This window comes from Adiantum capillus-veneris, chromosome 15 (assembly GCF_014529385.1).
Source record: "Adiantum capillus-veneris isolate H3 chromosome 15, ASM1452938v2, whole genome shotgun sequence".
NCBI lineage: Eukaryota > Viridiplantae > Streptophyta > Polypodiopsida > Polypodiales > Pteridaceae > Adiantum > Adiantum capillus-veneris.
This window is the reverse complement of record NC_140945.1, coordinates 4,497,729-4,641,907: the sequence shown is the minus strand read 5'-3', so window position 1 is coordinate 4,641,907 and position 144,179 is coordinate 4,497,729. Positions and strand designations below refer to the sequence as shown.

General features: G+C 42.2%; 1 protein-coding gene across 4 annotated transcripts; it reads right to left on the bottom strand.

The window, feature by feature from the left end:
* Positions 1-25,277: 25,277 nt before the first annotated feature.
* LOC147440195 (uncharacterized) lies at positions 25,278-97,237 on the bottom strand. 4 transcript variants are annotated; one of them, XM_086529973.1, is made up of 7 exons: positions 96,901-97,237; positions 64,679-64,762; positions 64,486-64,569; positions 61,715-61,795; positions 32,567-32,674; positions 26,552-26,671; positions 25,278-26,454 (listed from the first exon to the last, which is right to left on the bottom strand). In XM_086529973.1, exons 1-7 carry the CDS (start codon positions 97,219-97,221, stop codon positions 25,993-25,995), a joined length of 1,260 nt encoding a protein of 419 aa, XP_086386099.1. In that variant the 5' UTR covers positions 97,222-97,237; the 3' UTR covers positions 25,278-25,992. The 4 variants fall into 4 exon arrangements, with proteins under 4 accessions (XP_086386099.1, XP_086386101.1, XP_086386102.1 ...); XM_086529975.1 differs by having other exon boundaries at positions 26,552-26,668; XM_086529976.1 differs by lacking the exon at positions 32,567-32,674.
* Between the last annotated feature and the right edge of the window lie 46,942 nt (positions 97,238-144,179).

The window sequence follows — 144,179 nt, the reverse complement described above, 5'->3', positions numbered from 1 at the left end:
TACTAGGAGTGACATAATACTGATGGAGTGTGCCTCCAAAGTATGTATACCTCTCAAGTTCTCTTCAATCTACTATTGAATACCTTCATCCATACTTGTCAAGAATAATTATGTGGGTATCTCTGCCTTCATTGTATGTTAAAAAATACAATCTCTTGTGCTCTGACAACTCACCTAGGTAGGGCTCGTTGCACTTGTGATAGTGCAGCTACTGACCATTATCATATTTGTTCAACCCAACTTGGGTGTTGTTCGTGTTGACTAGTGTCGTTTTATTTACTCGCCTTAGTTTGTCATTTAGACTGTCCAACTTAGGCGGCTTATCCTCTGGTTCTACGTCAACTTTGTCTTTTGTGCTTGTCATTCTCCATTTGTTCACAATATAGGGATTTTGCACAACAAGATACGTTGTTCCCTCATCATCGAAGTATCGATCACCACTGTAGTCCATAGGCACTAGTAGGTGCTTGAACTCACTAGGTCTCTCCTCTAATTTTATGCAATAGCAATCCATATCATCTTTGTAAATCTTTGCACTTTGGTCGTTTCTGAATTGGTATTTCAAGTGCAACAATTTCATTGTGGGTGCTAGTTGGGATGGTCCTATTCCCATGGTAGGTTCCTCTTTAAAACTCCTCTTTTGAATCCCTCAGCCATGTAGGTATAGGATCTCTCTAATGATGTTTTAGATAGCCTCTTCTCTACGGTCAACTCTGAGGGAGGCAATGATCCCTAATTCATACTCTCTTCAGTGAAAATGTTGCTAATGTGGTTTTCTGTGACAGAGTTTCCAATCAGGTAGAGACTATTTGATCTCAAATAGGTTAAGAAACAATTGCTGTTGCAAAATCCTAACGTGTTACCTCTTTTGCCGCTTTCAAATCTAATTTGGTCTCATGTGACATAGTTTCCAATCGGGTAGAACCTATTTGATCTCAAATAAATTAAGAAACAATTGCTATTGAAAAACCCTAACCTCTTACCTCTTTTGCCGCTATAAAATCTTCAACTCGGGATCACTTCCATAGCAATGCTCTAGCCCTTACAATCTGCACAACAAACACTCAATGGCTATGAGCGTTCAGCCACTCTGTTAGTTAAAAATTCTTAAATTGACCAAATAATCGCTCTTTTGGCACAATTCCTATCTTAGCTTGCAAAGTCCTCAAATGATGTCCAAATTCAATTTTGAAGTAACTTATATTTCTCTTATTACTAGAGCTAACTATGGTGTAATTTTGGTCTCAAAATGTGATAGGGAAACATGGATCGCAATTATTTACCTCGGTGGCAACATGTGATGAAACTTTGCACACAGCTTGCCCTTAGTACTTTGAAACCAACTAAAAACTTTTTTGTGTGATTTGGATTAGCCTTGGTCAGTTGAAATTCAAACCCTAGATCCGACTTTGTGGTTTTTCAACTTGGTTAGCTTTTGGTCCTTTTGGTGTACTTTTTGGATTCTTTTTGCAATTTTGCTTTGGCAAGTTTGTTTCTACAAGTCTCTGCTACACTATGTAACAATGTTTGGCAAAAATATCTGATGGGGGACATGGATTCTGATCCATGTTCCATCACTTTTGGACTTGAAATTCGGTCAATTGGTAGACTGTGATGTTTGGACTCTACCCCCAAAATCTTTTTGGATTTGGTTTAGTTTTGGTAAGCCAAAAGTGATGTCCTAGGTCTACTTTATTGATTTTTCTCTATCTTCAGTTAGGCTCTTTTTGGTCACATTTTCAACTCTTTTTACAAATCACTTTTTCAACTCTTTTTACAAATTGACTTTGGGGAATGTGTTTCTATTTGTCTCAACTACTCATTGTTCAATTTTTAGCCAAAATGTCAGATGGGGTTCATGGATCGCGACCCATGTTCTACCTCCTTTTGACATGAAACTTTGTCAGTTTGTAGTCTCTACTATTTGGAATCTGTTCCCAGAATCTTTTTGAATTTGGATCACAAAAAGTTGAAATTTGCCAAATTTTGGTCATCTAGGCTAACCTTAAGTTATTTTCCATAATTTCCTTGATTTGAATGTGATTTTGATCTCAATTTGATCCCAAACTTTGGTTTCAGTTGATTGAGGTCAGCAAGTATCATTTGGTCTTAGTTTTGCTTCAATATGCCTCTGGGGGACATGGATCACGATCCATGTTCCACCATATATTCTGCTGAAACTTATCAATTTACTCCTTGTGAGTTTGTTGAGGCCCTTTGCATCAACTTTTTGAGTTTGGATCAACTTTTAAGTCTCTACCATCAAATTTTTAAATTTTAGAGTTATGGTTTTTTTTGCTCGAAATATGGTTTTTAGCCCTTTTTGCCCTGAACTTTTCAACCCACTTTGACGGTGATGGTTTCTACTTACCCTACTCCTATGTGCTGCAAAGAAACTTGAAACAAAAAGGGAAAAAACAATGCAAATTAAATTCGTAACAGAGAATAGAATGATACACTCAAAGCATAGAGAAACTTTGAAGAATGAAATGCTTTTGGTATCTCACTCATAACTGTGTTTGCTTCTCAAGGATAGATCTAGCCGATCGCTCAACTCTAGAATCTATTAAGCACTAAATCCATGTATAACTGCTTTACTGCTAATGTGTAAATGGACTGGATGAAGAATCTTTGGAAAAGAATGATCTAAATACGCATTAGGTCACTCACCACCTAAGGACCATGCCCCGAAAACGGCACCAATGTTAGCAGGTCACCATGATAGACGTCTGTAGTATAGCTATCTGTCACTAACATACTAATGTCAATACTCAAGGAAGTGACTCAGATAGGACACAAAGACTGTTTGAGGGTGTCAACCCTCAAGAAGTGAACCTAACAAGCAAACGCATCAAACTCAACAAGCAAATCACCACCATAGATAAAAAAATTTACCTATGTCCTTCCTCAGCGCTCTCGATATCATCACGCCATTTCAATGACTAAACGAACTCGGATCATAACAAACCTTTAAAGGGAATCTATATTAGGTATAAGGGGACAAGTCTACAAAGTTTGATGGCCATCTAACAAGGTACCAAAATCACAATCCATCATGTACCAAGTCATAAAAACTGCAATAGAACTACATAAACAGGTTGCTGTAAGGTCTAATAGCACTCTCCAATGGTCAAAATGTCAAAAAACAACGATTTAAGCATTAAAAATTGAAGATAAGACTCACAGACGCGTAGTTGCAAACCACAATAGAACTTGAAATGCTTACACTTAAATGAAGAGCAAGAGACAAGGGATACAAAGCAATTTTCTAAATTGAATTTGGATTACCCAAGCATGAGAAAAGTGGATTACAAGTTTGAGCAGAGTAGCCGCTTGGTTGACAATCGTACAACAAAGCTTTCCTTTTTTTGAAAGATAATGTCAATTGTATATCCCTTTCAAACTAAGGCTTTTGACCTTTATACCTAGGGCTTTCAAAATGCCCAGCGGCCGGTTACTTTGGGCTTTTATACTATCAAATATTACATTTCAGAGTTTTATACCTTTTAGATCAAGTACATGGACTCATTTACGAGGTTCCCACAAAAATATGATACCACATATCGAAATTGTGGCTCTAGATAGTGTATCCAACTAGGAGGGTGCCTATAAGCTACATCGGCCAAACATGATCCCATTTGCACCAATGAGTAATAAATCATCCACATACACAATAATGATAAGATATACATCATCCGCACGTTTTAGATACAGAGTGCTTTTAGTTTGACTATTTTGAAAGGCATGTGGAATCAAATGATTATCAATTTTCTCATACCAAGCATGAGAAGATTGCTTTAAATTGTACAATGATTTATTACATATGTACACTTTCTTTTCCTGTCCTTTCTTGACAAAATCACGAGATTGCATTACGTACATTTCCTCATACAAGTCACCATTCAAGAAAGTGGTTTTAATTACCAACCGATGTACATCCCATCCAAAATTAGCTACTGTCAATGCACAAATGAAACAAACAATGGTCATATAGCAAGTGGGAGAAAAAGTTTCTTCATGATCAACGTCCTTTTGTTGAGCATAACCTTTTGCAACAAGCTTGTCCTTGTAGCGATGAATACTACCATCCGGCTTACATTTTAGCTTATAAACCCACTTTGTACCTTGGCCTTCTTTCCAGGAGGCAAGTCATATAAATACCAAGTATTGTTCTTCACAAGTGAATCATATTCATCTTGCATAGCAGCCATCCAATTGAATTTGATGCTTCATTAAATGTAAGAGGTTCATCCTTGTCAGACATGCTTGACACAGCCAAAGCATAACAATCTGATGCATAAGAGGCATGATGAGAACCCAAATGAGTATGACTAGACAAAGTCACATCCAATCTACTCACACAAAGTATGCATCAACCATTTTGGCATACCTCTAGCCTTTATATTTTCACTAGTGTCCTCATCAAGCATATCATTTGCATATGTACCATAAAGAGACTGATTTGTGACATCACATGAAACCCACTAGGCTACACATTTACCTCATTTGGATTTAGATTTATATTCCCACCATTAAAAAGAGGCAACAAGGTATCAAGAATGGCATGTGATCTTAGACATGTCTCTTTAGTACATTACAATAAGAGCTTAATGGCATCTTCCACAAGAACAACATCTCAAGAAGTCAAGATAATTTTCAATTGCGGATAAAATAACCTTGCTTTCAACATTATAGCGAAAAAAATGCATTTGACACCCTTATCATCCAGTTTTTTGCATTGTTGTTGAGGCACTAGAGCATAAGCCAAGCAACCAAAAACATGTGAGTGACCATTAGATGCTTCTTATCATGCCATACCTCATATGGAGTCATACGATGGAAAGCTTTAGTGGGACACCTGTAGAATATGTAGGCAACACACATGAATGGATCTAGCCAAAAAGCATGAGGCAAAGCTTGGATTTTGATCATACATCAGGCCATCTCCATAAATGACATGTTTTTTTGTTTTAGCAACACCATTTTGTTGAGGTGTATAAGGCATTGTAGATTAGTGATTTATTCCATGATTAGCAAAAAATGCATCAAATTCTTTTGACATATACTCCCTCCCCTTGATCAAAATGGAGGATGCTTACAGTATAATCGAATACATTTTCAATCAATAGCAAAAATTGGTTGAAGCACATAAAAACCTTGGACTTAGCCTTAAGAGAATATTCCCATGAATGCCGCGAGTATCACCAAAATGAAAGTGAATAAGTACAATTTGCTACTAAAAGAAGGAGTGTGCATTGGCCACAAACATCAGTATGAGCAAGTTCCAATTTTCAAGTAGCCATCATTGAACCACCTTTCAGAAACTTAGAATGCTACATCTTTCTCAAAATACAGCCTTCACGAGCATGCTTAGATGGTGACTTCTAAGGAGATAATGAAGAAACCATATCAAATTTCTATAAACGCATCAAACTAGAAAAATTCAAATGCCCAAAACGTGCATGCCATTGTTTAGCATCTAAAACAACTTTAGAATTTGTAACTACATTTGCAAAGTTTTCCACACACTTGTCATAAGAATTAAGCTTGTACAACCCACGGGACAAGGTACAGAATGCCACAATGGTATCACCTAAAGTAAGATTGTGAATAGTGCATCTGTCATCCACATACTTTACAAGAAAACCAAGTGCTGATGCAAAAATAGACAACAAATTCTTCTTGATCCGAGGCACAAAAATCACATTAGAAAGTGTGAAGGATTTACCAGTAACTACAATGAGCACAATATTTTTTGACTCCTTGAACTGGATGGGAGGAATTGTTGGCACAAGTGATAGTAGTCCCATTAGGAACATCATCAAGAGAAGTGAACAAGTCACAATGAGATGTGATGTGATTTGTAGCACCACTATCAAAATATCACACGTGTGAATTTGCAACCTCAATCATGCATGCATGGACAAAAGGATCATACTGGCATTACACTCTAAAATCCCATTCTACATCAACCACAAAATTTGTAGATTTTGCAATGGTTGCATTTGAAGACAATTCACTTTAGCATTTACCTAAGGACATTGCTTTATCAGATGATTAGCAGCTTTGTAATAGCTACAATGCAAATTTTTATATCCTCTCTTAGCAAATTTACTATTTGCATTGCTATCATGGGAGGAAATTGTCACGGATGGTTTGCTACCTAAAGAAGGAACATTGATAGTAGAAGCATTGTTATTGCTACCCCTTCTTTGTGCAACATCAAAATCCAGATAGCCAACAAGTTTTTTAGCCATATTTTGTCTTGATGTAGCCTCTTCTAGCAACAAACTAACCAATTCATCAAACTTAACATCATTATCATTGCCCCATGCAACGAGCCTCAAAGCTGAAGCAAAAGTCTAATACGAACTTGGCAATGCATCAAAGACGATATGCACAAGTGAATGGTCAGGAATGAGTTCACCTGTAGCTATAAGTTTCTCATTGATATATTTAATTTTAGCAATGAAAATGTCCATTTAATCTTCCTCATGCATGATCTTTGATTCTAGCTGTTTGCGCATATATGCTATTTTTGCCTCATTGCGACCTGTATACAATCCAGCTAGAATGTTCGAAGTTTGTTTTGTTGTTTTTCCTGAATGAATGTGAGGACTAATGGTGTTCTTGATAGATAATGCAATCAATGTATGTGTTTGTGTATCTCTAGTATCCCAATGAGCATATTCAATTGTAGGTAAAACAACACGAACAATAGGAGCAAAATGGCTAGAAATTGCAACATCCTCCACAAAACCCAAATCCACAAAACCTACATCAAATCTTTAACAATGTTTCATACACTCGTACATGATGCATCACGTAACCCTCACACTTTTGGTATGCATGTTATTTATTCCTATTGTCAATATGAAATGTCTATTGGAGAACATAAAATAATTGATAGGTCCTTGTGTATCCACCGTAGTATATTCTTCACTACAACCAATTACAGTGTCAATCCAATGAACATGGAAGTTGAACCAACATAGTGTGAAAAACTATCTACATCTACCACTACATCGGTGATCTTGAAAGAATCACCTTTTCTACCATGCATGCTACGACTGACTGGCACACGAAGATGGAGAAGATGAAGGAGAAGCTCAAGAGCACATAACATAGGAAGTCGTATGACTAAGTGTGCAAATACAAAGATAAGGCTTGCCCTAAAGTGATAGGCATTTATACAAGTTGAATAGCAACTTGCCCATTTTGAGTACAAAAAAGCATGTCAATTTGGTGACAACGATCCCCCATTGGCATAAAATAACCCAAGATGTATAGTGCTATTCAATTAGCAAAAGATCAGTTCAACTGCCTTCCAATGCGTAGACCCTAAGCTATGCATAAATTTGCTCATGATGAAGACTAAGCTTCAAACCTATCTCCGTAGGAGCAACAATTGGCTGAATCTACACAAAAGTGTCTCAATATACTTTATCTGCTATCACAAAGCAATACCTCCATTGAGCTACTTAAATTTATGCTGAAATGATGATGCAAAAGCGCCAAATTTGACATTACAAAAGGGGCATTCAAATTAGCCTTAAAATCAGCATTATGTCCCTCATTTGGACCAGTGAGCAACATGTCAAAAACATAACAAAAATACATCATTCGCACACTTGACATACAAAGTGCTCTTAGTTGGACTATTCTAAAAACCGTGTCTGCAACCAAGTAAGGACAAATCTTTTCATACCACGCACATTGGAGCTTGCTTCACACCATACAATGCCTTTTTAAGCGTGCACATTTTGTTTCATGCTCTTTTTGAACAAAGCCACGAGGCTGAAATATATACACTTCCTCATGAAAATCGCCATTCAAAAGTATAGTCATTATGTTCAACTGAAGTACATTCCAAACATTATGAGTTACTTATGCACAAATGCTATGAATGGTAGTCATATAGAAAGTGGGAGCAAAAGTCTCATCGAAATCAATGCACTTCCCTCCAAGATACCATTTTTCCACTAGTCTAGCCTTGTAGTGATCAACACTACTATTAATTTGAAAATCCACTTAGTATCAATAACCTTTTTCCAAGAGGCAAGTCACACAAATACCATGTGCCATCCTTTACAAGTATGTTATACTCGTGTTGCATTACAACCAACCAATTTTTTGAATATTTTCCTTAATCAAATGACAAATGCTCTTCCTCATTATACATAATGAACATAGTCAAAATAGAACAATCTGATCCATAAGAGGAATGCTAAAAACTTGAACAAGTATGACTCGACAAAGGTTTACCCAATTTTATGTCACGCAAGGTTTGCACCAACCATCTTGGCATACCGCTAGCTTGCTCATTTTCAACCTTATCCTCTTTAACTATATCTTGTAAATCTACAAAAAAATGGATGATATGTAATGTCATTTAAAATGTGCATAGGTTGCACATGTCCTCATTAGGACTTGCATTTGTACTTTCATCATTTAACAAAGTATCATATACATTTGTGAGCTCATATATATCTCTTAAGTACATGCTAAGAAGGGTTGAATTGCATCTTCCACAAAAACAACATCTTGAATAATCAAGATATGCTTTGTTTGTGGATGATCCAACATGTAGCTTTTGTTTTCTAGTCTATAAAGCCAACAAAAGTACTTTCATAGCCTTGCCATCCAATTTTTTCCAGTGTTGTTTAAGCATCAAAGGATAAGCCAAGCAACCAAACACACGCAAGTAGCCAATGCATGGCTTCAACCATGCCAATCCTTATAAGGAGTGATAGACTACAACAATTTAGTGGGACACCTCTTTAGTACATACGTAGCATACATTACAAATTCAAGCCAAAATGCATGTGGCTAAGCTTCGCTTTTGACCATTCATCATGCCATTCCCATAAGTAAGTGACATGCATTTCCTCTTAGCAATACCATTTGGCTAAGGGGTATATGGAATTGTACCTTGGTGCTTTATCTGACAAATCACAAAAAATGCATTGAATTCTTTTGACATATACTCCCCCCTCAATCAAGAAACAGAGAGTGCTTACACTACAACCAAATAGATTTTTAGCCATAGTCAAAAATTTCTTGAAGCAATAAACACTTTGGACTTTGCCTTAAGGAAAATATACCCATGAATGCCTAGAGTAATCCTAAAATGGTTGGATATTACCAAGCATCTTTTGCTTCACAAGTATCTGCAACTAGACATCAGGCTCTAACCATGCTACACCAAGTAAATAGTACATTGATTGGATAGATTCAAGCTTACTGCCTTCTTTTAGGATTCACTAAGCTTGTATGTATGTGAACACGTGAGTGTATGGGGTTGTAAAAAGCGAGAAAATGTTCATTTTAAATAGAATTGTCATGCATATAGGGAGGAAATGATGCATGTAGAAGACCTCCCCTTATTATTAGTAGTGAGAACCTTATGCTTAGTGTAGCTCCACTAAGTAAAGAAGCTGCTTTGCACTAACTTTAATAGGAAAATTTTGGGCAAGAATATTGATCTAACATTCACATGGAGTTTTCTAAAAGTGTTCAAAGGGATATGCATGGGCCGCTCCTCATTCCAGCTCTGAAAAAACTCTACACAACATGTCTAAAAGACCCAAAAAAAAAAGAGTCACTCAATGGTGATCGAAAGAAACTCACAACTAGCCAATGATCATGAAATTGGAGAGAATATTGCTCCAAAATTTGCATAGTGCCTCAAAAGTGCTTAGGGAAACATGTAAGGGTTGCTCCTCATTCAAGCTTGATAAAAAATTTATATAAAGCAAATGAAAAAAAACCCAATAATGTTTAAAAGAGACACTTAATGACCATTGAAGAAACTCACGACCCCTCCACTATTTTAGGATTTAGAGTTTTACTACAAGCACATTTTTATTAGATTTCCACTAATTGTCGTTAATCACAAAGGTCCTATTGCAATTCTTGTTTTTGAATGTTTTGAGCTACAAGAAGGCTCTTATGGTTAGTACAAAAAATGGGATGACAAGAGTCAATTGGTGATGGTAGAGAGGTTGACTTGGAGCATGAGACACAATGGTAGTACACATGTGTCCATATCTTTAGATGTATGAGTAGCTTGGGCATCTAGTTCCTTGGCATTTCATTATACTAGAAATCACTCGCAACCCTTCTTGAGAGAGGTCTTCTCCTTCTATGCATGTCCATGAGGTCCTTCTCCATCTCCTCCATCTCACAATCTTGCTTAGCCCATCGAATCTTGCAAACCTAGTGAAGTTTTTGGGAAGAGAAGAAAAAGAACCAAACATATTGGTCACAAATTAGAAAAGAAAAGAAGTCCCACCTAAATCAATAACACCTTTGAAGAAGCTTGTTTCATAAGCTCTACGCAATTGGAAAGGAAAGGTGGTGATGCTGACTTGTTTCATAAGCTCTATGCAATTGGAAAGGAAAGGTGGTGATGCTGACTTAACTCAATCAATGGACAACTAGAGGACAATTTGTGTTATAGAACTGCTTATTAAAAGAGTCATATCCTTAGCTACTATAATCTTTTCCTAGATGTGTAGCATCACATGGTGTCACCACTCTGCAAGAATTAGCTTTGGTGAGTAATTAGCAATTTTGAAATTATACCAACTAAAAGTCCTTGTTTTGAGAAGTCATGAGGTGCACACTCGCAAATCATGAAAACATACTAAAGCTCTTGTTTCAAGATACATAATGAGGTACATATGTGAAGGTAGCTACAATCTTTACCCCCCCATAGTTTGAGTCCTGTCTTGATAAACACTTGGTGGTTGGGGAGGGGTGTGCAAGGCATGCATTGTAGGCATTGATTGTCGTCACACTAAGTTTGCAATTTTGAAAAATCTTGTTGAGTGCACTAGTTACCTGGTTGCCAGACGTCTACATACTTATCTTTTCATTATGAATCAGCACACAAGTCGCAACGAGCTCCCAAAAACTTAAATAACCAGTTGGTGAGGCTATGCACTATTAAATCTCGTTTTGAGTCACAAACTTGTGGTCCAGGCTGCAAACTTGTAGAGGATGGAGTGCATTGGTCAAGCCCCTATAAATGCTACAAGCAGCATATGGGACCACAACAATCAATGGTTGTGCAGAGAAACGAGCCCCCACAAGCACTGGGTGGGACATGGATCTTAATTAACATAAATCTTGCATCACCTTGCCCTTATTATATAACAATGTTCAATCCATTATAGAGCACCTTCACACATGAAAACAATCACCAAAAGGCCCAAAAATACCTCCAACATTCACATGATGCAAACCTCCACAAATTTTTATACTTTTCACTCCTTTTTGAGGGGTTTGAGAAGACTTGGTGATTGTTTAGGTTAGACCAATAGTAAAGAGAACATTTTTTTGGGTCAAAATATGTTTCTAGGAACCATACAACCAAGTTGAAGCTTCTGTTTTAACCAACTAAAAGACACAAAGAAACGCTTTGAATAAAACTAGTTTGCTTGTACAACAACAAAAAATTCTTGCTCTTCAAATCTTAGAAAAAAAGGTCGAAGAGATTCATAGGGTGGTAAAATATAGCCATCCATATGGAAAGACAACCAAAAGATGTTTGTAGAAGAGAACAACGGACACACACACACACACACACAAAGTCTTAATTTTAAGCAAAGGTTGGCCAAGTTTTTGCCAAATATGGTATAAGACCATATTGCACTAGATATTTGCATTAGAGGTTAGCTCCATGAGAGAATTGTGACATCCAAGTACCAGTTCAAGCTTCGCGAACGATATGAGCAACTAACCCGTCAATCACCATGGTTAGAGAAACCAAAGATTTTAAAGGTATCTTTGGTAGTATCATTAGAATTAGTCACTCACTTGCAATAAGGGAGTTGCAATTATACAAAAAGTTTTTGCAATGATTGGTTGCATATCTGTTGTAATTTGAGGCTCTCCCAATATAGATGTTGTTGAAAAAATGGGTCCGGTTTTGGAACACAACACACATGCACACACATACACACTAAGTTTCGTGGAATTTCCCATTGTAGCATTCGGTAATTGAGTAAAATATAGTGGCATACCTCTTGTAAAGAAAGAAAATTTCTAGCTCAATGTCCAAATGTATTGGTATCCTATTTTTACTTGTGTTTTAACGAGCTACTCTGGCACGCCACGAAGGGAAATGTAGGATCAGCATTGGCATCATCTTGCGATAAACCTGGGCCCAAGTAAATGCTAGGAGTGCATCATATACCTACGGTCGAGTAAAGGAAATCGGAAAACTAGCGTGTTTATACATTGTGGTGGCTTTGTATTGGTAAAAAAGAAGGCATCCGATCTGGGAGTATTGAAGTAGTCTACAATCTTCCATTTAAAGGTGAGGGTTACCCCCACTTAGCACGATTTTGTGGATTTTTTTGTTTACCTTTGTGGTCATCTTTCTACATAAGTTGCTTTGGGTCTCAATATATTGTGATGGCTAAGGGAAAAGAAAAGCAAGCTTTGTTGGAATTGCATAATGTGGCAACATCCCAGGTGGGTGACTTGATTTGGCATTGTAAACTAGTGGATTACTCATGGTTGTATGTGGAATATTGATTGTTATAGTATAAAGAGAAGATTCATTGGTTTGGCCATCGGGATTACCTAACATACGTTGCCTACTATTAAATAGTTAAAAAATTGCTTCGACTAGTGGCAAAGCTTAAAGTTGAGAATTTATCAGGACATAAGCTTGCATCAAGTAAATTGTTCTTGGGTTGTGTATTCTTCCTTTATCCAACATGGAGGTCAGCACGGTTTTGCTTGCATTCATAATCACTGTCATTATACATCTGTATTGAAGGATAGTCTTCATGGGCGTGCCTAATGTATTTGTGGTTTGGTTTAACTCAAAGGATTGCTAGGGTCTCTTTTATGCTCTTTTACTAGTGATTTTGGTAGATAATTTGGTTGTATTTCATGAACGAGAGTTTGGCTGGCCTTATTCGGTAGAGTTTTTTTTAATTAAAAAATGGGTACAAGAAGTTTGGCATTCGATTTGGTGATTATGAATGGCCAAACGGCGGTTCTGAGAGGTGGTAATAAGGATTGTTTATTGTGGTATATTGATGGCTACTACAAATCTACTTCAAGGTAGTGATCAATGATATGCTTTCTAACATGGTTAAATGTATGGTTAGCTCGAAAGTTGACCGATACTTATTGTGCAATAAAATGCGAAAAGGATTACATTTTAGTCATTAGATTTTTTCTTGAGGCTATTGATAAGTTGCCACCTGCTCGATTACTTTGGTTTTTTTGGGCAATCTATGCCAATTTTCCTAGATGTTGGTTTTGAATGAAACACACTGGGTTGGGTTTTTTGCATAGTCAAGTAGTAGAACCTAGACTCAATTTGTTGATTCTACTTTCCTAATAATGCTAACTATAGGTGTCGAACTTCACCAAACATCATTTTACTATTGGCATTTTTGGAGAATGACTCAATCGTTACTATGGAAGTATGGCTTGGATTCTTCCATTGGAATTGACAACCTGCTCATCTTAAACAAAGTTGGGTTCTAGTATGTTGGGATTTGCAATACCTTAAATTGAAATTTGTCTTGATTAGGGTGGTGTAGCATTGATTGTTTCCTCATGGCTAAGGGCGGGGCTAAGGGCGGCCTCTCTCAAGGGTTTCTCTTGAAGAAAGAAAACGGTACCATATGATTAATGGTGGGAGGGTCTCCAAGCCATATTTAAAACTTTAATGTTGTTGGATATAGGGCTTATTCTCACAATGGTTTAACTCTAATTTGGCTTTTACCTGCTCTAGCCCAGGGCAGAAATTGAACTTCATTTGGTAGATATAGGCTAATTATCAGTGTGGATTAACTCTAATTTGATTTTTACCTCCTCTAAACTAGGTTGGGAATTGAACTTCATTTGGCATGGTAAGTTAAGCGATTCTCTGCCTATTCGCAAGGCACACTAATGTAAAAGTTTTTGCCATCATAAAGTTAACAATACTATTATTTGAAAAGTACCCTAATTAATTTTTGATTTGAGGCTACTAATGAGTTTCCACCTGCTCGAGTACTCTTTGTTTTTTTTTTTGGCACACTATGTTGATTTACCTGGATGCAGGTTTTGATAGTTGCCTAAAACACACTAGGTTTGGGCATTTCTGATTTGTCAAGTGGTAGGACCTAGACTCAATTGCTTATTATACTTGCCTAATTATGCTGGTTATAAGTGTCAAAAAGCACCAAGCCTAGATATATCACTATCGTTATTTGGCAATGTATCAATCGTTACCTTTGGAAATATAGTTGGGGTTATGCCACTAAGGATAGGCAATCTGCTGTCTAGTGACTTATCTTAAACATGGTTGATTTTCGTTGATATGCTAGGATTCACAATACCTTAACTTAGAAAATTGAAATATGGCATGATTCGGATGGCATAGCCTCGATTGTTTCGGTTAGTCCTCGTTGTTGCTAAGGGCTGCTTCTCTAACTAGGGTCTCTAGAAGGCTGAAAAGAGTAACATATAGTAAGAGCTATGAAGGTTTCCAAGACATATTTGATTGATCAAGCATGTATGGGTTGTTTTTCATAAGAACTTGGGCTAATTCTTACCATGGCTTGACTTTAATTTGGTTATTACATACTATAACCTGGTTATGAATTGAACTTCTTTTGGCATGGTATGATATGCGGTTCTCTGCCTACTAGCAAGGCACACTAAGGTGATGGTTTTTGCAAGCCTAAAGTATGTGATACTATTCTTTGAAAGATACTAATTTCTTAGTTGAATAACCTTGATTTTACTGATGCCAAAAAACACCAAAGTATAGGTTGACTGCTCGTATGAGTGTTGGATACAATCCAATAAAGAGGGCTCGAATTGAGGCAAACCTTAGAAATGCCAGGGCTAGCTATGTGGCCTTCTTTGCATCAAAGAACATGACAAATTGTAGAAAATGACCTTACCTAAAAAGGGCTTGCAAGGAAAAGGCTATTAATTATTGTGACATTTAGCGTGGGTTCACCTCATTTGTAAATCTCTGTTTTTTTTGTCATGAAGCTATAACTGATGAAATTTTCACTAAAGTGATGATTTATTTACCTTGGTCATTATGAAAAGCGCTATAAAAATTGTGTTTAGCTTTTGTTTCTACAAATGCCTAGAGATATCAAAATGAAGTCCTATACTTTCCCTTCTGTTTTAGATAGCATATTCCGTTAAGATTGGGCCTTAGTGGCATGGATAACAACTAGGATGCCCATGCATCCTTTGCATATAGAATCAATGCTAATTGAATGTTGTGTTGTTTCTATGGGTGGAGGTGAGAGTTACTCTCTTTGGTTTAACTTTTTGGTTCTTCAGTCAACACTGAAGAAAAGGACGTAATTAGGAATTTTTAAAAAACAAAAATATTTATGCTTATCAAGGATGGTGACTTATACCAACTTGACACTATTTTTTGTGCAAAAAATTCTATCTAAGTTTATTTTGTGCAAAACCCCTCTCTTTTGGTCTAGGTACTCTGGCCTTTGAACATGTATATGTTCATTTGTAAATATTTATGTAAATAACAAAAACACACACCTTAGTGCAAAGAGCCAGTCATACAACTAGTTCAAGACCAAGTTCTTAGAATTCTCATAGTTCACGCTACCGAAGTACTTCTTTGCTTTACTACCATTGCCCATTTAGATTCTTGACTAGAGGTGTACTTCCCTTTGAGGAAGTTTTGGTTTCCTAGCTTGAAACCAGAACATGACTAGTTTCCTATTTTGGTTTATTGATTTAATGTTGGAATCATCTAATTGAGTGTTTTTCAAAAGATCTCCTTATATCAAGGCTTGGAATTACCAATGGAGCTTTTATCTAAAGCAGCCCTTTTGGTAATACAATGCATTCAAGATCCTGAGCCATCGTCACTCATCATGTCTTCTGCTTCTCTAATTCACATCATTTCCTTTGACAAGTGGGTCAAAACTTTTGCTATATTAGTGAAGAATAGCAAGGAGGGTATCTCTTTGATTTCTGACACTATTGCCAATATTCCTACTATTTCAAAGCTCATAAAGAGGACTTGGCCAAGTTCTCTTCAGAAGGTGTTGAACTAGCAAATGTCCTCACGAAACTTTGTGGGCTCATCCCCAGTTTTGTTACGGCCTCGACTGCTCTGATTCTTCCTCCTACGACCAGTTTGTTATGCAGAGATGTTGAAGCGGCCAAGGATGTTAAGGAGTTTCAAAAAGACTTATGTTCTCTTAGTGAGACTTCTCTCTTGGGAATTGGTACCTACAGTGTTTAGAATTTTTCCCTTCCTATCTATGCTACAATAAATGAGATTGTGAGGCACCCATGGCCTTAAAGCTTCAATTGGAGCAAAGAGTCCAATTGGACCCTACTGAATGTCTTAAGACTCTCTTCTTTCAGAAAGTTAAGTCTTATGCCAACTAAATGGCTTAGTATTGAGACTACATGGATCACTACTCACATTATGCAAAGATGTCGAGCTGACTCGAGACTGTTTCATAGCCGACCTTGATAAATCAACTAACACAATCTCCTTTATTTTGTAAAAAGCTTGCATATGAAGCTGCCTAATTAAGGCTCAATAGTAATGAGTTTGAGAAAAGTACTAACTCACAAATAGATGTTGCCTCGATACTACTAATGATTTTAAATCATTTGGGATACAAAGAATCAACAGCTAAATTGCTCGTTTTGTTTCCAACGTATAAAATTCACAAACACAAATTCAAATGGATTTTTGACACTTCAAATGGGTTATTTACTTGTATTACAAAGGACGTCACAACCTACCTTAATATAGTCCTTGCAGAAGTTAGTAGCATTTGTGCCACATGAAGGACCTAAAGAGATTCAGTGGAATCAATTGTTGTACATTATTGCTAGGTAAGAACTCAACCGAGGTTTTGTTGGAATCAGGGTTGCAGAGAAACACACACAGCTTGGAGAAGACGAAGGAAGCTCAAGGCACACAATGGAGAGTGTGTTACTTAGTGTGCAATGGAAAGATAGATAGCCCTCGAGTGATGGGCGTATATACAATGCACAGGGGAAAAAACCTCCTAAAGAGGGAAAAAATGCCCCGACGGTCCTAGTGTGTTCACACACATCACTACCACATGTATATGGTAACAAATCCCCCCTGCAGTGACGCGGTGAACGAGAGCTGGCACATGAGTAAAGGGAAGTGCCATGCCTTGAGGACAGGATCAGTCCACAAAGGGGAGTAAGCCCAAAGCTTTGCGGAAAGCTTCAAGATTCTCACGAGACAATGCCTTTGTGAAAAGATCTGCAAGGTTGTCCTGTGTTGGTACATAAGCCAAGATGATCTCTCTTGCTGAGAGCCTCTCCCTGACATAGTGGTAATGCACCTCAATGTGCTTTGTGCGAGCATGAAAAGCTGGGTTCCTCGCAACTGCCAATGCGCTCTGACTGTCAGTGTAGATAGTGTTGGCAGTGTCCTGTCCAACACCCAAATCAGCCATAAGGCGTGTGAGCCATACACACTCAACCGTAGCTGTGAAGACTACCCTGTACTCAGCCTCACAACTCGAAGTGGCCACAGTAGGTTGCTTCTTGCTCAACCATGATATACATGAACTGCCAAGCATGAAACAAAAACCGCTTGTGGACACTCACGTGTCAAAACAACCAGCCCAATCTGAGTCCGAAAAAGCATGTAAGTCTGGCGGCAATGATCCCCCCTTGGGATAAAACAAGCCAAGATGTAATGTGCCACTAAGGTAGCGGAAAATCCTCTTGACAGCCTGCCAATGCTTAGACCCTGGGCTATGCATAAATCTGCTGACCTGTGAGACTGCAAACTGAATATCCGGCCTCGTGTTGCATACATAAATGAGGCAGCCAATAGCAGTTTAGTAAAGAGTGACATTAGCAGGATCGCCAGCATCATGTAGACTCAACTTCAAACCTGTTTCCATGGGAGTGGCAATAGGTTTGCAATCCTCAAGTCCAAACTTACATAGCAATGTCTCTATGTAACTTTTCTGACACAAGGCAATACCACCATCACACTGCTTAAACTGTATACCCCAGTAATGATGCAACAACCCCAAATCTTTCGTCTTGAAAGTAGCATTCAAATCAGCCTTAAATTCAGCAATATGTCTCTCATTTGGTCCAGTGATCAACAAATCATCAACATAAAGAACCACAATGAGAAGTACATCACCCTCACGCTTTACATACAATGTGCTTTCTGTTGGACTGTTACTAAAGCCTTGTTTGACCAAATGAGTGTCAGCCTTCTCATACCAAGCACGAGGAGATTGCTTCAACCCATACAAAGCCTTCTTACATCTGCACACTTTGTCCTCTTGTCCTTTTATGACAAAACCGCGAGGCTGCGTTACATAAACTTCCTCAAATATGTCACCATTCAAGAAAGCAGTAACAATGTTTGATTGATGTACATCCCAACCAAAATGAGCTGCCAATGCACATAGAAAACGCACAGTAGTCATACGACAAGTGGGAGCAAAAGTCTCTTAACAATCTATGCCTTTCTGTTGTGTATAACCCTTTGCAACAAGTCAAACCTTATGGCAATCGATCTCACCATCCGGCTTGCATTTTAACTTGTAAACCCACTTCGTACCCACGGCCTTTTTGCCAGGAGGCAAATCACATAAAGTCCATGTGTCATTTTCTATAAGTGCATCATATTCTGATTGCATGGCAGCCATCCAATTTTTTGAATTCTATGCTTCATCAAAAGACAGAGGCTCCTCAACATCATGTAAGCTAGACACAGCCAAAGCATAACAATCAGATGCATGGCGAGAGCTTGAACGAGTACGACTAGACAAAGGTGCATCCAATTTACTATCACGCAAAGTGTGCAACAACCATTTTGGCACACCTCTAGCCTGCTCATTTTCAGCCCTTTCCTCATCAAGTACATCATGTACATCTGCATCAGTAATAGGCTGATCTGTAACATTTTCAGAAACCCCCATAGGCTGTACATTTGCCTCATTGGAAGTTACATTCATATTTCCACCACTGAAAAGAGGCAACAAAGTGTCATAAATGTCCTGTGAGCTTACAGTACTGTCTCTAGTACATGACAGCAAGGGCTGAACAAAATCTTCCACAAACACTACATCCCGTGAAACCAAAATACGTTTTTTTTGTGGATGATACAACCTGTAACCTTTGCTTTCAGCACTATAACCAACAAAAATACATTTGACAGCCTTATCATCCAATTTTCTGTGCTGCAGTTGTGGCACCATAGCATATGCCAAACATCCAAAAACACGCATGTGCTCAATAGAACGCTTTCTATCATGCCATGATTCATATGGAGTAATAGACTGCAAAGCTTTCGTAGGACACCTGTTAAGTACATAAGTGGCACACATAATGGCCTCAAGCCAAAAAGAATGCGGCAAAGCTTGACTTTTGACCATACATCGTGCCATTTCCGTCAGTGACCTGTTTTTCCTCTCAGCAACACCATTTTTCTGAGGTGTATAAGGCACTGTACATTGGTGTTTTATCCCACGACTAGCTAGAAATGCATTAAATTCATGAGACATATACTCCCCCCCCGACCAGAACGAAGGGTGCCCATAGTACATTTCGAGACATTTTCAGCCATAGCCAAAAATTGTTTGAAGCACATAAAAACTTCGGACTTCGTTTTAAGCGGAAATACCCATGCATGCCTGGAGTAATCATCAATGAAAGTCACGAAGTACAGGTAATTGCCCAAGGACGGAGTTTGCATGGGCCCACAAACATCACTATGCACAAGCTGCAACCTGCATGTGGCCCGAACTGAACCATCCTTTGGAAACTTAGAACGCTGCATCTTACCCAAAATACAACCTTCACAAACATGTTTGACAGGTGCTTCAAGAGGGGGCAAAGAAGCAACCATATCAGATTTCTGCAAATGCAGCAAACTGGCAAAATTCAGATGACCAAAACGTGCATGCCAAAGTTTTGCATCTGAAATAGCCCTTGAATCTGCAACAACATTTGCAAAATTTTGTCCACACTTTTCATACAAAGTGAGCTTATACAGCCCACGGCACAAAATCCCAGATGCAACAATTTCATCACCAAAACTAAGATCATGAAATGTATATCTGTCATCCACAAATTTGACTACAAGTCCAAGTCTAGCAAGTGCGGATACAGACAAGAGATTCTTCTTGATCCCAGGTACATAAAGTGCATCAACAAGTGTGAAGGAACTGCCATTAGCAGCAGTGAGCACAATCTTTCCAACTCCCTGAACTGGATAAGAGGTGTTGTTGGCACAAGTGACTGAATTCCCATGAGGGACAAACTCGAGAGAGGTAAACAATTCACGATGTGAGGTAATGTGCTTTGTAGCACCACTGTCGAAATGCCACACATGTGAATCTGCAACAACTGACAAGCATGCATCATGGAAAGCAGGATTGTAAGTGCACTCTGCGCTAAATGCCCATTCTGCATCAACATCAGCAACACAGTCTCCTTTAAGAGAAGACTCAACAATGGCTGCATTTGTAGTGGAACCAACATTTGCAGTGGAACCACCCTCTTTCTTCTTAGCCTCTTTGGCCTTCAACTTAGGACACGACTTGATCAAGTGATCACTGGCTTTACAATAATGGCAACGCATCTTCTTTTTGCCTTTATCACCAGAATTGCCAGACGAAGTGCTGCAAGCAGAAGCATTAGGAACAAAATTTTTGCCACTCGCAGCAGAACCATAGGAAGTGGCTGCATTACTGTTACCACCCTTTCTTTGAGAAGCAATAAAAGCCTGTTCAACTGCACGCTGCCTAGTCTTGTTTTTTCTGGAAAGTGACTCTTGCAACAGCAATGTGCATAATGCATCAAACTTGACAACTTCTGGATTTCCTTGGGTCATAAGTCTCCAAGTACTAGCAAAAGTCTGGCGAGAATCTGGTAAGGCATCAAGAACAGTTTGCACAAGGGAACTGTCTGAAATAACTTCACCTGCAGAAATAAGTTGCTCATTGATATCCTTGACACTAGCAAGGAAAGTGTCCATATCATCTTCCTCATGCATAATCTTCGACTCCAGCTCTTTACGCAGCAAAGCAATTTTAGCCTCATTGCGGCTTGCATAAAGACCTGCTAGAATATCCCAAGCCTGTTTTGTAGATTTTGCTGAACGGATGTGAGGAACAATGGTGCGCTTCAGAGACAACCAATCAATACATGAGCCTGTGCATCCTTAACATCCCAACGAGCTTGTTCTGCCGTAGGCAAAACAACTCTAACAAATGCAATCCTTGCAGCAAGACCTGCAACATCCTCAACATCGCTACATCCTCAGAACCAGGACGTACATCAATGCCCTGCACAATGTTCCAGACACCCTTTGACACAAGAACATGTTGCATCATATAAGCCCACATAGGGTAGTTGTCCCCATCCAACCTGTCCTCAGTAGCAAACATCTTGAACACATCTGTGTTGTTGTTGTCAGCCATGGTAAATGCTGCACCTGATGTGAAAACTGCCCGAAAATAGGAGAAACGGAGCGGGAACAACCTGTGCTATATAGCACAAACCATAGAAGACTATAAGGCACCTATTATGCAGAAAACGGCAATGACAGAAATTCTGCACAAAATGACGAAATAGCCTATGCAGTACTGCCTGTAGTGGAAACGGAGGCCGAAATGAGCCCAAATAAAAAATGAGCCGAAATGAGCAGACCAAGCTCTTCGAGCTCTCCCAAAATTTGTGTCGACCTGCGAACGCTCACCAAAGCTCACTGAAATCGGAGAAAGTGAGCAGGTGTGTGCTGGAGCAGCTGGCGACTAAGCTCGGGAGGACGTGACCTGCTCTGATACCAATTGTTGGAATTAGGCTTGCAGAAAAACACACACAGCTTGGAGAAGACGAAGGAAGCTCAAGGCACACAATGGAGAGTGTGTTACTTAGTGTGCAATGGAAAGATAGATAGCCCTAGAGTGATGGGCGTATATACAATGCACGGGGAAAAAAACCTCCTAAAGAGGGAAAAAATGCCCCGGCGGTCCTAGTGTGTTCACACACATCACTACCACATGTATATGGTAACAGGTTTTTATTAACCTTCCTACAAAAATTTAACGGATCTTCATTGCAAATATAACACAATGGTATGAAAATATCCCCCTAAAAGGATAGGATGGTCTCTTGAGAGTGCTCCAAGAGCTCATTAATTGAGCCTTCTCAAACATAAATAAACAAGGGTTTGAAAAGAGTTCACTGATTAAGGTGCTTTGATGGGTTAAAAAATCTCCCAAATAGCCACCGCAATACTTTGAAAAACTAAGTTTGTATGAGTATATTAAATGGATTTTGCATAATTGCTTTGTGCTATTAGGCGCCAGGCTTGTTACCGACCAAATCTTGGCATATTAATGGGATTCTTTTGCTCACCTGTAATGTATAACCTATACTTGTTATTTTTTTAACACAAATGGCTAGGTTCAAAAATGGCACATCATGAGCAAGCCAAAATGCTTTCATTATTTAATAACACCTTTTGATTCATGGATGATTTGTCCAACATTAATAATCCATCCTTCGGTGACTACCTGACAGAAATTTACCCAACATGCCTCAAGATAGAACCAATCCCTCTTGTGGAATTATCACTTAATGGAAAGACAATCATCAAATGAACTTGCTTTTTGAATATGAAATTCGACTTCTTTCACCCTTTATTGGACACTACTCTACGTGCTTCTTCTGGAAGCGCAATAACTTGATGCTTAGTCCAACAAAGTTGATTAAGAGGAGAAGTAAGAGACCTATCGAAAATACCAGCAACACATGCTTATTATCTACTCGTCCACCGATAACTTTTCGTTATTTGAGGAAATTAACAAACTGGTATGCAATTTTGTGATAATGGATTTGAGAGACGTGAGCTTATCTCATGTATTATAACATTTCTTCGCATGAGTGATTTCAAGGTGCTCTAAATTACTTTGTAATCTTCTGAGGTAGTAGGACCATACCTAATGGGCCTACAACCTCATTAGGTATGTGCCTAGGTAAGGGTGGACGCACGCACGCACACACACAAACACAAAGTCTAGAGGAACTAGGGTGCGACTATGTTGAACTCCTGAGGACTAAAAAGTGTTTGAGCAAGTGCATCTAAAACGGCATTTGGTCTCCACTACTTGAGGGAAAGTCTATAGTTCTCAACCTTTGATGCTCTTGCTGCTTCCCTGCTGCCTGTTGACTGTTGCATTATCTGACAGCTAGAGTTCATGTATCTAATGTTGGCTTTTCGATGTTAGGATGCCACAAAGAGCACACATGACTGTGATGCTTTGGCTTTCTACCAAGAACTACTTAACAAGAATTAAACTCCCTTCTTTATTTGAAAACATGTTGTATGTAGAGCTTGTCTCGAATACATGGAGTATCCTATGCGTTTAACGTGTGAACTTGATCTGCAATTGTAACAGAGGATCATAGTTTTTGGATATATTGCTACATAGTTTCTCAATTACAACGAGGAATGGGGGAATGGCTACGGGAGGCTAATGCCACTCCATAGACTGATACACCAAACTAGGATGCAAAATGCGAAATTGACATGGAAAGAAAGTAACAACTTATTCCAAACCCTTCTAATGTCAAGGAGCTTGGTTAACATCGTATGACTTACCTCTTTATAATTTCAATAAGTTTGGCAAGTATGTAATTCCCTTACTAGTCTTCATTGTTATGTTAATTTTACACGTGCAATATTCTATTGCTCTGATGCACAATATAGGGAATGTTGGGATCAAGATTGACACGAGCTTGCGGGTAACATGAGGTCGAATGAATTCTTGGAATGCATCGTCTACCTACTTCTTGTAAAGAAGATCAACAAACCTATGTGCCAACGCATGGATATTGTGGCGACTTTGGATTGGTGAAAAGGGGCATCCAATCTATAGGGTCTTGAGTAATCTACAAGCTACTATTTAAAGGTGAGGGTTACACTCATTTAAAGGTGTGTTTGCTTTTGTTCTCATCTCTCTACATAAGTTTTTGTCTCGCCACAATGTGAGGATACTCTATGGCTAAGGGAAAGGAAAAGCAAGCTTCATTGGAACTGTAGAATGTGGCAACATCCCAAGTGGACAGCTTGATTTGTTTGGCATTTTGTTCAGTATAACATTTGGTGGATTGCTCATAGTGGTATGCAAATTATCGATGGTTGTTCAATGTATTTATTATGTAATGTGAGGAACAAATGGTTTATCAATCAGGTTTACCTGACATATGTTGCCTACTATAAACGATTGAAAAACTTGCTTTAGCTTGTGGAATGTCTTAAGGTGATGAGTGATTTAGGGTATAATCTCTCATCAGGTGAAATTAGTCTTGTGTTATTTATTTGCTTTCAATGGCATGAAGGTCAGCATGGTTTTGCTTGAACTCATAGTCAATCTAAAATTACGTTGGAAGTGATGAATGTACTTCGTGGGCTTGCCTGATGCATAGGTTTGGTTTGACTCAAAGGACTTTTGGAAACTAGGGTGGTCTGGCCTCACTTCATAATTGCGTGCTAGGGTGGCTTGATTTGGTGAGGTAAAAGAAATAGGTAATGCAAGTCTGGCTATCGATTACTGTTGGTTAACGGCCTTTCCTTGGAGGAAGTAAAAAGGTCAGTATACCACAGTTCTTGGTATTGATCAATACTATGCTTTCTGACATAGTATAATATCTGGTAATATGGGGTTAGCTTGCAAGTTGACTAATACTTGTCGTCAAATAAATTGAGGAAATGATATTTATTGACTAATACTATGCGGACACTATTGAGTCTCCTTAACGCACGACGATCAATTCAGTACACCTCCGAATCCCGATAAACTTTTCATCTAGTCTCTCTTGCTACATAATTCTGTAGAACTATTCAATACATACCAACAAGTAAAACAAGGTGACCCAAAATGTCTATGCCTTGACTATCAACTCGATCATGGCCAGTCACTTCCAAATACAAAACAAGTTTGCATGTGTATTTATGGATAGATAAGAACCTTAATCTAGGCAAAAGGTTCAAAAATAGAATACACCCAACAAAAATAATGGCATCATATCTACTTGCTCCGGATAGGTCATTATTCCATTTGTAGACAGCACTTACTTCAACCTCGCAGAGTTTTTTAGCTTCACAATTGTTACACCATCACAGTCTCCGCCTTCCAATAAACCCACAAACCTAAAGATACTTTAAGTACAATAAACAGCTTCAAACAACCAATCTGACATACAAAAACACCGCCACCTTACTCAGGTTGTAGTTGAAAAGAATTTTGAAGTAAGGGACTCTGCTTGAACATATAAAAAAGGCTCTTTAACCACTTTAAGCAGAATCAAAGCCCAAGGTGAACCATCCAGGGTTGTTATCAAGAATATTGGACTAGATTTGAAGAACTGCATCTAACAAAATCAAGATGGATCATATGATAAGGGGGGAGAGTTGCATGAATAAGTTCCACAGGACACCAGGCATGACTAGAGCACCAGTTCTAACTCTCTTGACAGCAAAATATTTAAATAAAAGCTTGTGAAGGAGCTTTTCGTCCTTACGCTGCTCAAACTTGTCACTCGTATCTTAACTGAGGGTCACGCTCTTCTGCTGATGATCCTGGTTGCTTATGCGGCAACAGAGGAACAGCCCGAAATTAGTGGCAAACGAACTGTTCCATCAGAGGTCCTGCCACGATCTGGATCGTCGACTGTAGCTTAAAGAAGAGTAATCTTGGTAGCACTATGCAGCTCATATCTCAAAATGGTCCTTGAAAACTAGAGGAGGAGCTCTCTGGGTGAAGCAATTATTAGCAGTCGAAGCCTTCTTGTGTACTCACTCAATTGTAAGCTCAAGCTTGTGAGGTAGCTGCTTTTTGGAGTAGCTTACAAACAGAGGACTGAACGCTGATGAAAGATACATGAACTACTATCTAGCTTCAGCAATAGACATAACAGAGAAGCACTGATCGTTTCTCATCATTATTTTATTAGGTCAGCACCAGTAACATATCTTGCTACAAATCTGAAAAGCCGAACAGGAGCACCTGTTATTGGAGCATCAGAAAGAGGTTTGAGATCAGTAACCTGCAAATGAGATGGTTGTGGCAAAACCAGAGGAATTGTCTCAAGTGAGATCTCCTGATGAATATCATTCTCTCCACGTCTTAACTCATTGCCAGTGACAAATTCAGTCCTATCTGCAAACAGCCCATGGTCATCCACTGGTTTTGTCTGAATCATCGGTGCCTCGACAAATGTAGAACCTACAGCCGATACCTCCCTTTCTTGTACACCCATGTGCTTTTGCACAATCGAAGAGTCAGAAGAAGATACAGAGCATGTAGTCTTCTCAAAATCAAAGCCGTTCATTTGAGCACTAGGTGGATTCGTGAGGCTTTCCAGGTGTGTCAAGTCATCTTTCAGAACATGGTGCCCATTTACCTGTAAAGAAAGGACAGATGGTTGATCAGCGGGAAATCAGACCTATATGAACATGAGCAGCTGAAAAAAGTAGTCAAAAATCAGGAGTCAGCCTCACTTTCTCCAAGTTGGCTGAAGCTACATCAAGCTTGGACCCTCTCATTCCGTGCAGTGGCATAAAAGAGTCAACAACTGCTGGTTCTTCACCCGATGGTGGAAACCGAGGCAAGCTGAGCTGCTGACAAAATGAAAAGAGTTTCACGATACTGACTGGGAATTGAAACAAAAGGCAAAAGTTGAAAACATCCAAAGTACTCCACAGGCAGATTACTACAAAACCTGCAGAACAGAATGTCGCATACACACTGTTTTGCTTGTACATTTGAATGCCACGTGTTGCAGAGGTGATGTGTGCTAGTGGTCTTTTTTGCTTACGGCTACAGAGAAATAAGAAGCTGAAGTTATTCAGACACATAATGAAGCCAGGGTGTAGCTACTGGATGGTGTACCACCAGGAATGCTAATTCCTTATGGACTATCAGAAGTCACAGTTGGGTATTGCAAGAGGGATAACCCTACCGCTTTTGTTCAGACAACCTTGACATGGTATCTCTACTAACAACTATTGACAAGATTTATCTTACCGCATTAAATAGAGGAATTTTGAGCCAAACCAGTTGCCAGACATGTCCAATCCTGTCCTGCCCTCTTCACATCGTTATGACTTCATCTTTGGCAAGGTACCATCCCCTAGATGATCACATTTAAATGGCCATGTGCATACCAGTAACCAGCTACTGCAATTCCCTGTTTTCATCATAGACAGCCCTCCTTATTGCCGTTCTCTAGGCGTCACCGTCGTGAATTGCTGTTATCACCTGGTGATTGGGTTCTGTTAAGGTTTGAAAAGGCAAGGTTAAAGAAGATGAAGGGCAAGGAACGGCTGTTTCCTAAGCTCAGCATGCGTTACTATGGGCCTTCTCAAGTGCTTGACAAGATCAGCGATGTGGCTTACAGGCTGAAATTGCCTGATGCGTGGAAGATTCATAATGCGTTTCGCGTGATTCTTCTAAGACCCTTCGTGGGTGATGTGCCAGAAGATATGCCAGATGAGGATCAGTCAGAAGTTGAGGAACTTGATGAGATCCTGGTACCTGAGCAAGTTTTGGCACATAAGGACAGAAAAGTTAAAGGACAAGTTGCAAGACGCTATTTGGTGAAGTTCAAGAACTATCCGCCTATGGATGCAAAGTGGATGGAAGAGCATGAACTGTCAGAGTCACCAAATGTATTGCAGCTTTACCTTGAAGCCTTTGGGTTACAGCCTACTTATGCCCCAACCCAATGTGTGCAAAGGAGGGCTAATGATAGAGCTAGTACATCAAATGTACATATGAATTCAGTGTAATAGATGGAAATGACAAAAGTATGAAGGCCTCATTAAGTCATTTGTATCTATATGTTATGACCTTTCTTGCGGATACATGCGATGATAAAAGAGTGTTGATAGCACAAGATCATCAATGGCGTGTATTTATGGTATGCAATCGAGGACGTTTGCGATTTCAAGAGGGGGGTATGTCACGGGGACGTGGCAACTGTTAACTATGTCACGAGGACGTGGCAACTGCTAACTTTACTTGTTGGTTTCTTTCCAAGGGGTTTTGTTTTATTTTTGAGACCCTCTTCTTGAAGTAGCAAACGGTCGGACATTGCATGGCCAATGTGAACGGTAGTTTCACCCGCAAATGGGTAGTGGTCGGCATTGGAATTCGTATGGTAAGAGGATGTCTAGGCTCAGAGCAAGATCATATAGGTCCCCCCGTCGCACTTAGCAAGTTGGTGGATACTAGGAAGTGAACTCAATAAAGGCCTAAAGTCAAGGTGTGACTACCAACCGAAAGTATCCGATAGTTGGGCCACATTGCATTTTTGGATGCGGTCCCAATGAGGATAGATGGTCAGAAGACGAGTGGGAGCCCAACGGAAGCATCTCCTAAAATTTAGGGAACTGCTATTTGGGCCGTGAAATGTGTTCGCGTCATTACCTCCGATATGACTAGGGGAACATTTTACAACTTTGCCGCGAAGTCAACTGGACAACCGGTCAGGATATTTTTAAGCGGTGAACCCGAAACGGGAAAATGCTTGTAAATGCGCCAAGTGTCGATTTTTCATGAACTTTCCTCTTGCAAAAAAATGGGCGCTGAATTTTAAGCTGGGAGAGGTCTTCATTTGCAATTTGTCACAGGTTAAGAGCTATGGAGTGCTTCCTTTCCCTCTTATGTACAGTGTGGTGCTAGGAGTGATGCCCTGCACGCTACACACTGCTCTCTCTTTCCCCTACGTGCAGTTATGTGATGCCCCACAAGAGGGCTCCTCATTTGACTGATGTACAGCTGTGTGGGTTCATGCTTTTGTGCTGAGGCAAGAGCCTCCTTGAGCAGGAACAGGATAGCTGATTGCTACTCTAAAGCAAGCACTGGTGAGGGTCATAACCTAACCGTACAGATGCAAAATCAGCGTTGTATATGCGCTGTAATTTGACTGTTTTTCAGCCATACGGACGCCAGGACACTTGGGGAATCGTGCCCCACAGGCAGAGGACACCTAGGGGACTGTTTGGGGCTGAAAACAGGGTAAAAACCAGTAAATACAGCGTGCTGAAATTACTGTTTTTGGACAGGAATCAGAGGGTATACGCCAGTGCAAGTTAGTTCTAGCAGGGGAATTGGTTTCGCGCAAGTTTTGGGGCTGTTATGCTACCGAAATTTGGCCAAATCAGATGGTATCTAGGTGGATACACGAGAAGGATTCCCAGGAACTTACCTTGTAATTTACCCTCCTAAAGAATAAAGAAATACCGAAAGGGGCGCCAAATTTGGGGCCTATAGGTTGTCGACGTCTGCTCGGAGCATTCTAGCTATCGAGCCATGCGTGTACTTAGGTGTTAATCCCCGTCGCAGGTTACGTTTGCAAAGTGCTCTGTGTGTGTGTCTAAAGTAAAGAATTTCGGGTGAAAGCCAACGTCTACCGCCCTACGGGCCGGTTTCACTTGAACGCATCATGCTCAAGTTGCCCAGTCATAAAGCCCTATACTACTGGAGGGACATTCACATCAACAGGAGGTACAGTCTGACGTGGCCGTGAGCTCTCGCCAATCTCAAAGACCATAGGAGTTTCCTATCTGTCCTTTGAAGAGGAAGTTTGAGGAACCCTCTTGCATAATGCCCTTCGCTTTGTCTGCCATAGTGTAATCCCGCGTTCCTGTACTCTGTGTTTTTACCCAAAACAACCAAGGCTCACTTCTTAAGGAAAAAGTGATTGATGTCCCGGCAACGGAACCTTGAAACCGGCCCGTGGAGCGGTAGGCTTTGGCTTTCACCAGAAATTCTTTACTTTACTTTAGACACACAGAGAGAGGGAGAGAATACTTTGCAAAAGGAACCTGCGATGGGAATCAACACTTAAGTACACACACGGCTCGGAAGCTAGAATGCTCCGAGTAGACACCGACAACCTGTAGGCCCCAAAATTGGCGCCCCTTTCGGTATTTCTTTATACTTTGAGAGGGTAAATTACATTGAGAGGGTAGATTACAAAGCAGAGTCCTCGGAACTCTTTACATGTATCCAGCTAGATACCACCTGTTTTGGCCAAATTTCGGTAACATAACGGCCCCAAAACTTGCGTGAAACCAACTCCCCTGCTAAAACTCGCATAAACCCTCTGATTCCTGCCCAAAAACAGTAAATTCAACATGCTGTATTTACTGGTTTTTGCCCTGTTTTCAGTCCTAAACAGTCCCCGAACTGTCCTCTGTCAGTGGGGCACTATTCCCAATGGTTCTGGCATCCGTATGGCTGAAAAACGGTCACATTACAGTGCATACACAGCCCTGAAAACGCACCTGTTTGGTGAGGTTATGACCCTCACCGGTGCCTGCTTGGAGTAGCAATTAGCTACTCCTGTTCCTACTTAAGGAGGCTCTTGCCTCAACACAAAAGCATGAAACCACACAACTGTACATCAGTCAAATTGAGAGCCCTCTTGCGGGGCATCACATAACTGCACATAGGAGAGAGAGAGAGAGAGCAGTGTGTAGTGTGCAGGTCATCACTCCTAGCGCCACACTGTACATAGAGCGGAAAGAAAGCACTCCATAGCTCTTAACCTGTGACATGTTTCACAAATGGCGCCTCTCAGTTACAAACTCAGCACCACTTCTTCATGCATGAGGAAAGTGCACTGAAATGAGCCACTTGGCGTGATTACAAGCATTTTCCCGTTTCGGAGTTGCCACCTAAAAATCTCCTGATGATTGCCCAGTTGACTTCGCGGCAAAGTTCTAAAATGTTCCCCTTGTCATTTTGGAGGTAATGACGCGAACACATTCATGGCCCAAAATAGCAGTTCCCGAAATTTTAGGGGATGCTTTCGTTGGCGTCCCACTGGTCTTCTGACCATCTATTCCCATTGGGACTGCATCCAAAAGTGCAATGTGGCCCATCTGTCGGATACTTTCCTTTGGTGATCCCACCTTGACTTTAAGCCTTTATTGAGTTCACTTCCTAGTATCCACCAGCTTGCTAAGTGCGACGGGGGGGACCTACATGATCTTGCACTGAGCCTAGACATCCTCTTACTATACGAATTCAAGTGCCGACCAGCTCCCCGTCTGCGGGTGAAACTACCGTTCACACTAGCCATACAATATCCGACTGTTTTGCAACTTCAAAAAGAGGGTCACAAAAATAAAACAAAAATCATTGGAAAGAAACCAACAACTAAGGTTAGCAATTGCCACGTCCTCGTGACAAAATCTAACAACAAAAGCAAAGAAAAGTCCAAAGGAGAAGGATTCGCAAAGGTTGCTTAAATTGCTTGTGCCTCTCCATCTTCTCTGCCTCTCTCCTAGTCAGACTTCTCTCATGGTGACTGCGCCATCCACTACACAAGAGCTTGAGTCCCTAGCCAATAATGAAAGGATAGGGAAAGTGGGTCATCCTCAAAAATGTCTCAAACTTCTTGCGACATGGAGAGTTATCGGACTATCTCTTCGTAGGTGCATATTGCTCATGATTCTACTTTGTCTGTGGTTGAAGTTGGAAAGATCTATCTTGAAAATATGGCCTTGAATGACGTCATACATGTGCATGATGACACCTCTTATTGGTGAGCTTCACTTGCATTGTTACAGTTACATTGGGCACGAGGACATCCATATCATGCCTCTTGAGGGGTGCGATGTGCTTTTGGAGATGCCCTGGCACCACAAGAACAGTGTGTTAGTGGATTCAAGGGCTAGGAACCTACAGTTGAAGCACAGCAAAGGTAAGGATGCTTGGATGGCAAGTCAGTCCCTGTTGTATCACCTTCCGCCATTAGAAAAAATGAAATCAAGTCCTTTTGCTTACTTAAATCTTTATCAAACCTATGAGTGAATCTGACTGTCTCAATTCACTTCAATTCCCCGAGCCTCAGAGCGTCTTCAATTTACTTCAAATAGAGTCAGAGCATCTCAATTTACTTCAGTTCCCCACGCCCTACAAAGACTTCATGGAGGCTCAAGCTATTACACAGTACACTCATGGTTCATGGTATGTCTCCATTTGTTTCCTCTCAACTTTTCTCCCATTCCACTACTGCTGGTCAGCATTGGGAAGCCCTCAGTGTCGTGTAATATTGGTAGTCCTACTCCCATAGACATGTAAAGCCCAAGGTTTCTCCTCTCGCACTACAGGTTGTGGAAGGGGGTTCAGCCAATCAGCTGTCCTGGTGGTTTGGCCACTGGCTAGTTTGGGGTGCTCCAAAAGTTGCTGGTTCTTTAGAGCCCTGTATTGGTCGAAGATTATGTAGTTCTGAAAAACATCCTCTCTCGGCTTCCCATTTTCACCCCATCGTTTATTCTAGTACTGTCCATTGCATTTTTCCCCTCCACTTTTTCGGCCTGAAGAACTTGAGGAGTTTTTTCATTTATGGTTGTAACTGATTTCTGGCTTCAGCCATATTATATAATTGCTTTTGGCTTTATGTAATGCAAAGGCCACAAGCCCATCATTTTAAGAGAGAGAGAGAGAGAGAGAGAGAGAGAGAGAGAGAGAGAGAGAGAGAGAGAGATTGCTCTCCATACCACATTGGCATTCTCAGCAGAATTGTGTGTTAGCTGGCATGAATCAATTGGTACTGGTGATTGTCCACGCTTCAGTAGTTGTTGTACAATGTCACTCATTTGCTGAACCTGTCACGCTTCATGAATCATACCCAACAATTTGCTAAGGAAAATTCATAAAATAATACTGAATGATACTTCTCAAATGCAGAAACTGACAAAAATAAACATAGGAGAGAAAGAAACTGCTGTTTATTGTGAACAGAAATGTGGCTTTTGCTTAAAAAAGTCTTGGATGCTTCTCACATGGGTCGCAAAAAGCTTACGTCTTTTACCACTAATCACAGTGTATAGAATTAGGTCACAAATCTATAAAAGTTCACATTGTCCTCATCATTGACCTTCTACTTATGTGAATGAGGTTCTGGACAGACAGCAAACTAAGATTGCCTCCTAGCAGCCTATTCATGTAAGACAGATTTTTATACAACCCATACTGGTTCCGTACTTTCTGTACTAGCTCCCTGTTTTAGGCTGGAAAAGTGCACTTCTCAACTCTCTTCTCTTGAGATTCTTTCAGGGTGCCAAATATATACTATCACTCTGGGGATCTAGGCGTGTCACAAATTGCTGATGTGTCAAGCCACTCAAGAACGGAGCCGACTTGCAAATCCCGGCCGAGGGGCCTAAACCCTAGAAGAAGCAGAAGCAGCAGAAGAAGTTTCACCCACACACAGAATTGCGTAAAGGCTGATGACGTGCCAGAGCTGTACGGAATCCCACATTTTACGCCGACAAGATGACATGGCAGCTGTACGGACGCCCGGATTTCACGTTGACATGTGCTGATGTGGCAGTGTATGGATTTCTGCGTTTTACGCTAACAGCTGACGTGGCACTGTACGGATTTCCGTAATCTACGTTGAGCAGCTTTTTGACAATATGCTTTTAAACCAGTTGCTTTTGAGTTTGAAAGTTTTTTCATGTAACTGCTTTTGAGGCCAAGGGCCTTTGAACATGTGCAGAGGGCTCATTCTCTGGCACGCTTCGGTGAGAAGGTGCAAAGCACGAGTACCGGCATTGTACTCAATTGAAGCAATATAAAGAAATACCGAAAGGGGCGCCAAGGTTTGGGGGCCAATACTCTTTGGGGTGGAATTCCGCCACTCTGTGTCGCATGTACTCTAGTCTCTCTCTCTCTCTCTCTCTTTCAGTTTAGTTGTTATTGAAGTACTAAAATTTTGTTCACTCTATTCTTTTCTATTGGCACGGGGTGCCCGTCTTGTGACAGTGGTATCAGAGCATGGGGCGTGTGCTTTTCTAAAAGCATAACGGTCCTACAAAAGAGCAGACAGAGCAACGGCGATTCCAAAGGCTACTGGAATTTTATTTGAAGAATCTTCGTGCCCCGACCCCGGACTTATTAGGCACTCCCACCCTTACTTCATTGCGCATCGGGCGCACTCCCTTCTTCACCGCCCTGTCTTACAGAGCATAAGCCATAAAAAAATCTTCCGATGCTATAAAGTTTTCAACAATTTTTGAATTACATGTTACCCCCTTTGATGCCCCAGGTTGTACCTCCTCCTCCGGCACCAGAAAGTACGAGAGCTTTCAACCAATAACCTTCTAGCCGTCTGTTCCGATCGGGGAGTCTTCAGGAATATGGTGCAACCATCTGACCCTGATCCAGTGCAACCGCCTTTGCCACCGCCGTTGCCCCCAAAGACCATGATTCTTGGCAACGTATTTAGCAATCGCATAGATCCACACCGGACCACATTGATGTCCGATAAACTAATTTTTATTGCGGTCATGTCTATAGAATCTCAAGACCGAAATGTTGCAATCATTTCGCCTTTCAACCCTGCACTCAAACATGAGAGAGTACACATCAATTCGATTCAATTTCGGGAATTCCCATTTCCAAGTTCCTTATTCATAAAGTCATACAGCAGAATACTGTCGGCATAGCAGTATCCCAGAAATCAAAGACAAATCAATGACTTTATTCCATCTAGGTAATCTGTGACAAAGGCGCGGAGTAACTCCCCTCTTGTGCAGTCCCGTTGCACCAGATTCAACCCTTTGATCTGCGGGATCTCTTGGGATAGACGCAGCTAAACCGAAAGCCTCAAGGTAAAGTTCCAATATTTGAGGAGTATCTGCTAGGTCCTCCTCCATCCACTTCGCATCCAATGCCATAGTTCTTGAACCTCTCTCTCTTCCACTTCAGGTTGCTCATCAGGCTCCCCATCAACTAGCACCTCACCCTTGAAAGGTTTCAAGAGACTCACATGAAAAGCATTGTGAATCTTCCAAGTGTTTGGCAACTTGAGTCTGAAGGATACATTATTTATCTTTCCTTGAATCAAAATGAGCCATAATACCTCATGCTGAACTTCGGAAAAAGCCGCTCCTTTCCCTTTCGTTTCCTTAGGCGTGCCTTCTCAAAGCGTAAGAGCACCCAATCATTTTCCTTCAATTTCAAGTCGCGTCTATGTTTATCTGCTGCCTTCTTATGCCGTGCTTGAGACTTCTCTAGAGCCTCGCGAACCTTGGCAAAAGCAGTGTCCAAATCCCTCGTGTACTGATCCGCTTGAAAAATCTTGTCTTTGGTGCTTAGAAATGGAGGGACCTTCTTAGCACCTTCGATTACCTCAAATGGTGCCTTCCCGTCGAAGAGTGAACCGTCTTGTTGTAGGCAAATTCCACCAAAGGCAAGTACTTTGATTCTTTTGAACCGAAATGTAAGACTTCAATAAGTCCAAAACCACTGATTTGGTGATCTCAGATTGCCCATCTGTCTTTGGGTGGAATGAGGATGAGAACTACAACCGTGTGCCAATGTTCTCCAAGATTGCCCTTCAAAACAAACTCGTGAATCAAGAATCTCTGTCCAAGACTATCGACTCAGGCATGTCATGTGACCGAAAACTCTGTGAAATGAACAGTCTCGCCAAATGGTGAGGCTTGATCGTCTTCTTTACCAGGATAAACTGAGCTTGCTTGCTAAATCTGTCAATGACTGTCCAAATGCCATCGTGCCCGGAAAGGTCACAAATGAAATCCATAGCAATGCTTTCCAAGGGGCAGGAGGGAATGGGCAAAGGCTGTAGAGTCCTGGTGCCTTACGATCTTTTGGCATACTAACCTTGTCGTCCACGTCCTTTTTGAGCCTCGGCCAGTAGAAGTAACGCTCAACACCCTTCAAGGTGGTATCTATGCCGCTGTGGACTCAAAAGGGTGGACAGCGGCACTCTGTCAAAACATTTTCTCTCAACGACTGTGTAGCATACAACATCGTTTTACGCATCAAATAGCCGTCCCGTATAGAATAGCTTGTAACTGTCTCTCGACTCTGAATCCGGCTTAAGATGTCTGCAAAGACACGATCGATGGCGTAATGATCTACCATATCCTCAAAGCTTCGATGGTGGATAGCGGAAATAGCGAGAACCAACGCATCTGCCACTAAGTTCTTCTGCCCCTGTACATGGACTATCTGGAAATGAAATTGTGACAATATGTTAGCCCACCTCATCTGCTTTTCTGAAAGCTTCTTCTGCGACAAGAAGTAGCGTAAACTTTGATGATCTGTAAAGACTATAAAATCGGCTCCAAGTAAATAGTGTCGCCACTGTGTAAGAGCATGGATAACTGCCAATAGCTCTTTCTCATAAATTTGTGCTACCATCTTTGGACGTGAAAACATCCTCCTCTCGTAAGCAATGACATGGCCTTCTTGCATCAAAACTGCACCCAGACTACGACCACAAGCATCACAATAAACTTCGAATGGTTTTTGCATGTCTGGCAAGGCCAACACTGGTCCGGTAGTCAATTTCTCTTTGAGAGTCTGAAAAGCGGCAATCTATGTTGGTCCCCACGTGAAAGGGACTCCTTTCTAAGACAGTAAGTGCAAAGGAGAAGCTATCTCTGCAAATTTTCGAATGAACCGCCAATAATAAGAGCACAAGCCCAAAAGCCTCAAACTTCATGAACATTCTTTAGGTCACGCCAATCGCGAATAGTCTCAATTTTGGTTGGGTCCATCTGTACTCCTTCTATTGAGACGATGTGCTCCAAAAAATGTATCTTGGGCAAGAAAAAATCACTCTTCTTTGCGTTGATAACCAATCTATGCTTCCGCAATGCTTGAAAGACCTATAGCAAATGATGTATCTGCTCTGCTTCAAATTTGGAGAAAACTATAATGTCGTCAAAGAAAGTGCCCACAAAAGATCGATACTCTCTCAAAATCCTATCCATCATTCGGCTGAATGTTGCTGGAGCATTCGTAATTCCAAAAAGCTTAACAAAATATTTATACAAGCCAAAGGTTGTCCGGAGAGTTGTCTTGTAGACATCCCCGAGGGAATTTGGATCTGATGATATCCACTCTTAAGATCAATTCTACTAAAACAGGAGGATCCCTATAGCCTGTCGAGTATATCATCGATCCTTGGAATAGGAAATCTCTTTAGTGATTTTATTGAGAGCTCTATCGTCAATGCACATCCTTTAAGATCCATCTTTTTTAATACTAGCAATACCGGAGAGCAGAAAGGTGAAGTGCTATGTTGGATGAGACCCTTTTCTAGAAGTTCTTTACTTGGTTCATTGTTTCTTCATTTTGGGCTCGAGTACCTCGATAAGGTGGCTGGTTTTCTGGAGTACTTCCGAGAATCAAATCAATTGTATCGTCCTTGAGACGAGTTGGAGGTAGCTCACCTAGTAGGCTTTCAGAGAAACAATCAGCCTGTGTGTGCAAAAATTCTTGTCGTTCCTTTTCCTATTCAGACATATTTGATTGTTGTTCATCATTCACTTCTTTCAAGAAGTTCGAGTAAACAAAAAGATTCGATTTCAGCCAATACAAGTGGGACGGATTTGCCCTTCAATTTTACATCACGTACAATTTATCTGCCCTTCTCATTGTTCAAAGTCGCTTTCCTGGCCCTATAATCAACCACAGCACTGTTCTTGTGGAACCAAGGGATTCCTAGGAGGATCACACCCTCGTCCTCGTGCCCTAGATACCCCTGACAATGCAAACGAAGTTTGCCAATGACAGGTGTACTGGTAATATCCCGTCCAAGTGTCGCTAGAACAGCTTCTGCCTATTGTCCCATTCAAGCGTGTGTGATTCCAAGTCGAGCCACCAAGTCAGGTGAAATGAAGTTTGCCTTGGCTCTTCCGTCAAAGAAGATGAGGGCTTCTTGATCTCGTACTCGCCCCATGCACGGCAAAGTTATGTGCTTTCATCCATCTGATCTAGGTCGGTCCCCACACAATCTGGTACCAGCCCTGCTTTCATCTTTCCTTTTCTGCCACGTTCTTCTACTGCCCTCGAATTCTCAGGCCTATCTTCTGATGGTGCTCTGTGTGCCTTTTTGGGGCACCGTGCGGCAATATATGCCCTTGTTCGCCACAGTCAAAACACTTGCCTTCTTTGAGATATCCGGATTTCTAGTCCTCCATCAAACAAGGACGAGTATCTTTCTTCTTTTGAAACTTCTTTTTCCTTCTGTTGTCATTGGTCGAATTTTGTCTCGTCCTTGGTGTCAATTGTTGATGTGTGGGATACGTCAGGTTACCCGAATGCATAACAAACCCTTGCTTAGCATGTCCCATCAGTTGTTGGATGGACTCGGATTTCTGTAGTAAACAATAATCTCAAATCTCTATAGGGAGTCCACACCAAAACCGCTTGATTTGCTACATGAAACTGATCTTTTTGAAGAAAGAGGCAGGTAGAAAAGTATCCCAAAACCTTTCGCAAAATGAATCCAAAGTGTCTCCCTTAGTCATCCGAAGATGATTCCACGCTGTAATCACATCGCGCTCGTACTCCAGATAAAGCCAAGAGAAAATAAAAAGTCGCTTGAATTTAGGCCACTTGGTCGGTGCTTCTTTTCGTAAGAGAAGAGCGGACCACCATGTCTGAGCATTTCCTTTTAGATAAGATGCCGCCCTTCTAATCTTTGAGTGCTCTCAGTAGCGCCCTCCACACAAAGCTATGTGAAATTGTTGAATGAAGGCAAGGGCCCTTTGGGCATCTCTAAACCCTGAAAAAGTATCAAATTGGACTACTTGTCCACCTTCCTTGAATTCTTTGGTCTTCTTATTCTTGTCTTCGAGGAAGTCATATTGATTTGCTCTATAAAAATGCTTCCACTTCGAATAAAACATCTGGTCCTCGGAGTCTAAACTCTCAAAAGAGGATGAATTCTCGTCAAAACTGTCAGAAAATTGCTGGGATATGCGGTAGGATCTGCTTTTCTTGGCCTTCTTCTTGTTCTTTCCATGTCTCTGGTTCTTTCGTCGTTTCTTGCCCTTTCTGTCCTCATCACTCGAATCAGAAGAGAAAGATCTATCCGAACTGTGAGAAGAAGATGAGGACGAACTGGACAATCCCTCGAAGCGTAATGCTTCTTCTGTTTTCCTGCATTCGCAAAAGAAGATTGAAGACTCAAATAGCCAGGGTAGTTGGTTCCCTTGTTGCGTTTCTTCGATTGCTTCTTTGCCCCCAAAAGTTGGTGGACTCGTCTTTCGACAATGTCACCAAGTTCATCTTCAGTAAACATTCGTGGGATAGGAGGCTTCTTGAGGGCTGACTTTAATGGGAAGTCGATGGTTGTCTACCATCGGGAATGCACTTCATCGATCGGGGTGTCGGGTCAAATATTTAGTACACTGAGAATCTTTCGAAAACTAGAGCATCTGCTTTGCGCAATCATCAACCTGCTGTCGACGCTACGTCTCATTAATTGATACTCCGTAGGCCGAGGTGGCCCGTACTCTTCATCTGTTGTTCCATTTAAATTTTCCGTGCTGTCACCCGTTCCAGAATTGTCTGGTGAGTTCGTATGATTCTTGCGAGAATCATCTCCTGAATCCATGTGCATTGTGTGTCGCCGAAAAGCACATCGGATTTCCCGGTAGAAGAGAAATCAGTTGAGCTCTGATACCACTAAAATAGACTTGGACACCCCAAGTCGAGAATATGGCACGACACACAAGAGAATCACTTCAAAATACTTCACACTTTAAACACATTTCAATTGAGCCTAGTTCCGTGCCCAGAGAGATTGGCCCCAAAGCCTGGCGTCCCTTTCGATATTTATTTTTAATGCTTAAGCAAAGTTACAATGCCCGCGGGTCCTCTCTGCTCGAAAGCTCGTCAACAATGTGAGCCAAAGAGTGGCCCTGGGGTCATATTTGAAGGCCCTAAGGGCTCTCAAAAGCAGTTACGTGAAAATCTATAAGCTCAAAAGTTTTTGGTTCCAAAAGCTCCCAATGCAAAACGCACAAGTCTGTACGTTGTGTCATGTCATCACTGTCAGTGGATGTTCCGTACGGAATGCCACGTCAGCAGCCAACGCAAAATGCGGCGTCCGTATAGCCTCCTTTATGCCTAGTGTCCCTTGAGGCCCTGCTGGCAGGTGCCCATAAGTTGGAGCAACTTATAGCATGCCACATTATCATTTTGTGACATGATACAATAAGATGAATGTAATGCCACAACATGTCTTAACGACTGATATTTATGCATCTTCTTCGCTATATTAAACATTGAACTCATGAGGATGACAAATTCTACTTGGAAGCAACAAGAATATAGCTAACATTATAAAAGGCACAAATGTCCAGCAAGCATATTGCGGGAAAATGACCTTGCAAATAGAGTAGTACTACACGTTGTTAGAAACTAAGATGCAAAGATGCTTTCACAATAAAAAGACTCCCCTGCAGTAAGACGATGGACTATTTGATGAGATAGAGCTCCTGGAAAAATGTATCATGCTGGGCAATGAGCATTGCCGTGATTGAGATGTGTGCTCAATGAGATTGAAGAGACGTAAGGGGGAGTTAGCATGGGCGTTTGGAAGCTTGTGGTAAAGATGAACAATTTTATGTCAAAAGGTGGATAGGGTTCCTCAAGTGCGCATGTATATGCAAGTTGATTTCAAGGATGGAGTCAATGAAGCTTGCGGCATCTACAGCCACAAGTGGAGTGAATGATGATAGTTGTCCAAGCAGCTATTGGTGTTGTGAGACAACAAATCCCACACTTAGTTTGAGAGTAATAAAACATGGGTATTAGTGTGCGCATTGATGTAGGATTGGATCTCCATTGCAAAGCAAAATTAAGTATGGTCCATAAAGAATTTTTGAAGTGGATGTTGAAGGAAGGTATGATCAAGGTGGTAAGGTACGTAAGGTACGGTACGTATTCGATGCCTCCTATACATAGTACCGAATCGATAGAGTTGTTAGCTACGTAAAATTTGTATGTTTTTTTAAAAAACACCAATAACCTACAATACGGTCCGTACTTGATAAAAAATTCATAAGTATCACTTCAAGCATGTTAGTTCACTATTCTACAAACCAAGGCAAAGCTTTCATACGAATACAAGCAAGTCATGACTCCTTGCTCAACATTCCACGAATCAACGTTCAAGTGACAAGAACGGATACAATCCAAATATTATACACAACCTGAAATTTAAAATTTCACAACAAACTAGTTACTACAGAGAACTTCAAAGTTCATATTGATCATCATTTGCCAATTTTCACATAAAAAATCGATGGTAAATCGTAAACCCATGATCCATCAAAATACCAAGATGCCATACAAAAAAATGACATCTAATGATCCATAATCCACAAAAAAAGAACATCTAATAATCCATAATCCTCAATAGTCAAGAAAACTAGGAAGCACGCTAGCAGCTGCAAAGTACATACTACTGTCTACGACAGAATGAACAATCAAGAAACTCAAACATCATCATCTGACTCTGAAGTTGAGAAGGCCATGTCTCCCTCGGTCAAGACATTGCCCTCCTCATCAAACTCTGCATAATGGTGAGCCCTCCTGACGCATCTACCTCCTCTTCAAATGGGTCATCCTCCTCCCAAATCTAAGTGAGATGCATTGCCTCATTCGCTCCACCACGACTACTAGGCACAAGCAGCTTGCCTCGCCGAATACGCTATCACCGGCTTGTACAACGTAGAGGGCAGTACTATTTCAATTACCTATTAACTTTACACAGAGCACTGAGAAGGGAAGAGAACACAGTTGCGTCCAGCGACTAGAATGTCACTGCGCACACGAGACCGACACCCTGTAGGCCCCAAAGACTGGCGCCCCTTTCGGTATTTCTTTATTCAAATTTAGGTAGACGATCCGACCACTTCGCACAAGTTTTCACAAAGCTGTCCAAACCTGGCGAGGGCTGAAAACGCAGGTTTTCAACCTGATTTTGGCAACATAACGGCGCAAAAACCCCTGTAGGTCAAAAGCACCTGTCTAGGACGGATTCCCTCGCTATCTGGAAGCTTTCTGGTGAGCTGTCACAGAAATTCAGCGGGCTGTAATTCCTTGTTTTTCATTGCCGGGTGCCCAAAAGCCTGTACACGCATCCCAAGGCTCTCACGAGGCTCCCCCGGTGTTTCCCTTGCAGTTTAGGTGCGAAACCCTAAACCTGCAGAAAAACACAGCAGGCTGTGATTCGCTGTTTCGGATTGTTTTTAGCGGAGCGAACACGCCTACGCGTGTCCCAAGGGCTCCTGCACACAATGGGACAGTTCCCCTGTGAATTGGACGAGTTTTCACGCGAGAAAACTCTCCAAACTCGCAATCTTTCGCGATGGAACTGTGCGTACCTGTGGGGGATTAGCAATTAGCTAATCCGGTTCCTGTTCAGAAGGCTCTTGCCTTGGCAAACGCGCATAAACCCCCAGAACTGTACATGTTCATCTGAGTAGCCCAACTAGTGGGGCATTACCATATGTGCCAAAGGGGGAAGAGAGATGCACGAGAGCAAGTCATCGCGCTACATGAGACAGAGGAGAAGGCAAGCTTTCCATTAAAGCTGTAGATGTGCACCCACTACTCACACACACATTGTAGGTCACTTGTGTTCAAAAATCAGCCTCCTCTCTCAAATTGGGCACCCCCTCTTCATGCTGGAAGTGGCAAAACTGCCTGGAGCCGCCATGTGTCCAGTTTGCCCCTTTTGAGTTAATTCTCTAGTTCCCACTGACTTATAAAGTTATAAGTGACTTTTCGAGTGGCCCAGACTTCATTTGGCGCACACAGGCTTCCATACTCATCAGAATTCAGCGCTAACTAGCCCGACCAGTCCCAGACCGACCGACCCAGACTCCCGCTGTGAGAAACCTATTCAGCCGCAGCTGTTTCACACTGGCCATGCAATGTCCACTTGCAACTTTTCAAGGGTTCCGAGGAAAATAAATAAAAATATCTAGTACTTATTTACGGAAGGCAACAGGAAAAATACACCTCCTGGTGACACACGCTCCCGTCGTGCTCTCTCTGGATCTGCAACCTCCTAGCGAAGAAGGATGTTGTAAGGTCGTTCTCGTGATCGAGTGACCCGTCGATCCACGCTCTCCAGCACTCTATGAAGATCTCGCAGAACCTCCTCCTGCTCATCTCTGATCCGTCACTCTATCTCCTCTGTAGAACCATCTTCACTTGAGTCGGATCTACCTGCACAAGAGTATAAGTAGCCGAGCATTAACTATAAACTTGAGTCTCCTAATCCTGTAGCTACTAGCAATGATCTTGATTCTTTTAAGACTTACCTCCTTGGGTGATCCCAAAGCATGAAAACTACGCACGAGCTTCCTGTTCGCTCAATAGTACACCAGTTGCGTAGTGCTCAAGCGGTTTCAATCTTCGTGTGTACAAGAGAGTAGGCGCTCCAATTGCGCTCAGAGGCATCAGCTGAGCAATCCTATGGACATTTACACGATATATATGAATCAATGAAAATGACGAAATCATCCAAGCGTAGTACGTACTATGTAGCGCAAGCGAGATATTAAAATACCGAGAATGCGTAGTGCAAGATTGCATAAATTTGAAAGACCGGCGCTTCCATAGTTTTGCCACCAAGTGAGGCGAAGCTTGGTACCTTCCTGCCTCAAGGACACACTCCTGTAGGCACTCATCTCATTGTCGATCTACAACTGCTCATCCACAGTAAACATGATGTCGAGGTACTCTGATCGCAAGGTGAGCAAACTGCTCTCTGCAAAAAGCTCTAGAGTCTTGTAGAGAGGATGGAGAATAGCAGATCCCATGAATGGGACAACGCATAAACGTCCATCGGCTCTCCACAATAGCCAGAATGTCATCCCGCCTACAATTCGCAAGACTTCGAAGTCAAGGCTTAAAAGTCAAAACAAAATAAAACATCCAAGAATCAAGGGCTCCGTTGACTTACCGCTTCGATGTAAAAGCTATGTGACGCCTCATCTACATGAATAGATCATATACAAGGTCAAGGGTGGACCCCTCCTTGTCTCTCACACGCAAGAGAATGTAGACAAGCTGGAGAGCCACTGCCAAGGAGTGCACCTCTGCCCAAAAGCTCTCTCGAGCACTTTCCTCTGTATGTATCTCGTAGGCTCAGTCTGCGCATGGTGCATCAACCGCCACTTGGGGTCAACAATTGTCGACAATAGTGGATCCCTCAACCTATAAAGCCTCTGAAGTACTAGGTACATGTATGCAAACCTAGTTTTCGAGGGACGCACCATGTCTAGTGTACTATGACTCTTGCATCAGAAACAACAAAGATGACTACTTTTTTCCGCAAGAAACATTAGGCACTTGCCATATTCAGGAGTCGCAGTATACTAGACATGGTGCCTTTTTGGGCAAAGGCGCACTCCTTCGCAGTGACTCTCCTGCCTGTCTTCGTACTCTTGCGTGTGACAGACATGGAGGGGTCCACTCTTAGTCTTGTATATCATCTAATCATGCAGATAAGACGTCACATAGTAGCATGTACCTCTTAGGCATCGAAACAGTAAGTCAACGGAGCCCTTGATCCTTGGATATTTTATTTTGTTTTGACTTTAAGTCTTTGACTTCGAAGTCTTGTGAATTGTAGGCGGGATGACATTCTGGCCATTGTGGAGAGCCGATGGACGTTTATGCGTCGTTCCATTCATGGGATGGCTGCTATACTCCAACCTCTCTACAAGACTCCACAGCTTTTTGCAGAGAGCAGTTTGCTCACCTTGCGATCAGAGTACCTCGACATCATGTTTACTGAGGATAAGTAGTTGTAGATCGACAATCCGATGAGTGCCTACATGAACAATCTAGGACCGTCTTTCTTGAGGAGAGTGTCCATGAGGCATGAAGCTACCAAGCTTTCCCTCACTTGGTGGCAAAACTATGGAAGCGCCAGTCCTGCAAATTTGTGCAATCTTGCACTACGCATTCTCTCATAGGTATTCTAATATCTCGCTTGCACTACATGGTACGTACTACGCTTGGATGATTTCGTCATTTTCATTGATTTCTATATATCGTGTAAATGTCCATAGGATTGCTCAGCTGATGCTTGTGAGCGCAATTAGAGCGCCTACTCTCTTGTACACACGAAGATTCAAAACCGCTCGAGCACTACGCAATTGGAGAAGTTGGTGTACTGTTGAGCGAACATGAAGCTCATGCGTAGTTTTCATGCTTTGGGGTCACCCGAGCAGGTAAGGCTTAAAAGAATCAAGATCATTGCTAGTAGCTACAAGATTAGGAGACTCAAGTTTATAGTTAATACTCGGCTACTTATACTCTTGTGCAAGTAGATCCGACTCAAGAGAAGATGGTTCCTGACCCTACTGCAGAGGAGATAGAGTGACGGATCAGAGATGAGCAGGAGGAGATTCTACGAGAGCTTCATAGAGTGCTGGAGAGCGTGGATCGACGGGTCACTCGATCACAAGCACGATCTTACAACATCCCTCTTCGCCAAGACGTTGCAGATCCAAAGAGAGCACGATGGGAGCGTATTCGACGAGGCAAGTTGCTTGTGTGTAGTAGTCGTGGTCGAGCAAATGAGACAGCGCGTCTGATTTAGGCTTCAGCTGAGGAGGATAACCCATTTGAGCACGAGGCAAGTGCTTCAAGAGGTCCCACCATTGTTGAGCCACAAATTTACAAGGAGGGCAATGTCGACTGAGGGAGACATGGCCTCCTCATCTTCAAAGTCAAATGATGATGTTTGAGTTTCTTGATTGTTCATTCTCATGTAGGCAGTAGTATGTATTTTGTTGTTGCTAGCATGCTTCCTAGTGTTGTTGACTATTGAGGATTATGGATTATTAGATGTCCTTTTTCCGTGCATTATGGGTCACTAGATGTCCCTTTTTTGTATGGAATCTAGATTCTTTCATCTTGGTATTTTGATGGATCATGGGTTTACGATTTAATATCAATTTTTCGTGTGCAAATTGGCAAATCATGATCAATATGAACTTTAAAGTTCTCTATAGTAACTAGTTTAATGTGAAATTTCAAATTTCAGGTTGTGTATAATATTTGAACATTGTTGGTATTCGTATGAAAGATTTGCCTTGGTTTGGAGAATAGTGAACTAACATGCTTTAAGTGATACTTATGAATTTTCTATCAAATATGGATCATATTATAGGTTTTTGGCTTTTAGATAAAAACATACGAATTTTACGTACCTAACTACTCTATCCATTTGGTACTATCTACAAGACATATCACACTACACCTCCAAGGTCATCAACTCAAATTCAAGTCGTAATCTGCTAGGGTTTTCGTAGCAAGTATTTTAGAATACCCCCACTCTGCCAGAAGCTGCACTCCGAAGAAAGATGTCAGAAGGCATGTAACTTCGGGCAAAAATTTTCTTGAAAGCTTGCCAAGTCCTTGGAGTGTGCGGCTTGGTAGCTATAGACTTTTCATGGCACTTTCTCATAAGAAAAACGATGAAGAAAAATTTGATCCTTCTCGTGTGAGTGTTCTTTAAGGCTTATGCCATGTAAGACAGAGCGATGAAGACGGGGAGCGCGCCCAATGCGCGATCAAGGGTGGGAGTGGCTTATAAGTCCGGGGTCGGGACACAAGGATTCTTTGATAAATTTCTTTATGAAACTTCGAAGCGCCATCTTGCTCTATCTGCTCTTTGGTAGGACCGGTGTGCTTTCAGAAAAGCACACGGCTAACGCTCAGATACCACTGTAACGAGGACGAGCACCATGTGCCAACAGAAAAGAACAGACTGAACAACTTTAAGCACTTCAAATAATAACTGAACTAAAAGAGATAGAGAGTGCACGACACACGGAACAAGGAGTGGCGAAGTTCCACACTGAGAGAGTACTGCCCCAAACCTTGGCACCCCTTTCAGTATTTCTTTATATTGCTTCAATAAGGTACAACGTTGCACCTCCACGTAAGAGCGTGCCAAAGAATGAGCCCTTGGCTCAAATTAAAAGGCCCTTGGCCTCTCAAAAGCAGTTACATGAAAAGCTTCAAGTTCTAAAAGCATCTTGCCTCCCAAAAGCAAGCAACGCAAAACATGGGAAATCCGTTTAGCCTACAACGTCATCAGTCGGCTGCGTAAAACGCGAAAGTCCGTATAGGCTGCCACGTGGCACTGTCAACGCAATTCGTGGGCATCCGTACAACTGCCACATCATTAGTTTCTACGCCAGTAATTGATGTGTGTGTGTGTTGGTCCTGCTTTATTTTAAGGTCTTTGGGTCACTTGGGCCCCATCAAACGGGGTCCCATATGTCGGTCGGAACTCTTCTTTAAAAATAGACCACTCGGCAAGACTTTGCAAGTTGGTAAAACTTCTTCTGCTGCTGCTTCTTCTTCTACTACGTATGCTTCTGCTTCTTCTAGGAATTACACCCCTCGGTTGTGATCTGTAGGTTGGCTTCGATATTCATTGGCTTGACACGTCAGCAGTTTGTGACACGCATTGGCCCCGAAGACTAGCGTCCGTTTCGCTATTTCTTTATTATTGCTTATTAAAAGGATACAACTCTCGAGGGTCCAACTCTCTCCGAGACTCTACGTCCAGATGCCCTCTGGGCACTTAAAAACTAACAAGGGATGCCCAAGAGCAAAGCCCCAAAAGCTTCAATTCAAAAGCACTTCAACCAAAAGCTTTTTCACTAAAAAGCTCGCACCATAAGCTGCCGAAAACAGCCAGCGCAAAGCTCGCACCATAAACTGCCCAAAGCTGGCTTGCCACGTCATCAGCCAGCAGGATTTAAGGAAGTTCAGCCCAAAGTTCAAGCTTTTGAATTTTAGGTTTTAGGCCCCTTGGTCGGTGGTCCATAAGTTGGTAAGACGTTAGGATTAAAAATCTAACCCCCTCACTCTGTTTTAGGCCCCTTAGCCACACTTTCTGGGTTCAGTTTGTCTGGCTTTTTGGCCAGTTCTTTCAAGTTGGGCATGCCGCGTCATCACTTTGTCACACAAGCAATGATCGCGCAAGGCTGTGTACGGGTTGACTTTTCAAGATTAAATCACACACACACACACACTCACAACAAGAATGCCAAGAATTTTTGCAAGCTCAAGCAGATTGTTTCTCTCAGGGTTTGTCTGGAAAGCTACCTTTTGAGAGACCTTAAGATCATATGATTGATTTCATCCCTAGCAGTACGCCACCAAACCCGCCACTTTACAGAGTGAGCAAAGCCCAGAATAAGGACCAAGTAAAAGAACTTCTCAAAAAGGGTCTAACTCAACCTAGTAAATCGCCTTTTTGTTCACCGGTTCTTCTTGTTTTAAAGAAAGATGGATCTTAGAGAATATGCATTGACTACAAAGCTCTCAATAAAATCACCTTCAAGAATAGGTTTCCAATACCCAGGATCGATGATATACTCGACAAACTCCAAGGTTCTTCGTGTTGGCTATTATCAAATCAAAATGGCTCCTGGAGATGTATATAAGACTCAGAGACTGCGTTCATGACATCCTTTGGGTTGTACGAGTGTTGGTCATGTTGTTCAATCTCACGAATACTCTTGCACCGTTCAACACTTTAGAGAACAAAGACAATTTGTGGGCACTTTCTTCACAGACATCGCCGTATTCTCCAAGAATGAAGAACACAAAAAACATCTCTTACAGGTTTCTGAGGCACTGCGGAAACACAAATTCGTGATCAATAGGAAGAAGACTGAGTTCTTCCAGTTAGAGATACGCTTTTTGGGACACATCAACTTAGTAGAGGGTGTACAGATGGACCCGGTCAAGATAGAGACCATTCCAAATTGCCAGATCTAAAGAATGTTCATGAAGTTCAAAGCTTTTTGGGTTTGTACTCATATTAAAGATGGTTCATGAGAAAGTTTGCGGAGATTGATTCACCGTTGTATACCCTCACTTAGAAAAGTGTTTCAATAACTTGGGGACCCTTAGAAATTGCAGCATTCTATACACTCAAAGAGAAGTTGACAACTGGTCGTCTTTTGATATTGCCAAATTTGCAGAAGCTATTTGAGGTTTACTCTGATGCTTGTGGTAGCACTCTGGGAGCGGAGCGGTCTAAATGCAGGACACATGTCATAGCTTAAAAGAGTAGAATGTTCTCTAGACCTGAGAGCTGTTAGCAGTGATACACACTCTTACTCAATGGAGACATTACGTGCTTGGAGCAAATTTCATGTTTATAGATCATTAGAGTTTGAGATACTTCTTGTCCCGGATGAACCTTTTGGATAAGCAAATGAGATGAGCGAACATAGTGCCTCAATTCCATTGCCAGATTGTTCACGTTATGGGAAAGAAGAATTTGGTGGCAAACATGTTGTCTCAAAAGCCACAGGTATCGACCATCTCTGAGATACATCATCGGAACTTTAAAGTTTGAGGATATAAATGATAAGTATGCTACAAAGTCAGACTTTGCAGACATCTTTGATCGGGTACAAGGTGGCGAGAGAGTTGTAAAATATTCTATCAAGGAAGGTTATTTGATGTTGAAAGCCATGTTGTGTGCGGCACGTGATTTGAAGAAAAAGGTGTTGACAAAGTGCCATGATCCTCCTTTTGTTGGACATCGAGGCACTGAGAGTACCTTGAAAAGGGTGGAAATGTATTTCTATTGGCCTCAGCTTAAGAAGGATGTCGACGAGTTTGTGCGCGCTTGCTTGGTAAGTTTGACAGGCACAAATCAGATGGACTCCCTTTACCTATTCTTGACCGACCTTGGAGAGTATAGCCATGGCAATGGATTTCATCTTCGATCTTCCAAAGACTCGGAGTGGGCATGATAGTATTTGGACAGTTATCAACAGATTCAGCAAGCATGCTCACTTCATACCAATAAAAAGACACGATCATTTGGCCAAAACAGTTTGTCTCATAGTGCAACTTTAAGCATTTCAAACAACACTAAACTAAAAAAGATACACGACACTTGAGACGGAAAGTGGCAGAGTTCCACCCCAACAGAGCACTAGCACCAAACCCTGGTGCCCCTATCATTCTTTCTTTATATTGCATCAACAAAATTCAAGTCCCATGTGTAAGGTGCAGCGGATGTGAATGTTGAACTTTGCTCAAGATGCGTACTCTGAAATGTGCTCAAGGGTTCCTTTTACTTACGGAAGGGAGAGCCTTCCGCTCCTTTAGGCAAATCACAAACAAGTGAATGACACTGTGAATACAGGTACTGAGACTGAGAGAAAGAGAGAGAAGAATACGATACCAGAATGTTGTCAAACCCTCCTCCAAGGGCCCCACTCTCTATGGCGAGAGACGTCTATGCTATTGATTGCACAAATCTCGTACAATGGTCTAAATGCAATGCACTTGCCGATGTCGATGATGATGACGACAAAGTAACAATAACGCGCTGAAAACTGAAAATGCTAGGGACTGAAATCTGCAAATCTTGTATCTGCTGAATTCTGACTCTATGTCGATGACGGTGATGACGACACAACGACCATGCGCTGAAAATGCAGATGCTAAAATCTGCGAATAGCGAGCTGAATCTGCAAACGTTGGCTGATCTGTTCGTGTGGTAAGGATCTGCTGCGGGAAGGTGAGATTTGCGAGGTTTGGGGGCTGCGGTACAGAGTCTAACTACTGAAAATGCAAAACACTGATGCTATGGATGTGCTTGTCGCGGGAATCTGAAAAACGCTAGGATGATCTGCATGTTGCAAAAACGCTAGGCTGATCTGTTGTTTGCAAAAATGCCAAGCTGATCTGGAGTCTACAAACGCTAGGTGATCTGATGCTCTGGAAAACGCCAAGGCTAATCTGCAACTGAAAAACGTTGGCTGGTCCTTGTGGCTGAAAACACTAGGTTCCCTTGCCGGTCTTGCTAAGAAGGTGCACTGCCAAATGCTATCTGACAATAGGGAAAATGGGTTCTATGCACTGTAAAATGCTCCTAATGGGTATTGACTGCAATCTGATGATCATGATGTGTGCAACCAGAGGAAATGCAACTACTCTAAGTGTCTGGACATGCACGGTTTGCGAACAGTCTCACAAAGGTACCAGAACACTTCCTAAGCTGAATGACCCTAGACATGAAGTAGCTTGTCCACATGCACATAGGGTGACATGTGCACGTGACATCCCCTCCTTTTTAAAGTGAGGTATTGGTACCAAACTGTATGGCGTCGAGGGAGATCGCCAACAATGTCCGGGATCCTGGGAAGGACTCTTCGCCGGCCCACTCTGATGCGTGGATCGTGCGAAACTTGAACTTCATAAAGGTCTGCAATGCTTGCTTCTCTGGGCCGCGCCGAAAGCGACACACAATCATCTGAGGCTGCTTCAATGGTGCAACTGCGTCTATGAACGTAAGTCCACCTTCTTCAAGAATCTCTGAGAAGGAAAATTCTTGAAACCAATTCCAACACAAAAACATGGGCATACCCATTCCATCTAGAGTGACTCGGAAAAAACTGTGCATGCAATGCAGATGAACAAAGTGACGGAGTGCCAAACCGTTCATCAAACACACGCAAACCGTGAGTGCGAATCTTGACCTTCTGCTCTAAATCTATCAACTGTGGCAAATCACAATGGAAATGCCGATGCTTGATGCTCAATCCTTCTCTTTCGGATACTATGTCATGCCAAGAAAGAGACATGGAATGTGAATTCCTTAAATGCAAACATTTCATCTTTTCATGAGTAATCTGCATACATCCGTGCTCATTCATGTGTGAATCGTGTTCATCGTACAATATGGCATACCTATGGAAAGGGAACACATAAAGACGGTGACTAAAATACAGGAAACCGTCACGAATGAAACACTCGAACAATGAGTACTGACGAATCATGTGCATATACAATACTTCCTGTGGGGGTTCCTTAGATCTTGACTCGAGAGTCAACATCGGTTCTTCGTGATTGATCGAATCTGCAATGAGGTTAGCTTCACTAGAAAAAGCATCAACTAAACCATCATCCTTGTGAACAATCACATCTTTATCCTGCAAATTATCATGCTTGTGAATAATCACATCTATATCATGCAAATCATGTTTGTCGTGCTTTGGAGAAGACAAGGCTGAGAGAGTCTCCTTCTCCTGATTCTTTTCAATCTTCGCATGCACATTAGAAATGAGAGATGAAGAATGAACAACTTCCTCCCCACGGATGACAATGGGAGAGTCACTTTTGGCATTGAAAGTGAAAGTATTGACTACCCAATCAATGAGAGGGTTATGCTCACAAAACCATAGAATGCCTAAAAGCATGTCACATCCTGAAAGAGGAGAGACTACAAATTTTCTGCGGAAGGACGCTTGTTGAGTAGTGAACAAAACATCAAGGCACTCTTGCGTGATGAGAGTGTCCATACCCGGAGCGAAGCCCGACACCTCAAAAGGAGATGTCTTGCTAACCTCCAAGCGGGCTCTTTCGACAAGAGAGTCACTAATCACATCATGCATACTGCCTGGGTCAAACAATATGACAAAACGCTGACCCTTCACATGATCATAACACTTAATGAGAGGCTCATCAATGGGAGGATCATGAGAAACTTGGGTCACACTCGTGTTCTCATTTATTGCATTGACAGAGGATGTGGGTTTTGTGGGTTCTTTAGATTCACTAGAGTCAAGCTTAGGACATGTTCTATTTATGTGACCCTTGATGTGACAATGATAACATCAACCTTGCTTAAAATAAATGCTTTGTTCTTCCGACGTGATGTATCCTCCTAAAATTCCTTGTTCTGCCTTTTCATCTGGAGTGAGCTTAGGTTTAGCAATTGTGTTTGCTTTACCCTTAGGTTCATTTGGAGAGTTCTTTTCTGAGAGACTAGAGGAAGATTGGTTAGAAGAGTTACCATTCTTACCATTCTTACCGTTCTGAGGGTTTTAAGAAGTCTGAGTGCTACCTTTAGAATTCTTGTTCTTCTTTAGCTTTCCCTTATTGTGCTTCATCTCCTGTGTGAGAGCAATCGCTACCGCCTTGTTGAGATCTACGGGATCGAGGACTTCGACATCAAACCTGATATAGTCGTCCAACCCGAAGATGAAAGCCTCCTTACGCTCATTATCCGATTTGCGTAATTGGATGCCCAGCTGCAAAACACGGTTAGAGAAAGACATAACTAGCATACCATTTTGCTTGAGATTGCGCCAATCTTCTTTCAACCGCGCTAGGTATTGAGGAGGCATAAACCACGCCTTGAGCTTGTCTTGAAAGTCGGCCCAATTGAAGGAAAGGGACGCGTCTCCATCGGCTTCTTCTAGGTGTGCGGCCAACTGTGCCTCTTGCCATCCGTGGTACCAATTAGTGGCATCACCGGCAAGGTACGTGGCTCTCGTTAAAACCTTGCTATTCCCTGTCTTCTTAGTTGTCGCAAAATAAGCATTAAATTGATGCAACCAAGAATGAATAACACTAGCATCCATCTTACCGTCATACTTACTGAATGTGATCTTCTCTGTGACGGGGTTGTTGGAGTTCGAATCTCGGCTTGCGCCACATGAAGAACCACCAACCTCTTTGATCGGCTCGGGCTTCGAGGTGAGTATTTGTAGGACCAACTCTTGGTCTCTCTGCGCCTCACGCTCTAACTCCAAGGCCGGTCGTCTGTCTTCGGCCGCTACTCGTTGGGCTTCGCGTGCTAGCTCACGTCTAGCTCAATAGTTGCCTTTCTTTCTTCGGCCGCCAAGCACGCTTGCTCACGCTCACGCTTCAAGGCTACCCTTTTCTCGTCGGCCGCCAAGCGCGCTTGCTCGCGCTCACGCTCCAAGGCTGCCCTTTTCTCTTCGGCCACCAAGTGCGCTTGCTCGCGCTCACCCTCCAAGGCTGCAATTTTCTCTTCGACCGCCAAGCGCACTTGCTCGCGCTCACGCTCCAAGTCGGCCTTTCTTTTTGCTTTTCTTTCTTCTCGTTCGCGATCTAATTATGCTTTTCTTTCTTCGCGCTCGTGATAAAAGATTGCCGTTCTTTCTTCGCGCTCGCGCTCCAAGGCAGCGCGTTGCGCTTCTTGTTGTAACATCATGTCCATCATCGTCTTGACCAAAGCCTCCATAGGATTTGGTGCAATCCTTGGCGTAGATGGGGAGGGGGGAGGGTTGGAAAAACCTCCTGGTGGGCAAAATTCTTCTTCGCCACTTCCACACCTCCATGCCAAGTATCCATTCCGCTTCAAGTGATGACCATACACTGAAGTCTTGGGTTCTTTAGTTCACGACGAACTTGGGTTCTTGGGTTCTTGAGGCTCTTCTTTCGCTTGCAATCTGTGTTAGAGAAGGATCTTCTCTTACCCAAGCTCTACACTTTCCTGCGGGCGCACCCCTTTGCAGCCTTGCGCTCACACGAAGGTTGCTTTTTCCCACCTCACAACGATTGGCCGGCCGCGAAGTACACGGTCCGCTCTTAATAAGTGAAAAGAGGAACAAGGGGAGGCCGGACAAGCCCTTCTTTCTTGGGTTACCTGTCACTCTTCAACAACACGATTACGAATCAACACGCCCAAGTGGACTTGGGTTACGTGTGACCCCAACAAGGAAAAAACAAATTTGTGGTTCTTTCCTTGAGTGATACAGAACACTACCAAAGCTTTGATACAAGGTGCAGCGGATGTGAATGTTGAATTTTGCTCAAGATGAGTGCTCCGAATTGTGCTCAAGGGTTCCTTTTATTTACGGAAGGGAGAGCCTTCCATTCCTTTAGGCAAATGATCACAAACAAGTGAATGACACTGTGAATGAAGGTACTGAGACTGAGAGAGAGAGAGAGAGAGAGAGAGAGAGAAGAATACGACACCAGAATGTTGTCAAACCCTCCTACAAGGGCCCCACTCTCTATGGCGAGAGAGGTCTATGCTATTGATTAGACAAATCTCGTACAATGGTCTAAATGCAATGCACTTGCTGACGATGTCGACGACGATGAGGACGGCGACGAGACGGCCTACAAACTGAAAACGCTAGGGGCTGAAATCTGCAAATCTTGTATCTGCTGAATTCTGACGCTATGTCGGTGACGATGGCGGTGATGACGACGCGACGACGATGCGCTGAAAATGCAGATGCTGAAATCTGCGAATAGCGGGCTGAATCTGCAAACGCTAGCTGATCTAACCATGCGGCGAGGATCTGCTGCGGGAAGGTGAGATCTGCGAGGTTTGGGGGCTGCGGTACGGAGTCCAACTACTGAAAATGCAAAACATTGATGCTATGGATGTGCTTGTCGCCCGGAATCTGCAAAACGCTAGGATGATCTACATGTTGCAAAAACGCTAGGCTGATCTGTTGTTTCCATAAACGCGAGGCTGATCTGGGAGTCTGCAAATGCTAGGTGATCTGATGCTGTTGAAAACGCAAGGGCTGATCTGCTGTAGATGAACGCCAAGGCTGATTTGCAACTGATAAACGTTGGCTGGTTCTTGTGGCTGAAAACGCTAGGTTCTCTTGCCGGTCTTGTTGAGAAGGTGCACTGCCAAATGCTATCTGCTGCCTCTTCTGCCAGAAAGTGCTAGCGCTAGCTTTCTTATATATTTCCTTAGCCAAATTGCCCTACCCAGTTTCCCAACAAAGTCACTTAATAATAATAAATAAAAATTTGCTAAAATAGGGAAAATGGGTTCTATGCACTTTAAAATGCTCCTGATGGGTACTGACTGTAATCTGATGATCATGATGTGTGCAACCAAAGGAAATGCAACTACTCTAAGTGTCTGGACATGCACGGTTTGCGAACAGACTCACAAAGGTGCCAGAACACTTCCTAAGCTGGATTGAACCCTAGACGTGAAGTAGCTTGTCCACATGCACATAGGGTGAGATGTGCAGGTGACACCATGGCTCTGCTCTCCATCTCCGTGGGTAGACTGCCAGAGTGAGAGTCCATGGGTCATATTTAATGACCCTAGGTCCAAAAGCAATTAAATGAAAAGCATCGAGTCAAAAGCATATGGTCAAAAAGCATTTAGTCCCAAAAGCTGCCAGCGCCAGAATTTGCAAATTTGTATAGTCGGCCATGTTAGCACCATCAGCGTAAAACGTGGAATTCCGTATATCTTCCACGTCAGCAGTCCAGCGCAAATCGCGGTGTCCGTCCAACCTATCATAGTAGATCTCAAGCTGTCCGTACAGCCAGTTGCCTCATAAGTTCTCCATGTGATTTTCTGGTCCTGATTTCTTTGTGTCCCTTGGGCCCCCATCGGACGGGGTCCCATAAGTTGGTAAAAAGTGTTTCTTTAATAACTTGCCCGACTCGGCAAGGATCTGTAAGTTGGTGGGAACCTCGTCTTCTTCTGCTTCTTTTACAATTTCTAGGGTTTAGGCTCCTCGGCCGGAATCCGCAGGTTGGCTCTGTTCTTCAATGGCAGTTTATGACATCCCCCCTTCTTGAAAAAAAGTAATCGTCCGCGATTGCCATATTTCAACAAAACAACTTAAACTAGCTCAAAAATTTTCGAGGGGACATGCCGAGGGACAAATAGTTTTCTCGTTTCAAATCAAAGCTCTTGATATCCTTGTCATTGGCTTCCCAGAAAAATCTCATTCAATAAGGAGTATATTCTCATTTCAGGTCGCGGCTCGTGATATTCCGGCATAGCAAAATTAGCCATTACACCCAAACCGCTGATCTTGAACCGATGTCTTCGTGCACTAAAATTACACACCCGGGCAATCTCATCCAATTAGGAATATATTCAATGGTTGGCACATCACAATGTAACACAAATGGTCACATATGGTGACTTCGTGCACTAAAATTACACACCCGGGCAATCTCATCCAATTAGGAATATATTCAGTGGTTGGCACATCACAATGTAACATAAATGGTCACATATGCATGTTACAAGACACAACGAACAGCGCTGCTAAGCACTCTCTCGAGACAGACCGTTTGCGGTATGAAGCTACTCCACGACTACCTCGTCACTCCCCCCACAAATAACCTAAAAAGGTCCGGGCAATGAGCTCAGAGGACTAATACAACCAAATGCTCCACATACCGCAGCCTGCATCACTTGGAGGTTTTAAGCATACAGCCAAACGCTCCCCAGGGCCCAGACATCCCGTCTGCATCGTTCCAAGGTTCAAACAATACCAAAACAACATTTCTCACTACACCCAAGAGTAAATCACCAATCATTGAAACCAGTATTAATAGTAGAGTCAAACAATTCAAATCGGTAGCAAGACAATTAAAAAACAGATACCATCCATTCCAAAAAAAATCCAAATAGGATTACCAAAGAAGTTCCCAAACAAAATTTAAAAAACTGCTAAATCAAACTGAAAAAGCATTCTTGATGTCAATCGCACTCGAAAGTCGAATGGGCTTCGTCCTGAAACCTACACCAAAATTAGGGTTAGATTTCTTCCATAAGGTTGTAGCTGACTCGTTTATAAGCTCTTGGACAGACAGTGTTCCTGTAGTAGTGATGGTATTCCCAAGACATAGCATTCACACAGGGTCTCCAAGGTTATCGGTTTGAGAAAAGACACCTGCTAAGAAATTTCAAGTTGTAATCTACTAGGGTTCCCGTGTCAAACATTTTGAGATACCCCACTTTGCCAAAAGTTGCACTCCGAAAGAAGATGTATGAAGGCATGTAACTTTGGGCAAAAATTTCTTGAAAGCTTGAGAGGTCCTTGGAGTGTGCGGCTTGTAGCTATAAACTTCCACCACTACATGGCACTGCTTGTGAGAAAAACAATGGCTTATGCCCCGTAAGACAAAGCGATGAAGACGGGAGCACACCCGATGCGCGATGGACTAAGGGTGGGAGTGGCTAATAAGTCCGGTATCATGACAAGATTCTTTAATAATATTTCTTGTAAAACTTGGACGCACCATCTTGTTCTCTTTGCTCTTTGGTAGAACCGGTATGCTTTCAAAAAAGCACACGCCTGAAGCTCTGATACCACTATAACGGGGCGGGCACCGCGTGCCAATGGAAAAGAGCAGATTGAACAACTTTAGGCACTTCAATAACATTGAACTGAAAGAGATACACGACACGGGAGACAAAGAGTCGCAGAGTTCCACCCCAAGAGAGCACTAGCCCCAAACCCTGACGCCCCTTTCGGTATTTCTTTATATTGCATCAACAAGATACAACTCCCATGGCGCTGTTCTGCATCTCCCATGGGTAGACTGCCAGAGTGAGAGCCCATGGTCCATATTTAAAGGCCCTAGGCCCAAAAGCTGTTACTGAAAAAGCATCAAGTCAAAAGCATCTAGTCCAAAAGCATTTAGTCCCAAAAGCTCATACCGTAAAATGTGGAATTCCGTACATCTGCCCCGTCAGCAGCTCAATGTAATTTGCGGGGTCCATCCAGCTTGTCAACGTAGATCTCGGGCTGTTCGTACAGCTGCGTCATCAATTCTCCACGTGATTTATTGGTCCTAATTTCTCTGTGTCCTTTAAGCCCCCATCGCATGCGATCCCATAAGTTCGTAAAAAGTCTTTCTTGAATAACTTGCCCCACTCGGCAAGGATCTGTAAGTTGGTGGAAACCTCGTCTTCTTCTGCTTCTTTTACTGTTTCTAGGGTTTAGGCTCCTCGGCCGACATCTGCAGGTTGGCTCCGTTCTTCAGTGGCTCGACACGTCAACTATCACAAACTGGTGATGTGGCAAGCCTTGTTGACTGCTCACGTGGCAATACAGAGAGACTGTACAGACGCCCGCTTTATGCGCTGAGACAGGCTGACGTGGCAGTTGTACGGAAACCCGGATTTTTTGTTGACATGCTGACGTGGCAACCTGTACGGATTTGCGCTAACAGCTGTACAGAAATTCTGTGAATTGCGCTAACTGTTTTTTGGACAGTTTTTGGAGCCAGTAGTTTGTTGGACTTATTTGTTTTTAAGTTTGGAACTTTTGCTTTTGAGTTTGACTGATTTTGGGGGTTCTTCTTTTGGCATCCCTTGTAAGAATAAAAGAGCCCTAAGGACCTCACTTCTCAGAGCATCTGAACACAGAGTCTGAGAGCAGAGGACCCCTCGGTTGTTGTACTTTGCTCAAGCATTAATATAATAAAAAAACCGAAAGGGGCACCAGTCTTTGGGACCTATCTCTCTGGGCACGGAACTACGCCGGCCCGTGTCAACCAAATTGAACTCTGAGTTTAAAGTTGTGAAGTATTTTAAGTGAATCTCTCTCGTGTCGCAAGAGAATCTAGACTTGGGGTGCCCAAGTTTGTTATATCAACAGTTTGTGACACACAGATTTTCAAACTACATGGCATGCCTACATCTTAAGTGTCAGAAAGAGACCCCAAATTCACGAGTTTATTTTGGAGAACAATGTGGGAGGAATATAGGAACTCGGCTTAAATTCGCATCGTCGTTTCATCCACAGAAAATGGGCAATCGGAGATAGCCAATTCCGTGATTTTGGACTTGTTCAAGTCTTGTATCTCTCACAACAAGAATCAGTGGGAAAAGTGTTGGATTACAACAACACTGTTCACATATCTACGGGGAAGGCGCCATTTGAGATTGTTGAGCGTGCTCGGAAGGTCCCACCAAGATTGAAGCAGAACGGTACACACACGATCTAGAGACTGCTTTTTCCAAGGTAAAGAAGGCTTTGCAGAAGTCTCGGCATAAGAAGAAAGCAGACAAGAATCAACATGACTTGTAGTTGAAGGAGAATGATTATGTTCTTCTTTTGTTTAAAAAAGTACGCATACAAAAGAGGAACGGGACGGAGAGGCTCTTTCCAAAGCTTAATATGCCATACTATAGACCCTTCCAGATACACAAAAAGATCAATGATGTATTCTTTTGACTAAAGTTGCTAGATACTTGGAAGGTTCACAATGCATTTCATGTGAGTCTCTCGAGACCTTTCAAAGGTGAAGGGCCAAAGGACAAGGAGCCAAATGAGCAACCAGAAGTGGAAGAGATTCTTGTTCCAAAGCAGGTCCTAGCGCACAAGGAAAGAAAACTGTGGTCTGTTGATATTTGGTCAAGTTCAGGAACTATTCGGTTCTTATGCAAAGTGGGACTTTCGCGTTTTACGCTAGCTGCTGACATGGCCTAGTTGTACGGATTTTCGCAATTGGCGCTGCTGCTTTTTACTGGCAGATTTTTGACCAATTGCTTTTGGGACCCTAATGCTTTTGAGTTTAATGCTTTTGGGGCTCTGCTTTTAGCAACCCTTGTAATCTTTATAAGTGACCCAAGGGGGCTCACTTCTCAAAGCATCTGGATGCAGAGTCTGAAACGAGCACCCGCGGGTAGTTGTACTTTGCTCACAGATTAATATAAAAGAAATACCAAAAGGGGCGTCAATCTTTGGGGCCAATCTCTCTCAGCACGGATCTACACCAAGAAGTGTCGACTCTCCCTCGTAATTTATGAATTGTTTTAAGGAATCTCTACTGTGTTGCGACAGAATCTAGACTTGGGGTGTTTGAGTTTGTTACAGACGACTTAGCGAATTCTCCTCCGTTACTAGAGTTGTACCTTGAGGCTTTTGGTTTAGCATCGACTACTCCGAAAGTGCACGTCAAATCAATGGGTTGAATCCGGTGCGGTGTGTGCTGCAACAGAGCGAAGCAACTCCACTCCCTTATCACAAATTGCCTAGAATAAAATAAAGTTAGGGATACTAAGAGGCTAACGGTACTCTATTGAATGACTTTATGAAAAGATGTGAACTTGATACATGTGTTGTCTCATGTGTGTATTGTTTGAGTAGTTGTCGAAAAAAATGAAATGATTGCAGCATTTTATCTCTTTCACCTGATACGTGATGTGGATGTAATAGTAACGAGATTTAGTATATCAAGACAACCGTGAAAAGATCAGCCCAGTTAGGAAGTGATGCTACATAAGTTACAATAATCATGATTCTCATCGAAGCTCTCAACGGGGATATTGATGTGAATGTTCAGTGACTGTCGTCTTTGTGCAAGTGCATGTGTGCAGTGTGGTGCATGGGTGCATACAGTAAGTGTCCACTCGGCTAGTTTATGTCCTTTGTTTTGCAGGTGTAATCGAGGGCAATTATTGTTCTTTCAAGAGGGGTGTATGTCACCAGTTAGTGACGTGGTAAGGCCCTTGCATTAAAAACCATAACCCTGGGACAACTTTGGATACCACCAGTCGAGGGGTCTAAAGCTTTAAAAAAAGAGAAATATTATAAACTGCTAACGTGGCCAAAAATATGGACAATTGCAAATCATGAAAAGGACAAGCTGACATGGAAACTGTACGGAGAGGACGAAAAATTTAGAGATCCGAGCTTTTGGTTCTAGAGCTTTTAGAGCAGTAGCTTCCATGTAATGTGCTTTTAGTCCAAGGGCCTTTAAATACGGCCTTGGGGCTCACCGTGGCATTCATGTGCCGAAGCACAGGACAAGTCCCACGGTTGTACTTTTGTGAAGCAATAAAGAAAGAAATACCGAGAGGGGTGCCGGACTCTGCTGCTTCGTGTCGACTTTCCTCTTCTTTCTCTCTCTACTTTTAAGTTCTGTTATTGTAATTTCTCACATGTTTTGCTATTGACTTTTCGGTTGGAGTGCCCGAGCCTGTTACAGCAATAGTTTGGGCTTTCATTTAGACATTGCCCCTCTAAACTATCTATTGACCTGCCGGACAATGCTCTATATATTCACACCTAATCATGCTTCACTAGTATACATCACAAAAACTATGTAAGGAGCACATGTACACCTCCAGATATCACTTCTCAAACAGCTCACACCACCCCTCTTCTAGACCAAACCAGCGTTTACCACACAGATTAAAGATGAGGAACATCAAATAATAAGCCTATGGAGCATACACAGTTTTAAAAACTTGAAGGCCCTCTGCTTTGATTCAAAAATGCTTATAATATAAACAAAGACAGCTAATTTACCATTCGCAATTGCTTTACACTGCCTTCACTCAGATTGACCATTTCTTCTCGTAATTGCTTAATTTCCACATATTCAGCTGCCTGTCATTTGAATGACAAAACGTAAAACCAAAAGAAAACAGCAAGACTTACGATCAGTAAATATTCTGAGCAGCATATAGCAAATTTATAAGCAGAATGACATGTTTAGGATCTGTAAACATCATCAACTACTTAAAACATTTCACCGAGTAAAATTTTAACCGAAACTTCAAGCAAGCATTCACAAATACTCAAAATGTAAGAACTGATGGGAAAACACAAAGGGTGGCAGATGACCACAAGGAGGAGAGAGGGAGAAAGCAGACCGACATTATTAAAAATCTCTTGTACATTAAAAAGAATGCTTTACAATGTTTTTAGAGAGCTCATAGCTTGTACGCATGTTCATGCAAACCTATCTCCACCTTACATTTGTGGCTTAGCTTGTGCATGCCTGAAGGGTCATGCTCTGTGGTATGGATACACTTGATTTCCCAACAATCCCCCCTATCAAGTGTTATCCACTTTTGATTTAGCGGCTTCCACAAGTTTTAGGTAGATTGCAGGTTCTTCAAGCCTTGTAATTGGGTTTTGTTGTTGGATTTTACCCCCTTGATGTGATGCCCCTCTGCTCTAGCTTATCCTTCTTATTAGTAAAGCCTCAATTAAGCTTTGGAGATAACACGTTGGAGAAGGTTTCTGCTTATGCATGTGATGCATTGTGAAGGGGGTCTTTGCTCATCATGGAGCCAATGTCTAGCCCTTCTACAAATTTGAGATGTGATGTGTTGTGAAGGGGGTCTTTGCCCCTCATGGAGCCGTCTATCCCTTTCACAAATATGAGAAAGATGCAATATGATATGCATTTGGAAATAAGGAAAGTATTATTCTATTGATACACACCTCGCTTCATGCCTGCCCATTGTAATATTTTTTGCATGTTTGCATACATACTCCATAAGCTTCAGGGTTTTGTGTACCGAGTGTGTACCAGTCTCCTTGGTTGCAATTTTCTTTGATCTTGACTTGGTCGGATGTTCTTGAAGGAATTCGAGAGTCTAAAGCATTGCTTAGCTATAGCTCTTGATTGGAAGACAAGATTTGGATTGTCATACCGTCACTTCGAATTTGACAAGTATCTTTGTGATAAAAAAATATCCCTTGACTTGAGGCAGTCATCAAAAGATTCTCTTCAGGAAGCAAATCAAGCTTAATAAAATCTCCGTACGCATTACGGATGTTAAATTTTTTGTGTACCTTTGTTGATATGACAGAGTGTTGAAAGCTTTTGAAGACTTGATGTTGGGATATGAAGTGTATCCATACCATGGAGCATGACCCTTAACGCACGCACAATCTAAGCGTGGAGATAGGTTTGCATGAGCATGCATATAAGCTATGAGCTCTATAAAAGCATTGTAAAGCATTCTTTTTAATATAGAGAGATTTTTAATAATGTCACTCTGCTCTCTCCCTCTCTCCTGCTCGTGGTTATCTTCCACCCTCTATGCTTTCCCATCAAGAACGTTCGCCATAGACAATCATTAGCATTTATAACGCTACAGATACAAGAAAACCCCCACCAAACAAAAAAGATTATTGATCATTGAGATTCTTTACCTCAAGTCAAGTAATACCAATAAAATCAGGTCAAGTAATACCAATTTTTTGACAATATGGCACATACAGAATAATGAATTTTACAATACATACAAAAAACAAATTGTCAAGTATTATAAAGCTCCTTTGTTTAATCATTTCTTTGGCAGTTGTACTTTAATTGTGTAGCATTACAAAACTAATATCTTTTAGCTTACTAGGTTTTGGCTTTTCAAAATGAATCTGCTCTCGCAGTTACTTATTTGCAATGTTCCACACCAGAATTTTTAGAAAATCCAATATATCTTGGGTGCGATCACAGGAGACTATCTAAACTGCTTGAAATTTTGGAAAGATGTTTTGAAATACCGGCCATAGTTCTGCCAAGCCCTTCGCTCATGTATCAGGCTTCTTTGATACTGGTGACTCCATGAACTTTAAAATAAGCACTTCTACAATCAGAGAAAACTTATAATGGGATATAAACCAGACAATGATGATTTTTTATGTGATGAAATGTGTGACCATACATCTTTGGAACTACACACACACACACACACACACACAACATGTATACCTACATACATATGTATGTATGTATATGTACACAAAGGAAGACAAAATTTTGAAAAAATCTGATGACTAACAAAGAAATCAAGACACCCAATCCAAACACAAACTTTCAAAAGGAAGATGCTAATGATTTGAAGAGCGTGAGAACAAAATTTGATACCTTGAGAAAAAAAGGGCAGGTAAATGATTATTACTAAAAGCTTATTGCTAGCAAACCAACTTAATATATAGCCAAATAAAACACTCTTCAAACCATGAAACAAGAGAAACTGAATTATAATACATAAAAGCGACAAATCATGTTGAGATAGACATTACAACCTTTGTTTAAGTCTAAATCTTCAAACCTTGGGAGACCTTCAATACTCGTTTGAACATGAAGTGGAAGATCATAATTTTTATAATGGTTAGATTTAACAATAGCTATGAAAATCATTGCAGGTCATCAGGTGCCCAACCGAAACCGCATATCAAGTCTCAAAACAGAATTTACTTCATCAAACCCAAAAGCTTAGCTGACAAGAAAACTGTGTAAAAGCAGGAGATGACATCAAATTGAGATCGAAGTAATCATTCACCTTTCTCTCCCGTTCAGCTTCTTGCATCACTTTTAAATGTAATATTTCTTCCCTTAAATGTTGAACATCCCCATCTAGATTGACCTGAAAAGTTCCAACTAGAATAGTCATATAAAACTAGTGGCTACAAACAACACAGAAATATCAACAACAAGTACCTTACAGCCGACTCAAACTCATGTACTAGTCATACCTCTTTGTTCTTTTGTAAACTAGCTGCTTGGTTAAGATGAAGAACTTCCCCTCTTAACTGCTCAATTGTATGGTCTAAGTTCACCTAATAAAGAACATTCAAAGAAAAGATACCTTTATTTAGGTCAGAAAACCTGGACTTCCAAACCTTACAAGGGCCAGACAAGACTAAAATACTTGCACAAAACAAATAACAGAAACCCATGTATACCTCAAAGAAGGAAGTCTCTATTCTAGAATGAAACAAACTATGTTGAGCACAAGGAGCGGGCACAAAATAAAGATGGGTTATTCAAAGCTTTCTGAAAAAGGGGTTGACGACAAGTTAAAGAAGAGCCACCAAGGGCAAGGCACCATTTGAATAAGTTTCTATGAAGTCACGATTTTCAGGATTCGCCGAATCTCTTTGTAACTTTTTATTTCAATAATAAAAAGAAGAGTGTTTGGAAAAATTCAGACTTTAGTTTGTACGAGTAGAAAAGTTGTAGTGTGCGAGAAATTTTTTAACAAGGCACCGATTAGAATTGGATAACAGAACATCTCTTGAAGTAAACAATAGGTGCAAGTGAAAAATGATTCAGGTAGTAAGCTACTTGAATTGACAGGTTTGGAGGGGATTTCCTAGACTACTACATGTGTACTAAGTGGACAATCACTTGGATCCCAAGAAGTTTGGATAAGAAGGGGACGACTTAGTAGATAGTCCGCGGTGGAAAAGGTATCATGACTTGTCTTTGATACCTTAGATTAGGGGAGCTTCTCTCTATAGAGCTCAACCCAGGTGTTCAATCATGAAGGTCTAATGTAGTGTCTGCTGCGTAAGGAGAGCAACTCCACTCTCCATAACAGATCACCCGGATTCTGAATGGAAGTCTTATAGTTATATCTTTTTAGCATAACCAAAGGCAGCTATATAGAAGCTTTCAAATTTCAGACAAGCAGCGTCATTTCTAAAAGGGAATGCAGAGACTTGGTGATCGACCTTACTTTTCCATGGACAGGCACCTCGTACTTGGGTGGGGTTCAAGAGTTATTTGCCTCTTTATGGTTGACACCGATGTAATAATGTATGAAGCAAAGATCCTTACAATTTGGAATCATTTGAGGATGACTGAAGACAACACTCTTATGACAAAATTCCGCCACAGAGAGTATTGGCCCCAAACCTTGGCACCCCTTTCGGTATTTCTTTATATTGCATCAACACAGTATAGGCCGGTACTCCAGACTCTGCACCTTCTCCAAGAAGCATGCCAGAGAATGAGCCCTAACCTCATATTTAAAGACCCTTGGCCTGAAAAGCAGTTACAATGAAAAGCCTTCAAAAGCTTCTGGTCCCAAAAGCAATGCCAAAAGCTGCCAGCGTAATTTACAGAAATCCGTACAACTTGCCACGTCATCATGCCAACGCAATTTTTGGAAATCTGCCAGCTTTTTCCTGTGTGTGTGGGTCCTGCTTTATTTTAATCCTTTATGTCCCTTGGGGCCCCATCGGACGGGGTCCCCATAAGTTGGTAGGACTTCTTCTTCTGTTACTTGTTCTTCTTAGGGTTTAGGCCCCTCGGCCGGCATCTGTAAGTTGGCTCCATTCTTTAGGCTTTGACACGTCAACAGTTTGTGACAAGGGGAGTGATGTTCTCAACCACAAAAAAAGCGTGATGGTGGACACTCCGGCTAGAAAACTATAGCTGAAGAATAGCAAGGGAGGATCTAGTCCTAGATGTAAAACTTAGGGAGAGTCAATCCCTTTTGTATTGGCTTCAGCCATTTCAAGATTAGTCAAATCGAGTCTTTTTGCTTACTCCATCTTTGTCAAACCTTTGAGTGGATGTTAGGATTCAGATTTGTTAAAGCTAAGAGTCAAAGCACCTAAACTTTCTAAAATCTCATGGAGATTTTGTCTCAAAGGGTCTACTTGGCAAGTTACCTCCAAAGCGGCCAGAGGATCACACCATTGATTTGATACCACGGAGTTCGGTTTCAAATCAACCATTGTAACAAGGAAAACTATCCAATCCGACCCCTACTTTTACAGAAGAAAGACGGATCTTGGAGGATGTGCATCAATTATAGAGTTCTTGATAAATTCACCATCAAGAACACATTTTCAATACCCAAGAGCGATGATAATACTTAACCGGTTGAACGGTTCTACTTGCTTTAGTAGAATCGATCTAAAAAGTGGATACCAAAGATCAAGATCGCTCATGGAGATGTATTCAAGACCGCGTTCAAGATGCCATTTAGGTTGTAAAGTTTTTGGAGATGCCGTTTGGGCTCACTAATTCTCATGAGTGTTGAAAAGGATCATGGACCAGATTTTCAAGAGCATAGGCAATATGCGGGTACATTCTTTGATGATATCATTATTTTCTCCAGATCTGAAGAAAAGCATACTAAGCATCTAACACGAGTGTTCAAAGTGTTGCGGGAACAGAGGTTGGTGATCAACGGAAAGAAAAGTGGGCTCTTTATGGAAAAGATATACTTTTGGGGGCATGTTGTTTCACCTAAGGGTGTTAGTATTGGATCCAGCTAAAGTTGAGGCTATTCACAATTTGCAAACTTTAAAGAATGTGCATGAGGTGAGAAGCTTCTTGGACTTGTCAGCAAGAAAACAACCCTCACTCCCTATCACATGTTCTTGGGGATGTCGGGACCGACTGGAAGAATCCAAAGAGATGCAAATCTCTTAACACTTCTTTGGTGCCATTGTCACAATACTCCAAGGTCTCAAAAGAATCCTCTATAGACAAGTACAAAGCGGGCTTCAAGGCTAAAAGCAACATCCTGTCGAAAGGGATCTCCAACTCCTCAACAATGGCAGGTATATTGACTGAAATCGATCCACAATCAGCCCCCTCTGCTGCTCCAACAATTGCACTCGAGTCCCTTTTGGTCTTCAGAATGCAGCCCAAATCTCGTCCAACTCCTCGCTGAAAATCAGCAGGACTCCTCCGTCATCTACTAGCTGAAAAACACAGGTACACAAGGGTTCCTCGTTATCAAAATGCAGCATACCACTATCAGCCCCTCTTGATGCAAAGCCCCTAGATCTGGGGATGTCTCCGCAACGAAATCACAGCCACAAATCTGGGAAATGAATGCTGAACTTTGCTCAAGATGTGTGCTCTGAACTGTGCTCAAGGGTTCCTTTTACTTACGGAAGGGAGAGCCTTCCGTTCCTTTAGTGAGAGAGTGCAAATGATCACAAACAAAGTGAATGACACTGTGAATGAAGGTGTTGAGACTGAGAAATAGAGAGAGAAGAATATGACACCAGAATGTTGTCAAACCCTCCTCTGAAGGCCCCACTCTCTATGGCGAGAGCGGTCTACTATTGATTGCACAAATCTCTACAATGCAATGGAGTTGCCGACGATGTCGACGACTATGAAAACAACGACGAGACAGGCTGAAATTTGAAAATGCTAATGGCTGAAATCTGCAAATCTTTATCTGCTAAATTTTGACTCTATGTCGGCGACGACGCCGATGACGACGATGTGACGACGACACGCAGATGCTAAAATCTGCGTTTTCCGGGCTGAATCTGCAAATTCCGGTGGATTTGACCATGCGGCGAGGATCTGCTGCGGAAAGGTGAGATCTGCGAGGTTTAGAGGGGGGAGATTGGAGGAGCCACATAGGTGGCTTGTAATGTCGATGGATACCGTGATCCACTGTAACGAAGGGTCCGGGCTGCCACAGCTGAACAAATGCCTCACGTCATCTGTCGGCACTGTCAGAGCCGCCGCATATGCTACCATATTGTCCTCTGAAAGTGTGGATATCTCCAACCAAAAAGCGCATAGACAGCGCAGGGCTGCGGTGCGGAGTCTATACGCTGAAAACTGAAAACGCTGGTGCAGAGAAGGTGTAGACGCCGGAAATCTGCAAAAACGCTAGGCTGAAAATGTTGTCCAAAAACGCTAGGGCGGATTCTGTGTCTTGCTGCAAAAACGCCGGAGCTCTTGTTGTCACCAGGGGATCTGCAAATGCTAAACGCTGGCTGATTTGCAATGCTGAAAACGTTGGGCCTTGTCTTGGCTGAAAACGCTAGGTTTGCTGCCCAGGGGGGTCTTGCTGAGAAGGTGCACTGTTGGATGTCTGGTCCCTGCTACCTCTTCTACCAGAAAGTGCTAGCGCTTGGTTTTCTTATATACTTGCTTGTCAAATTTCCCTACCCAGTTTCCCAACAAAAGTCACTTATTAATAATAAGTGAAAAATGGCTAAAATAGGAAAAATAGGTCTATGCACTGTAAAAATGCTCCTGATGGGTTCTGACTGAATTTTGATGGTCATGCTGTGTGCAACCAGAGGATATGCATCTACTCAAGTACATGGACATGCACGGTCTGCGAACAGACTCACAAAAGTGCCAGAACACTTCCTAAGCTAGGCTGACTAAATTGTAAACCCTAGTCATGAAGTAGCTTGTCCACGTACGCATAGGGTTAGATGTGCACGTGACATCCCCTCCTTTTCAAAGTGAGGTATTGGTACCAAACTGTATGGCGTCGAGGGAGATCGCCAACAGCGTCTGGAATCCTGAAAAGGACTCTTCGCCGGCCCACTCTGATGCGTGGGTCATGCGATACTTGAAACTTCATAAAGGTCTGCAACGCTTGCTTCTTTGGGCCGCGCTGAAAGCGACACAAAGTCATTTGTGGCTCCTTCAATGCTTCATCTTCGTCTATAGTCATGCGTCTACCTTCTTCAAGAATCTCCGAGGATGAAAATTCTTGAAACCACTTCCAACACAAAAACATGAACATACCCATTCCATGTAAAGTGAGTCGTGACTAGAAAAATTCTATTCTTCTTTAAAGACTCTACATGCAATGTAGATGAACGTAGAGACGGAGTGCCAAACCGTTCATCAAACACACGCAAACAATGCGATCGAAACTTGTCTTTTTTATCTAAATCAATCAACTGTGGCAAATCGCAATGGAAATGCCAATGCTTGATGCTCAATCCTTCTTGTGCTCTTTCGGATACTGTGTCATGCCAAGGAAGAGACATGGAATGTGAATTCCTTGAGTGCAAACATTTCATCTTTCCATGAGTAATCCGCATACATCCGTGCTCACTTATGAGTAAATCGTGCTCATCGTACAATATGTCATGCCTATGAAAAGGGATTCCATAAGGACGGTGACTAAAATACGGGAAAGCATCACAAATGAAACACTCGAACAATGTGTATTGACTAATCATACGCATACACAATACTTTTTGTGGAGATTCTTGGGACCTCGACTCAAGAGCCAAGATCTGCTCTTCGTGATTGATCGAATCTGCAATGAGGTTAGCTTCACTAGAAAAAGTATCAACTAAATCATCATCCTTGTGAACAATCACATCTTTCTCCTGCAAATCATCATGTTCGTGAATAATCACATCTTGATCATGCAAATCATCGTGCTTATCATTATCAAGCAAATCACGTGTGTCGTGTGTTGGAGAAGACAAGACTGAGAGAGTCTCCTTCTCCTGATTCTTTTCAATCTTCGCCTGCACATTTGAAATGAGAGATAAAGAATGAACAACTTGCTCCCCACGAATGACAATGGGAGTCTCACTTTTAGCTTTAAAAAGTGAACGTATTTTCCGCCCAATCAATGAAAGGTTTATGCTCACAAAACCATCGAATGCCCAAAAGCATATCACATCCTAAAAGAAGAGAGACTACAAATTTTCTGCGAAAGGACGCTTGTTGAACAGTGAACAACACATCAAGGCACTCTCTTGTAATGAGAGAGTCCATACCGGGAGCGAAGCCCGATACCTCGAAAGGAGGTTTCTTGCTAACCTCCAAGCGGGCTGTTTCGACAAGAGAGTCACTAATCACATCATGCATACTGCCTCGGTCAAACAATATGACAAAATGCTAACCCTTCACATGACCATAACACTTAATGAGAGACTCATCAATGGGAGGAACATGAGAAACTTGGGTCACACTCTTGTTCTCATTTATTGCATTGACAGAGGAAGTGGGTTCTGTGGGTTCCTTAGATTCATTAGAGTCAAGCTTAGGACATGTTCTTTTTATGTGACCCTTGATGTGACAATGATAACAACGATCTTCCTTAGAATAAATGCGTTGTTCTTCAGACGTGATGTATCCTGCTAAAATTCCTTTTTCTGCCATTTCATGTGGAGTGAGCTTAGGTGTAGCAATTGTGTTAGCTTTAACCTTAGGTTCATTTGGAGAATTCTTTTCTGAGAGACTAGAGGAAGATTGGCTAGAAGATTAGATTCTTACCGTTTTGAGGGGTCTGAGAGGTACTTTGAGAAGTCTTGTTTTCCTTGAGCTTTCCCTTATTGTGCTTCATTTCCTGTGTGAGAGCAATCGCTACCGCCTTGTTGAGGTCGATTGGATCGAGCACCTCTACATCATACTTGATATACTCGTCCAATCCACAAAGGAACGCCTCCTTGCGCTCAGCATCCGATTTGCGTAATTGGGTGCCGAGCTGCAAAACACGATTAGAGAAAGACATAACGGGCATACCATTTTGCTTGAGACCGAGCCAATCGTCCTTCAACCGTGCGAAGTACTGGGGTGGCATGAACTGTGCCTTGAGCTTGTCTTGGAAGTCGGCCCAAGTGAAAGAAAGAGGCGTGCCTTCCTCGGCTTCCTCTAGGTGCGCAGTCAACTGTGCCTCTTGCCATGCGTGGTACCAATTAATGGCAATCACTTGCAAGGTACATAGCTGCCATCAAAACTTTGTTATTTCTTGTCTTCTTAGTTGTCACAAAATAAGCATTAAATTGATGCAACCAAGAATGAATAATCGTAGCATCCATCTTACCGTCATACTTACTGAATGTGATCTTCTCAGTGACGGGGTTGTTGGAGTCCGAATCTCGGCTTGCGCCAGTTGATGAACTAACAACATCATTGGCCGACCCGGACTTCGAGGTGAGAACCTGTTGGACCAACTCTTGCATGCGTAGGTCTCTCTGTACCTCACACTCTGACTCCAAGGTTGATCGTCTTTCTTCGGCGGCCAAACGCGCTTGCTCACGCTCACGCTCAATAGTTGCTTGGGATGCCACAAGCAGAGCCCCAAAAGCTTCAGATCAAAAGCCTAAAAATCAAAGCAAAATCTCTTTCGTCTCTTAGTGCTTGGTACTTCCGTCACTAAATTTCGTAACAATGTTTCATGTTCTTCTATTGAACTTGGGGATTCCGACGAATCCAACCTTATCCGAGAAATCATGACTGATTTCAAGGATGTTTTTCCTGATGATCTACCTCCTGGCTTGCCGCCTTCGAGAGGAGTAGATCATGGCATTGAGTTGGTGGCTGATAGTCAACCCTTCTCACAGCAACCCTATCAGTTTAGTAAAACCAAGGAGGACGAGATTCAGCGACAGCTGAAGGATTATCTCGACAGGGGGTTTTTTCGGCCTAGCAAATCCCCGTGGGGAGCGCCAGTGTTACTTTCTCGAAAGAAGGGTAACACTATGCGCTTCTACATGGATTACAAGGGGTTGAATAAGCTCACTGTCAAGAACAAGTACCCGCTCCCGTGTATGGACGATCTGATAGATCGGCTCCATGGAGCGTTGTATTTTACGAAGATAGACCTGCGATCAGGCTATCATCAGATACGGATCAAACTGGAAGATATTCCTAAGACAGATTCGTTGGTGTATTTCTCAATGATATCCTGATCTACAGCCGAAGTTTGTCTGAGCACCTAGTGCATATACGCACTGTTCTCGAAGTACTGAGAACTGAGAAGCTTTATGCTAAGGCTTCTAAGTGTGAATTCTTTAAGAAAGAGCTTCTGTACTTGGGTCACATCATTACTCGCGATGGAATTCGCGTTAACCTTGAAAAGTTGGATAAAGTGCGAAATTGGCCCATTCTGAAGAATGTACGCCAAGAAAAGTCCTTTTTAGGCTTTACTGGATTCTTTCAAGGATTACTCTAAAGTTGCTGCTCCGCTTACGCAACTTTTAAAAGGAGGGGTGAAAGGGCCGAAGACTTCAGGTCCTCGTCGTAAAGGTAATCCCCCTGTTGTCTGGAATGAGCGTCTCGACGAGAGCTTTCGGACACTAAAGCACTTGGTGACTACTGCGCCAATATTGCACATTGTGGATCCTAGCAAACCGTTTGTGGTTGAAACGGATGCTAGCGATTATGCTATTGGTGCGGCGTTATACCAGGATGGACGTCCTGTTGCGTTTGAAAGTAAGAAGCTTTCTGACGCTGAGATGCGTTATCCAACGTACGAGAAGGAGCTTTACGCTGTAGTCCATGCCTTGAGGAAATGGCGGCACTACTTGTATGGCTCTACGTTTGTTGCATGGACAGATCGTCATTCCTTGCGCTATATCTATGATCAGGGTGATCTCAGAGGCCGGAAGGCTAGATGGGTTGAGCTTATGCAAGAGTTTGACTTTGAGATCCGTTATAGAAAAGGATCCAGCAATCGAGTTGCCAATGCGCTCAGCAGGATTCCTGAGGTCAATGCCTTGTCTATTGTTGAAATCTCGACGGATTTCTCTCTCTCTCTCCGAGGGCTATGTTGTTCCGATGGCCATTTTGGCAAGATATGGAACGAGGTCGAAGCGGGGCATGACTCGCATACAGGCTTGGGTGATCCGGAGACCCAAGTGAGTCGTGCTGGAGAGACGAGACAGCGACAATATTCCATTAGAGGTGGACTATTGTTCAGAAATCGTAAAGTCTACGTGCCGGAAATCGATGAGATTCGACAAAGGATTTTGTGCGAATGCCACGATGTTCCTAGCGTTGGGCACCCAGGCATCCAAAGAACTTTGGCTTCGGTCAAGCGATATTTCTATTGGCCAAGAATGCGCTCTTACATAGAGAGCTATGTGAAGAGATGCGCTCAGTGTCGGGTCAACAAGGCAGAGCGCCTTAGGAAAGCTGGCCTGTCACATCCATTGGAAATCCCAGATGCCAAATGGCAGAGTATTTCCATGGACTTCATCGTTGGTCTGCCTAATACTAGTCGGGGCAATGACGCTATTTGGGTTGTGGTCGATAGACTCACAAAAATGGCAAAGTTTATACCAACGAAGTCGACAGTAAAAAGCCATGAGTTGGCGGTTTTATTTGTCGATCAGCTTTATAAGCTGTATGGTCTCCCAGAAGATATTGTCAGTGATCGAGATACTAAGTTCACTGGCTGATTTTGGCAAGATGTCTTTGCTCACCTTCAGACGAAGTTGAGTATGTCGTCTTCTGACCATCCTGAGTCCGACGGACAAATTGAGAGGATGAATCAGACGTTAGAGGACATGTTGAGAGCCTATGTCTCTCACAGGCAATCTGACTGGGAAAGGTATCTTCCACAGTTAGAGTTTGCCTATAATAGTAGCAAGCATTCTGCTACTGGATTTAGCCCATTCATGCTGATGTATGGATTCGAGCCTAAATCCCCAATTGCTATTGGCTTAGACAAAGTCAAGGAACGCCAAGCTCGTGATTTCCTGTATGACATGCACGAAATGCTCGAATTGGCTAAGGATATTATAAGAACGGCTCGTGACCGAGTCACTACTTATGCTAATCAAAAGAGGTCTCCAAGGACTCTAGATGTGGGACAATGGGTTTATCTGAAGATACCCAAGGATTCCAAGACTATGCGAACAGGAAAGCATTATAAGCTTTCAGCTAGATATTGTGGTCCGTTCTTGATTACAAAGAAGATTGGCCAAGTTGCCTACAAACTGGCTCTTCCTTCGGATGTTAGTGTACATCCAGTGTTTCATGTCAGCTGCCTTAAAGTGAAATTGGGCGAAGCCGACGTTGTTGTGCCTATCGAGGAAAATGTATGGCAAGATATGCAAACTGATTATATTCCTCGAGAACCAGAAGCAGTTTTGGATCATCGTACCTGTCATTCGCGCCAAAAGGCTTATGACGAGGACTTAATTAAATGGAAGGGTCAATCTAAAAGGTTTGCTACTTGGCAACCTGTTAGAGCTTTGAAGGTTCAGTAACCCCACTTCATTGATGAAGACATCAATGGTTCTTAAGGGGGGAGTATGTTATGTCCCGCTCACACAGGAGAGGGGATCTAGCCCAGATGCCGTCGGGATGGGTGTCCAGTGTCCGGGCGGACGTAGTGTGAACCCGGCCAGTGTGGCTGACCATTATTATAAAAGGGAGGCCAAGGCCTCATTTACAGTTATCGACCCCCACTCGCAGAGTGCCAGTAGTTAGCCCGCGAGGCTAAGAGTGCGCAAGGTCACCTCGAGGAGGTGAGGCCGGGTGGTATGGGACGCTCAGTCTTATAGGAGCACGCCTACGTCCTCGGACGCTGGCCCCAGCACGGGGAAGCTGCCGAATGGTGGCTATGGTCGGGTGGTTCGTCTGACGGGTATCTGTAGGCGGTCTGTGTAGCCGGGAGATCCATCTCCTCAATCGTTTCACACATCACCTATAAAAAGGTTTCAAGAGACTCGCATGAAATGCATTGTCAATCCTCCAAGTATCCGGCGGTTTCAGTCAGAAGGAGACATCATTTATCTTTTCAGTGATCTAGAAAGGTCCGTAGTATCGCATACTAAGCTTTGGAAAAAGCCTCTCCTTTCCCTTTTTCTTTCTCAAGCGTGCCTTCTCAAAACGTAAGAGCACCCAATCATCCTCCTTCAATTTCAAGTCGTGACGATGGCGATCCGCTGCCTTTTTCTGTCGTTCTTGAGATTTTTGCAAAGTCTCGCGAACCTTGGCAAAAAGCCGTATCTAAGTCTCGCGTATATTCATCCGCTTCAAAAATCTTATCTTTCGTGCTTAGGAAGGGTGGAACCTTTGCAGCACTTTCAACAATCTCAAATGGCGCCTTCCCCATCGAAGAGTGTATCGTGTTATTGTAGGCAAATTCCACCAAAGGTAAGTACTTTTCCCATTGAGTCTTCTAATCCGAGATATAAGACTTCAATAAATCTAAAACCACTAAATTGGCAATCTCAAATTGCCCGTCAGTCTGCGGGTGGAACGATGACGAGAACTGCAACTCCGTGTCAATGTTCTCCCAAATTGCCTTCCAAAACAAACTCGTAAATCTGGGGTCTCTGTCAGAGACAATCGTCGCAGGCATGCCATGTAATCTGAAAATCATCGTGACCACTCTGTGTTCTCAGGAGATCAAAAATGAAATCCATTGCAATGCTTTCCCAGGGGCGGGTGGGTATGTATAAAAGGCTCTAACAATCCCTGTGCTTTATGCCTGTCAAACTTGACCTTCTTGCATACTAAGCAACTGCGCACAAACTCTTCCACATCCTTCTTCAGTCTCGACCAAAAGAAGTATCTCTCTACCCCTTTCATGGTGGTAGCAATGCCGCGGTGACCCATAAAAGGTGGACACTGGCATTCAGTCATAACCTTTTCCCTCAACGGTTGTGTAACGCACAACATGGTTTTTCTCATCAAGTAGCCATCCCGAATGGAGTATCCCGCTACTGTCTCCCCATCCCGTATCCGTCTGAAAACGTCTGCAAAATCTGTATCTGTGGCATACTGGTCAACCACATCCTCGAAGCTCCTATGATGTATCGCGGAAATAGCCAGAACCAACGGCTTCCGAGACAAAGCATCTGCCACCACATTCTTCTGTCCCTGCACATGGACAATCTGGAAGTGAAACTGTGACAAGATGTTCGCCCACCGCGTCTGCTTTTACCAAAGCTGCTTCTATGACAAGAAGTAGCGCAAACTCTGATGGTCTATAAAGACACTAAAATCCGCTCCGAGTAGGTAATGTCGCCACTGAGTAAGAGCATGGACAACCGCCAAAAGCTCTTTCTCATAAATCTGTGCTGTCATCTCCGGCCTTGAGAACAATCGGCTCTCGTAAACAATGACATGGCCTTCTTGCATTAAGACCGCACCCAGACTACGACCACAAGCTTCACAATATACTTCAAATGACTTCTGCAAGTCCGGCAAAGTCAAAACTGGTCCCGTAGTCAATTTCTCTTGCAATGTCTGAAAGGCACTCACCTCTGTGGGTCCCCACGAAAAAAGGACTCCTTTCTGTGTCAAGATATGCAAAGGGGAAGCAACCTCTCCAAACTTTTGAATGAACCGCCTGAAGTACGAACACAGTGCCAAGAAGCTTCTAACTTCATGGACATTCTTCAAATCGCGCCAATCATGGATAGTCTCTATCTTGGCCGGATCCATTTGCACTCCTGCTGCTGAGACAATGTGTCCCAAAAACTGTATCTCTAGTAGGAAAATTTCAAATTTTCTTTGCATTAATCACTAACTTGTGATCTCGTAATGCCTGAAAGACCTGAAGCAGATGATCTCTGTGTTTTGCCTCATTCTTAGAGAAAACAATGATATCGTCAAAGAAAGTGCCAACAAATAGCCTGTACTCTCGAAAAAATCCTGTCCATCATCCGGTTAAATGTCACAGGAGCATTGGTTAAGCGAAAAGGCATCACCAAAAACTCAAATAACCCAAAAGTCGTCCAAAAAGCTGTCTTGTAGACGTCTCCCGGCGCGATTCTGATCTGATGATATCCACTCTTCAAATCAATCCAGCTAAAGCACGAGGATCCCTGTAATCTGTCGAGTATATCATCGATCCTAGGAATCGGAAATCTGTTCTTGATGGTGATTTTGTTGAGAGCTCTATAATCGATGCACATTCTCCAAGATCCGTCTTTCTTCAAAACCAACAATACTGGAGAGCAATACGGTGAAGTACTAGGCTGGACAAGACCCTTTTCCAAGAGGTCTTTCACTTGGTTCATAATCTCTTCATTCTATGCTCAGCTCACACGGTAAGGTGGCCGGTTCGGTGGTGTGCTTCCAAGTATCAGATCAATGGGATGACCTTTAGGCCCTCTAAAAAGCAATCGGCATGAGTGTGGAGAATCTTGGCGTTCTTTAGGTCAAAACATATTCAACCTTTATCCATCGTTCAGTTCTCTTCCAAAAGAATGAGTAAAGAAACTAAAGTTCATCAAGTACAATCTCTGAGCCCTTCAATTGTCAAAGTCGCTTTCTCGGCCCGGTAGTCAACCACGGCGTAGTTCTTGTGTTACCAAGGGATTTCAAGTAGAACGTCACTCACGTGCCCTGAACACCTCTGTCATTGCAAACGACGTTTGCCAATGCTCGGCGTAATGGCAACATCCCGTCCGAGTGCCACACAAACTACCTCCGCCTGTCGGGCGTAATTCCAAATCGAGCCGCCAATTCCAAGTGAAAAGAAGTTGGCCTTGACTCCTTCAAAAGAGCTTCCTGATCGTTCACTTTGCCCCAAAAACGGCAAAGTTTTTGCTTTCATTCATTTGATTCGGTTCAGGCCCCACGCATGTGGTACCATGTCTGCTTTTTATCTGCCTTTTCTGCCACGTCTCTCAGCTGCTTTAGAACTTTCTGGCCTTTCTTCGTCTTGTTCATTCGGTGCCTTGTTAGGGCACTTCGCGGAGATATGTCCATGTTCCCCGCATCCAAAGCACTTCCTCTCTCTGATGAAGCGAGCTCTCTCCTCAGGAGTAGGCTTGGGTCGTGCATCCTTCTTTTCTGGGTTGCTCTTTCTCTTTCTACTTTCATTCGCTGAACTTTGTTCGGCTCGTTGTGTCATGACCTCATCGGTGGGGTAGGTCAGACTGCCAGAGTGAATGGCAAAGCCCCGTTTCGCATGACTCATCAACTCCTAAATATAAGCTGACTTCTGTTCCAAGCAGTGATCTCGGATCTCTGTAGGTAGACCCAAGGTAAACCGCTCCATCTGTTCTCTAAACGAGATCTTCTTGAATGAAGAGGCGGGTAGAAAAGAGCCCCAGAATCTCTCGCAATAAGTATCCACTGTATCTCTCTTGGTCATCCGAAGATGGTTCCAAGCAGCTCGTATATCGCGTTCGTACTCTTGAGTCAACCAAGAAGAAATAAAAAGCTTCTTAAATTTCAGCCATTTAACTGGCGCAGTCTTGTTTAAAAGAAGCGTGGACCACCAAGTTCGAGCATTCCCCATAAAATAAGAGGCAGCTCTCCGAATCTTGGAGTGCTCCGAGTAGCGTCCTCCCGCGAAAGCAATGTCAAACTGCTGTATAAAAGACAAAGCCTTCGAAGCATCTTTATATCCTGAAAAAGTGTCATACTGGTTGGCTTTATAAAAATTCTTCTTGTTCGCATAAAACTTGCCCTCATCAGAGTCTGAACTATATGTAGACGAGTCCTCGGTAGAACTGTCACTCACTGGGCGAGATTTAGACCTCTTTGCCTTTTTCTTGCCCTTTCCGAAGCGTTGTTTCTTGCTTCGCTTTTTGCCTTTTCTGTCTTCTTCGCTTGAATCTGAAGAGCTAGAAGAACTGTCAGAAGAAGAAGAAGAAGAAGAAGAACTGGGTACTCCTTCAAATCGAACACGCTTCTTCTGTTTCTTTGCTTTATCAAATGTCGACTGACGACCCAAATAACCCGGGAAGTCAGTGCCTTTCTTCTGCCTTTTGCCGTGCTTTTTGGCTTTGTTCTGGGCGTCAAAAAGCTGAGCAATCCGTGCATCAACCCCCTCTTCTAATTCCTTCTCTGAAATATTCCTTGCGAGCAGAAGGTTTCTTGAGAGCAGGTTTCGGGGGGGTGTTGAGGTTTTTTGCCACTGTTCGTGCACTTCCTGAAAAGAAGTCTCGCTCATATATTTTGCCAATTCGGGTCCTTCGCAAAACTGAGCATCATCTTTGTTGCATCACCGATCAATTGACGACGCTTCATCTCTCGTTGCTCCGTCTGAGTAGGCCGAGGCGGGCCATACTCTCTGCCGGAATCTTCGATGTGATCCCTGCCCGCATCTCCAGATGCAGAGGGAGTCGACTGATCCTTGCGTGAAGCCATAGGTGCCAGGGAAAAAAAATTGGGGATCAGATTTTCCGTAGAAGAGAAATCGGCCGTCCTCTGATACCACTGTAGCAGACTTGGACACTCCAAATCAAGAATCAATCACGACAGCACCAAATAACCACTTCAAAACAGTGCACAGTTCACAATAGATTTGCACTGGCCCGACAGAGTTCCGAGCCTAGAGATATTGGCCCCAAAAACTGGCGCCCCTTTCGGTATTTCTTTATGTATTAATCAATTCAAAGTACAAAAGTGGTTCGGGTCTCACTCTCAAACTCTGCGTCCAGATGCTCTGCAGAGTGTGAGCCGTCACCACTTATTTATTGTTTACAAGGAATGCCAAAAGCAGAGCCCCAAAAGCTTCAAATTAAAAGCCTAAAAATAAAAGCAAAATCTCTTCGCTCTCTTGAGCTTTAGGAAAAATAAAGGAAATATTCTCTCTCTTTCTATCTTGAATTGCGTAGAGCCAAAAAGCAGCCCACGCATTTCAGTCAACGCAAATTCCGGAAGATTCCGTACGGTGTCACATCATCATGTCAACGCTTTTTCCTGGATTTCAGCTTGCTGCCCTTTTAGGGTTAGGATTAGGGTTAAAGTTAGGGTTTTTGGCAGATTTTAGGGTTAGGGTTTCCAGAATTAGGGCTTTCAGCAACAGTCAGGGTTAGGGTTTCCCGCATGCTCTCGGGCAGACACGTCATCACTTTGTGACACTATGCACTGTAAAAATGCTCCTGATGGGTTCTTACTGAAATCTGATGGTCATGCTGTGTGCAACCAAAGGATATGCATCTACTCTAAGTGCCTGGACATGCACGGTCTGTGAACAGACTCACAAAAGTGCCGGAACACTTCCTAAGCTAGACTGACTGAACTGAACTAAACCCTAGTCATGAAGTAGCTTGTCCACGTACACATAGGGTTAGATGTGCACGTGACACTTGATGCAAAGCCCCTAGATCTGGGGATGTCTCCGCAACGAAGTCACAGCCACAAGTCGCCTTCTTGCTTGCTGAAAAACACAGCCACCCTCAGCCCGCCACGTGCTCCGGATCCACTAGGCATCGTCCACCCTAGGCTTTGATACAATTTCAAAGTACAACGGAAGAAGTGGTATCAAAGAAGCACGTGGAGCAGCCGGTCCTTCTTCTCACGGCAAAATGGATTCCGAGAAGAATTAGACGACTCTATCTGCCACCTTCAAAGCAAGAGGTGGTACCGAAAATTCAAGAGGATTAGCAGAGAACGAGTATGGGCCACCTCGGCCTTTGCAGTATCAACTCATGGAGATGCAATGTCAACAGCAGGTTGAAGAGTGCGCAAAGCAGGTGCTTCAGTTTGCCAAGGATCCACAATATGCCAAATTTTTGACCCGACACCCGATGGATGAAGTGCATACTCATTGGCAGAAAGCCATGGAGTGGCCAATAAAACCGACAACCAAGAAACCTCCTGTCCCAAGGATGTTTATTGAAGATGAACTTGAGGACATCGTCAAAAAACAAGTCAACCAACTATTTGGGTCAAAGGAGAAGCAATTAAAGAAACATAACAAGGGAATTGACTTCCCTGGTTACTTGGGCCGAAAATCCTCGTTTGAGAAAGCAAGAAAACAGAAGAAGCGTGTACGCTTCGGAGCATTGTCCAGTCCGTCCTCATCTTCTTCTTCTGACAACTCACATAGCTCATCCTTTTGTGACTCGAGTAATGAGGACAAAAAGGGCAAGAAAGGACGAGCGGATTATATGTTTTATTCAAAACGAAAGCACTTTTACAGGGCCAATCAGTGTAGTTTTCTCAACGACAAGGGTGAGAAGGCCAAGAAATTCAAAGAGGGTGGACACACAGTAAAGTTTGATACCTTTTCAGGGTTTCGAGATGCTCGTAAGGCTTTAGCCTTTATCCATCCAACAGTTTGACAGAGCATTTTCTGGAGGCCACTATACAGAACACTCCAAGATTAGACGAGCAACATCCTTTCTGAAAGGCAATGCACGGACATGGTTGTCCACTCTTTTGTTACGAAAAGAAGCACCGACCGAATGGCTGAAATTCAAGAAATTCTTTATTTCTTCATGGCTCACTCAAGAGTATGAAGGAGATGTGAGAACCGATTGGAACCACCTTCGGATAATCAGAGGTGACACTTTGGATGCTTACTACGAAAGATTTTGGGATACTTTCCTTCTGACCTCTTCTTTCAAGAAGATCAGTTTTAAGGAGCAGATTGAGAGGTTTTGTTGTGGACTTCCCAAAGAAATCCGAGACTATTGTCTTGAGAAGAAGTCAAAGTCCATTCAACAATTGAAGGGACATGCCAAGCGGGGATTCGCTATGCATTCAGGTAACCTGACTTACCCACCAGATGAACATTCGACCAGTCAGAACAGAAACAGACGACAAACAGATACACGAACTCGACTGACAGAAGACCAAAAAGATGAATATTTCAAAGCAGGAAAGTGTTTTCAATGTGGAGAACAAGGACATATCGCTACACAGTGCCCCAACAAGGCACAAGAATGAGGGTGACTGACAAAATGGAAATACAACGGGACAAGGAGATACTCGTTCCAAATTAGATTTTAGATAGACCATTATGGATGAATTAGCATTATTTGCAGTATGAATTTATGAAATAAGACTTTTCGGAAGAAGATTTTGAATTTTTGGATGAAACCTATATTGTATGGAAGAACCTTTTATTTGTGAGCATATAACACAATTATATATGAGATAATGATGATGGCTTTGGAGCGGTGATAGCTCCCAGATGAATCTGAATTGAAAAAGAGCAAGAAGATACTCGGTCAAGAACAGATATTGACTTTCCAAGACAGGGTGAACGGTGGTCCTTAGTTAAGAACCATCCGGCATTGAATGCGAATTGGATGACATAGCAAATACTCCTCACATTTGGAACTTTACCTCGACGCTTTTGATCTAGCTATGACTATTCCAAGAGTTCCCACAGATCAGCGGGTTGAATCTGGTGCAGGCGGGACAGCACAAGAGGCAATTACTACACTCCTTTGTCACAGATTATCTCAATGGAATAAAGTCACTGATTTCCCTTTGGGTTTTAGGGACACTGATGGGCTGACAATATTCTGCTGAATGACTTTATGAGAGAAGTACTTCGACATGGGATCCCCGAAAATGATTACTCACACACGACACTGCTTGAGTGGAATGATTGACCAAATGACTGCAGCATTTCGATCTCAGAATCTATGGACGTGATCGCAAAATGGGATTAGTTAAATCGACATCAGGGAGGCCCGGTGCAGATCTAGATGCGATTGCTAAATACGTCGCCAAGATTCACAGGTCCTAGATTCTATCTGATGTGGATGTGAATGTGAATGTGATCTGCATGTGATGTGATTGTCGTCTTTGCACACGTGCTGATTGGTGTCGTCTAGTGTGTCGGTACTTAGAGTCAGTGTCTACTGAATTGGTTTATGGCCTCTGTCTGTTTTGCAGGCGTAATCGAGGGCGACTACAATTCTTTCAAGAGGGGGGTATGTCACAAAGTGATGACGTGGCATGACCACCCGGGTGGTCAATATGGCTGACGTGGCATGCAGTACGAATGCTGACGTGGCAGACACTACGGAACCCTCGGATTTTGCGTTGACATGCTGATGTGGCAGACTATACAAACAGTCCCGTAAATCAAGCTGATAGCTGTACGGAATTTTCGTAAATTGCGCTGACTGCTTTTTGCAGTTTTTGGACCAAGTTGCTATTGGGATTACTTTGCTATTGAGTTTAACTGCTTTTGGGCTCTGCTTTTGGCATCCCTTGTAAGAATAAAAGGACTCTTAGGGGCCTCACTTCTCAGAGCATTTGGACGCAGAGTCTGAGAGAGGAGGCCCCCTACGGGAGTAGTACTTTACTCAAGATTTCATACAATAAAGAAATACTGAAAGTGACGCCAGGTTTTGGGGTCAATACCTTTGGGCATGGAACTATGCCGGGCCATGTCGACTCGAATTGAACTTTGATTTAAGTTGTGAAGTATTTCAGTGAATCTCTCTCCCGTGTCGCGACGATAGATTCTAGACTTGGGGTGCCAGCTTGGGCACCCATCTATATCCTATCACATGTGGCTGCTGGCATCATCAGTCCAGGGGCATAATGAGTCTCTGAGAAGAATATAATGTCCATCTCCCAAAAGCTATCCTCAACCTAGAAGATCCATTACAATTCCAGGCTACCATCTTCAATATGGTTCCATAGGTCTCACACCGTCATGTAGAGTGTCGCTCTACAATCACCACCCGACCATCTCTGTAGAAGGCAGTCTTTCCCTTCTCCCTTGCTGCTTTAATCTCTGGCATCACCTCTCTCATGTGAGCTAGTTGCGAGAGGGTGGATCATCACGAGAAAAATACCCGTCTTCTTGAGGGTAGGCCTCTTCTTCAAGAAGAACTCCTCCTCCAAGGAGGGGAAACGTAGTATGAGTGCTCTCTGCTTTGAGGACTCTCCCGGGCCTTCGCACCCTCCATGCCTTTGTGTGTAAAGGCTTCTCCATTCCCATCATGGACATGAGGCTTGTGACCTCTTTTTCAACATTGTTGACATCCTTGAGGACGTTGACCCTCACATGTAAGGCACGCAGCCGCCTACTTTGCTCTTTTTCAAAAGTCATGTTAATGATGGCAGGCGTCCACTTTCTTTTGTGTCTTGGTGATGACCTCGACCCAAGATGACTTCTTTTCCTCCTCCTCCTTGATGAGCCATACTTGTTCTTGAATATATATATATATATATATATATATATATATATATATATATATATATATATATATATATATATATAGAGAGAGAGAGAGAGAGAGAGAGAGAGAGAGAGACTGTTGAACCAACCAACTGGGCAATGAATTAGTGATCATACAATGGAGGCTAGGTGTGTTTATATACTCCCCTCAACAAATTGCCCTACCCAAGACTTTGACAAATAAGTAAAATGAATACCCCTCACCAAGTGAAACACGAGCAGTTTCACTAACAACAAGTTACCATAGTTTTAGTTTCAAAGTCGCTAAACTCACGTTTCGGCCTCACGTTTTACTGTGCTCTAATTTTGGACTGAAACGTTTCGTAGTGAAACGCCACGATTTAGAATGAAAAGTTTGGGCCTTCAAACGTTTCGCGGTTACGCTAGTGCATAACAAGTGCTTGAGCTTGTATGGAGGGCGAGGCTACACCTTGACGCCCCCCCACAGGGTTGCCCCTCGCTTAGGGGGAGATTGTGGAGGGGTTTGCGAGAGTGAGAGAGAGAGAGAAAGGACAAACCCTCCAAGGGTAACTCTACTACACAAGGGTACAAGGCTCTGCACATAATGCAAAAATATAGGCAACCCCCTCCACTATATAGGGATCTACACTCCACGACACTTAATGACCCAAGGGAGGTGGGGTCGACGTGGCATGGCATTTTGTGTGGATCTCGAGGAAGAGCAACAGCTAAAAAAAAGTCAACCATTTGACCCACCCCCCTCGCGCCTGAGTTTCAAACCCGAGACCTCTGCTTCGCGGCCCAATGCTTTAACCACATGCCCGAGTGGGATTCCTTGTTCCCCAAGCCACTTCACTTCCTCATAAAGTAAACTCAGACAGAAAAGGTAAGGGAGGAAGTAAACACAAACAAATCGCACGGCGTCTAGGTTTCACATTGCTTGCACTTCATTCAATACTTTGTGGTATTTAGTGTTCAAGGTCTACATCCCCTCAAATACCCATGACCCAAAACAATGGGAATAATACGAGAAAATAACTAGAAAATGGAGCGACCTCTAAAAAGGGTACAAGTAGTAGACTAGGGACAAAATCCAGTGAACCCCTCTACGCTTGAAATCTAGAAAATCTTTACAAAGCCAAGCACATCCACAAATTCGGCCTCGCTCGGTAGATCTATGTCACGTGCACATCTAACCCTATGTGTACATGGACAAGCTACTTCATGACAAGGGCTCAGTTAGCCTAGCTTAGGTAGTGTTCTGGCACTTTTGTGAGTCTGTTCGCAGACCGTGCATGACAAGGCACTTAGAGTAGATGCATATCCTCTGATTGCACACAATCAGATTCCATCAGGAGCATTTTACAGTGCAGAAAATCTATTTTCCCTATTTTAGCCATTTTTCACTTATTATTTTTAAGTGACTTTTGTTGGGAAACTGGGTAGGGCAATTGAGCCAAGCATATATAAAAGAAAACCTACCGCTAGTGGATTCTGGCAGAAGAAGGAAGGAGAGCACAGGCACCTACTTGCAGCAGGCCCTCCAGAAGACTTCTCAAGCAAGAACCCCTACAAAGCCCTGCCATTTTCCATCAGTAAAGCCCAGCGTTTTCAGCAGCCAATTCCGTAGCAGATTAGCCCGTTGGTCCAGCGTTTTTCAGCCCCTTTGGACAGCGTTTTTCAGCCTGGCTTGCTGGCGATTTTCAGCCTTGACAATCACCGGTAGAACCAGCAATTTTCAGCCCAGATTAGCAGCATTGTTTTTGCATGGCTGTAGCAACATTTTTCCAGCCCTAAGAGCAGAGTTTTTCATCAGTCATCAAGTTTGCAGATCAGCCCCAACTTGGTGCAACAGGGACCGACTCACAGCATTCAGTTTTCAACCTTAGCATCGTCATCATCGTCCGCATCGTCGACTTCGACATAGCATCACTTAGACTCACAGCATCAGCACCTTGTATCAGATTTGTGCAATCAATAGCATAGACCTCTCGCGCCATCGAGAGAAGGGCCCTTGAAGGAGGGTTTGACAACTCATCTGGTGTCGTATTCTCTTCTCTCTCTATCTCTCAATCTCAACACCTTCACTCACAATGCCTGCCACTTTGTTGGTGATCATTTGCACTCTATCACTAAAGGTACGGAAGGCTCTCCCTTCCTTAAGTAAAAAGAACCCTTGAGCACAGTTCAAAGCACTCGTCTTGAGCAAAGTTCAACATTCACTTCCGTTGCACCCAACATTGGTATCAGAGCTTTGGCAGTGTTCTGTATCACTCAAGGAAAGAACCACAAAATTTATTTTTTTAGCTTGTTGCGGTCGCACGTAACCCAAGTCCACTTGGGCGTGTCGATTTGTAATCGTGTTTTTGAAGAGTGACAGGAAACCCAAGAAAGAAGGGCTTGTCCAGCGGCCAATCTCCCCTTGTGCCTCTTTTCACTCATTGAGAGCATACCGTGCACTTAGCGACCGGCCAATCGACGTGAGGTGTGAAAAAGCAACCTTGGTGTGAGCGCAAGGCCGTCAAGGGGTGCGCCCGCGGAAAAGAGAAGAGCTCGAGTAAAGAGAAGATCCTTCTCTAACACAGATTGCAAGCTAAAGAAGAACCTCAAGAGTCAAGACCCTCAAGAACCAAGACCCACAAGAACCCAAGGTCCTCCTAAACTTAAGAACCCAAGACTTCAGTGTATAATCATCACCCGAAGCGGAATGGATACTTTGCTGGACATGATGTCACAACAAGAAGCGAATCGCGTTGCCTTGGAACGCGAGCGCAAAGCGCGCAAAGAAAGAAAGGTCGCCTTGGAGCGTGAGCGTGAGCGTGAGCAAGCACGCTTGGTGGCCGAAGAAAGACGAGCGGCCTTGGAGTAAGAGTGTGAGACGCAAAGAGAACAACACATGCAAGAGTTGATCCGACAGGTGCTCACCTCGAAGTCCGAGCCGGCCAAAGATGTTGGTAGTTCATCAAGTGGCGCAAGCCGAGATTCGGACTCCAACAACCCCGTCACTGAGAAGTTGATGTTCAGTAAGTATGATGGTAACATGGATGCTACTAATATTCAATCTTGGTTGCTTTTCATGAACAATCCGCATACATTCGTGCTCATTCATGATGAACAATCCGCATACATTCGTGCTCATTCATGAGTGAAACGTGCTCAACATACAATATGTCATGCCTAGGAAAAGGGATCACATAAAGACGCTGACTAAAATACAGGAAACGATCACAAATCAAACACTCGAACAATGCGTGCTGACAAATCATGCGAACACATAGTACTTCCTCTGAGGGTTCTGTGGATCTAGGCTCGAGAGCCAAGATCGATTCTTCCTGAAGGGATTCTTGGGACCTAGGCTCGAGAGCCAGGCTCGATCCTTCGTGATTGATCGAATCTACAACGAGATTAGCTTTGCTAGAAAAAGCATCAACTAACTCATCATCCTTGTGAACAATCACATTATCTTCATGCAAATCATCATGCTCGCGAGAAATCACATCTTGATCATGCAAATCATCATGTTTCTCATTGTCATGCAATTCTTCATGCAAATCATCATGCTCATCATTATCAATCAATTCATCATGCTTCTCATAATCATGCAAATCCTGCATGTCATGCTTTGGAGAAGAAGAGACTGAGAGAGTCTCCTTCTCCTGAATCCGTTCAATCTTGTCCTGCACATTAGCAATGAGAGAGGGAAAATGAACAACTTCCTCTCCATGAATGACAATGGGAGAGTCACTTTTGGCATTGAGAGTGAAAGTGTTAGCCTCCCAATCAATGAGAGGGTTAAGCTCACGAAACCATCGAATGCCCAAAATCATATCACATCCTGAGAGAGGAGAGATAAAAAGTCTTCTATGGAAAGCAGTTTGTTGAATGTAAACACACCAAGACACTCTTGCGTGATGAGAGAGTCCATACCGGGAACAAAGCCAGAGACCTCGAGAGGAGATTTCTGACTAACCTCTAGGCGGCTCTCTCAACAAGAGAGGGACTAATCACATCATGCATACTACCTGGGTCAAACAATATGACAAAACGCTGCCCCGTCATATGACCATAACATTTAATAAGAGAAGCATCAATGGGAGGGTCATGAGAAACTTGGGACACACTCGTGTTATCATTAATTGCATTGACAGAGGAAGTGGGTTCTGTGGATTCTTTAGATTCATTCGATTCAAGCTTAGGACATGTTCTTTTTATGTGACCCTTAATGTGATAATGAAAACAACGACCTTCCTTAGAATAAGTGCTTTGCTCTTCCGACGTGATGTATCCTCCTAAAATTCCTTGTGCTACCTTTTCATCTCGAGTGAGCTTAGGTTTAGCAATTGTGTTAGCCTTACCCTTAGGTTCATTGGAAGAATTCTTTTCTGAGAGACTGTAGGAAGATTGGTTAGAAGAGTTACCGTTCTGACCATTCTTATCGTTCTTACCGTTCTGAGGATTTTGAGAAATCTGCGAGATACTTGTGGAAGTCTTGTTCTCCTTAGGCTTTCCCTTGTTGTGCTTCATCTCCTGTGCGAGAGCAATCGCTACCGCCTTGTTGAGATCGATTGGGTCGAAGACTTCTACATCAAACTTGATATAGTCGTCTAATCCAAAAAGGAATGTAAAGTGTGAGCTTTGTCCTAAAGTGTGAGTCAAGGAGAGGAGAGTGGATTTATCCCACATGCTGTGGAGCAAGGCTGTGGAGCTACTTAAAGCTCATTTCATGAATGAATAAACAACAACTCCATTTTGCACTACATGCTTGTCTATGGTGAGCTTGTGCTAAGCTAAGTCAATACTCAAGATTGTGTTTATGAGTCCAAGCTAATTCTATCTTGAAACCTAATTCACTTGAGTGATAACCTTGCTTACACACACACTCACGTACTGACACTATGTTTCTCTTTCATCCACCATAGCTAGCACGATCCAATTCCTAACATTTGGTATCAGAGCTATGGTGTGCTAGCTAGGACTGTTGTTATGCATTTGTGTGTTAGTACAATTAGCATAACTCTATCATCATTAGATAAATCCATTTGATTTGCTCTTCTATTGCATACCGCATGCCTAATTAGTATTCCATTGCCTAGCATGAGCATGTCCTTGAGCTAAAGACTCTTGTATCACCATCTTATGTGGATTTTGTTAGCATGTGTGGATCATGCATCTTCAGTATCTTGTCATAGTCCAAACCTCAAGGGGAGGATTGTAAAGTGTGAGCTTTGTCCTAAAGTGTGAGTCAAGGAGAGGAGAGTGGATTTATCCCACATGCTGTGGAGCAAGGCTGTAGAGCTACTTAAAGCTCATTTCATGAATGAATAAACAACAACTCCATTTTGCACTACATGCTTGTCTATGGTGAGCTTGTGCTAAGCTAAGTCAATACTCAAGATTGTATTTATGAGTCCAAGCTAATTCTATCTTGGAACCTAATTCACTTGAGTGATAACTTTGCTTACACACACACTCACGTACTGACACTATGTTTCTCTATCATCCACCATAGCTAGCAAGATCCAATTCCTAACAAGGAATGCCTCTTTGCGTTCATCATCCGACTTGCGTAATTGGGTACCTAGCTGCAAAACACGATTAGAGAAAGACATAACCGGCATACCACTTTGCTTGAGAGCGCGTCAATCGTCCGTCAATCGTGCGAGGTACTGAGGTGGCATAAACCGCACCTTGAGCTTGTCTTGGAAATCAGCCCAATTGAAGGAAAGGGGCGTGAATTCGTCGGCTTCCTCTAGGTGCGCGGCTAGCTGTGCCTCTTGCCATGCGTGGTACCAATTGATGGCATCACCGGCAAGGTACATGGCTATCGTCAAAACTTTGCTATTTCCTGTCTTCTTAGTTGTCGCAAAATAAGCATTAAATTCATGCAACCAAGATGAATAACCGCATCCGTCTTACCATCATACTTCCTGAAAGTCAACTTTTCTGTGACTGGGTTGTTGGAATCCGCATCGTGGCTTGCGCCACTTGAGGAACTCCCACGATCTTTGGCTGGTTCGAACTTCGAAGCGAATACTTATCGAACCAATTCTTGAGTACGGAGTTCTCTTTGAGCCTCACGCTCGGCCTCCAAGGCCGCTCGTCTTGCTTCGGATTCCTCCTTTCTTTGTGCTTTTCTTTCTTTTCGTTCGTCGCGCTCGTGTTCCAAAGCAATGCCAGTCGCTTCTTGTTGTATGGCAATTCTTTCGTTTCTTTCTTCGCGCTCGCGGTCCTTGGCTTCCTATCGTTCTGCTTTTTTTTCTAGTTGTGCCATCATCTCCATCATCGACTTGACCATCACCTCCATGGGAGTTGGTACAACTCGTGGCGTAGATGGAGAAGGGGGAGGGTTGGAAAAATCCCTTGGTGGGGAAAACTCTTCGTCGCCTCTCTCATGCTCATCACCTATATGCGAAGTATCCATTCCGCTTCAGGTGATGACCATGCAATATGATCTTTGGTTCTTAAGTTCACGAGGAACTTGGGTTCTTGAGGGTCTTGGGTTCTTGGGTTCTTGAGGGTCTTGAGATTCTTGAGGGTTTTCTTTCGATTGCAATCTGTGTTTGAGAAGGATCTTCTCTTCACCCGAGTTCTGCTCTTTTCCGTGGGCGCACCCCTTGGCGGCCTTGCGCTCACACCAAGGTTGCTTTTTCCCACCTCACGTCGATTGGCCGGCCGCTAAGTGCACGGTTCGCTCTCAGAGAGTGAAAAGAGGCGCAAGGGAAGGCTGGACAGGCCCTTCTTTCGTGGGATTCTTGTCACTCTTCAAAAACACGATTAGGAATCGACACGCCCAAGCGAACTTGGGTTCGTGCGACCTCAACAAGCAAAAAAAATTATGTGGTTCTTTCCTTGAGTGATACAGAACATTGCCACAGCTCTGATACCGATGTAAGGTGCAACGGAATGAATGTTTGAACTTTGCTCAAGATGAGTGCTCCGAACTGTGCTCAAGGTTCCTTTTTCTTGGGGAAGGGAGAGCCTTCCGTTCTTAATGAGAGAGTGCAATGATCATAACAAAGTGAATGGACACTGTGCATGAGAGTGTGAGACTGAGAGATAGAGAGAGAAGAGAATACGACACCAGAGACGTTGTAAACCCTCCTTCGAAGGCCCCACTTCGTTGGCGAGAGTGGTCTACGATTGATTGCACAAAGTGGTACAAAGTGTATGCTAGGTCGATGTCGAGACAGGGATGACGAGACGGACGCTATGGGTGAAATCTGCTACTCTTTATCTGCTGATTAAAAACACTCAAGGCTGAAATCTGCTGCAAATCAAAAACGTTGGATTGGGGCTGATTTCTGCTGCTGAAAAACGCTGATTTGGGGGCTCAGGTCTTTAGGGCTGAAAACCGATGGTCTTCATCTGCTGAAAATTGCAGGTCTTAGGGCTGAAAATCGCCATGCACAAGGGAGGGCGATCTGGCTCCACAAACGCTAGGGCTACAATTCTGGAAAACGCTATATGCTCGGAACTTCTTGGCGATGAGGCTGGGATGAAAACGCTAGGGCTGATGTGGAGGGAAAACGCTAGCATGGGGGATCTTTGCTTGGAGGGAAAATCGCCACCAAGGGGTTCTTGCTTGAGAAGTTGCATGTTGAGCGGTGGAGCTCCTGCTGCCTCTTCTACCAATTAGTGTTAGTCTAGATTTGCTTATATACAAACTTACTCAATTTGCCCTACCTACTTTCCAACAAAAGTCACTTAAAAATAATAAGTGAAAAATATCAAAAAGAGGTAAAATAGGCTAAATGCACTGGAAAATTCCCCTGAAGAATTCTGATGGATTCTGATGGGAATGCTTATGATCATGTTGTGTGCAACCAGAGGATATGCATCTACACTAAGTGATTGGGCATGCACGGTCTACGAATATACTCACAAAAGTGCCGAAACACTTGCTAATCTAGACTGACTGGACTGACTGAACCCTTGTCGTGATGTAGCTTGTTCACGGACACACAGGGTTGGATGTGTCACGTGACATATATCCTCAATAGGCTCAATGGGGCAAAGGTCTTCAGTAAGGTCGATCTCAAGAGAGGATACCATCAGGTACGGGTATTCAAAGGCAACATCTTCAAAACCGCTTTTCGCACAGAGCGAGGGCAATAGGAGTATGTTGTTATGCCTTTTGGATTGACAGGTGCCGTGGGTACATTTAACCGTCTCATGGTAGGCCGTTTTGGCAATATGGTTGGTGTATGTGTGTTCATCTTTCTTGATGATATTCTCTTTTTTTTTGCATAGTGGGAACAACATGAAAAGGATGTAGAAAGGATATTGACCCGTTTAGATGAGTGTCAGTTGTACATTGCAACTAAAAAATCTAAGTTTTTTCTCACTGAAGTTACTTATCTGGGTTATAACATTTCTGCAGAAGGTGTCAAGTTAGACCCTGCGAAGGTGGAACAGGTACGTAATTGGGATTTGCCCAAAACTGCATATGATGTGCGTTCTTTTCTTGGTTTATGTCAAGCATATAGTTCACACATAGAGAATTTTGCACGCATTGCCGCACCTATGACTAATGTTTTGAAAGGGGTAAAGACTCGCTATCAGCGCGTAGACTTGCCCGAAGCAGCCATTGAGGCTTTCGCAGCTCTCAAGGTTGAGGTGACAGAAGCACCGTGTCTTATCCTTGCCTCTTGGGATGACCCCTTTGAGGTATGGACGGATGCGAGTAATGTCGCCATAGGTGCTGTGCTTCAGCAGCATGGTCGTCCAGTAGCTTTCCTTAGTCGAAAGTTCAATAGTGCAGAAAATAACTATTTTGTTTATAATAAAGAACTTTTGTCTGTCATTCACTCTCTTAAGCATTGGAAGCATTTTCTGTATGGTATAGAGTTTACAGTTCGCACAGATCACCAAGCCCTCAAGTGGCTCCAGTCTATGCCTAGTGCACATTGGAGTGATCGCCAAGCACGGTGGTCACAATTTTTTGAGCAATTTGGAGGTTTGATTGAGTATGTGCCTGGAAAAGCTAACCCTGTTGCAGATGCGTTGAGTCGCAAAGAACAGATTTTGGCTCTTAAGTCAAGATCCACAGTTTCTCTTCAGGGTGCGTCTTTCAACAGCATGAAGAACCAGTATGCGGATTCCGAGTTTGGTAAGCAATGGTTGCAGGCGCTTGCTACCCAAGGGCCCAACAACTATCTCATTTGTGATGGTTTGTTGTATTTTCATCAACGTTTATGTGTGTTAGCCCTCTCTTAGGCCAACCATATTGCATGATGCACATGACTCGCGGGTGGGCACAGGGGAATCAACACCACTCTGGAAAAAATAGAAAGATTCTTTTATTGGCCTAAAATGCAAAAAGATGTGTTTTGTTATGTCACACAGTGCACTATTTGTCAAAAAGTAAAAAGCTCCTCGGGGTAAGCAGCAAGGCCTCTTGCTTCCGCTGCCTATTCCCGATGGACCTTTTCAAGATATTTCCATGGATTTTGTGACTAACCTTCCACCTAGTTTGCATTCAAGGAACACTCAACGTTTGACAATTATTGATCGTTTCAGCAAGTTTTGCATGTTGATTCCTTGTAAGGCCACGGTCACCGCACAAGATGTGGCACAGTTGTTCATAAAGCATTGGTACCCTCTCTGTGGTTTGCCAAAATCGATTGTTTCAGATAGGGATGTTAAGTTCACGTCCAATTTTTGGCGCGCACTCTTTGAAAATTTTGGTACTAAGTTGAATTTTTCATCGGCTTTTCGTCCACAATCAAATGGTTAGACAGAGATTTATAGTCAGTTAGCTTTTGATGTTTTAAAGTCATATGTACATGATCAGAAGTCTCATTGGGAGCTCTATCTCCCATTGGTTCAGGCTATTTTGAATAACTCTTTTTCCTCTGCCATTGGTCGAACTCCGTATGAGGCAACTTTTTGCCGTCCGTTCCAGTCACTTTTGACTCGCTCGGTCAGTCAAATGCCTGATGCCAATGCTGAAAGTCGGTCATTGGATAAGATTTCTGAGAGTGTAAAGCTTCGGCTAAGCAAGGCTCAAGAATCTTATTCACGGCAGGCTAATAAGCATCGTCAGGATGTTTCGATCAAGAAAGGGGGTGTATTTAAGAATCATGAAGCAACGTCTTAAAGTTGGAAAGAAGTGTCCAAAGTTGTCTTTTCGAATGTATGGTCCTCCGTCATTAAAAAGATAAATGAGGTTTCAATGAAATTGCAATTGCCTAACTCATGGTCAATGCACAACGTTTTCCATGTTTCTTGGTTGAAAGTGTTTCAGGGAACACCTCCACAGGACATTTCAGAAGAAGAAGAACCGGAGATCATCGATGAAGTAGAAGTCATGGAGCCGGAGCAAGTGTTATTGTATCGGTTTCACCATGGTTCAAATAAGAAAGTGAGATAGTAATTTTTGAAGTTTAAGGATCAAGGAACCCACGAGACAGTGTGGGTTGATGAAGAATTTTTCAAAGATTATCCCAAGTTGTTGGCAGCCTACAAGGAAGCCATGCAGACCGGTACCAGTACCTCACTTTAAAAAGGAGGGGATGTCACGTGCACATCTAACCCTATGTGTATGTGGACAAGCTACTTCATGACAAGGGTTCAGTTAGCTTAGCTTAGGAAGTGTTCTGGCACTTTTGTGAGTCTATTCGCAGACCGTGCATGACCAAGCACTTAGAGTAGATGCATATCCTCTAATTGCACACAGCATGATCATCAGCATTACCATCAGCTTCCATCAGGAGCATTTTACAATGCAAAAAACCTGTTTTCCCTATTTTTAGCCATTTTTCACTTATTATTTTTAAGTGACTTTTGTTGGGAAACTGGGTAGGGCAATTTCCAAGCATATATAAAAGAAAACCTAGCGCTAGTGGATTCTGGCAAAAGAAGGAAGGAGAGCACAGGCACCTACTTGCAGCAGGCCCTCCAGACGACTTCTCAAGCAAGAACCCTTGCAAAGCCCTGGCGTTTTCCATCAGTAAAGCCTAGTGTTTTCAACAGCCACATCCGTAGCAAATCAACCTGTTGGTCCAGCGTTTTTGTAGCCCGTTGGTCCAGCGTTTTGCAACAGACAAGACAACGTTTTCAGCCCTCGCTTGACAGCGTTTTTCAGCCCCTTTGGGCAGCGTTTTTCAACCTGGCTTGCTGGCGTTTTTCAGCCTTGACAATCATAGGTAGAACCAGCGATTTTTAGCCCAGATTAGCAACATTTTCAGAGGTCTACATCAACGTTTTTGCATGGCTGTAGCAGCGTTGTTCCAGCCCTAAGAGCAGCGTTTTTCCTCAGTCATCAAGTTTGCAGATCAGCCCCAACTTGGTGCAACAGGGACCGACTCACAACATTCAGTTTTCAGCCTTAGCATCGTCATCGTCGTCCGCATCGTCGACTTCGACATAGCATCACTTAGACTCACAACGTCAGCACCTTGTATCAGATTTGTGCAATCAATAGCATAGACTTCTCTCGCCGGGAGGGTTTGACAACTCTTCTGGTGTCGTATTCTCTTCTCTCTATCTCTCAGTCTCAACACCTTCATTCACAGTGTCTGCCACTTTGTTTGTGATCATTTGCACTCTATCACTAAAGGTACGGAAGGCTCTCCCTTCCTTAAGTAAAAAGAACCCTTGAGCACAGTTCGGAGCATTCATCTTGAGCAAAGTTCAACATTCACTTCCGCCACACCTAACAATCTAGATATGGAAACCCAAGACATGACCTCTAACACTAGCATGTCCATGCCCGCTAGTTATATTGTTCTATTTATAGCATTCCCTATCATGTTCTCTCTCTAGCTTAAAGAGGTGTATGGTACATCAAACTTTCACAGTGGAAAGAGAGTTTCTTGCCAAATGCCTCTAGCGCTACCAAAAAGCCTAACCCAAGAGAACATGAGCAAACAAATTCAAGATGAGTTTGTTAGTTGAGAGCACCACATGGAAACCTTTGTGTGTAATCAACCTTATGTTTTAAATAAAGAATAAAAAATTTTAGCCAATCGAATTTTGATCATAATGCCCACCAAAATCTAGAGCAAGATGTTTCCACGACGTTAGAGATTGCCAGAAAGCGTGCTTGAAACATATGTGAATCCTAACTAAAAGGCCCTAAGTTGTAAATAAAAAAACCAACCTGTTTGGAAAGTATTGGGCAAAGATTAGCACATTTCAACTCACATGATCGACTTTGTCTGTCGAACGTGTATAGGATTGACCATTTGGTATCAATCATCGTCCCATTATTTTACCCTTCTAACTGATAAGTCTACTTCTACAAAGCCTTTGCCAGGCACTAGCTTTCTGCGTGGTTTTCACTTCACATTTGATCTAATAATCTTCTGCACAATCTCAATATTATCAGGTATGGTGGTACAATCACTGGAAAGAGCAATAGCAGCTTTGTTTCTCTTAACATTCACATAATAGCAATGGATGTGCTACACAGTGAGCTGGACAGAAGCCTTCTCATTTCACAAGGCAATACTATTTCATTGTAATCATGACTTAGATCAAAACTGTGATCAGAGAAGAAAAAGTTCTTAAGTCAAGGTGTGACAAAGAAAAACGATCTTTAACGGCTGCACTACAGAAACCTAATCGCCTTCTGAAAGAGAATGCCAAATCGTTTGCTTATAAGAACAAAATAGAGGAGCTTGCCTGAGAGGTTGCATAAGCATTTCTTATGTTGTCAAGCAGACCACAAAGGGCGAATGAGTTCCGAGCATCCGTATGCAGCACAGTTGTCAACTGTTGTACAACTTGCCGAAGTTCAACACACAGGAAATTTGGATCATCTGGGCTCTCTTGAAGCACGTTGGGTGGAATCCCTGCTGCTTCTGCGGCAGGACACGTATCCGTTTCAGGGTCTGAGAGGGCGACTTCCGGGGTCTCCGAGGACGTTGAAGGAGCAGCAGCATCGTCCGGTTGTCCGGATCTGTTCTTCTTTTTTTTGTGCTTCTTTCGTTTTTTCTCCTCCATAAGAAAGATGCAGCCATTGTGAATGCTGGCACTATCTTTTGTTAGCAACTAGTCTTGTTTGGTTGGCCTTGTCGCATGACAATTTATTGGCACTGCCGTTAAGGCAGTGTCTAAGGGGAGGAAATTTGTCCCCATGGCCATAGGAGCTTTGGCCAATGACGTTTTGCCATGGAGGGTTTTTTCTTTAAGTTGGACGACATGCTATTTCGGTTGGGGTTTGTGGGCGTAGTTCTATACCAAAAATATGCTCAAAATTCACCCAAAATTTTATCAACTTCTTACCAAATCTTATTTTCTCAATTTTGTGCATATCTTCATAGTGTTTTTTGTTTGAGATAGTAACTAATTTCTCAAAGTTTTTCCTCATGAGCTTGACATCTTCTCTGCTTGAAAAGAGAACATTTATGCTAGACATGGAATCTTTAACATCAAAACATGTATGGTAGCAACTTCTCGCCATGGAAAGAACAAATTTAAGATGTTCTTATCCAAAAGATGCAGCTAAAACCTTTGAAAGATTTAGCATCTAAGCTTGCTACCATTTTTTACGAGGATTGTCTCAAGTTAGGTGCATTGATTTAATTTGCAATCAAATTACACTTGGAAAAATTAGTGTACTTCTTTGTCATTGATAAGAAGACCATTGCAAGTGGTTTGGAAGAAATGTGATACTTATAAAATAGAGACCGCTTCTAGCAAGGTTTACCTTATCAAGAACCTCTTTTGACTAAGAATGAAAGAAGGATGCATTGTTACCTCACATTTGAATGAGATCAACATTACTTTAAACCAATTAAAAGGAGATGTGTATTCAATATATATTCTTGTTCTACTTGCGTCATGGGACATGCTTATTACTAGCAATTTTGCACTCGCTTGCAGTACCCTAGCTTAAGGAAAGTCTTATGAGAGAGGTAAGTCTTGTGACAATTGTAGTTAGTTCAAAGGCAAAAAGGACATTGAGTGCTATCACTACGAGAAGAAAGGGAATTATAAGAAGAATTGTTGGAAGTGAAAGGAAGAAAGACAAGCATGTTTATGGCAAGAAAGAGAACAAAGACCATGTTATTGTAGTCACCAATGATAATGGAAATGTCTTATTGTTTCTTTATTCCTTGCATCTTTTTTTATGAGCAAAGAAGGCTCATTGACCTAGGGTTGGATCTTCATGTTACTCCTCATAGAGAGTGGTTCTCTACTTTTGATTGTAGTAGTCATGGTAGTGTACTTGGGAAGTGATTTTACTTGTGACACGATTGTTGCATTGATTCTCAGCAATGTGAGATTTGTGTCTACTCTCTTCAAAGAGCCTTACGTTAAGAAAAATTTGGCCTCTCAAAGGGGCCCAAAAAGGATGTTTGACTCTCTCTCTCTCTCTCTCTCTCTCTCTCTCTCTCTCTCTCTCTCTCTCTCTCTCTCTCCCCGGTGGGCAACTCACTGAATTTCATGAGGCTACACCAAAATCCATCTAGTGGCATATTATTAAAAAAAAAATTAGGTTTCAGGTCCCTTCTACATTCACACACTTTGACAAATTTAGAGTTGATTCATAGAAGTTGTGGCCTCTGCATTAAAATTCTGATGTCGCAAAAGGTTCGAGTGTTGAGATAGATTTGTCACATCAAGAAATGGAATCTTTTGGAATATGAGAAATTGCATGGCATGAGGATCATATAAGGTCAATTTTTCACGAATTGTATGATCATAAGGTCTACATCAATGGCAAGAACAGTCGGTTCTCCTTAGAAGAGATACAATATCTAGGCCATATCATGTCTGAAGATAGTTCAAGGATGGGTCCACGATAGCTTAAAGTGATAGCGGATTAGCTTATTCCAAAGAATCTTTACAAGCTTCAAAGTCTCATTGGATGTACTCTTATTTTCAAAGATCCATAAATTATTATTATTTTGACTAGCTGGCTCATTACATGATTCTACCAAGGAGAAAGTTGAATAGCAATGGATAGAGTGAGAGCAAGAAGCTCTTGCAACTCTCAAACAATAGATTAACTCTCAGACCATGCTAGTACTACCAATCCCACAAAGTCTTTTAAGATCCATTGTGATGCATGCAAAAATATTGTTTAGGAGCACTCATGTTACATGAGGGCCATGTCAGCTCCCTAGCCCAGTTGCCCCCAAGGTGCATTCAAATCCTATTGGATGGCCATAGAGGTGGACCAATAAGAATTAGGCTAGAGTAAATCTAGTTTAATTCATTTAAAAACACTTGATAAAAGAACTAATAAGAATTAAGCTCTCTAGAAGACTATTGGATAGTCTCCCAAAGGGTCCAATGAGCATTCATCAGCACAATGGCTTGCCTGATTCCTATTGGCCAGAAGACAAAGGGATCCAATGAGAGTTTAATTGCATTAATTACCTACCTAAGGCTCTCAAAAAGGGGAAAAGGGGACACATGTCAAAGGCTATCAATTATGCTTCTCAATTATCATTGGCTAAGCTTTGCAGGGTCCAATGGGGTGCCAACATGAGTAAAATCCAAGAGGGGTTGGAGAGAGAGGGGGCTTATTTTGGCAAGGCATTATAACACACACTCTCACACAAGCTCATGTGTGAAGCAAGAAGACTCTCTCTCTCTCCTTCTCAAGCTTTAATGGAAAGATCATCATCTACTCCAAGCTTGTGAGAAGGGAAACCTACACCAACAACTCTTGGCTTTGTGATGCAAATCCAACCAAGAGCCAAGCTTCAATGCATGCTCATCTCCTCTACCATGCTAATTACTAAGCTATGCTAAGATTTTATGTGAGTGATTATGTGAGGAGATAGATTTCTTTCTCGTAAAACTACTCCTTCTTCCTCTCAATCTACTCTCATACCCTGCTAGCTCTCACCATCTTCGAAGGTGTGTGAGGTCTTGGGTCCGAGACCGTGAGGGAATTGATGTTGTGTTTTATAAGTGAGTGCATGGTGCTTGAATCTTCCATCTTCATTGCACCAGCAAGTTATTGAAGGAACATAAAGTATTGTATTGTAAAATGTCTCCCTTGATGGGGGAAACCTATAATACAAAGCCTTTTGGAGGGGGGACCGGCTCCATGTAAATCCGGTCCTCAACTGTTGTCAATAGCTTAATTTCTCTCTCTTTTCAAGTATTGTTCATGCCTATCTAACTAGGTGTTATGCTTTTTGTTGCTCTCTCCATCCAAGCACTCTTGTTATGCTCATTAGGAATCTATTCTAATGAAATGCTCACTATGTTTATGCTATTTTTTCCTACTACACACAAGTTACTAGGCCATTAAATGTTACATTGGTATTAGAGCACAAGGTTTCTCTTTTCTTGCTCAAGAAGGGAGGTCATCAAGCTAGCTATAAATGGTTGGTATCTTTAATTGCACTTGAGTAAGTAGAATAGGGATTTTTTAGCCTTGCAGTGCGCCTACTTCGTGCAAATAACGGGGCATCACCGTCGAGAGCTATGGTCTTAATAGTGGAGTCCTACGGGGCTTGCCTATGACTTAACCACTATTAAGCTATTAGAAGCTAACAGGAGCCGGTACTGTTTTAATTTTGAAAGACCCTCTCTTCTATTCCTTGCAATTAATGATATTCGAGCCATGGGTATAGGAGCTTGAGTGCTTTTCTAAAGGGGTAAAGAGGAGTAGCAACTAGGGCTTGAAGAGCCAAAGTACACATAAAAAAGTTTACACCTAAGTTAGAATGGTTGGCAATAGTAAAGAGAGTGAAATTTATGTTGATAGCCTTGATTTTGCTAATGAGCAGGCAACTAATGATGCCCCTATGCTTGTTAACTACCTTGTTTCTAGGTTTCAACAAGCCATGGGCAATCCATCCCTCCAACGTGAAGTGCAACGGCACCTCCGTGCTCATGGGATTCTCCAAACTCCCCACCAAGAAGAAGAAGAGAGTACCTAGGAAGCCTCCTTGTGAGACTTCCAAAAGAGGCCTCTCTCCTATTCGGGAAGAAGAAGAGGATCCGTGTACGAAGGGCTCAAAAATCTACTACTTGATGATGCATCTCCTTCCCAAAGGAGAACTCAAGAGCCCCCACCAAAAGAACGAGAAAGAAGTGAGTCTCCTGCCACCTCGGTGGAGATGGCTCCACGAAAACGGCAGGCAAAACGCTCTCCATCACCTCCTAAACGGAAAAGACCATCGCACACCTCTCCACACCATAATTCAAAGAGGGATGGTAAAAAACAAGAGAAGAAAAAGGCGAGAAAGAGGTCACCCTCTTCTCCATCTTCTTCATCCTCTTCCTCTTATGAAGAAAGTGATGGTGCATACAAAGAGGAACAGGGCAAGAAAAAGGCGAGAAATAGATCACCCTCTTCCCCATCTTCCTCAAATTCTTCATCTTTTGAAGAAAGCGATGGTGCAACTTTTGAACCACCAAAAAAAAGAGGCCATAGGAAATCCTATACCGCGTGGAAGAGGTCGTCCAAGCTCAAGAAGTTCAAAGAGGGAGGAAAGAACATCTCTTTCCTTACCTACGATGGCACCTTTGGTACTATAGACAAAGTGTTGGCTTTCATCCAACAATTTGATGCGGCGTTTGGAGATGAGGGCTTCACGGAGTCCTCTAAGCTACGTCATGTAGCTATGCATTTTCAAAAGTCCGCCAGGCAATGGTGGTCTAGCCTACGGGCAAACAGTGAAGCCCCACGAACATGGAAAGCTTTAAGAGCTTCCATCATGAAGCAGTTTTTGGCTACCGATGCCAAAGACAAAGTACTCACCGAATGGCGAAGCTTGAAGCTCTCTCCTTACAAATCTATTCACAAATATGTAGACAAGTTTTGGGACTTGCATCTCAAAGCCACTGTCTTCAAAAAGATGGATTTTGGAGAGCCAAAACAACAATTTTGTGCGGGCTTAACTGAAGATATGGTGGAGTATGTCAACTCCCAAAGGCCACGCACCATATCTACAGTCATACACCATAGTGGCTTCACGAATCAATTTCCAAACAGGGGCTAAGAGAAATCTTAAGTCCACGGAGAAGAAGGACCGTAACAATGAGCTTAAGGGGAAGGACAATGTCCAAAAGTCTCCTAAAGGAAATGCCAACAACAACAAAGATAAGGAGAAGGAAGTTTATAAAAGGCAAAAATAAACTCTCTCCTGAAGAGCTTGATCGTTATCGTAAAGATAATCGTTGTTTCAAATGCAGCGAGCAAGGGCATGCATACCGTGCTTGCCCCCAAAAGAACACCCACCATGAGCCTCCTAGAGCTACCTTGGTTGAAATCCAAGAAGAGGAAGCTCACCACAAAGGATCTCCTCCATGCCATGTTTGGGGAAAGGTAAGAGAACATAATGCTTTTATTCTCTTTGACCATGGTTCTACTCACAATTTCATATCCACATAGTTGGCCACCAAGCTATGCATCCAAGCCTATGAGATGGGAGATGTCCTACCCGCTGATGGTGCTTTCAAGGGGCAAGAAGCTTCAGTCACTCCCTTAATCGAGAAATTGAGGATCCATGTCTTAAGTTACGTGGACAAAGACGACTTCTTTGTCTCTCCTCTCAAGCATGAGGACGTAATCCTAGGGGCACCATGGTTTGATCGCATGGTTGCCAATGATAAATTCCCTTAAAGGAAAATCTACTTTAGGTTTAGGAAAAAAGATATGTACATAGATGCGAAGGAGTTGGGTAACACCATACCCATTGTACATACGCGAGCTTTCAATAAGTCAATAAAGAGATCTATTTTCGTGTACATGATTTTTATTAAAGATTCTCAAAATGAACCTAATGCTTTAGCAAAAAGAAAATTTAAACAATCACAAGGAATTAGAGTTATCCAATTTTCTCAAGGGGTTTCAAGATGTTTTTATTGACGACATCCCTTGTGAACTACCTCCTAAACGAGTCAATGATGACCATGCAATTGAACTTCTTCGAGGAATTTCACCGCCTAATAAACCTCCTAATAGAGTTTCTCAAGCTCAACAAGAGGAGATTATGCGGCAAGTGCATGAGTTAGTTGAGAAGGGCATGGTTAGGCCTAGCTCATCTCCATTTTGTTCACCCGTGCTATTAGTTCAAAAGAAAGATGGCACATATCGTATGTGTGTCCACTATAGAGCACTAAATAGGATCACTATCAAAAATAGGTTTCCCGTTCCACGGGTAGAAGACCTATTGATAAGTTGCAAGGGTCCACCTACTTCAGTAGGATTGACCTAAAAAGAGGCTACCATCAACTAAGGATAGTTGATCAAGACATTGTAAAGACCGCATTTCGCACCACGTTTGGTCTTTACAAATACATTGTCGTGCCTTTTGGCTTGACCAATGCACCAACCACATTTAACTGCTTGATGGAGAAGTTATTCAGGCCTCACCGAACCTTTACTGAAGTGTTCTTTGATGATATTATCATCTACTCTAATTCATTAGATGAACACAAGCAACATCTCCAGGTAATACTTCAAGTCTTACGAGAGAATAAACTTTACATTAACCGAAAGAAAGTGAGTTTTTCTTACTAGAGATTCAATATTTAGGTCACATTATCTCTCAAGATGGCATCCAAATGGATCCATCAAAGCTAGAGGTAATAAAAGGATGGCCTAATCCAAGGAATCTTCATGAATTAAGAAGCTTTATAGGTATGTGTGCATACTATAGATGCTTCATAGTAAAGTTCTCACAAATCGCGGGACCATTACATGAGCTAACAAAGGAAAATGTTAGGTATACATGGTCTGCCAAGGAGAACAATGCTTTCGAAAAGCTTATCTCTCAACGTGTGCTTACATTGCTGGATCTCTCAAAGCCATTTGATATCCAATGCGATGCTTGTGGTGATTGCCTTGGAGCTGTTTTGCTCCAAGAAGGGCATGCCATAGCCTATGAAAGTCGAAGGCTCAACCCTGTTGAGCAAGCTCTAGGCATATATGAAAAGAAACTTCTCGCAGTTCTACATGCCTTAGACTCGTGGAAGCACTATTTATTGGGGACTCCTTTCATTCTGCGAACGGACCACCAAAGCCTTAAGTACTTCATGACGCAAACCAAGCTCTCTGACAAACAAATGAGGTGGGCAAATTTCATTTTCATGTTGCTCACATTGCTAGCAAGCATAATCAAGTACCCAATGCACTCTCAAGACGGTCGAGAGTGAATGCGGTTTCCATAGCAACTCACAATGATCTATCTTGTATGATAGATGAGTACGCTTTGATCCTAATTTTAGAGATGCGATCTCAGCCCTGGCATTAAGGAAGAAAGAGGAACCATTTACTTTACAAGATGGTTATCTTCTCTATGGCAATAGACTATGCGTTACTAACTCACTACGTGAGAAAGTAATGTATGAATCTCATGCTCCTCCTTATGCGGGGCATAGAGGGATTCAATCTACCCTAAAAGGGATTGAAACATATTTCTATTGGCTTGCCATGAAAGCAAACATACAAGAGTATGTTTCTAAATGTGTGGTATGCCAAAAGACGATGTTTAATAGAGGGAAGCAACCTGGATTGCTTCAACCATTGCCAATCCCTAATTCACCATGGGAGAGCATATCCATGGATTTTATCTTTGGATTACCTAAGTCTATCCATGGGAATACGGGAATATGGACGATAGTAGACAGGTTCAGCAAACAAGCTCATTTTATACCTGTCAAAAAGACTATCAAAGCCCATCAAATGGCAACCCTCTTCAAGTACCATGGCTTGTCGATGTCCATGGTGTCGGATAGAGTTCCTAGAATGACCAATAATTTTTGGAAGGGTTTCTTTGAGAATTTAGGGACAAGGCTAAACTTTTCTTCGTCCTATCACCCACAAACGGATGGCCAAAGTGAAGTAGCTAACCTAACAATTCTTGATCTACTAAAAGCCTACGTAACGGAAGTAGATCAAAGGTCCCAATGAGAGAAGTACTTACCCTTAGTGGAGTATGCCTACAATAATATTGTACATACCTCCACGGGAAAAGCACCTTTCGAGGTAATTGAGGGAAGATTAAAAAATCTCATTCTACTTGAGGTACACGGGAAGATCTTCGCTGTAGATGAGTATAGCCGAGACCTACAAGAATCTTTCCAAAAGATTAAGGATGCTATCTCTATCTCACAAAAAAGGCAAAAGAGAGCCCAAACCTTTAAAGAAAATGATTGCGTCTTGATTAAATTTCTCAAGGATCGATTAAGGCACACGACGGGCAAGAATCCTATGGGACATCAAAAGTACTATGCTAAGTTAGCAAAAAGGTACTATGGTCCCTTCCAGATTCTTAGACCAATCAATGAGATGGCCTATCAACTTAAGTTGCCCAGTCATTGGCTCATACACAATGCTTAACATGTGAGCCTACTAAAGCCTTACAAAGGAGAGCCACCTCAAGAACCAACTATTGAAGACCCACCGGAGATCAAGGACCAAGAAGAGGTGCTATAGCCCGAGTCCGTTCTCCAACATGAAGACAAGGTATTGAGAGGTGGGAAGATTATCCGACGGTATCTTATTATGTTTATTGAGGGGCGGTAAGATTATCCAATGATATCTTATTAAGTTTAAGAACTATCCTTTTGAAGATGCTAGATGGATGCAAGGCATACAATTAAAGGATAACCTAAACCTTGTCAATGCTTACAATGCTTCCCTAGAGTAAGCAAATGTCATTATAATCAATATCTAATTCCCCTAAATGATTTTCTCACGTTGAACTGATCATTTAATATGGGGAAGTGCCAGGGGAGAAAAAGCTAGAATATTGGTTAAGCTAGCAGACCGGCCACAGTAGGGATCCAAAGGAGGGAAAATAGGGATCCAAAGGGGGGGCCATCTGCAAAAGAGCTATGTGCAACAATGGGCTCAAAAGACCCTAAGGTTCAGCCCATTAAGACTTCCAAAATGCTAAGGTTCCAAAATTCAAAGGTTGTGTCCAAAGGTCAAACATTATGGGAATTGGATGCTTTGAGTGTGTCCCAAAAAGTCTTTGTCAAGCCCTACATAAGAGGGGGCGAGCCCAAGAAGTAGGCGATGAGAGAGAAACACCCACACACACTCACAAGCTTCATTTGTACGCAAGGGGAAAGAGGGACACATGTCAGCTCCCTAGGCCAGATGCCCACAAGGTGTACTCAAATCTTATTGGATGGCCATGGAGGTGGACCAAGGAGAATTAGGCTAGAGTAAATCTAGTTTAATTAATTTAAAAACACTGGGCAATGTGTAAATCTAGAGCAATGTGTAACAATGGGCTTCAAAGACCCTAAGGTTCAGCCCATTAAGACTTCCAAAATGCTAAGGTTCCAAAATTCAATGTAAAGTCCAATGGTCAAACCTTAGGGATATTGGATGCTTTGTAAGTGTACACAAAATCTTCCTAGATCCCTACATAGGAGGGGGAAAGCCCTTTTAGTAGGGGATGAGAGAGAAACACACACACACACACACACACACACACACACACACACAATCACAGGCTCCCTTTACACAAAGGGAATAGGGGACACATGTCAGATCCCTAGCCCAGTTGCCCCCAAGGTGCATTCAAATCCTATTGGATGGCCATGGAGGTGGACCAATGAGAATTAGGCTAGAGTAAATATAGTTTAATTCATTTAAAAACACTTGATAAAAGAACCAATAAGAATTAAGCTCTCTAGAAGACTATTGGACAGTCTCCCAAGGGGTCCAATGAGCATTCAGTAGCACAATGGCTTGCCTGATTCCTATTGGCCACAAGACAAAGAGGTACAATGAGATTTTAATTGCCTTAAATAATTACCTAAAGCTCTCACAAAAGGGGAAAGCATGACACATGTCAAAAGGCTATCAATTATGCTTCTCAATTATCATTTGCTAAGCTTTGCAAGGTCCAATCGGGTGCCAACATGAGTAAAATCCAAGAGGGTTCGACCAAGAGAGAGAGGGGGCTGATTTTTGCAAGGCATTATCACACAAGCTCATGTGTGAATCAAGAAGACTCTCTCTCTCCTTCTCAAGCTTTAATGGAAAGCTCATCATCTACTCCAAGCTTGTGAGAAGGGAGGCCTACACCAACAACTCTTGGCTTTGTGATGCAAATTCAACCAAGATCCAAGCTTCAATGCATGCTCATCTCCTCTACCATGCTAATTACTAAGCTATGCTAAGCTTTTATGAGAGTGATTATGTGAGGAGATATACTTCTTTCTCTCGTAAGACTACTCCTTCTTCCTCTCAATCTACTCTCATACCCCGCTAGCTCTCACCATCTTCGAAGGTGTGTGAGGTCTTGGGTCTGAGATCGTGAGGGAATTGATGTTGTGTTTTATAAGTGTGTGCATGGCGCTTGAATCTTCCATCTTCATTGCACTAGCAAGTTATTGAAGGAACACAAAGTAATGTATTGTAAAATGTCTCCCTTGATGGGGAAACCTATAATACAAAGCCTTTTGGAGGGGGGACCGGCTCCATGTAAATCCGGTCCTCAACTGTTGTCAATAGCTTAATTTCTCTCTCTTTTCAAGTATTGTTCATGCCTATCTAACTAGGTGTTATGCTTTTTGTTGCTCTCTCCATCCAAGCACTCTTGCTATGCTCAACAGGAATCTATTCTAATGAAATGCTCACTATGTTTATGCTATTTTCCGCTACACACAAGTTACTAGGCCATTAAATGCTACAAGTAAATGAAGTTTATTGTAGACCTTAGGTTAATGTTGTTATAGCATATCATAATGATATGTTGTAGATCCAGATTATATCAATTCTATCATGTCATTGACCAATGGAAACACACAATATCTATTTACTTGCAAAAGATGGATTTCTTCTCTTTAGCAATAGACAAATGTGTCACTCAGGTTCTACCTGAGAAAGTAATGCAAGAGCGACATATTTTTATTGGTAGTCAATGAAAAAGTACATTCATGAATAGGTTACACAATGCATTGGGCCAAAAAGAGAATTATGATAGAGGCAATCAACCACGTTTATTGTTACCACGACTAATACCCTAGGCACCATGCGAGAATATAGCCATGGAGTTTAAGTCTCTCCACAATAATAATGTTATCTAGACAATGGTAAACAGGTTTAGCAATTAAACACATTAAGAAGAATATTAAGCCTCATCATATGGTTAATCCTTTTTGTCCCTTGGATCTTTAAGTATCATGTCTCGCCATATGATAGAGATCCATGTATGAAAAATCCCTTTTGGCAAGGATTATTTGAAAATCTAGGTACAAATTACCCTTTTCCTCTACTTGCCATCCACTAGCTTATGGGAAGAGTGATATTGTCAACTCTTTTTATCAATTGCTCGAACCATCCAATGACATCCATGTTAAATGTAATCGAATGTGGGTCTCTCCAAGAGTAGGGAATGATGGATGCAACACCTTCAGTAGGTATGGGAATACAAGTGTTCTTACATGCATAAACTTTTCCTATGGAGAATTCTTGCAGGAGCTTTGCCAATAGGGGAGATACCACTCATGAAAAATGTAATGAATGGCTTATGTACTAATTGTAAGAGGCTGGAAATTATGAAACATATTTTCATGAATTGTATGTATGTTAGATCATGGTGGAAGACTCTAAATGATATGTGCACGATGCAATGGGAATTTAAGGTCTCTAGTTTTTAGTTAATTTTTGGTTTAATTGAAAGTGGAGATATAGGCCTTACAATTGGTCTGATGCATCTTCAAGTGTGAATGTTGGTTACAATTTGGGAAGCACAAAAGGTTGTAGACTTTGATGGTGGCTCCAGTAGGTACACCCTGCCTTGGACATATGTTAGAAATAGAATATTAGAAGACTACTCGGCAATAGCACCTCGCACTCAGAGGGTGATACAGGAGTTCATCCAAAAAATGTAAATTCATATAAGAAAATATAGATACAATGAGCTTCCCGAGAGAGAGAGAGAGAGAGAGAGAGAGAGAGAGAGAGAGAGAGAGAGAGAGAGAGAGAGAGAGAGAGAGAGAGAGAGAGAGGGGGGAGGGGGGGGGGGGCTAGAAAAATACATTTTTCCTAATCGGTGAAAATAAGGGCGAACTTGAAATTCTCCAAGGTCGAAATTTGAAGCTTTTGCTGGTAATTACACTAAAACTTGTGTAAATCTCTCGAATTTCTTTAAGGCAAGCTCAATTAAAATACACTTGACCCCGGGTTACATTGGAGAGAGAGAGAGAGAGAGAGAGAGAGAGAGAGAGAGAGAGAGAGAGAGAGAGAGAGAGAGAGAGAGAGAGAGGGGCTATATACATACATACATATATATATGTGTGTGTGTGTGTGTGTGTGTGTAGATATATATATATATATATCTGAGAGAGTGAGTGAGTGAGTGAGTGAGAGAGAGAGAGAGAGAGAGAGAGAGAGAGAGAGAGAGAGAGAGAGAGAGAGAGAGAGAGAGAGCGAGATTGAGAAAAAAAGCTCGCTCCAAAAACTGATCTTGGAGCGAAGCGAGCTTTTATTTTGAATTGCCCAGTTAAGCAAAAATTTGGAAAAAGCTCCCTCCATTCCCATCCCCGTTTTTGTAGGAGAGCCCAAAGTCTTGTTGATGGCTAGTTTTTTATTGTTGATAGTTGGGAACAATGGATTTTTTTTGTGGTGTGGCTCGCAAGTGTGTGTTTGTGGACTATTTGTGGCTATGTTAGGTTGTCTTATTATATATGTATTGTCTATGTCTTCTATTCAGGTGTATTATCTATGTCTTGATCTTATGGCAGGTTATCTTTGTGTGAGAACATATTGTGTGCAATACTATGGTGCTAGGCAGCAAACTTGCACCTCCGTTTTGATTTTGTGTGCATTTGGTGGCAAGTGCCATATTTTTACTTATGGTTATGACAGATTGATTTTTTTATGGTTATGGCAAGTGCCAGTTGGTTATGGCAGGTGCCAAATTCTATTTACGGTATGGTAAATGCCAACTTTTCATTATGGTCGTGGCAAGTGCCAGGTTTTTGTTTATGGTTATGGAAAGTGCCAAGTTTTTGTTTGTGGTTATGGTGAATGCATTTTATGGCTATGCAAAGTGCCAAATTTTTGCTATTGGTTATGGCACGTGCCAAGTTTTTGGCTATTGGCTGTGCCAAGTGACTTTTTATGGCTATGGCAAGTGCTAGAATTTTTCAATTGTTTGTGTTGTGTTTTATGGCAGGTGCCAATTCCTTGCCAGGTTATGTGTTTCACAATAGGTGCTAGGTTGGTCCTAGGTTATGTGTTTTAGGTGCAAGGTTGGTGTCATGTGTTTTATGGCATGTGTCATGTTGGTTAGTTGTGCACCAAGTTGGTGCCAGGTTTTTTGGTAAGTGTCAGATTGGTTATGAATTATGGGTGTTTAATGGTTGTTGTTGACAGAGTTCATGTGAATGGTTGTGTGCCCGTCATCAATTGTTTATGCTATAGTTGTTCATGTTATGGTTATAGTTGCCTACTTATGATTGCTTGTCGGTGCTATGGTTATGGTTGCCAAGGCTGGATGGTTGAGGTGACACAGCTAACGGTAATTTGTTTATGATTGCTAATGTATTGTAATGTAGTCATGAGTTTGAAAATGTTAGATCTCCATTTTATGATTTTGAAGATGTTAAAATGACTGCATTTAAGTTTCCCTTTTGTTTATGGCTGCCCTTTTAGTCAAGTGTAGATATGAAGCTTCCCACTCGATGTCTGGTTTGTCATTGGGTCCTTTTGATGCAAGTATGTCAATGGTCATTGTAACTTCTGCCCAATGAAGAGTAGTATGTGCATGTCCTTGTGAGGTGATTTTTTGCAATAAAGTGTTGTTTTGTATTTAATCTGCTTTGTATTATTATCTTATCACTTTCCATGGAGCACATGTAAAAGTGTTGTCACGAGGAAGTTTGTTCAAGGTTGAAATTTTGATCATTTGTGGTATAAATTAGGGTTGTGTACGATGATAGAGCATGTCAATCTCCTTCTTACTACCGATGGAGAATGAAAATAAGTGGCTTCATTATGCTAGTGACAACAAGCAAGGACTTATAATGCTCGTAAAGTGCTTGGTGTGCTAAATTGGATTCTCAATTAGACATTCGTAACTTGGCATGTGCTTACACCCCAAATAGTCTAAAAGCATACTAAATTTGACTAAAATGTAGACCTTGTAATAGATTTTTTGAGGCTATAGCCACTCCTCCATTTGACAGCTATACTATCATAATCGAGTAGAAAAATGTTGGAATGTCTAGACCAGTTCTTATTTGAGAGCCTCAAGTTATGAACTAGGCAACTTCCTATTTTTTATGATGTGAAAAACTATACCTACTTTGAGAGATTAGTACTCCCATTTAAGTGCAAATGTCATTATCCTTATAAGTTTCCCTAAAGCACATGGGTCTTGTGCAAATGCTCCATAAGGGTTTTGTAAATGGAGTCTTCTATTAGGAGTCGTGACGTTTTTCCTAGACACTACAAAAGACACTTATATTTCATGTTAAGTTACCAACCTAGAGTTAACAGATTCATGAAAAATCCTTGCATGAAACATTGAGAGGTAGGAAATGTGTCATGACATATTTGAATGGTACCAAAGAGCTGATCATTTGAGTTAGAGGTCAAGAAGAATGTGTAGTTGACTACACAAATGGAGCACAAATGCAGATCATCCAAGGAATGTCAAGAATAAAAGCACTATGTCAGACTATGTCTTAGCATTCATTAGTGATGCAATTTCATAGTAATCTAGTTTGCAAGATTGTATGCCTCATTTTACCTTAGAAGTCAAGCATCTTGGGATGTCAAATGTTAGTAAAGGAGGTGATATGGCTTACATGTCTAGCGAGAGACTTGGGCATTGATGAAGGAGTTCCAGTTTTGCATTGTGATAGTCAAAGTGCTTTCCGACTAGCATGGCAACAATGTTTCATGGAAAGACAAAGCATATCAAAGTGAGATTCATTACATTCTTGAGGTGCTTGAGGACAAGCACATTGACCTTGTCAAGACTCACACAAATGCCAACCTTGCTTATCTACTAACCGAAGGTGTAGCTACCCTCTTGTTTACAATCAATTGAGTGCTTATGCACTCTAGGTAGAGATCTAGAATCTACATATCTTGCATATATGTCCGTAGTCTACTTAATGGTACATTGGCCTTTCAGTTGGAGGTTGTTGGTTGCAAAGGGCAAATGTGCCGTGTTCACCATGATGTCCCAACTCCTAACATTAATAAACTCATTAAAATCTCTATCCATAATACAATAAGGAAACTACATTGTGAGTTGTAGTGATTGTAGAAAGCTCTAACATATTCTCTCTCTCTCTCTCTCTCTCTCTCTCTCTCTCTCTCTCTCTCTCTCTCTCTCTCTCTCTCTCTCTCTCTCTCTCTCTCTCTCTCTCTCTCTCTCTCTCTCTCTCTCTCTCTCTCTCTCTCTCTCTCTCTCCGCCTCTCCATGGGCACAACCAATTGTCATCAATAAAGCCTTGTCAGTTGTCGCTTGTTTCTATGGAGCTATAGTAAATTTAAGTAGAAATAAAAGGCCACGATGACTATGATGTCTTACAAAATAAATAGAGCAATAAAAAATAGTACATGGCTTGAAATAGAAAAAACTTTCAAAGGTTAAGATGTGAAACATGGCAAAGAATCCAACGGTCTTAAAGCATCCCATCTAGTCTTATTTAGATAGGGACTAATAATCCAAGGGTCGATCTGATTAACCTTGAAATGGGGAAAACACATCCATATATTAATTGGAAGTGTGTGTGTGTGTGTGTGTGTGTGCACAATGCATTCACACATAGAAACAAATCCATAAAGGTACCTGAACTCGATTAATTGATTTGAAACAATTTTCATAGAGCTTCATGGAACGGCGACCCCTCAGTCAAGAAAGGGTTGGCACAAGGTCAAAGAGGGCTTTCTCAAAAGAGATCCAAGTGCACGAGTGTACTCCACCACCATTGTGAGAATCTTATCTTAAACTTAGTCTTAGAATCTTATGCCCATCTCATTCAACATCAACGACACAACTTACATGCGCTTAACTCTGCAATTTGAACTAAAAGTGCACTAAAAGATGAAAAATAATGTAAAACTATGTACACAATGATTTACATCAAGTAGATAGGACTTGAAGCTCTTGATCTAGCATCCAAGCACATTTTGGCTTAAGAATGCCCAATTATTCATTCTTATGTCAGAGTGTTTGTTTTTCATCCTAGTAACTTGATATTAGAGCAAAGAATTTTTACCATGAAGTAAAGCTTGAAGACTTGGAACTCTTTGTTTGTTTTTTTTTTTTTGCGGGAGCAGGTTTGTTAGAACCATGCTCCATGTTGGAATTATTATCTTTTACTTTTGTAGTATGAATGGAGTATAAGTTGACTTCAACCTTGTTGTTGTGTAGAGCAACTTCTTAGGTATCTATATTCCTCATCACATGGGTGATGTGGTCCTTGATGTGGTTGAGAAGCTTTTGGTATGCATGCCAGTTTTGACTTTATAGATCTTTTGGTCTTTTGAAAGAGATTCTAACTTGCACAACATTATTTCATTCAACCTCTTGGTGAATTGATGACCAAATTTTTCCATTACCTATACAATAGCCTTGTTCAATGAGCATACCTTTACAGGTTGTCAAGCTTTTTAAGAGACATATTCATTATACCTTATTATCTTGGCATGAACAATACTTTTCAAGAGAGAGAATTAGAGAAGTTGACAACAATTGATTAGATTTACTTGGAGCCGGCCCCTCTTCAAAAGGCTTTTGTATTATAGATTCTCCCATAATGAGAGACTTGGTACAACACAAGCTTTGTGTTCCTTAAGACCTAATCGATGCAATGAAGATGGAAAGCTTCATGCATCAAAATTATGCCCTTAATCAACTTAATGAAAGCATTAACTTGTCCCCGGCCTCAGTCCCAAGACCTCAAACACCTTCAAAGGTGGAGAGAGCTAGCAGGGAATGAGGGTAGGGAAGAGGAAGAAGAAGTAATATGCGAGAAATAAGTACCTTCCTCACAATAGATTACTCTTGTAGCATATTAATATAGATGGTAGAGAAGATGACAATGCACATGTCAAGATCCTCCCCATTTTGCCCTCATGATGTGCTTGAATCCTATTGGGTAGGCTTTAAAGGGTCCAATGAGAATTTATATGCATTTATATAAATAATTAAGCTCTTTCTCTCAAAGAAGAAAAAGAGGACACTTGTCCAAATGATATAATTAAATAATACGAGAGAGAGAGAGAGAGCGAGCGAGAGCGAGAGAGCATGAGAGGGGGGACTGATTTGGGCATCCTTATTCTCATTCTCTCTCTCTCACACACACACACTTTGATGGTATAAAGCAAAGAACTCCATCTCCTTCTCCAAGCTTGAGAAGTTGAGAGCCTAGACCAACAACTCTTGGCTATGGAATGCAAATCCAACCAAGAGCCAAGCTTCAATGTCATGCTCATCTTCTCTACCATCTATATTACTATGCTAAGCTAAGCTACAAGAGTAATCTATGGTGAGGAAGGTACTTCTTTCTCATATGTTACTTCTTCCTCTTCCCTACCCTCATTCCATGCTAGCTCTCTCCACATTTGAAGGTATTTGAGGTCTTGGGACTGAGGCCGGGGACAAGTTAATGCTTTCATTAAGTTTATTAAGGGCATAATTTTGATGCATGAAGCTTTCCATCCGCATTGCATTGATTAGGTCTTAAGGAAGAGAAAGCTTGTATTGTACCAAGTCTCTCATTATGGGAGGATCTATAATACAAAAGCCTTTTGGAGGGGGGACCGGCTCCAGGTAAATCCGGTCCTCAAATGTTGTGAACTTCTCTAACTCTCTCTCTTGCAAAGTATTATTCATGCCAAGCTAATTAGGTATAATGAATATATTGCTATCTATCATCAAGTCTTCTCTTTATGCTCTTGAAGAATTCTCTTAAAAATGATCACTATAGTTATTTTAATTCCACTACTTTCCATATTACAAGTCCAATTTCGTTACATTTTGGATAATTTTACCATCCCTTAGTACCTTGTCTTCGTGTCAAAGAATCGATTCAGGTTGCAGCACCTCTTCTTGATCTTCGATCTCTGGCGGGTCCTCAATTATTGGTTCTCACTGAAAAGCATTGTGAATGAGCCAATGGTTGGGCAACTTGAGTTGATAGGCCATCTCGTTGATTGGTTTTAAGATTTGGAAAGGATATAGTATCTTTTTGCTAACTTAGCATAATACTTTTGGTGGTTCGTCCTTAATCTTTTGAAAAGATTCTTGTAGGTCTCGGCTGTACTCATCAATGACGAAGATCTTCCCATGTACCTTGAGTAGCAAGGGACTTTTAGGTCTCCCCTCAATGATTTCAAAAGGAGCCTTTCTTATAGTGGTATGGACAGTGTTGTTGTACGCATACTCTACAAGAGGTAAGTACTCCTCCCATTAGGCACATTGATCTACTTCTGTAACATAAGTCTTGAGTAGATCGAGAATCGTAAGGTTGGCTATTTCACTTTGGCCATCCGTTTGTGGGTGATAGGCAGAAGAGAGCCGTGTACCTAGATTCTCAAAGAGACCCTTCCATAAATAACTAGTCATTTGAGGATCTCTATCCGACACTATTGATGTTGGCAAGCCATGGTGTTTAAAAATTTGGGACATGAAGAGGGTTGCCATTTGATGTGCCTTGATAGTATTTTTGGCAGGTATGAAATGCGCTTGTTTGATAAACATGTCAACTATCATCCATATTCTCGTTTTCAGGTTGCTTCCCTCTATCATACTTGGTCTTTTGGCATACCACACATTTGGAAACATACTCTTGTATGTCCACTTTCATGGTAGGCCAATAGAAATACATCTCTACTCCTCGAAGAGTAGGTTGAATCCCTCTACGCCCCACATAGGGAGGAGCATGGGACTCATACTTTACTTTCTCGCAAAGAGAGTGAGTAACACATAGCCAATTGCCATGGAGAAGATAACCATCGTGCAAAGTGAATGGTTCTTCTTTCTTTCCTATGGCAAGGGCTGAAATTACATCTTTAAAATTGGGGTCAGTAGCATACTCATCTATCATACTCATTAAAATTGGGGTCAGAAGCATACTCATCTATCATGAAAGATAGATCAGTGTGTTTTGCTATGGACACCGCATTGGCTCTTGGTCGTCATGACAGTGCATCAGCTACTTGATTCTACTAGCCAGCAATGTGAGCAATATGAAAATTGAATTGCGAAAGAAAACTTCCCACCTCATCCGTTTGTCAGAGAGCTTGGTTTGAGTCATGAAGTACTTAAGACTTTGATGATCCGTTTGTATGATGAATGGAGTCCCCAAAAGTTAGTGCTTCCATGTATCAAGGGCATGTAGGACAGCTAGTAGCTCCTTTTTCTAGATGCCCAAGACACACTTATCGTAATTGAGTCTTCGACTCTCATATGCTATAGCATGCTCTTCTTGAAGCAAGACTGCTCCAAGGCAATCTCCACAAGCATCACATTGGATCTCAAATGGTTTTGAGAGGTCCGGAAGTGTAAGCACGGGTTGAGAGGTAAGATTTTCTTTAAGCTTATCAAAAGAATTTTGCTCCTTGGCAGACCATACGTACTGTAACATTCTTCTTTGTCAAGTCATGTAATGGTTCCGCTACTTGGGAGAACTTAGCTATGCAGTGTCTATACTATGCACACATACCAATAAAGCTTTGTAGCACATGTAGATTCCTTGGGTTAGGCCATCCCTTTATTACTTAACTTTGTTGGATCCATATGGATACCATCTTGAGAGATAATTTGACCTAAGTATTGAATCTTTGAATCTTTGGATTAATGCAAAGTTTATTCTCCCTCAAAGCTTGAAAAATTACTTGGAGGTGTTGCTCATGCTCCTCAATGGATTTGGAGTAGATGATGATATCATCAAACAACACTCCAATAAACATATGGTAGGGTCGAAAGATTTTCTCCATTAGGCGATTGAACGTGACTGGAGTATTTTTCAAGCCAAAAGGCATGACAAGATATTCATAAAGACCAAACGTTGTGCAAAACGCGGTCTTTATGATATCTTCATTCACTATCCTTATTTGATGATAGCCTTTAAAGGTCAATCCGATTGAAGTAGGTTGATCCTTGCAGGTTATAGAAGAGATCTTCTACTCGTGGTACATGAAAATTGCTTTTGATAGTGATACGGTTTAGTGCTCGATAGTCCACACACATGCGGTATATGCCATCTTTCTTTTAAATTAGAAGGACTAGTGAACAAAAGGGAGAGGAACTAGGACTCACCATCCCTTTATCTACGAGTTCATGTAGTTGCCTCATAATCTCCTCTTGTTGAGCTTGAGAAACTCTATAAGGAGGCTTATTAGGTGATGAACTCCCAGGTAGAAGCTCTATGTTATGGTCATCATCCCCTCGTTTTGGAGGTAGCTCTCTAGGATTTCTTCGATAAAAACATCTTGGAACCCATTTAAGAAATTAAACAACTCTAGTTCCTCTTGATTCCTATCATCTTTACCTAAACCATTAGGGTCATTAGTGGATTCTTTAACAAAAATAATGTACACAGAAACCAAGCTTTTTATTGACTTATCAAAAGCAAGTGAATTTACAAGTGGTATAGTACGGCCAGACTTATTAGCATCTATATACATGCTCTTTTCCTTGTAGGTGAAGTAGACTCTGTTGGCAGCCATGCAGTTGAACCATGGTACCCCTAGGATAGCATCCTCATGTTGGAGAGGGGAGATGAAGAAATCTTCTTTGTCGACATAGATTTGGACATGAAGCCTCAACTTCCCAATTAAGGGCACGACGGAGGCTTTTTGTCCCTTGGAAGATCCATCAACAGTCACCATATCTCCCATCTTGAAAGCTTGTATGCCCAGCTTGGTGGCCAACTCCTTTGTTATAAAGTTGCGAGTAGAGCCAGGGTCAAAGAGAATAAGGGCTTCATGCTCTCTCACCTTTTCCCAAGCATAGGAAATGGACGAGCCTTTGCAATGAGCATCTTCTTTTGGAGCTTCAACCATGGAAGCTCTAGGAGTGTCATTGCGTACATTCTTTTGGGGCAAGAATGATAACCATGTCCTTGCTCCCCACACTTAAATCATTTATGGTCTTTACGAAAGGCCTCTAATTCTTTGGGAGAGATATTCTTTTTACCTTTGTAAGCTCCTTTCTCCTTGGGCTTGTTATTGTTGGTGTTGGTGTTGCCTTGGGAAGAGTTTTGAGCATTGCTCTTCCCCTTTAGCTTCATTTCGATCCCTGTTTTCCATGGGCTTGAAATTTCTTCTCGCCCCTCGTAAGAAATTAATCCTCGAAGCAACCATAGTGTGGTGGATGACTTCGGTGATAGTGCTAGGCCATTGTGAGTTAACATACTTGGCCATTTATTCACGTAATACCACACAAAATTGTTGCTTTTGTTCGGTGAAGTCTATCCTTTAAAAGGCTGTAGCTTTGAGATGTAAATCCCAAAACTTGTCTACATATTTGTGGATAGACTCATTGAAGAGTAGCTTCAAACTTTGCCATTCGTTGAGCACTTTGTCCTTGGCATTGCTTGCAAGGAATTGCTTCATTATGGAAACTTGTAGAGTTTTCCATGTTCTTAGGGCTTCGTCATTCCCACAGAGACTAGCCCACCATTGACAACACACTTTTGGAAATGCATAGCTACATGGCATAGCTTGGAGGACTCTGTGAAGCCCTCGTCTCCAAAGGCCGCATCAGCCTGTTGGATGAAGGCCAAAACTTTGTCTGTAGCACCAAAGGTGCCATCATATGTAAGAAAAGAGATGCTCTTTCCTCCCTCCTTGAACTTCTTTAGCTTGTAAGACCTTTTCCAAGCAGTATGGGGCTTGCGATGTTCTCTCCTCGTGTATTCTTTAGAAGAATAGCCGCCGCTTTCATCAGGAGAGGAGAAAGACAATGAAGATGGAGAAGAGGGTGACCTCTTTCTTGTCTTTTTCTTCCTTTGGTTCCTCCCTTCCTTGTCAAAATGACAAGGAGAATGACTATGCGGTGATCGTTTCCTCTTAGGAGGAGTTGGTAATCATTGAGCCTCCGTCTTCGTGGAGCCACATCCCCCAAATAGCTTCTTTCTCTTTCAATGGTTTCCTCTACTTCTTCTTCTTCCTGCACCGGCAAGAATCTTCTTTTGGAAGTCTCATTAAGAGGGTTCCTAAGCTCTCTCTCAGCTTGGATAGTTTGAAGGAGGCCATAGCTACTGTGAAGTTGTTGGTGGGTAACTTTGGCTTGTAGGGCAGGGTTGCCCATAGCTTGTTGCAGCCTAGTGACAAGGTAGTTCACAAGCATGGGGGCATCTTCAGTAGCACCTTCATGTGCAAAATCAAAGCTATCATCATTCATTCTAATCTCTTTATTATTGACAGCCATGCTAATTAAACTTATGTAAGTAGTACTTTGTGCTTTGTTACCCTCAAAACCGTAGTTGCTACCCTTCTCAACTCTTGAAAATTGGCTCTCAAGCAACCACACCCGTGGTTTAGAGATTGTTTCTTGCAAAGAGTAGTGGAGAGGGTCTAACAATGCCCGATGGATGATGGTTTTGTCGAGTTTACTATTAGCTCAATAATGGTTAAGCCAAAGGCAAGTCCCCAAAGACTCCATTATTAAGTCTATAGTTCTCAAAGGTGTACCTCGAACTAAGTTCCTCCCACCGAGAAAATAGCTCCTTGTCCCACTTACCCTCTTCCAATTAACAAGGCCAACCTTTCGTGGAAAACTCAAGGACCTCTCTTCTTAAGCAAGAAAAGAGAAACCCATAGCTCTAATACCAATGTAATGGAATTGGACTTATAACATGGAAAGTAGCGAAATTAAAATAACTATAATGACCATTTTTAAGAGATTTCTTCAAGAGCATAAAGAGACGACTTGATGATAGATAGAAACATATTCAGAATACTAATTAGCTTGGCATGAACGATACTTTGCAAGAGAGAGAATTAGAGAAGGTCACAACAATTGAGGACCGGATTTACTTGGAGCCGGTTCCCCTCCAAAAGGCTTTTGTATTATAGATTCTCTCATAAGAAGAGACTTGGTATAACACAAGCTTTGTGTTCCTTAAGACCTAATCGATGCAATGAAGATGGAAAGCTTCATGCATCAAATTATGCCCTTAATCAACTTAATAAAATCATTAAATTGTCTTCGGCCTCAGTCCGAAGACCTCAAATACCTTCAAAGGTGGAGAGAGCTAGCAAGGAATGAGGGTAGGGAAGAGGAAGAAGAAGTAACATATGAGAAAGAAGTACCTTACTCACCATAGATTGCTCTTGTAGCTTAGCTTAGCAAAGTAATATAGATGGTAGAGAAGATGAGCATGCCATTGAAGCTTGGCTCTTGGTTGGATTTGCATTCGATAGCCAAGAGTTGTTGGTCTAAGCTCTCAACTTCTCAAACTTGGAGAAGGAGATGGAGTTCTTTGCTTCACACATCAATGTGTGTGTGTGTGTGTGTGTGTGTGTGTGTGATAATGAGAATAAGGATGCCCAAATCAATCCCCCCTCTCATGCTTGGTCAACCCCCCTCCCGCCCCTCTCTCTCTCTCTCTCGTGTATTATTTAATTATATCATTTGGACAATTGTCCTCTTTTCCCTCTTTGAGAGAAAGAGCTTAATTATTTATTTACATGCATCTAAATTCTTATTGGACCCCGTTAAAGCCTATCCAATAGGATTCAAGCACATCATGAGAGAAAAATGGGGAGGATCTTGACATGCGTCTTTTATGCTTCTTAAGAGATCATGTTTGAAGTGAACACTTCAAGCACCTTATTCATTTAAGCATAAAAATCTTTTATAACTCTTGAGAGATCATGTTTGAATTGAACAGTTCAAGCACTTTAGTCATTTAAGCATGACAAGCACCTCAAGCTTGGGCAAGATTCCCACAAACACCTTAAGCACCTTAGTTAGCAAGCACGACAAGCACCTCAAGCTTGGGTAGGGTTCCCACCTCAAGGTCAGCCCCAACTTGCTTAAGGTCCTAGGTCTAAGGACTTTTAACACTAACCTTTGAAGGTCTTTAATGAAGCTAACCCTAAGGTCTTCTAAGCTCCATTATATGCACATGTCTATATTCTACCTCTTGTTCCCATTCATCTCCCCCATATTAAATGATCAATTCAATATGAGAAAATATTTTTTGAATAGGTAGATATTAAATTTTATGACAAAAACCCGCAGTCATAGGCAAGGGTGGGGGGTTGCAAATCCCAGCCATCCAAAAAACTGCAGTTCTTGAGCAACATTTATTGTTGCATGTGATGGATCTTGGACAGGTCAGCACATAAAAAAAAGCAGCATCTCCTTTCATCCACCACTGCAGCCACATCAAATGTTGAAATCGTCTGTTGTGCCACCGCATTACCTGTCAAAATTCGAAACAAAAAATACACTAGCAACAACCTCCTCCATTGACGAAGTTTCTTGTTGTGATGCCACGTCAGCCCTCACAATGTGTGGTTGCCCCCCCCCCCGTTTCCATTGACATGTGATGGACATGAATGGTCCTTGAGGGACCATTCCCATGTAATGATGCTCCCAAGATCGGCTCCCAGCTCTGCCATTTGCCAACTTGGTTGCAGGCATTACCAAAAATGGTCCTTGAGGGACCATTTCCTACTCCGTCAAGCCCAAAGACATGGACACCAATTTATCTCACTATACACTATACACACACCTTGCTCATGGTGAAGCCCATTGTAAAATCACATTTGTATGAGTCATAAGAACTTCTCATATAATTCAAGTTTCAACTTTGTTTCATGTGCCTTTATGGCACGATGCCCAAAGTCAAATGTAAATAATCATGTATCCCATTTGTCATTTACGTCAATTTTTGGCTCCTAAGGACATCGAGACATAAAGAAGTGGTTTGGGAGATGGGATGCATTACACTTGCTACATGATGCCTCAATTGACTCCCAAGTGAATGAAGCTTTTCTACAATTATGCTAACTGCAAGTTCAAGAGTCTGATTACCACATACTACTAGAGTGCTTAGCTTTTGGTCACATCCAAACTTGCTTCGCTCACATTTTTAGCCATGACTTAGACCTATACACTTTCCTCTCCCAACCACAATGTGGGCTCTCCATTGCGACTCTCATCACCATAATTTGGAGCATCGAGAGTCACTCATCAGCCACACAAATACTACATCACATGTAACTTTGGTCCCATAGGTCATATTTGACCTCCGAGGATGATAATAAAATCTCTCTCTCTCTCTCTCTCTCTCTCTCTCTCTCTCTCTCTCTCTCTCTCTCAAAGAGAGGGGCTGTTTTATATTACTTGAAAAGTCCCTCAGAATGCCAATGGTGTCGAGTACAAACATGGTTACAAAAGCAGCCCAAAGTCAACAATTGGAAAAATTGTATACAAGTAGCCATATGGCAAACCTGTAAGAATTGTGTACAAGTAGCCATATGGTTGTAAGAACTGAAAAAGAGTAAAAAGTGCTCTGACAAGCTATGTAGCCAGAGGATGACAACATCCTTCAAAGACGGGAATTTCCACCAAAAGCACACTTTAAAAATCTATTCAAGAAGCTAAAACTAGCAAAAAGCCACCAATGATAATATGAAGTGTCACAAATGGGACCGCACATGAGTAATCAATACGCTAAAAATAAATGGAATATCGATCAAAAGAGACAATGGAGAAGAATGACATAGTATTGGGGACTAGAAGATGGGCTAGTCCCCCCTTAAAGAGAATTTATATGTAGGGAGAATCTTTTTTCAAGCACAAGAACCAGAGTAACCCCTCTGTTCTAGATCTTAGACTCAATAATTGTTTCCTACTTGATAAGGAAATCTCGAGAGACGAACCCTCAATTCCTTTTTCCTTTTGGTTTGCACTCGGAGCACCAAAGCTCCAAAAATTGTTTTAGAATCCATTTTTGGAATCCACCAAGCGTAGGCTGAGGCCTCCTTGCTCCTTCTCCAAGATGGAGTACCTGCAAAAAGCACAAACATAATAACAAAAAATCATAGAGCATATGCACAACTTTCACCTATTGCTTCTAGTATGGAAAACGACCTCTATACTCCAACTTGTTGCAGTTCTGTCACGGTACAACTTCCTTGCACTAGTGCTAGCATAATTGGGCAGAGTTTGGGTGCTAGGGTTGCTTTTATAGGTTCCACCGGGTGACAGGAATAGCAGTTGCTCTTCTCCCAACAAAAGCAAAAGCAAGGGGTGCTGAAATAATAGAGAGAGAGAGAGAGAGAGAGAGAGAGAGAGAGAGAGAGAGAGAGAGAGAGAGAGAGAGAGAGAGCTGAAAGAGTTGGGGCAACATTCTAGAGAGAGGAGAGAGAGAGAGATCACTGAATTTTATGTTGTTTTTAGCCAAATGGCGACACTGGCACTCTCTTCATAAGTTGCTTTATTTTAATAAATGGTTGCCATCTTATTAAAAGGTGTGAACGTGTTCAAAAACTCAATAAAAGTTGTGAGCTTAAAACTAATGCTACATCACTCTCGAGGTGTCCTTGGATGCAATCTCATGCATAGATGCAATGTAGACATAGAGTTCCTCGCAAGAAAGCATTTGATTTCCCAAAAAAGACTTTAAACTTCTTGCTTTTAATCCAAAGCTTCTCACAATCCATCTTTAATCATGTGCTTGCATCTTTATGCTTAATCCTTTACCTAGTTCAGCTTTCTCCAATAGACAGTAGCTCTAATCAAAATGTCACATCGTTCACTTGGTCAATTATCATAAATGGCCCATAGTAACAATTGTAAAGTTCTACCACTTTCCTCTTATGAGTCATTTGCTTCTTTAGTCTTGCCTTCTCAAACTTGAGTAAGACTAATTGACCAACCTTTAAGTCCAAATTTCTTTTGCAACTTTCTTATGTTTTTCTTGAGAGCATAATATTTCTTTCTTAACTTGCCCATAGGCCATGTCCATATCTAGGACAAACTCATCCGTTCCAAATATCTTATCCTTAGTTAAAAGGATTGGTGGAAGCAAAGGCTTACCATAACGAATCTCAAAAGGTGTCTTCCCCGTAGATAATTGTATGGTATTGTTATACGTGTACTTGATAGGGGCAAATACTTTTTCCAGTCAAATTGTCTATCCAAAACATAAGATTTCAACATATTGAATATTATTGAATTAGCAATCTCACTCTGCCCATCCGTCTGAGGATGATATGCAGAAGAAAACTTCAACTTTGTTCCAAGATTATCGAACAAGGCATGCACAAAATTTCATGTCATGCAAGGACCTCAATCACTCACAATAGACTTAGGCATCCCATGATGCTTGACAATCTACACTAGAAAAACCCTAGCCATATGATCTGCTTTGATTGTTTTCTTGAATCAAATAAAGTGAGCTTGCTTGCTAAATCTATTTACAATGGTCCAAATCACATCATTTCTAGTATGAACCTTAGGGAGATCCATAATAAAATCCATGGCAATATTCTCCCAAGGTTGATTAGGCCCAAGCAAAGGTTGGAGCAACCTAGGTGTCTTATGCCAATTATACTTGAATTTTTGGCAAACTAAGCATTCCTTGACATACCGGTCGATGTCTTCTTTTAGGTTTGGCCAAAAGAAATACCGTTCCAATGCTAAGGTTGTAGGGACAATACCCCGATGACCTGCATAAGGAGAAGCATGTGCTTCATCCATGATTTTCTTCCTCAATGGTGCCACCACACATATTTCTTGGAGGTATTAGAGGTAGCCATCCTCAATTGAATAGGGATATTAATTCTTTACATTTTGTAACTTTCTCCTGATAGAGGAGAAGCCTGGGTTGTTTGGATACAAGCCAAGAAGTGATTCTAGTTCTTGGTGATGTATATAAGTGATTGCATTGACCCTCAACCATCTAGACAATGTGTCTATAGCCACGTTCTTACTCCAGCCATATGAAGGATGTTGAAATGAAACATGGACAAAAAAATTTCCCATCTCATTTGCTTCTCAAATAATTTATGTTTTGTAAGGAAATACCGCAGACTCTGATGATCGGTCTTGATCACAAAATCCGCTCATAGAAGGTAATGCTTCCAAGTAGACAAGGCATGAATCATAGCCATAAGTTCCTTCTTGTAGATCGAGGCATGCAATTTTGCATCCTTAAGGCATCTACTTTCATAGACATTCAAAGAAGCCTTCTACATAGGATATTTTGAAATCGACTTCACTATCTTCATGCCAATATGCAAAGATCTCCGGCTTAGATTTGTAGCCTATTCCCTCCATGAACAAGAAAATCCACTTACAAGAATCTACAAGCCATAGGAGGAGGACCATATCATGCCAAATTAGATTGGTCAACAAAATCATCGATTTATTTATTAATTTTTTGCCTAAGCCGGTAATGTAATTCATACACCCGGGCAAAATCTGCTCTTATTGGAACGGCTTTGTACTTAATGAGAGGCTAGATATCCTAGTCCACCACATTTTGTACTTATTGGAACGGATTTGTACTTAATGAGAGGCTAGATATCCTAGTCCACTTAATGGTCACGGTTGCTCACCTACCCAACGGTGACTTTTGCAGATTTGGTTGTTAGAAACCTATTGTCTATAGCCTAGGGACCCCTAATCTCAAGTTTTATGTCATTTGGAGTTCATTTGACACTGTAATTGGAGTGAGAGAATTAACACATAGGAGACTTAGGCATTTTCCCTTTAGTTGCTTCCTGGCTTGAGAGCAACACCTTTCTCCTCAACGTATTGTTGTTAGGCCATTGCATTCAATATTTTCATGCACTAGTCGGGTCAACTACATCCTCGGATTGACAAATTTTATGTTGGTTTGAGTTCTCACTAGGCTAATCCGTCCGATTGCGACGACCCGTCAACAATACTGTTGCCACATCATCAGTTCCTATACGCAGGTTGTAGTGTGTGTATGTGTGCTTTAGTTTAGTCCCCATTGGCCAAGGTTCCATAAGTTGTTGGGGGTTGGGATTTTTCATGCTAATCCAATTTAAAAATTAGGCCACTCAATGGGGAATTCTAAGTTGGTGAGGACTTCTTCTTCTTCTACTGTTGGAATTAGGGTTGCAAAGAAACGCACACAGCTTGGAGAAGACGAAGGAAGCTCAAGGCATACAATAGAGAGTGTGTTATTTAGTATGCAATGGAAAGATAGATAGCCCTACAGTGATGGGCGTATATACAATGCTCGGGGGAAAAAACCTCCTAAAGAGGAAAAAATGCCCCGGCGGTCCTAATGTGTTCACACACATCACTACCACATGTATATGGTAACAAATCCCCCCCAGAGTGATGCAGTGAACAAGAGTTGGCACATGAGTAAAGGGAAGTACCATGCCCTCAGGACATGATCAGTCCACAAAGGGGAGTAAGCCCAAAGCTTTGCGGAAAGCTTCAAACTTCTCACGAGACAATGCCTTTGTGAAAAGATATGCAAGGTTGTCCTGTGTTGGTACATAAGCCAAGTTGATCTCTCCTGCTGAGACCCTCTCCCAGACATAGTGGTAATGCACCTCAATGTGCTTTGTGCGAGCATGAAAAACTGGGTTCCTTGCAACTGCCAATGTGCTTTGACTGTCAGTGTAGATAATGTTGGCAGTGTCCTGTCCAACACCCAAATCAGCCATAAGGTGTCTGAGCCATACACACTCAACCGTAGCTGTGAAGATTGCCTTGTACTCAGCCTCACAACTCAAAGTGGCCACAGTAGGTTGCTCTTGCTCAACCATGATATATATGAACTGTCAAGCATGAAACAAAAAACACTTGTGGACACTCGCGTGTCAAAACAACCAGCCCAATATGAGTCCGAAAAAGCATGTAAGTCTGGCGGCAATGATCCCCCCTTGGGATAAAACAAGCCAAGATGTAAAGTGCCACTAAGGTAGCGGAAAATCCTCTTGACAACCTGCCAATGCTTAGACCCTGGGCTATGCATAAATCTGATGACTTGTCACACTGCAAACTGAATATCTGGCCTCGTGTTGCATACATAAATGAGGCAGCCAACAACAGTTTGGTAAAGAGTGACATCAGCAAGATCGCCAGCATCATTAGACTCAACTTCAAACCTGTTTCCATGGGAGTGGCAATAGGTTTGCAATCCTCAAGTCCAAACTTACATAGTAATGTCTCTATCTAACTTTTCTAACACAATGCAATACCACCATCACACTGCTTAAACTGTATACCCAAGTAATGATGCAATAGCCCCAAATCTTTCATCTTGAAAGTAGCATTCAAATCAGCCTTAAATTCAGCAATATGTCTCTCATTTGGTCCAGTGATCAACAAATCATCCACATAAAGAACCACAATGAGAAGTACATCACCCTCACGCTTTACATACAATGTGCTTTCTGTTGGACTGTTACGAAAGCCTCGTTTAACCAAATGAGTGTCATCTTTGTCATAGCAAGCACAAGGGGATTGCTTCAACCCATACAAAGCCTTCTTATGACAAAACCGCGAGGCTATGTTACATAAACTTCCTCAAATATGTCACCATTCAAGAAAGCAGTAGCAATGTCTGATTGATGTACATCCCAACCAAAATGAGCTGCCAATGCACATAGAAAACGCACAGTAGTCATACGACAAGTGGGAGCAAAAGTCTCTTAATAATCTATGCCTTTCTGCTGTGTATAACCCTTTGCAACAAGTCAAACCTTATGGCAATCGATCTCACCATCCGGCTTGCATTTTAACTTGTAAACCCACTTCGTACCCACGGCCTTTTTGCCAGGAGGCAAATCACATAAAGTCCATGTGTCATTTTCTATAAGTGCATCATATTCTGATTGCATGGCAGCCATCCAATTTTTTGAATTCTGTGCTTCATCAAAAGACAGAGGCTCCTCAACATCATGTAAGCTAGACACAGCCAAAGCATAACAATCAGATGCATGGCGAGAGCTTGAACGAGTACGACTAGACAAAGGTGCATCCAATTTACTATCACGCAAAGTGTGCACCAACCATTTTGGCATACCTCTAGCCTGCTCATTTTCAGCCCTTTTCTCATCAAGTACATCATGTACATCTGCATCAGTAATAGGCTGATCTGTAACATTTTTAGAAACCCCCATAGGCTGTACATTTTCCTCATTGGAAATTACATTCGTATTTCCACCACTGAAAAGAGGCAACAAAGTGTCATAAATGTCTTGTGAGCTTAAATTAATGTCTCTAGTACATGATAGCAAGGGCTAAACAGAATCTTCCACAAACACTACATCCCGTGAAACCAGAATACGGTTCGTTTGAGGATGATATAACCTGTAACCTTTGCTTTCGGCACTATAACCAACAAAAATACATTTGACAGCCTTATCATCCAATGTTTTGCGCTATGTTTGTGGCACCAAAGCATATGCCAAATAGCCAAAAACACGTACGTGCTCAATAAAAGGCTTTCTATCATGCCATGCTTCATATGGAGTAAGAGACTGCAAAGCTTTCGTAGGACACCTGTTAAGTACATAATTGGCACACATGATGGCCTCAAGCCAAAAAGAATGCGGAAAAGCTTGACTTTTGACCATACATCGTGCCATTTCCGTCAATGACCTGTTTTTCCTCTCAGCAACACCATTTTGCTGAGGTGTATAAGGCACTTTACGTTGGTGTTTTATCCCACGACTAGCCAGAAATGCATTTAATTCATGAGACATATACTCCCCCCCTCGATCAGAACGGAGGGTGTCCATAGTACATTTCGAGACATTTTCAGCCATAGCCAGAAATTATTTGAAGCACATAAAAACTTCGGACTTCCCTTTAAGCGGAAATACCCATCACGAAGTAAAGGTAATTGCCCAAGGACGGAGTTTGCATGGGCTTACAAACATCACTATGCACAAGTTGCAACCTGCGTGTGGCCCGAAATGAACCATCCTTTGGCAACTTAGAACGCTGCATCTTACCCAAAATACAGCCTTCACAAACATGTTTGACAGGTGCTTCAAGAGGCGGCAAAGAAGCAACCATATCAAACTGGCAAAATTCAAATGACCAAAACGTGCACGCCAAAGTTTTGCATCTGAAATAGCCCTTGAATCTACAACAGCATTTGCAACATTTTGTCGACACTTGTCATACAAAGTGAGCTTATATAGCCGACGACACAAAAGGCCCAATGCAACAATTTCATCACCAAAACTGAGATCATGAACTATACATCTGTCATCCACAAATTTGACTATAAGTCCAAGTCTAGCAAGTGCGGATACAAACAAGAGATTCTTCTTGACCCCAGGTACATAAAGTGCATCAACAAGTATGAAGGAACTGCCATTTGCAACAGTAAGCACAATCTTTCCAACTTCCTGAACCGGATAAGAGTCATTGTTGGCACAAGTGACCTAATTCCCATGAGGGACAGACTCGAGAGATGTGAACAATTCACGATGTGAGGTAATGTGCTTCGTAGCACCATTGTCGAAATACCACACATGTGAATCTGCAGCAACTGACAAGCATGCATCATGGACAACGGGATTGTAAGTGCACTCTGTGCTAAAAGCCCATTCTGCATCGACATCAACATCCCAGTCTCCTTTCACAGAAAATTCAACAATGGCTGCATCTGTAGTGGAACCAGCATTTGGAGTGGAACCACCCTCTTTCTTCTTATCCTCTTTGGCCTTCAACTTAGGACACTGCTTGATCAAGTGATCATTAGCTTTATAATAATGGCAACGCATCTTCTTTTTGCCCTTATCACGAGAATTGCCACATGAAGTGCTACCAGCAGAAGCATTAGGAATAGAAGTTTTGCCACTCGCAGCAGAACCATAAGAAGTGGTTGCATTGCTGTTACCACCCTTTCTTTGAGAAGCAATAAAAGCCTGCTCAACTGCACGCTATCTAATCCTATTTTTTCTAGAAAGTGACTCTTGTAACAGCAATGTGCATAATGCATCAAACTTGACAACTTCAAGAAGTACTAACAAAAGTTTCCCAATACTAGCAAAAGTCTTGTAAGAATCTGGTAAGGCATCAAGAACAGTCTGCACAAGGGAATTGTCTGAAATGACTTCACCTGCAGAAAGTTTCTCATTGATATCCGTGACACGAGGAAGGAAAGTGTCCATATCATCTTCCTCATGCATAATCTTCGACTCCAGCTCTTTACGCAGCAAAGTAATTTTAGCCTCATTGCGACTTGCATAAAGACCAGCCAAAATATCCGAAGCCTGTTTTGCAGATTTTGCTGAACGGATGTGAGGAACAATGGTGCGCTTCACAGACAACACAATTAATGCATGAGCCTGCGGATCCTTTACATCCCAACGAGCTTGTTCTGCCGTAGGCAAAACAACTCTAATAGAAGCAATCCTTGCAGCAAGACTTGCAACATCCTCAACATCGCCTGCATCCTCATAACTAGGACGTACATCAATACCCTGCACAATATTCCAGACGCCCTTTCACACAAGAACATGTTGCATCATGTAAGCCCACATAGAGTAATTGTCCCCATCCAACCTGTCCTGAGCAGCAAACATCTTGAACACATCTGTGTTGTTGTCAGCCATGGTAAATGCTGCACTTGATGTGAAAACTACCTGAAAATAGGAGAAACGGAGCGGGAACAGCACGTGCTTTATAGCACAAACCGTAGAAGACTCTAAGGCACCTGTTATGCAAAAATCGGCACGCACAAAAATTCTGCACAAAAAGACAAAATTGCCTGTGCAGACCTGCAAACGCTCGCTAAACCTCACTGTAATTGTAGAAAGTGAGCAGGCGTGTGCTAGAGTAGCTGGCGACTAAGCCCGGGAGGACGTAACCTACTCTTATACCAATTGTTGGAATCACGGTTGTTTTTGAGAAGATGAAGGAAGCTCAAGGCACACAACAGAGAGTGTGTTACTTAGTGTGTAATGGAAAGATAGATAGCCCTAGAGTGATGGGCGTATATACAATGCTCGGGGGAAAGAACCTCCTAACGAGGGAAAAAATGCCCCGGAGGTCCTAGTGTGTTCACACACATCACTACCACATGTTTATCGTAACATAATTGAGTGCCGAGCTGCAAAACACGATTAGAGAAAGACATAATGGGCATACCATTTTGCTTGAGACCGCACCAATCGTCCTTCAATTGTGTGAGGTATTGTGGTGGCATAAACCGCGCCTTGAGCTTGTGTTGGAATTCAACCCAATTGAAGGAAAGGGGCCTGCTTTCCTCGGCTTCCTCTAGGTGCGTAGTCAACTGTGCCTCTTGCCATGAGTGGTACCAATTTATGGCATCATCGGCAAGGTACATAGCTGCCGTCAAAACTTTACTATTTCCTGTCTTCTTAGTTGTCACAAAATAAGCATTAAATTGATGCAGCCAAGATTCAGTATTAGTAGCATCTATCTTACCATCATACTTACTGAACATCAACTTCTTAGTGACGGGGTTGCTGGAGTCCGAATCTCGGCTTGCGTCACTTGATGAACTACCAACATCTTTGGTCGGCTCGGACTTCGAGGTGAGCACCTATCGGATGAACTCTTGCATGTGTTGTTCTCTTTGCTTCTCACGCTCTGACTCCAAGGCGGCTCATCTTTCTTCGGCCACCAAGCGCACTTGCTCACACTCACGCTCCAAGGTCACCTTTCTTTCTTTGCGCTCGCGGTCCAAGGCAACGCTATTCGCTTCTTGTTGTGACATCATGTCCATCATCGACTTGACCAAAGCCTCCATAGGATTTGGTGTAATCCTTGGCGTAGATGGGGAAGGGGGAGGGTCAGAAAAACCGCTTGGTGGGGAACATTCTTCTTCGCCACTGCCATGCTCATCACCTCCATGCAAGTATCCATTCCGCTTGCGGTGATGACCATACACTGAAGTCTTGGGTTCTTAAGTTCAGGAGGAACTTGGGTTCTTGTGGGTCTTGAGTCGTGTACTGGGTCTTGAGGTTCTTCTTTAGCTTGCAATCTGTGTTAGAGAAGCATCTTCTCTTTACCCGAGCTTTTCTCTTTTCCGCGGGCACACCCCTTGGCGGCCTTGCGCTCACGCCAAGGTTGCTTTTTCCCACCTCACGTCGATTGGCCGGTCGCTAAGTGCACGGTCTGTTCTCAATGTGTGAAAAGAGGCACAAGGGGAGGCTAGCCGCTGGACAAGCCCCTCTTTCTTGGGTTTCCTGTCACTCTTCAAAAACACGATTACAAATCGACACGCCCAAGTGGACTTGGGTTACGTGCGACTGCAACAAGCAAAATAAATAAATTTTGTGGTTCTTTCCTTGAGTGATACAAAACACTGCCAAAGCTCTGATACCAATGTTAGGTGCAGTGGAAGTGAATGTTGAACTTTGCTCAAGATGAGTGCTCCGAACTGTGCTCAAGGGTTCTTTTTACTTCAAGAGGCGGCAAAGAAGCAACCATATTAGATTTTTGCAAACGTAGCAAACTGGCAAAATTCAGATGACCAAAACGTGCATGCCAAAGTTTTGCATCTGAAATAGCCCTTGAATCTGCAACAGCATTTGCAAAATTTTTCCCACACTTTTCATACAAAGTGAGCTTATACAGCCCACGGCACAAATGAAGGAGATCGGGGAGCACCACAGACGGAGAGTGAGAGAGAGAGAGAGAGAAGGAGACACACTATGTGGGTGGGGAGACTCAAAAGAGTGAGTAGCCCCCTATACACTTATGCTATGTATAAGGTATACAAGTCAGTGGGCGCCCAGACACTGGGCGGCCGGGCAAGGCACAGGCGCCTATACCCCAACAACCTCCCACTTAAAGGCGACTGTGCCTTTAAGCAAGGGAACCTAGTCTAAAGACTACAAAAGGTGAGAGAAAACCGCTCTCAACCGATGCCCACTGGCTGGCTGTGATCGTGTGCATCCGGCTGTCCTGCTCCCGTGTAAGTCCATACACCACCAGTCGTACCGCACACGTACTGCAAGTATGTACGCAATACCTGCATATCTCCCTCGTGCACTATGCCATCATCAGTCAACAAATGACTGACAACCCCAACTGCAAATGCTCCCACTACAGCTGCGATATCTGGTCTCAAGATCAGCATCTCATACATGAGACCATTGAATGCCGATGCAATGCTAGCGGGCCCTGCTAGCTCTATGGAGCATGCATCAACATATATATCCCTGGCAATAGGCATCTCTGACTGACAAGGCGCGTCAGCCACATGCATCTCTTGACTGTCCTCAAAAGACGCATCAACCTGTCGTGCAACCTCAGAGCAAACCAGCTGCTCTAGGTGTCTGCTGGAAGACATATCCTGCACAACTATATCCCCATGCTCACTGTCGAGCATAGAAAGGAATGATTGCATAATCGCTGACATCTCAGCCTCCTCTGCAATCATCCATTGCAAACATGACCACTCAATCTGCTGTGACTCACTAGAGCTCTCATGCTCTAACTCCGTATGCATAGACTCTTGCACAACGTCCTCCTGTCGTGACTCACTAGAGCAAGACCGCTCTACCTGTCTATCCTGCATAGAAGTATCTCGCACAACTGACTCTCTACTTTGCTCAGTCACTAGCAAAGCATGCGTGTCTGACTCTGTCACCTCTCTGTGTGACTGCTCAAGTCGTGCCCCAACTGTGTGCACAACGAGCTCACTACTCTGCACTCCATGCAAAGCATCCTGCAACCCACAAGCAAAAGAGACTCGCCTGCTCTCTCGCTCTCTACCTGGCTGCGTGATCACAGAGACAACACCGTCTCTCGCGTGATCCACATGCAATGGGTAACCTGTACCACTCCTGGCACCTCTCGCAATCACTAGCGAACCCAAATGCATCACAAAATCTCGCTCTCGTAGCGAAATCTGACATCCACAATCTCTAAGCTGACCAATCGAGATCAAACTCACTGTCAAATCTGGTACATAGCGCACATGTCGTAACAAGTAAGATGCACCACTCGGTAATGACAGTCTCACATCTCCTGCACCTGCTATCGCATGCACCGATCCATCGGTCAAACGTACACTGCCAAGCATCCCGCTAGAATAGCTACAAAACCATGCACGATGCGGCGTGACATGAAACATAGCATCTGCGTCTAGCAACCACTGCGAAGGGAGTGCACTATCCACATGTATAGCATCTCGTGCATAGCTCGAGGTAAAAGTGACATCCCCGTCACTAGTATACTCCGACACTACATCTGCATCAACTGTCAAAGCAACTGAGTCCATGGCATCACTACATACATCTCTGAGACTGCCATGTCTCCTACGATGTCGCATACGACGAAAACAGCGCCGTCTAACGTGTCCAGAATGACCACAATACCAACATGTCACCTGTCGGCGTGCTCGTGAATGTACATGTCTCACACAAGTCCGTGATGACTCAGATCTATCATACATATCATGTAATCTGCGCCAAAGTGCTCTCGTAGTAGTCTCATACATAACAAGAGCATATACAGATTCTGCAAGGTGCAAAGAGAGCGTAGATAGTGCCATCTCCTCTAGCTCCTGCCACTGATCGTCAGACATGTTTGAAGGTCTACCTGCATCACCACTCAATGGTCGATGCAACCCTCGCTGTGTCAATGCATCAAGCATACACTCTCTCCATGCCGCAAAGTCTGACCCATCAAACACGCGCATCTGTGAGAGGTCACAATCTGATCGATCACATGTCTCTGCCATGAGCACAATGTAGCAAACTAGAAAGCAAAACCACCTCACCAACAACACCTGAAAACTGTCTACCAATATGGCCAGAAACACAATGTAAAACCTGTGAGACACACTCCAAAATAGAGCTCCCGCAATGTTAATACAAGCCTCGCCTGCTCTAGTATCACACTGCAATCTGTGAGCTAGTCACCAAGCCCACACTGTGCGGTATCGATGCATACACACGCACAAATCTCCCACCTGCATAGAACACCGCACACAAATGCTGAGTGAAACCCGCAATCTCTACCTAGATCGCATAAATGATACGCATAAAACTCCTGGGAAAATTTCGCCAGAGTTTCGTCAGTAAAACGGCCACAAAACCAGTAGCCAAACTGACTGCACGCTCAAAACCATGAGCAACCAAAGCGCATCAAACCGCACTCCAAATGCATGCACCAATCTCCACACTTTGCATACATCATTGCAAACACCTGCAAATCTAGTACACAAATATCTGCTCTACCTGTGACTGCCAAAAAACATGCTCGAGACATATATTGCCGAGCTCAAAATGCAATCACATTAGTCTCCCTGAGCATCAAACCACATAAGGCATACATCGTATCCTCCCACCTGTGAGGAAACTTGCAGCAAATATCACTCTCACATCTGAGAGTAAACCATGTGTGGAATCCTCGACACACAATAAACAATTGCTGCTACAGAAAATTCAGTGTTCAGAATTTTAAAATTCTGATATGACGAGCGCGTCCGGAGCGTGCCAAAACCCCAAGGTAGACTCCTGGATCATATGTATTCGAGTCCGGGTGTGAAAGCTATGCCAAAAACAGTGTTTTTGGGATCCGAGAGTGCACAAATAAACTTGCTGCTGTATCTGCTGTAATTCAAAGCATAATTTCAGCAAATAGACATCACCATCGCGTTCGGAGCGTGCCAAAACCCTGACCTAGACTCCTGGATCATGTAGATCTGACTCTGTATGACGGAGCTACGCAAAAAAACTGCGTTTTAGAGCCTGAAAATGGCAAAAACGAGCTGCACACAGTCTTGAACCTGCTCCTGCTCCACTCTGCGTGATGCAATGTCCTCTCAATGCAAGCTCCAACACAAGAGCTCTGCCATAACAGCATCCAAGCACTCGAATGTCAAGCTCTCCTCCGCCGAGCACTTCTCTAACGAGCTCCACTGAGCTCAAAAGCTCCTCTCACCAAGGAAGCCGCAACCGCCTCCTCGACCAAGCTTGACCACACCAAGCTCCTAAGCTCCAAAGACAATGCTCCTCAAGCTAAAATCGCTCTCCGTGAAACTCCGCGATCGAACTCCACCGTCGAGAGCGAGCGAGCTATCGCCTCGAAGCTCTCAAAGCCGTCGTGCTCTCCGCGGTCACCATAGCTCTGATACCAATTGAAGGGGATCGGGGAGCACCACAGACGGAGAGTGAGAGAGAGAGAAGGAGACAGACACGATGTGGGTGGGGAGACTCAAAAGAGTGAGCAGCCCCCTATACACTTATGCTATGTATAAGGTATACAAGTCAGTGGGCGCCCAGACACTGGGCGGCCGGGCAAGGCACAGTCGCCTATACCCCAACAACAAAAGGCCAGATGCAACAATTTTATCACCAAAACTGAGATCATGAACTGTACATCTGTCATCCACAAATTTGACTACAAGTGCAAGTCTAGCAAGTGCGGATACAGACAGGAGATTCTTCTTGATCCCAGGTACATAACCTGCATCATCAAGTATGACAGAACTACCATTTGCATCAGTAAGCACAATCTTTCCAACTCCCTGAACCGGAGAAGAGGCATGATTAGCACAAGTAATTGAATTTTCATGAGGGACAGACTCGAGAGAGGTGAACAATTCACGATGTGAGGTAATGTGCTTTGTAGCATCACTGCCGAAATACCACACATGTGAATTTGCAGCAACTGACAAGCATGCATCATGGGCAGCAAGATTGTAAGTGCACTCTGCGCTAAAAGCCCATTCTACATCAACATCAACATCACAGTCTCCTTTCACAGAAGACTCAACAATGACTGCATTTGTAGTGGAACCAGCATTTGCAGTGGGACCACCCTCTCTCTTCTGAGCCTCTTTGGCCTTCAACTTAGGACACAACTTGATCAAGTGATCATTAGCTTTACAATAATGGCAACGCATCTTCTTTTTGCCCTTATCACGAGAAGAACGAATGTGAGGAACAATGGTGCGTTTCACAGACAACGCAATTAATGCATGAGCATGCACATCCTTTACATTCCAACAAGCTTGTTCTATTGTAGGCAAAACAACTCTAATAGCAGCAATCCTTGCAGCAAGACCTGCAACATCCTCAACATCGCCTACATCCTCAGAACCAGGATGTACATCAATGCCCTGCACAATGTTCTAGACGCCCTTTGACACAAGAAGATGTTGCATCATATAAGCCCACATAGGGTAGTTGTCCCCATCCAACCTGTCCTCAGTAGCAAACATCTTGAACACTTCTGTGTTGTTGTTGTCAGCCATGGTAAATGTTGCACCTGATGTGAAAACTGCCCGAAAATAGGAGAAACGGAGCGGGAACAACACGTGCTATATAGCACAAACCGTAGAAGACTATGAGGCACCTGTTATGCAAAAAATGGCACTGATAGAAATTTTGCACAAAATGACAAAATAGCATGTGCAGTACTTCATGTAGTGGAAACAGAGGCCGAAATGAGCCCGAATAAAAAATCTGAGTGGACTGAGCTCTTACCTGTTGCGTTTATCGACCTGCGAATGCTTGCCAAAGCTCACTGAAATCGGAGAAAGTGAGGAGGCGTGTGCTGGAGTAGCCGGCGACTAAGCCCGGGAGGATGCAACCTGCTCTGATACCAATTGTTGGAATTAGGTTGCAAAGAAACGCACACAGCTTGGAGAAGACGACGAAAGCTCAAGGAACACAATAGAGAGTGTGTTACTTAGTATGCAATGGAAAGATAGATAGCCCTAGAGTGATGGGCGTATATACAATGCTCGAGGGAAGAAACCTCCTAAAGAGGGGAAAAATGCCCCGGCGGTCCTAATGTGTTCACACACATCACTGCCACATGTATATGGTAACATCTACTACTTCTACTTCTACTTCTACTATGGTTTATGTCCCTCACACCCAGACCATGCTGATCTCTATAACATGTGTCTAGATGCACTAAAGTTACATACTCAGGTAATCTCACTCATGTAGGATGGCACATCATGATGGAACGCAATTATTTACATATGCATGCTACAAGACACAAAAACGTAAAGTCACCAATGAACACTCCCCGCCATATAACCATCCGAGGGTCATTCACTTTTCTCATTCCATATTAGAGACCTCATATTTTGGCATAACAAAATTAGCCATCACACAGAGACCACGTTGATCTGTAAAACAGGTGTCTATATGCACTAAGGCTACATACTTAGGCACTCTCACTCAAGTAGGATGGCACATCACGATGCAACATATTCATTTTATAGGCCATAGAAACATAAAATTGCCAATGAACACTTCCCTCGCAACAAGGTCTTGGCATGCGTATATTCCAACATTATCAACCATGATTTTTTCTAGTTAATACTCCTTTCGACAAAGCCCGAGCCATGAGTAAAACATAGCTTTGCAATCACAATTCCCTCTTGAATACTCCTCTTAGGAAATCCCAAGCCATGAGTATCCAAAAATGTTCCCAAAAAATTAAAATCGGTATCAATACCAAAACCAAGCAGTCTCAAATCAGCACCAAAACAAGTTCAATAACAATTCAAATCCATTTCAAACAAATTTCCAAACATTATTCTAAAACAATTTCTCAAGCAAATGGTTCTCCTCATTGCAAATCTCTCGCTTCATGCGCCCAAATGCTTCCTATATTACCACCCAAAACACAATTTTGATCCATGCTGCGAAAACCCTAATTTGAGACTAAAAACCCTAATTTCTTAAAATATTCAGAATCAAAATCGGCTTGTGTGAATGCATAGAACTCCTTGAGATGATCAACTTTCACTTCTGTTGCATATCTATATTCTCAACCGTTGAAGAGATCTTTAGAGGCTTTTGCAACACATAGAAAACGTCCAAAAGCATGTTTTTAGAGCCTTTTAGGGCAAAAACGAACTCCTCCTTCTTCATTTCCTCCTCCTCTTCTTGTTTCCTCTTCAATAAACCCCATAGCTTCCATCGATAGGCTCATGTGGGTTCAGTTTTATCTCGAGAAAAGAGAAAAAAATTCTATAAAATTTGGAAGCGCCAACTTGCTTTGTCTGCACTTGGAGGATCGGTATGCTTTTAGAAAAGCACATGACTAAAGCTCTGATACCACTGTAACAGGACCTCACCACATGCCAACAAAAAAGAAAAAAGAAAATAGAAATTAGACGCTTTAAAATAACTGCAGTGAAAGAGAGATACGTCACATGAGACACGAAGTGGCATAGTTCCACCCCCAGAGTGCACCGGCCCCAATTGTGGCACCCCTTTTGGTATTTATTTACATTGCTTTAGCACGATACAACATTGTCGGCACTGCTCTACATCTTTCGTGGGTAGAATGCCAAAGAGTGGGCCATCCAAAAGCAGTTACATGAAAAGAATCAAGTCTAAAAGCATATGGTTCCGAAAGCTAGCACCAAAGGCTTCCAAAAAAAATAACAAAAATTTGTATAGTTTCCACGTCAGCAGGTCAATGTAAAACATGAGCATCCGAGTAGTTTCCACTTCATCAATTCCTTTGCGCAAGTTGGTGTGTGTGTGTGTGTGTGTGTGTGTGTTTGTGTGTTCGCTTTATTTTAGGCCCCATCGATCGGAGTTCCATAAGTTGTTGGGGGTTAGGATTTTTTAATCCTAGCCCATTTTAATAATTGGGCTACTCGAGGATCTGTAAGTTGGTGGGGAAAACTTCTTCTTTTGCTTCTACTAGGTTTAGACCCCCCGGCCAAGATCTGCAAATTGGCTAGGGGCTAGGAAGTCCTCAAGGTCTTCAGTGGCTTGACACGTCAGCGGTTTGTGACAATAATTATCAAACTTAATGTCCTTGTTTCCATATTTGAAAACTCGCATCTTCTCGTTAAGCTTGCGGTTGTCCTTGTCGAGTTTGGGCTTCTCCTTAGTGTTATGTAAAGAAGTAGTAGACATTCTCATTTTAGAAGAAGTTTTAGATGTTGGAAGAGAAGTAGAGGTTTTATAATGAGAAGAATATGATAGGGAAGGAGAAAGTTCTTTTTCCTGGTCCTTGTTTGTTGTAGGACGTTTGTTCTGATCCAAAGATCCATTGTGCACTGCAGGACCTCTTTCTACATTTTCCTCCTACGAGGTATTATCACCATTAGTGTTTTCTGGATGCCCACCAACAATTATTCCCTGCAGCTTCTTAAGTCTATCTTGGACAGCCCGCAGTGTGAGAAGCTACTGCAATTCCAGGAGTTGAACTCATACTTTTTGAAATTCTTCTTTAGCGGTTCTCCCGTGACTTGTAATGGTTCTTCCCGTTCCTTCTCAAAATCCTCCTCCTTTACTAAAAAATGGAGGTGACCAAGCTTTGATACCACTATCACAAACAAGAGCGCACGTGAGTAATCAATAAGTTGAAAATAAATTGAATATTGACCAAAAGAGACGAGGGAGAAAAAGGACACACTAATGTGGATCAAAAGATGGGCTTGACCCTCCCCTTAAAGAGAATCTTTATCTAGGGAGAATCTTTTTACAAGCATAAGAACCGTAGTAACCCTCTGTGTCTAGAACTTAGACTCAATGGTCATTTCCTTCCCATTAGGGAAATCCCAAAACACTAACTCAATTCATTTTTCCTTTCGGCTTGCACTTGGAGTGCCAAAGCTCCACAAATAATCTTGGATTCCACTTTGGAATCCCCCAAGCATCTTCTTTTTGATGGATTACCTGCAAAAAGAACAAACACAATAGAAAAAAGTTATAAGCGTATGTACAAATTTCACATGTCGCTCCTAGTACATAAAAACTACCTCCATACTCCAATTTGTTGCAATTCCGTCGCGGTAGAGCTTCCTTGCACTAGTGTTGGCACAACTGCGCACATTGGGGACACTAAGATTGCTTTTATAGGTTCTAGAGGGTGGGAGAAATAGTTGGTGCTCTTCTCCCAACAATAGCATGGCCAAGGGGTACTGAAATAATAGAGAGAGAGAGAGAGAGCTGAGAGAGATCGTGGCAATAGTCTAGAGAGAGGAGAGAGAGATCGTTGATTTTTATGTTTTTTAAAGCCAGATGGGGACACCCTTCTCTTTCTACAGAAATGGCAAGACCTCCATAGGCTTAAAAATACCCCACCTAAGTACCAACCCCTTGAAGCTAGTCTATCATTGTGGCCAAAAGCCTACAAATGGTGGATGCGTCTTAAGGCATTAGGAAAGATTCCAACGGATTGGGGTTAATTTGAGAGTATTTTTTTGAAATAATTTCTCTTTGAAAATGAACCCGAAACAAATTGGGAGGATTGCGACAAGGCTATGCAACGAGGTAGGCCTTTGCTTAGTTACATTGCAGAGTACAAAGAAATAATTCTGAGGCTTCAGGGGATAGACTACTTTCAAAAAACAAGAGCGTGAAAAGAAGTGCATTTAAAACTTTGGAAGAAGCAATTAAATTTTCACAATGAAGATAATACTTGCTTGACAGCTTCTAGTCCCACTCTGATTGAGCCCAAGTCCAAAGAAACCATGATATCAGGGCCATTTTTGAAAGGGACAAGGAAATTCCTATTTGATAAGGAGGGTAAACCACTATTGAAGAAGAGGGTTGCACAAGGACCTAGACTGAACCAAGAGCACTTTGTAAAGACTAAAAAGGAAAACTTGTGCTTCACTTGTTTGTCACCCAACCACTCTCAATGGAATTTTCCAACAAAAGGAAAAAAGATAATGAAAAGGATAAGGGTCCTGACAAGAGTCATAAATATAGACAAATCCATGTTTTCCAAACACTTTCGATAAATGGTAATGAACAGTATAAATTCATAAAAGTGTTGTATGAGGACAAAGAGCATCATTGTTGTTTTTTGCCAACTTTGTGAACTATGCTCTTGTCAAGAAATTAAAGCTTTCTCAACAACCAAGTGCTCACCAATATATCATCTCCATGATGCATGGTGAAGACAAAAAGATATGGGATACTCTAGCATCCAGTTTGGAAGTTGAAATACAAGGGTATAACGATACACTAGACTTCCAAATAATGAACATGGATCGTGTGGACTTGGTTTTGGGAAGGGAATGGTTGTGGGGACTAGGGCCTTCTTTGAAACGGAGTTATCAGCAAAACTTTTCAAAGAAGGTAAAAATTTGCTATACAAGGTGAGCATGATGCCTAGAATGGAAGATCTTTTTGGTTAGTTATTTGAAAACTACATTTCAAAGAAGGTCCTAGCCCCCACAACCATAATAGAAGGTAAAAAGTATCTTATACAAGGTGAGCATGATGTGCATAATAGTCCTTTGATATGTTTTCTTGACCTACAAAAGCTTCTAAATAAAAGGTCATGTGATGTATATATGCTTTGGTGTCGATCTATTGTAAATAAGGACTCTAATATAGAAATGAAAAATCAAGTTCCCTACTCGTCTTTGTCTTCTTGTGGTGATTATGAAAGTGATTTAAAAGTCTTCCTAGAGGAATTTAAAGATATTTTTCCTATTGATTTGCCAAAAGGTTTGCCTTCTGAAGAGGTGAAGTAGATCATGCTATTCATTTAGTTAAAGATGCAAATCCTGTCTATAGACCACCTTATAGATTAAGCCAAGCACAACACTTAGAAGTAGAAAAACTATTGCAAGACTATAAAGATAAGATTTCATTAAACCTAACAATTCTCCATGGGCTTCGCCAATTTTATTAGTGAAGGAAAAAGATGGTTCTATGCAACTTTGTGTCGACTATAGAGCATTAAATAATCTCACTATCAAGAACATGCTCCATATGCCTAGAATGGAAGATCTTTTTTATCAGTTAGAGAGAGCGAAGTATTTTACTAAGATCTACTTACGGTATGGCTATCATCAAGTTTGAATAAGGGCCGAAGATGTTGCAAAAACAACCTTTAGGAGGGAATTGTGACTTTTTGGTAATGCCTTTTGGGCTTACCAATGCACCAGCTACCTTTATGAAGCTGATGAATAGTGTTCTACAACCCTATCTAGGCAAATTTATAGTAGTCTTTCTTGATCCTCGTCTATAGTTATACTTGAGAGGAGCATTTAGAACACCTTAGAAAAGTGTTCCAATTGCTCAGAGAAAATTCTTTCTATGCAAAGGAATGTAAATGTGAATTCTTTACTAAAGAAGTGAAGTATCCTGGTCAATATCATCTCTAAAGATGGAATCACGATGGATCTAGAGAAATTTTAAGCTATTTTACAATGGCATGAACCTAAGAACCTAGAAGAGCTGCAAATCTTCTTAGGAATCTGGATTTTATCATAAATTCATTAAAGATTATGCCAAGATAGCTATCCCTATGACTGACCAACTCAAAGGAAAGGCAAAACCTTTGAGTGGGAGAGAATCAAAAGAAGAGTATGCAAAAATTAAAGGTAGCAATAGCTACAACTCCAATTTTGCACATAGTGGATCCCAATAAACCTTGTGTGGTTGAGACAGACGCTAGTAATTTTGCTATAGGTGCAATTCTAACTCAAGAGGGTCAACCAATAGTTTTGAAAGTAGAAAGTTAGACCATGCACAACAAAATTACTCAGTATACGAGAAAGAGTTGCATGCTATTGAACATGCATTAAAAAGATGGAAGCAATATTTATATGGTGCTAAGGTTATGATAGTTTTTGATTGAGAAAGCATTAAGTGGCTTTCCAATCAAACAAAAGTGAAGCGTCGTAAGGTCAGATAGGTTGAACTCTTACAAGAGGTTGATTATGAACCTAGGTATCACATAGGAAAATATAATGCAGTACCAGATTCCCTTAGCAGGATTCCTATGATAAATGAATTGAGTTTTACTCAATTCAATTGCGATCTACTTGAATCATTAAGAGGAAAATGTCACAAACTGGTGATGTGGCAGGCCCTGAGATACACACACACATAGCCCTTGCTGATGTGGCGGTAGCCTGTAAAACACACTAGGCTGATGACGTGGCAGATCTCTAAAATCCCGCCAATAGGTTGACGATGCAGGCCATACAAATCTCTGCTAACCTGCTGATGTGGCAGTGTATGAACGCCCGTAAATTACACTGGCCAGTTTTTGGGCATTATGATTTAATTCTGAGAAGCTTTTGAGTTGAGAAGCTTTTGGGTATAAGATTTTTGGGGCTCTGCTTTTGGGCATCCCTTGTAAGAATAAATA

Excerpts from the sequence above, each read along its gene's own strand:
- LOC147440195 (XM_086529973.1), bottom strand. The coding sequence starts at position 97,221 with ATGGAGGAGAAAAAACGAAAGAAGCACAAAAAAAAGAAGAACAGATCC. Across the intron at positions 64,763-96,900 it reads ATGCTTATGCAACCTCTCAG|GTGAACTTAGACCATACAAT; the intron begins GCAAGCTCCTCT and ends GTTCTTTATTAG. Across the intron at positions 26,455-26,551 it reads CTTCAGCCAACTTGGAGAAA|GTAAATGGGCACCATGTTCT; the intron begins GTGAGGCTGACT and ends CTTTCTTTACAG.